The sequence below is a fragment of the Pungitius pungitius genome, chromosome 16 (genome assembly GCF_949316345.1).
Source record: "Pungitius pungitius chromosome 16, fPunPun2.1, whole genome shotgun sequence".
In the NCBI taxonomy this organism is placed as follows: Eukaryota; Metazoa; Chordata; class Actinopteri; order Perciformes; family Gasterosteidae; genus Pungitius; species Pungitius pungitius.
The window spans coordinates 6,977,957-7,103,463 of record NC_084915.1 but is presented as its reverse complement, the minus strand read 5'-3'; the positions used below and the strand labels follow the sequence as shown (position 1 = coordinate 7,103,463).

General features: G+C 42.9%; 3 protein-coding genes across 7 annotated transcripts; 1 reads left to right on the top strand and 2 right to left on the bottom strand.

Moving 5' to 3' along the window:
- Positions 1-48,175: 48,175 nt before the first annotated feature.
- Positions 48,176-102,485, bottom strand: LOC119215260 (unconventional myosin-XVIIIa-like). 3 transcript variants are annotated; one of them, XM_062558033.1, is made up of 48 exons: positions 102,346-102,484; positions 101,612-101,676; positions 101,447-101,472; positions 100,204-100,998; positions 98,523-98,636; positions 98,276-98,347; positions 97,794-97,820; positions 96,904-96,963; positions 96,159-96,246; positions 95,770-95,876; positions 95,506-95,682; positions 95,201-95,411; positions 94,947-95,089; positions 94,515-94,615; positions 94,329-94,392; positions 93,847-93,991; positions 91,227-91,397; positions 90,345-90,435; positions 89,757-89,949; positions 87,591-87,677; positions 84,660-84,798; positions 83,938-84,097; positions 83,668-83,854; positions 82,712-82,937; positions 82,485-82,594; positions 81,361-81,426; positions 79,815-79,943; positions 75,306-75,449; positions 75,006-75,095; positions 74,732-74,851; positions 74,522-74,636; positions 73,209-73,336; positions 72,878-73,032; positions 71,478-71,595; positions 71,127-71,333; positions 70,776-70,886; positions 70,266-70,370; positions 69,927-70,073; positions 69,600-69,713; positions 68,615-68,731; positions 68,091-68,174; positions 65,602-65,739; positions 64,558-64,743; positions 64,333-64,472; positions 63,654-63,698; positions 53,845-53,967; positions 51,894-53,327; positions 48,176-50,137 (listed from the first exon to the last, which is right to left on the bottom strand). In XM_062558033.1, the coding sequence occupies exons 2-47, from the start codon at positions 101,646-101,648 to the stop codon at positions 51,908-51,910; spliced, it is 7,533 nt and encodes a 2,510-aa protein (XP_062414017.1). In that variant the 5' UTR covers positions 101,649-101,676; positions 102,346-102,484; the 3' UTR covers positions 48,176-50,137; positions 51,894-51,907. The 3 variants fall into 3 exon arrangements, with proteins under 3 accessions (XP_062414017.1, XP_062414018.1, XP_062414019.1); XM_062558034.1 differs by having other exon boundaries at positions 101,612-101,854; positions 102,346-102,425; XM_062558035.1 differs by lacking the exon at positions 63,654-63,698 and having other exon boundaries at positions 102,346-102,485.
- Positions 102,486-110,538: 8,053 nt separating this feature from the next.
- On the bottom strand, positions 110,539-111,429 carry LOC119215547 (gap junction gamma-1 protein). The gene has a single exon (XM_037467784.2). It carries the CDS (start codon positions 111,427-111,429, stop codon positions 110,539-110,541), a length of 891 nt encoding a protein of 296 aa, XP_037323681.1.
- Positions 111,430-113,439: 2,010 nt separating this feature from the next.
- LOC119215624 (vascular endothelial zinc finger 1-like) lies at positions 113,440-125,269 on the top strand. 3 transcript variants are annotated; one of them, XM_037467914.2, is made up of 5 exons: positions 113,440-113,583; positions 118,412-119,163; positions 122,117-122,186; positions 122,271-122,433; positions 122,851-125,269. In XM_037467914.2, exons 1-5 carry the CDS (start codon positions 113,551-113,553, stop codon positions 123,165-123,167), a joined length of 1,335 nt encoding a protein of 444 aa, XP_037323811.1. In that variant the 5' UTR covers positions 113,440-113,550; the 3' UTR covers positions 123,168-125,269. The 3 variants fall into 3 exon arrangements, with proteins under 3 accessions (XP_037323811.1, XP_037323814.1, XP_037323812.1); XM_037467917.2 differs by lacking the exon at positions 113,440-113,583 and adding an exon at positions 113,606-113,797; XM_037467915.2 differs by lacking the exon at positions 113,440-113,583 and adding an exon at positions 113,829-114,127.
- The last annotated feature ends 238 nt before the right edge of the window (positions 125,270-125,507 follow it).

The window sequence follows — 125,507 nt, the reverse complement described above, 5'->3', positions numbered from 1 at the left end:
GTCCTGTTGTTAATCAGAGTAAGACAAATCCGTAAGGAGACGTTTCACAAGCAAAGTACTATACTAGTACTTTATTTCATGAATAATCTGGGTATAAAAAAGTTATCATTTGGAAATTAGCTGATTGTCTGATAAGTTGTTCTAAATATGCTCCGCCCTGATGACACCAAAAAGTATGAAGCAAAGTAGATTGTATCTACTAATCTATTATACCCCCTTTAGTAATCTAGGTCACAATAGCCTGTTAAATGAAGAGGCTTGTTATAGCCAGTAAAATGATTACTCTGTGTTCTATTCATCCAATTGCTAACTCCTACAGTACATAAATGATACATGAACAGTAATGGTTGAAAATCAGATAATGCTCACAAAAACAAGCAACAAAACATGTTTCTTTCCAGGATGGTCTGGATAGTTGTTTGTGCTGATGTGTTGCACACTATCACCCACAAAAAAAAAGGAGATGCGGCAGGTCGATGTGCGTTTTATAGGGCAGTCTGTTGTGCGAGATGAGAGCAAAACGGTATCAAAATAAAAGCAATTAGAAGGCAGAAATAGAGATGGCAAAGGGGAGTGGGGAATTAAAGCACTGGCAGAGAACCAGGCATCGTTGACGACTCTAAAATGGTATGTGTAAGCAGATGCTATTTCAAAACAAGACCACTCATCAGGAAAGTAAAAAGTGTACAGAGGAGCAAGCAGTCCTCTCGCCTGTCTTCTGAGGTCTAAATGTGCAGTATGCTTTTATGAGCCATAAGTGCAATGTGTTATTGTCAATCGATGGATGAATCTGCCATCTTTGTGTCAAGACTCTGCCTTCAAGAAATAAGATATGAATAATTGCGTTGTCACCGCACAAATACTCTAGTTGTACTCTTCTTTTAATTCTCTCTTTTTCATGAGTGCTTTTCTTTCAGGCTCTATTCGACTTTGTCTATGTCAGATGTGTCGAGGGTGCAGGTTGAAGGGAGGCAGGCAGGCAGGCAGGCAGGCAGGACTCAGACGCAGGGTCTTCCGACAAAGTGCTCTTTATTCAAAACTCAACGGAACGTGCACCAACGAGGACTGACAAAGACAATGACGCGACAAGGGACAACAGGCACACGGGGCTTAAATACACAAGGGAGGTGCAGGTGATTGGACACAGGTGGAAACACTCAGGCAATCACAGGACAAGGCAGGAAGTGAAGTTAACCCAAGACCACAAGGAACATGAAACTTCAAACTAAAACAGGAAGAGAGACCAAACCGTGACAGAACCCCCCCCTCAAAGACCGAATTCCAGACGGTCCTAAAGGGGAGCAGAACCGGAGAAAATCAGAAAAGGGGAGGGAGGGTGGGGACCCGACGATCCTGGACCGCGCGGGGAACTCCAGGTGATGGCGGCCATGTATCGGGTCCTTCGGGGGGGCGGCCGGAACGGCGGCCGGGCCTCAGGGTCTCGGGGGGGTCTGGCGGGGCGGAGGCCGGGCGTCGTGGCGTTGGTCGCCGGGCTCTGCGGCGGCATCGTCGTGGCGGGGGGCGCCGAGCTGCGCGGCTCGGGCGTCGTCGAGGCGGGGGGCGCCGAGCTGTGCGGCTCCGGCGTCGTCGAGGCGTGGGGCTCCGGCCCAACCCCTGACCCCACCCCCCCTTCAAGGACCGACTTCCAGGCGGTCCCAAGAGGGTGGGAGGGAGGGGTCATGGTCAGGCGCCGCTGGGCCGGGACCGGGGGCGTGGTTCTCGGGGCTGGAACGGGCGCTGACGGGGTTCTCGGGGCAGGAACGGGCGCTGACGGGCGTCTGGGGGCCGGAACGGGCGCTGACGGGCGTCTGGGTGCCGGAACGGGCGGAGACAGGGGTCCTGGGACCGGTTCAGGTGGAGACGGGGGTCCTGGGACCGGCTCAGGCGGAGACGGGGGTCCTGGGGCCGGCTCAGGCGGAGACGGGGGTCCTGGGGCCGGCTCAGGCGGAGACGGGGGTCCTGGGACCGGCTCGGGCGGAGACGGGGGTCCTGGGGCCGGTTCGGGCGGAGACGGGGGTCCTGGGGCCGGTTCGGGGGGAGACAGGGGTCCTGGGGCGATGGTGTCGTACAAGGTCTGGATGTGGGCGGCCAGCTCCAGCATCTGCTCCTAGCGTGCGCTGAGGACTTCCCAAAACGGGTCTTTAACATCGAACCCTGCTGAGTCCTTCGGTGGTCGCGTCATTCTGTCAGATGTGTCGAGGGTGCAGGTTGAAGGGAGGGAGGCAGGCACTCAGGCAATCACAGGACAAGGCAGGAAGTGAAGTTAACCCAAGACCACAAGGAACATGAAACTTCAAACTAAAACAGGAAGAGAGACCAAACCGTGACAGTCTAACTTTGCCTCCGTGTCTGTCTCCTCTATCACTGCACCAACGTTTCTCTTTTTCTTTTAAATTTATCTCCCCTCCCTCCAAATCCCCAAACACGGGACACTCCCCGCTTCACTCCCGTATTTCTCTCTGGCCCGACTCAGAAGAGGCTCTAATAGTGCAACTTTCCCTCTAGTGAAGCTCGGTGGAGCCATAAAGAAACCCTGAGGTCTAGTTGGCAGCCAGATGGTTCCAGCCGAGCTTTCATTCTACTAATGGGGTAGGGGGGCAGAGCAGTTAATGAAAATCAGACCCTTGAAATGAAATGACCAATGTACCAAGGTAATGAGGCACATGTCGGCAGCAAGCCTTTACATGCATTAAGGTAATCTTAGATGGCAGGATTATGTAAAAAACTTTTCATGATGACTGTTCATTAGATGGCTAAGGACTGACTGATTATTACACGGCATGCTCAGCTAACAAACACACTCCCACTGACTCAGAGCACTGTCTGTGATATTAGACTGACTAGCTGGGCTGAGTTCTTCATCAATGCAGAGCTGGGTGCCAAACGCTATCAACGAATCCCTGCTCATGTAGCATTACGACCAACAAACTAGAGCCCACATTACAGTCACTGGCGGCAACAATATCTCAGTAACAGGACTCACAAATGCGGGCGGGGCTAATCATCGCACATTATATTCACCGTGCAGAACCGTGACCCCTTTCAGCCAACAGTCGCAATCAGAGTACCGATCCGAAATCAGTTCACCGATATTTACAGCTATTTTTCGTGTATTAGGCTGTGCCAATCAGACGCCAACTGCAACGTGAGAGATTCATGGTTTGAAACTGAAAGATTTTATCAGTTTGTTGAAGGAAATAATATATACCTGACTCGCTACTGTTAGTTATAGCTTAGGCCTTTTCTGATGCTACTGTATGCAACATGAGCCTGTTTTTGCTTTTATATTACCCATTGCTGTGTGTATTTTAAGTTTTTCAAAGCAACATTCAAAGAAAACATTTTTCACAATAGCAAGATTCATTTTTTTATACACCCAAGCCAATTTATTTTATATGTTGACATTTTGGATGTAGACTTAGTATGTTGTAAGACTGAAGCGTAATCTTTCTCTTTTTTTATGATTTGATTTTAATGGCACACTGTGTGAAACAGACTGAAAGGGATAAAACAGGCTGGAGAGTTTAATCCATATCCATGATGATGAGAGACAGACTAACACAAGATCCAAACAACATTGACTCATTCTGTTCACTCGTATGCTTCTCATCTCCTTGCTCGAAGTGACAGTTCAAGGTTAAAACATTACGTAGCCATTGTATTCATGCATTTAATAGGCAGAACTGGCAAAAATACAGATGATTCCCAATGTGGAATTTCATTGTTGATGCTCTGAGACATGAAGATCAAGTCTGTATGCTGATATAATCAATTGATACAGTAATTCAATTCTTAAATATGTAAAGATTTAAGAACAAATAAACATATATACGTTAGCCATCCATAACTGACCACTCTTAGCAATACTGATAGATTCTGTGTTTGTGAGTTTGCAATACTGTTAATCCTCCTCAATTAAAAAAAACAAACTAAACTATTGCAGCAGAATATCTGTAATAGAATTTCTTCCTTCCTTCCATGAATCTAACCACTATGAGGAGCCATAGGTATTGTGTGTTTTCTTTCATTTATTTTGCTTGAGGTCTTGTGATGTGGTCCTTACTACCACAATGACCCAATTTCCCTATAAATATCAAGTCGTCTTAACTCGCCCATGCCTGCGAAGCATAAATAGTTCAGTGCAGTTTGTAGAATTGTGCTGTCTTCCTTTGTCCTCCCCTCCCCCCCTTTGTTGTGCACTTCCTCCTGGTAAGGCCCAGTTAATTGCACACTCCTCATTACCACGCATTGGAAAAGCTCACTCTGAGCGAGTCAAATGCGCAGTAGACAGATTTTCAAAGCTCTCGGTACGCCTCCATTTTCTGCTGGAGAAAAAAAAGAGAAAAGATGATGGGACCGGGGAATTCATGCTTCACCGGACCTTTGACCTCAAGTTATGAATTTCACAAACTGCTGCTCAGATTTGTTTACGCTGTGTACTGCACCAGAGCGTTTAGAGGGTCTCTGTGGCGGGAAACATTCCTCTAAGCGGGCCGACTTGTGCGTGGACATGTTGTTGTGCTCACTCCGCTCAGCCTGCAGTCCCAACAGGGCGACCGGAGTGGATGTGACCTCAAAGACTGAGCAGCATCTGTTAACCCCCCTGATCATTGCGTCTATCTGACGGCTAGGCGGGAGAAGTGTCTGCACAGTCATGCGGGGGCCCTGCCAATAGAATCAGCAGTCCATGGTAATGAGCCCCAAACGGTTCCCAGGCACAGTGCTGTCACTTTGACGACTCGGAAATTAACACTGCGCTCGACAAATTTCAACACCTGCTGTAATAACGTTCAAGAGAGAGGGAATATGTCCTCCGTATTACGTACGAGGAAATTAACATAACCCCTCATGTTAAATCCAATTAGCAGCATAGTGATACTGGACGTGGCGCCGTGACTGTTTAAAAAAGGTTGTTGCAGCGAGAAATTCAGATAGTGATGTTCTACAATTACAAATAAAGTGTGGCTTTGCAAAGGCAAACGTGAACATGGGGTTTTCTATCTTGAGGTATTATGTAGTGCACTGCTAGGGGCGCTTTTATGCCACCGAACAATGCATGGCCACCATGCATGTCATTGCGGCAGTAACACACACGAAACACAAACTAAGCATTTTATTTCACACCCACAAACATTTCAATGACATCTTGTTCCATACTTTTACATCCACGTCTCTCTTCACGACTTCTCCCCTCCCGCACCCCTCCCTCTCCTTGACCTTCTCTTTTCATTAGTCAGAGTGTGTCTCATGCCCCTGAGCATGCTGATAGCGCACTGCTCCAAGGCTGCATTTATCAAGATGATAAAGCACTCCCAGACAACAGCCAAGTATCTCAAGGCTAGCGGCCGCGGCACCTGACAAGTGACAACAAGTCACACACACCTCCATCCCCCAGATCTCACCCTCGCGCTCTCCTCAGCCATACACACTGCGTAGTTGGTCACCGGTTGTTTCCTTCTGTCACACATGCCCCTAATGAGAAGTTAAGTGCAGATGAAGGCGGGTGGCTGCACTCAGGCAACAGATCTGCCTGCGCACGTGCCTCCAAACGCTCTTTACCTGCAAAATGCAGCTCGCGACACACTGACGTCCAAAGCGGCTGTGTGTCTGGAGTCCAGCGACAGCCTGTCAAACCACGTCGGCCCTGAGTCACACGGATGCAAGTCTTGCCACTTTTAACGTTGGCTTTCATCTATGCCTGCTGTGCAGCTCCCTTTGCTCCATTCAATGGCTGTTTTCCACTCTCAGCCACAAAGGTGCTGCCTGCCTTGGGAGAGCAGGGGCTGCAGCCGGAAATCACTGTCCAATGGAAAGACTCAAACTGACAGCTGAGATGACAGGGAAGCTATGTTGTTCTCTTCAAAAGGTCTTAGCAATTGCTGTAATGGGAGGCAGTGGGCAGATTTGACATTGCTTTTTTTTTTGTTCCTTTTTCCTCCTCTTCTGGTTATCATTAAATTGCCTTTAAATGTACCTTTTCTCTTTCAAAACACATTCAATTATAATTAAAAAGAATATTGTTCATGCGGCATCATTTTTTATTGAAAAGGCTCAAAAGGCCATTTTATTTAATTGCCACAGAGAATTCTTTTGTTCCTTCCAGCTCCTTACGCTCTTTCCTTCGCTTGCGCTCTCCCTCTGACTTACCCACACTCACACGTACACACACATATCATTTAGATGTTCATAATTTAGTTTCAGTATGCAATTGCAGGATTAAACCAAATATGGTATAATTATATGAAATTCATCTTAATATAGTGTGTGCTGCCACTATTGATTTAATCATCATTATATTGTTTACATTATAATAATAATATAATATTAAATACAAAAACAAAGTGTAAAATTGCCACAACATTGGAATTCTTATATTTAGTCACAGACGGAAATACAATTTCATATTCAAAGGAGCATTTAGTTTCTTTGCTGCTATATCAATGCTCTGAAATCACCTATTTTCAAGCTAAAGATTTAAAGGAGTAATGTCTACCTGACCAGAGAAGGAAGTCTACCACATTGTCATAGCAAAGTACCCCCCCCCCGTTTGCACTGTTAGCACTGTTGGTAATCATTGCAATGTTAATACTGTTAGCACTGTTAGTAGTGATAGCAGCATCGGCAGCAAGCTATCTGCTCAGCTGAGGAAAAAGAAAATCTACTGTAGCTGTTGGAAATCCCTTCTCTTGAACAACAGACAGGAAGCCCATCTGAAGAAATTGAAGAAGGATCCTGAAAGGATAGAATATAACTATAGTCAATGCTGTAAAAGGGACTCGCTTGAGACACGAGGCGATCATCAAGAGTCTTCCGTGTTGTAGAGGCTCAGTAGTGCGCCCTGCTGAAGGGTGTGATAGCTATACACAGGTAATGGCAGGCCTCTTTGAAGTGTTTCTGAAATACTCAAGGAGGAGGATGGTCATTCGGTTACATTTTTTATCTTCTCCCAGAGCTGCCAGGTTAACAAACCATTTGAAAAAGAACAAATCACATTACCAGAAAGTGCAACTTGCTGTCTTCATATCATGTTTGCTGCATTGCGTCTGCTTTAGTAGCCCAGTCTCCTGGGGCCTCAAATGTAGACCTTTTGTCTTGGAAGTCTGAGGCTGACACACACACACACACTGCAACCTTTAGCGTGTACAAGATGGAACTGGCTGTCAAATAATTCCAGTGTTGACACATCTGCATCATCAGTGGATACTCTATAGCAGCTGCTATAGAATTCAGGTGACCTGGTGTGAAGGATGATCAAGAACACGTGTATAGGATGGATGATTTAAAACCCACAGGAAGCTCACCCAGGTGTCAGCTGTTCATGTCTTGTGTAAAATCCAAAGTCAAAGTTTAGACACTTTCTCATTGAATTGAATGAGACAATATATATATATATATATATATATATATATATATATATATATATATATATATATATATATATGAGAGAGAGAGAGATACAGAGAGATATAAACATAATAAAGATATAATGTACATATCATACATACATACATATCATATATATACTGTATATATATATATATATATATGATTTATGGTGACTTGCCTGTGAGGGTGACAAGATTGTTAAACTATTTCTTGTGTTGCAATAAATGTAGAATATAGGACTATACTGTAGATTGGTATTGCGATTTTGATAAAATCATTTTGGAATGTTTTCTGAAATGTATTAGATAGCCCTACCAAGAACATTTTTCTCCACCAGCTGCCACAGATTAATACTTATTTCAACCCCAAACTATTTATTTTTTACAAAAGGCATTTTGGTTGCCTAAACCCAAGGGGTCCCCGGGGTGTTCAAATCTGACACCAAAGCGTTCAGACCAAGCGGTGTTTGTAACGAGTTGGGAATAAGAATAAGTTTCCCTTATGCACAATCACAAACACTTTGCTTCCTAGTCCTGCCCTGACACTGCTTTTTCCTCACACGGTTGTTCAGTATTCCAGATCTTATCTCCCTGTAGATGCTTAACTCTCACCTTTGTCGGTCCTGCTACATGTGAACTGTCTGCTGAATCAAAGGCTACAAAACCTCTCAAGAGCTCCACAGCAATACCAAAAGGTTGCTGACTATTGTGGTTTCGTCTATGTTTTTTTGGCCTGAACATCAGTAAACATTTTACTTTGTATCACTGGTAACACTGTATGCTTCGTCATGTCAGAAAATATCTCATTACGTATGGAATGGTTTTGCACCTGGCCTTGCCAGCTGCACGTGTTTGTGTGACGCTTCACTATTTCATTTAATGTTCCTTCACCATGTGAGGATTTGGATTCTTAATAGCCTCCATATGCTAGGCTCAGTCGAGCTAACAGTCAACTCGTTTTTCTGTGGTCGTCGACTCTTTTCTCCCATTGAGAAGGAAAAGCACCGCTGAGTGCTTTTGGGCTTCTTCTTATTCCTGCATGCGTGACAGTGACATGATGGCAAGATTCACAACATAAAGCATATCGTAAAAGAAAGCTTTTCTTGTAATTGCAGAAACCAGATAGCTAACATACAAAAAAAAAAAAAACACAAAAAGTTTTGGCTGATGAAATATCGAGGCAAAGAAATGACTCTGACTGGTATGAAGCCTGTGTGCATAAATCAATCTAAAGTGAGATTATATTTCAATGCATTTGGCAAGGACGAAAATGAACATTTTACTTGGTGTATCACACGTTTTGCTTTTCCTTCCCTCTTAAAGACCAAAAATATGTTTTGGTGTTTTGGTGTCTGCTACAATCTGCCATTTTGACCTAGAGGCATGACATTTCTAGTGATTGATTTTTCTTTTTTATTCTGAATTGCTGATTTTCGCAGAGCTAAAGCTGAATATTTGACACTACACAGATAAATCAAGTGATTACTGCCAAAGCAAAGCAAAAATAAGCAGGATTTTTGCAAGAAGACCCTGGGAGTGTTTATGAACTCATGTTAAAAGAAAAAAATACATCTTCTTTCAAAAGATGACTTTGACCTTGCCTCAGTTGCTGAGCGGTGATGAGAAAAGGTGCTTATTGTACGAGCAACTGCTTTGCTCTTACCTGCGAGGCCTCACCTCTGCTAGAAAGGCCGGAGCTTACGGAGCCCTGACCTTACGGTGCGTTGGCGAGATCTGTTCATGAAGAATTTAGAAATATTTGCCTCTGCCTCCTCTCAAACAAGAGAATAAATGAAACCGATGCTATAATGGCATCGGTTATAATCTGAATTCTTCTCTGCAGCTTGAATCGTGCAATTATTTCATTTAAATAAGGCTTTAATGTGTTCCCTCTGAGATCTGTTGTTACCGATGACCATTTATTAAGATCCTGTCTATTTTGTGTCTTCAAAAAAATCCCAGAAATGTCATGTGACGACCTCTAAAAAATGTCATTTCCACTCAGCTGTACGTCCATGTTTACTCTGGCACATAAGAGGGGAATAAACAATATGAATCCACAATAAATGCATAGACTCGCCTGAAGCCAATCGACCTTTTTCATTACAGCGAGTGCAGCCACTTTGTTGAGAAAACGAGAAAGGAGCCAACTGGTTTATCGGTTTTGTGCGCAAATGAACAAACTAGGTATTCATAGGGAAGCAATTTGTTTCCACAGCAAAAATGACTGCATGGTATTCACAGAATGTATAAACATCGAATGGCTATTGTTGAAATATTTCTAGTGGTGTCATCTTTTCATACATTTTTTTTTTTTATTAATGAGGTTGTCACAGATTTCCCCTTCAGGTTGAGACTGATAGTAATTAAATACATAAATAGCGAAGACTAAATAAAAGCAAATAGCGATGAACAAATGCAGAGTGGGACAGTGGCATTTTGAGCTTAAGGCTGCACACTCTTTGCAGGGTGCAGCTGGAAGCTGAGAAGGGAGTGGAATGAAGCAGAAGGCAGGTGGAATAAAGTGACCTGGAGGCTCGAGGAGAGGGGGGGGGGTGATAATAAGGAATCCATGTGACTGACTCAGAGTGATGGGCTTACCTGGCCATGAATATTTCAGACAGCAGTGAGGTGTGTTATTACAGCTCAGTGGGAGCACTCACAACATGGGGCAAGACATGTGCTATCACAGATAGGACTGAGCGAGAACACGCAAACAATGCGTCTTCCTTTTCTCAAGAATTCAGAAATAACGCATTTCAAATTGCTCATTCAAGTTGAATACCTTTTCATCAACAAACTAACAAAAGCATCTTCCACTGACATGCTCCTGTGAATCGATATACCAACGAGTCAATAAGCGGAAGACCAGCTCTGTGAGCGCGGAGAGTAAAATAAATCCATGTGCAGCATTTTACTTGAGTTGGAAAATTCCCACATGCCAAGACAGCTATTAAATAAATATTCTGTTTACATGGACCAGGTGCCTAGAGGTCTGCAAACCAGTACAGCAAAGCAGCTTCACTCAGCCAGCTAACAATCCAGTGCCTCAAGCTTTTCTTATATCTTCCCTCCATTATTTCACCAAGCCACCAACTCTTTCACAAAACAGTGTCTGGAGATGAGATTGCGTCGGGGTTCTAGGATTGGGAGGCATGTGCTGGTTTAGAGACCCCGATGTTTGAGAAATGCATTTTGAGTTCGTCCAGTGGGTGTTTTATTCTATATGTAGGCTTCACAATAACTGCCCACAGCATCAACACTATAGAACACATTGAAATGTAAATAGTTTATGTGAATAAATGCAACAGACTACATTTTTAAAAGCAGCAGATAATAAACAAATATATATTTCAATGCTAGAATTAACGTGACAGCATGATTATCATGACTTATTGAACATCATTTTAACCATTTTGATCAGAGTATTTCCTTATTCTAGTCACACTGCATTAGATATTCACAAACATTTCTGATGGTGACTTTCATCACCTTTCAACATGGAAACTGGAGACAACAGCAAAGCCAAGGGCAGCGAACAGAGAGTCATGCATAATACATTATCCCTTAGTTATTCATCAGAAAGGACGCACATTAACCTGTGCAGCACCCAGTGAGCGCCATTAATATTCAGTAGGTGGCCGTTTGAACAGGTCTGAAAGTAAGCGGTGGGACTCGCACATGCGTGTGTCCGGTAATTAAGTTGTGTGTTCCTGCAGCCGGCACACATATGACGCCTAAAGGATAAAAGCCATTCACGTTCTTGCACCGAATTTGCATCAGTGTTTGAAATTTTGAGTGATATTTGATAACTAGGAAAAAGGATACCTGCATGTTGGGTAAAACACAAAGTTAAAAGCTGATGAACACGGACAAAAATGAATGTGAAAAGGTAGCAAACTAATTGTTCAAAAGAACCAAGTACAAAGATGGTACACCGAAGAAAAAATATCTGATTATATCTGATTAATAATTGAGATATTGAAGGAAAATCCATGCCTCGCAGACTAAATTGGATAAACATCATCATCATTCTTTAGGAGCTGACACAATGGGAGGTTAAATGCTTTTGGTGGCACTTGAAGAGTATTGGTTGAGGGATTAAAGGTAAGTAGAGTCCCATTCAGTCCAGAGATTCTAATAAATGAATTATCCTCCGTGTGAAACATCTGGGCCGTGCCCCCTTTCAGCATTTAGTAGCCTACATTTCTGTGGCCAGCTACTTCACAGATGCACATGAAGCAATACAAGGACGATGATAAATCAGTTTGAGCCGATATTGCTGCAATAGCAATATATGTTTTCGGAGATGTTACAGAAATATTGATATGTCTCTGGAAAGCCAAAATTCAATATTATACCCAGCCCAGTTTAATTATTCATCGCATTTCAGGTATGGCAAATGATGTTGAGAATCCATGCCCGGGCAACAGAACGAGGGGGAAAAAAGTTAATGAAGCTCACCTCTCTGGTAGAAATACAATTCTACTAGTGATTCAGTGAGCGCTTGAATCATGCTGCAAGGCACAGAACTCAATGGTTTGAGACTGGGGATCCAGATCCTACGAGGAGGTCGCTGTCTTTTGCCAACACGAACAGCGCCCGTGAAATAGCCGAGCAGGCGCACAATCAAACTGTGTGGGGTGTTCTCACAAAGCAATATTTTACATGGGGCCAGAAAGTAATTTTAGAGGAGCAGCAGGATGCTTTACACTTAATCAACTCTGACTTTCATGTCAGATGTGCGTGTGTGTGTGTGTGTGTAAAGAGGTGTGTTTGTGTGTTTATTTTCTCCCCTGAACAAAGAAAACATTTTATATATGCCCCGTTTAGCAAATCATGCACATTCAACCCAGTGATACACAATGGACAAGGCCCACAATAAACTGGAGCCGATACCACTGTACAAAAATGAAAAGAAAAAGAAAAGAATAAACACTGTGGAGCTAAACTGTATCATCAGGGAGGTCAGCGAAGAGGTATGTGTAGGAAAAGGAAATGGTCATTAAATCAAGGAAATGATGAATAAACCACCACGACACGCTATATAATCAAGCTAAGGTGGTGCAAATCACACAATAAAATACACATGCAGTGTGGCTACTCTACTCCCCTTCAGCACAGCACAAAGCCCCACAAGAAAATGTCCTATTTGGGTAATTAGATGAGGGGACATTAAAATCAAATAAGTAAGTAAGTAGGAAACAGGGGTTGGCTGTTGAAGTGTCTTTGTTCAAAAACGAAAAGAAAAAAAAAAGTCTGCATCAGGAAACTTTTATAAAAACATTTTGTGAAACGTGCAGCGTCACAGCACAAAGATCTCCACTGTGAGACTTCTTTGTTTGTTTGACGATCAAATATGAAAAAATGGCCCAAAGCATAGTTACTGTTTTGAAAACTATAAAATCTATTTTTTTGGATACAAGTGAAACGGATTGGAAGCCTGTGAGGCTCACAATCTCCATCTATCCTACACTTATTTGTCTTGACTGAACTAAAACTGAGGGTTTCACTTGGCAGAGTTAAACCAAAAAATGTGAACAACTACTTCATATTATTTAAACTTCTCTTGTGATGCTAAAAACAAAGCAGGTCATTTTTTAGTACGGTAAATTTGTATAAACAGATATATTCAGACACATCAACACAGATTGCAAAATGTATTTTAGTTTTACTGCTGGTTAACCTTCACAGTAACAGCAAATACTGCTTTCATTCGAATGCAGAATACCCATCTACCCAATATTCTAACCTTGAACGTTGTACACAATTCTGTGGTGGTATATTAAGTAAATGTTGAGATATCACTCAGGAAAAGTGAAAACTTAATCTGCACCATGTTCTGTGGAGCACATCCTCAGAGCACCACGAATGTATTTTAAAATGTTTATGAAGTATCGTAATAAAGCATTAAATGTCTACCTGGCAACAGAGAAAACGTAAGATCTTAGAATTGATCAGGTGTTGGTGGACGGGGTTTAAAAAGGACAACAACAAAAATCAATCCCTGCATGAAGCTTAGGTTAAGTGTAATAATAATGAACTAGAAAATGCATTTCCTGCTGAAAATGCGTTGGAATGCAAAAAGCTGAAGTTAATTTCAAAAAGTTGCTTAAAGTACAGAAATGAAACAATGAAGTTAATAAAAAAAATGCTCATATTACAGGAATGAGAAAGTACCCTCAAGCTCAAAGATGAAAATAATTTAGAAGAATTGCTGAAAATATTGAAATAGATAAAAAATTAACGCTTTCTGCAGAATCCGTTTTTCCACACAGATCCCACAACATGTGAACCCATGGTGCCTAAAAAGCAAATGTTTTAAAATAAATGTATACCACAGAAGACTGGGTTCACCTTACTTTGATGAAACATTGGGTTAGAGTCACTTGTTGAATCAAGGTTATAACACATGTGAGAGAAGATTTGTTTTCCTATTAAATCTTGTGACAAGGCTTTTTGAACCAAGTCCTGTTTTAGCCAATTTGAAGATAATACATTTTAATTGGATTTCTTAGTCTTACAATTTAACAATGAGCTTGAATATTATCCTAAGGATGGGTATACACATGTGAAAAACCCTGAGTATACCTACCAGCTGAAACCCCATAAGAATGACTATTTAGGATACAAATATGTGGTTTCTTCAAGGTTAATTAGTCTGTAGGCATGAGGCAATCAAAGAAAAAGATTCCATCCCTAATTTTTTTAGAAAACTGACTGAAACAGGACGGATAACTAAATAACTAAATAAATACAATCAAATAAAAAAATGTGATGAAAAATAAAGAAAAGACACATGGTCCGTTCAAATAAGGTAGAGACAAAACTAAACTAAATAGACAAGTGTTCTGTAGTTTGAGTTAGTAGTGTATGCTGTAAAGATCTGTAACATTGTGACCTTTGAACTTAACCACTGATCCAGTTTTCATATCAGAGCTTGGTGTGAGGATAGTGTTTCTATAGCAACATGGAGGATGAGAGGCCTTAAAGACAGAAACAGAAGAAAAAATAGGCATGTAAGTATAAATGTAAATGGCACATTCAAGTAGTAAAACCACCAGAGATTTCTTGAGTACTTTGTTGTAGTCAAAGAGAAATATTTCTACCAAGGACGTGATAACAGTTGTTACCTTTACATCTGGTTTAGGGAGCAGCTTGATGCTTCACTAAGGTGGGGCTGTCTCTTGGACAGTGATGACTGACTGATGACTAATCTGCAGCAGTTAAGAACCAACTGAGTCTCTGCTGAACTGACCAGTGCACACCAAATGCACAAATGGAGCAGGGGGGTAGGAGGACAGAGCTAGTCCTGACAAAAGAAAACAGTATGTAATTGGTATTAATTAGACTAAAACTAAACTATCTAAAAAGGTTTATAATTGACAATAATGAAATACCTTGAACTCTGCTGTAGGGCAGATCAACACATACGTCCAGTGCAACTGAATACGCTGCAAGATGTTTAGCTCATGCAGTGTGTTTCGCCCTCGCTGCAGTCCTGAGTGTCTTCACTGTGCAGTGGAGGAATCACAGAGGAGGAAGACCTGAAGGAAGAAGTCAATATAAATTATAATGTTATCAAAGATGTAAAATGATTGTTATTAAAACTATTGCGATCATACAAAATGAATAGATGAATGAAAATATAATTAAAACAAAACATTAGGAATTGCAGATAAAATAAGAAGACAATACCTTATCTGTTGTGAAGAAATCTCAACACTGGCAGGGAGAACACGTGTCTCTGTGGTCCAGCAGTGAGGTGTCCACGGATGATGAACTGTTAAGATGGTACTTCAACATCTGCTCTGTGGTGGAATGATGTATTGGTCGGTATGAGCTGATCCAGAATCTCAGAGAAGTGAAGCAAAGACATGCAGGTGTATTCTTGTCCAGGAAGTCAAATATGTCCCAATGAGGTCTAACAGTAATGGGTCCTCGGTTGATTGAAAGTTAGTTGGTGCTGCAGTCTTTGGCATGTCTTAGATGCTCTGAGGTGAGGAAGGAGGTGAGGCCAAGACTGGAATTTATCTTCCAGTGGACACTTCTGTCCATCAGAAAAGGAAACTCAACACTACGGAAGACACAGAAGGACGTTGTCTCCTGTCCATCACAAAGGAAACATAACACTACAGAGGACACTAAAGGACGTCGTCTCCTGTCCATCACAAAGGAAACTTAACACTACAGAAGACACAGAAGCACATTGTCTCCTGTCCATTACAAAGGAAACTTAACATTACAAAGGTCACAAAAGGACGTTGTCTCCTGTCCATCACAAAGGAAACTTAACATTACAGAGGACACAGAAGGACATTGTCTCCTGCACATTACAAAGGAAACTTAACATTACAGAGGACACAGAATGATGTCGTCTCCTGTCCATCACAAAGGAAACTTAACACTATAGAGGACACAGTAGGACATTGTCTCCTGTCCATTACAAAGGAAACGTAACACTACAGAGTGCACAGAAGGACATTGTCTCCTGTCCATCACAAAGGAAACTTAACACTACAGAGGAAACAGAAGAACATTGTCTCATGTCCATTACAAAGGAAACTTAACACTACAGAGGACACAGAAGGACATTGTCTCATGTCCATTACAAAGGAAACTTAACATTACACAGAACACAGGATAAATTAAATTAAATGAATGGGGATAGAAGTTTGGGGATTCAGCTGGTAGGTACATCAGAAAGTATGTGTTACATGTAGAACACATACTTTCTGATGTGCGTCTGCTACACTAAATGTCAGCAGCTGTGTACAATGCCGTGTACAGCATTTTACATTGTACACAGCTGCTGAAAGAGTTTTGACCTGTGCATTTATCAACCCTGATCCAAACCCACCCTGATAAATGCACAGGCCAAAATGTGTGGATATAGATGAAAACAACATGGTTACCTGGAAAACTATATGACACATAATGTTATCCAACACTGTGAAAACTTAAAATTACTCCATTCTACTAAGTAAATAACATGCAACCACATATTCTGACCAGATGATTAAGTTTTCTTTACATCGACAGTTACATAAACCCAGACTAATGACAATGTGTTGTTGTTTTTTTAATCCATGATTCTCAGTGGATTTTGGTCTTACCTGACAATTTTAAGACCTGTTGGAGGAATGTGGACAGAAAACGTGATTGTGACAAGTGAAATCTTTTTAACTGTAAGAATAAAGGCCCTGCTGTGGCTGAGAAGATGAAAATAGCTGCACAGAGGATGCCCCTCTTCTGAATAATTGTGGACAATAGTATTAAATCAATGTATATAATTATTAGTTTCAATTAAATCACATTACATTACTTTTTAGTTTAAAACTCAGCTGATACCTTCATGGACCATTAGAGGACATGACACAGTATACAGGGTTGTGATAACTGTAATACGTTCTCATGACACCAGAGTGGAGACGGTGTTGTGGTTGCGAGATGAAAATGAGGTCCAGCAGTGTGTTCTTATCAGTGGTTGCATTAGTGATGACTTGTGCATATCCTCTGGACTGGAAGAGCTCAAGGATTGGCTTACCAGTGTTGGAGAAGAGATTCTCATTGAAATCCCCACAGACAATGATGGGCTGACAGTCCATGATCTCCAATGAGTCCAGAAGGTTCCCCAGGTTGGACAGGAATGATCTCACACTGTAGTCTGGAGGTCTGTACACAGCTGCAATCAGGGCGCTCACTGGGGCTTCTACCTTCAGAGCCACAAACTCAAGATCGGTTACATTATTTACGTACTGTTTCTCACGCACTTGAATGTGGCTTTGCACATAAACAGCCACTCCACCACCACCTCTGTTGGCTATTTGTGGAACATTTGTGTAAGACAGGTGTCTATTGCGTTTAAACATGTTGTAGCCCTCTAAATGAAGACTCTCTGCAACAAAGGAGCCTTGAAGGTGAGTTTCTGTGAGACACAAAACATCTGCAAGACACAGTTCATGATGGCTCCTGATGTCATTGATGTGAGATGGCAAACCTTCAGTGTTATGGTGAACAATGGTCAGAGTGTCTCGTCTGCTCAATGTCTGTGTCATACAAAGAAGAGGCATCATGTCGTCCAAGTTGACTTGTCTCATGGTCTCGAGGGCTCCAGTGATTTCTGGGTTGGCATAGATTTTACTCTCATCCAGATCCAGCATGTGCAGTCCAATGAGAGAGGTCACTCTACTGATAGCTACATAAGCCATGCCAGGTTCAAAAATGTGTTTCAGTGACACTACAGCTGATGTCCTTGTCATACCCTGAACCTTGTGTATGGTACAGGCAAAAGCAAGTCTAACAGGAAACTGTCTGCGTACCACTCCTTTCTGTTTCAGATTATCCTCTGCTCTCTCTATGTACACCACATCATCAGGGCCGCCTGGTGCTCTATTACGGTAATTCCTTCCAGCAGTTAGATCATCCATCTTAAGGCCGAGCATAGTGACATGTGCAACACCACTCTGTTCTGAGGTTATCACCCTGACTAGTGTAGCAAACGACCCATTCACCAATCCCTGAGACACGTCTATGTTTCTGGTGAGCATGACTCGAGCACCTTCAGCTACGTTTAGTGTGTCTGGTAACTCATTTCTGTTTCCTTTGTATGGTTGGGCTTGTCGAGCCATTCTTCCAGTACGTGGGTCTTTCTTGTAGTCATCTGCATCGATCTTGGTGATATTAGAATGGAGCAGAGCTAATGTTACTGAGTTGTGTGAATCAACCTGTTTATTAGTTGCAAAGATGTGCAGGACATCAGGTGGACAAAGTGATGGTTCAGTGATGGTCTGTGACAACAAGGCTCTGTCTGCTTGAGACAACTCATCTGACTTTCCTTTCACACGGATCCGATTCAACATCTCTGCAAAGGCAACATCATCCTTCTGCCGCATAATCTCAGTCAAGGTGGTTGTCTGAAAGTGTTGCTGCCAAAGATCAATCTCACAGGGCTCGTACACACAGAGGGTCTTGGACTGTCGAACAGGTGGCAGCTGATAAAAGTCTCCAACCGCTATTACTGACATTCCTCCAAAGGGTTTGGGACTACCTTTGATCTGTTTCAGTCTTGCATCCACATAAGCAAACAGGGGTTTGGACACCATGGATACTTCATCAATGACAAGGATTTCAGCATTTAAAAGTTCTGATCGGACTTCATCCAGTTGATTACCAAGTCCTTGAAATGGAGGTTTCAGACTTCGTGGAAGCTTGAGCAGAGAGTGCAGTGTTGATCCTGATATATTAAAGGCTGCCGTTCCAGTGAAAGCTGTCAACAGGACTGTGGGGTTTGATATGTCCACCTCCTCAGAATGGCTGGGCACTTTGCACAGTATCTTAGATGCTTCTGAGTAGATGCATTTAATCAGATGTGACTTTCCTGTTCCTGCACCACCATTGATGTAAAAGAAAAACTGCTCAGGGTTTAGGCCACAGACACGCTTTACGCACCAGTCTCTGACTGCATAGAATACACATGCTTGTTTCTGGTTCAGGTTCTGATACATCTGTCGTAGCAGTGCGGGGTCAAAGGCAGGAGGCTCTCTGATGGCTCGAGCTTCTGTTGCTGCATCAGCCTGATTACTGTATTCTGGAACATTTTCTTGAACACTTTCATGATCTGGCTCTCTTGCCTCCAGTTCTTCGATACATTCCAACCTGTCCACTTCACATTCTGGAGCAAGATTGCACCATTCATCAATCACTCCTCTGTTCTGTTCAAATTCTTCGACTGCATTCTCAATCTCCTCACTGTTTTTTTCATACTTGTCTTTGTTTCGTTTCACAATGTGTTTCACATACTCAGCATAGTCAGAACCTGGTAGTTGGACGCAACCATTTTTATAGAAGGACTCGTATGTGGGTAAATGCGGCCTTTTCAGTTCCAAGTCTGATCGGTGAGGAATGTACAGTTTCAGTAATGTGCCATAAAACTTCTCTGGATATTTTTCCTGAGAGCAGCGGTAAAATCTGATGATAGCAGGCTTATCATTTTTACGTTTTTGCACAAATCCCATCTCATTGAGGAGGGGCAACACATCTTTTCCTTTTTTCTGCTGGCCATAGACAATTCTGCAAGTAGCTGCAAAATCAGCCAAACACATCTGCTCAAACTCTGGTGTTTCTGGTCTGGCTTTGTATTTGTCTGTCAAAGATGTCATCCACACATTTACACTTTCTAATGTTGTGTTCTCCAGGTAAGACATGGGGCGACTCATTTTCAGTGCGTTGTCATCTGTAGGTACGAATATGACACCACGTGAACACTTCTTCATGTTTATTCCACATGCTCGAGTCACACACTCCTGAGCACTGACCTCTCTCTTTTTAGAGTATGCCTGCATGATTTCCCTCATTTCATCACATTCATTGACGTGGTCTCTGGTGGAGTTTTCAATGACTGTTTTGAGGTATTCAGAAAGTCCAGATTCTTTTTTGGTGATGTAGCTGGTGAGATACATGATGCACGAATATGCATTAAGAATATAACTGACATCAATATTGGCATCCCAGGCTTCAAGTAGATGTGGATTATATCCATTTACCCAGCAGTCTTTTGGCTCACGTTTCAAGATCACCGCACTGGATTTGTTAATCACATTGAGGCATCCTTCATACTCTTGGAGTGTTAAGTTGCATTTAGCGAGGAGCTGCTGCAAACTGAGTGAGGCAGTTTCAGGTTCATTCAGCAACAAGTTCAGTGGTTGGAGCTTGGACTTTGCTATTTGCAGTTGCAGTGGAGCAACACCCTCACCAGGTCTCGATATCATTGTCTTACTGGAAGGTGGTTTAGGAAAACCAAATCTGCAACCCGAGCTGGGACTTCTGAAACATGTCCGTGAGTGTTTTTTGCTGTGAATTTGCACCTCTGTGACCTTCTTGTGTAGTTCAGGGTGTGTGCGTGGATCAGGTAGCTGAGCTGTGATGTATTTGGAAACAAAAGCTGACACAGTCTGATCATCATCCTCCTCAAACACAGGTGCACCTTCTACCCATATGAGACAGTGAATGTGTGGGCTTCCTCTGTGCTGAAACTCAACTCGGTAAAAGTAGTCAACAACTTTGCCAAGAGGCTGTGCAGGAGATAAGAGCAGATCTCTGAATAAGGCCTCAACACGCTTATCAAACATGCGCATTGTTGTCACTGGATTGCTTCTCAGAATGTCACACTTTGCTGACCAGTCAAGCCCTTCAAAATTCACCTCCTCACCTCTCTGTCTTTTTATTGCTTCAATCACTTCAGGCCAACGCATCTCAGCGGCAGAAAATGTACAAAAGAATGTGGGAGTTCCCAACTGTCTGATCATGGCAAAAAGGTCTCGTGTGGTTTTCTCCCAGTAGGCTGGTGTTCCTCTCAGTGGCTGCATGAATCTGACTGCATCTTTGTTCCTCACCAGTTTCTCTACCTCTCGTTTATTCTGCAGCATACCAGAAGTTATATTTCGTCCATCTCGAGTCATTGGTTTCCCTTTTCTCAACTGTATTGTCATGCTGGATGTGGCCAAGTGTATTTCAGTCACAAACTGAGCAAAGAACAAATAGTTTGTGTCTCTGGCAAAACGATCATCAACACAGAAAAGCCTCGCTTTGAAATAACTGCTGGGTGTTACTTTCATACGTCTCCCTTCATCCAGTGTGTTTTGACCTGTAGGGAACTGCACAGGGAAAGCCATCGCCTCAAGTTTAGGAGTTTTGAAGAAACCAACAGGACTGTTACTTTCTGCAGGGGCAACCGAGTAGATTCCTTCACTGAAACATAAAATCTCCTCTGAAACATCACATGGCTGAAGACATGATTCTAGAGCAAAACCACCATTAGGCATGTCACCTTCCTGTTCTTCATCATCTCTTTGCTCCTCTGGTTGTTCACCATCACAGGACAACATGTCCACATCCTGCTCTCCATCAAGCTCAGTTTCCGTCTCACACAGTGCACTTTTCTCACACATGTCAATTTCCTTTAAATCAGCATCATCATAGTCGTTCTCATCCATAGAGGCATTCTCATCATCATCCTCATCAGGAAGTGTTGGGTCACAAAGCTCAGCCTCATCTCTAATAGTGATGTCCTGATATTGTGGATGAATGTGTTTGAGTTTATGCAGCGCCTGCACTAGTTTAGACCAGGTGACCGTCTGGAACAGCTGATGACCTCTGTAACACAATCGTCTCTTCAGCTTTACTCTCATCACTTGAGACTCACTTCTCAGTCTGGGTAACGCTTCCACTGTTTCCTGCACCTCAGACGGGACACAAACCACGTTGCCATGTATCGCTCTCTGTCGTCCTTTGGGAAGAGGAATGATCTTTGCAAACGCTATGCACTTGGCTATGAGATGTCTCTCCAATATGTTGAGGTCACACAGTTCAGGTGGAATGTCAGCGAGCTCCAAGTTGTTGGCTACAGCGAGTGTTGGCATGACTCCATCTTTAAGATGATTGTGGCAGGTGTGACAGATCCACTCGTCCTTTCTCTCATCAGGCACATTGCACTGTTGTTCATCTCTGCACTCATCATCACACACATGGACGTACTTTCCTGTCAGGCATGATGCAACCATGTCTGGATTTCTTACATAGTTTAACCTCTTACAGGGTCTCACTTGGTTTGGAAATGATGCTTTGTGACAGACGGTGCAAACATAAGTGGGACCGGCCTTTATTTGTGACCTGAAAACAGATATGGCCTCTTTGATCAAACTGTTGTCAATTTCTACTGTTGGTTTATTTATCCCTCTGTATTTCCTTTTTACTTTCATGGCACATTTTATGTTCTGCATACTCCGATATGTAGGATTGTTTTTATATTTGTCTTTCATTCGTTGTTTCATTAGTTGTTTGTGTCTCAGTCTGAATGCCTGGTCATGGGCATAACGCTGAATAATATGAGATCTCTTCCTTTCTCTAAAATCAATGCTATCTTTATAAAAAGCAGTGAAGTACAGTTTTTTTTCTTTTCTAAACTCAGCATTGTCTCGGTAGCGATCCGTAAAGTGCTGTTTTTGTTTCTCTCTAAATTCTGGATTATTTCTGTAACGAGAGACAAAGATTTGTTTTTGTTTCTCTCTAAATTGAAGATTATTTCTGTAACGAGAGACCAAGGTTTGTTTTTGTTTCTCTCTAAATTCAGGATTATTTCTGTAATGACAGACCAAGATTTTTCTTTTGTTTTCTCTAAATTGAGGATTATTTCTGTAATGAGAGACAAAGATTTGTTTTTTTTTCTGTCTAAAATCAGCATTTTCTCTGTACCTCTTTGATATGTACTCTTTCCGTTTTCGTTTGAAGTCAACGTTGTCTCTTATATTATTTTTTTTCTTTTGTCTAAATTCCGGATTGTTCTGGTATTGCCTTTTTGCATGAGATATTTTTTCTGCTTTATATGCTTTATTTGAAGCGTACTTTTCCTTTTCTTTTCTTTTCTTGATCTCTTTTGTTTGTTGAGTTTTCTCTGAGATTATTAGTCTTCTCTTCATTTTTCTCCTTTGGTTTTTATTACACTTTGTCAGTTTACATGAGATCCCCTTTAATAGAATATCAGATAAATCACTGGCAACAGTATTTTCTACTGAACAAGAAATATTTGGTTCATTGAGAGAAGCATCATGTGATTTAAGGAAAGTGGATTGACTTGACAGTTGTGGTTCATTCGGGGCATCAGGGAAGATGACCTCTTGTTGTCTCACCACTGATGTAAAGATGACGTCACTGGACTCTGCTGTCAATATGTTGTCAGAGAGATCACTGAGAACAGGGTTTATCACTTGAGCAGTTGGTTCTGATTTATTGTGAGAATCATGTGTTGTGATGAAGACCTCTGGTTGTTTTACAGCTGGAGTGTGAGGAGTCATTTCAGGTGAAATGGTCTGATCAGTGGCTGTGTTTCTCTTATGCGGAGGTGAGTTTGATCCATCCACAGGGACAGCTGTAGGTCTGCAGTCTGTGTTTGGGAGACCATTGTTCAGGTTGACTGTGTTCATGTCGTAGAACTCCACAGGCTTCAACTCATAGGTACATGAGGACTGTGTTTCCATCATTCTGTGGGACTTCTTGAGCCTGTCAATCATGTCACTGAGACGTGAGAATGTCACCATGACAGCAGTACCGGGTGTGCGTGAACCGGCTGGTAGGGGCAAACCTCTGGCTGTTCTGGAGTGTGGGTCAAAGAAACCATATCTGCCTGACTTGGTTCTGAACACTGCGATACACAAGAGTCTCATTAACAGCAGAGCGTACTTCACATCTGATAACAAGCAGCTGAGTCCTGACTCCAGGTCCAGGAAGCTATCCACAGCTCCAGGTAAAGGTTCTCCTAATGTGCCGTACCTTGAAAGCTGAGTCATGTCGGCATAGTGTGTAGCGCTGCGTGCAGGAACTTCATCAGTGAGCTCATCGGTGGTCAGATAGATGTGATTAGTGACTCGTTTCCTGGTATCTCTATACATCGTGTTACCTTTATTCAAAACATGGTCCAGGTCTGCTCTTGTGATTTTTTCATTCTCATGAAGGAATGCAAGAAAGGTCAGTGAGTTACAAGTGCACTGCCGATTTCTGGATCTGCCGTATCTGATGGAAGCCTGGCTGTGGGATGCACGCACATGTTGTTCAGAAGGCTGATCTCCAGGGTCTACACAGTCTGCATTAGAAGGTCCTGCTGAACATTGATTATCACTGGTTTTTCCTCTCTCTACAGCAGTGGATACCTGTGGTTCACATGACTCATCACTTTGACCTGTAAGGTTTACCTGTTTGACATTAGAAGGTCCTGCTACACATGGATCATCACTGTTCTTTCCATTCTTTACAAAATCTGCATAGGATAGAGGTGGTGCACATGAAGCATCAGGCTGACCTTCCTGTTCCACACGTTTACACTCTACAGACATCTTTACCTCCGCACTTCTTTTAGGACCAACACATTCTGCTCCTTCAGTAGTTGTTGCACAGTGAGTGTCATTGGAGCGCTGCCAGCGCAAGCTCTGAGCTTCCGACCTCTTACTTTTCCTTGGCATTGTTGTTGTTTCGAAAACCACAAATGTTGTTGTACAAAAACAGATAAAAAGATACAACAAAATAAGAATACTATATTATACTAGTTTATATTCAAAACCATAAACAGTGGTTGTAAGAGAGTGATGACAGATGAATGCGCCTGAAGAACGTTGGGTCTGTAGACAGGAAACAGGAACTCCAAATAAATTTGATTTCTCCTTATAGATGCTTGTATTTTATTTTAGTATGAACAGTTAAACAACAAAACACTTTAAATAATGTTTGTGTATATAAAAAATATAATTCTGACAAAGTGTACAAATATCCTGTAACTGTTGTTTACAGATTGAAACAAATTCAACAGAAACAAATTCGAACTAAAAAAGTCTCAGTTTATTCCAAAAGCTTTGCCCAATTTGTAAATAGTACTAGTATTGTAACCTGAGGTTGTTGTAACCAAGGGTAACCAACGTTATGTGGTTTAGCAAAGGTAGATCAGGTACTTGTAACCTGAGGTTGTTGTAACCAAGGGTAACCAACGTTATGTGGTTCAGCAAAGGTAGATCAGGTACTTGTAACCTGAGGTTGTTGTAACCAAGGGTAACCAACGTTATGTGGTTCAGCAAAGGTAGATCAGGTACTTGTAACCTGAGGTTGTTGTAACCAAGGGTAACCAACGTTATGTGGTTTAGCAAAGGTAGATCAGGTACTTGTAACCTGAGGTTGTTGTAACCAAGGGTAACCAACGTTATGTGGTTCAGTAAAGGTAGATCAGGTACTTGTAACCTGAGGTTGTTGTAATCAAGGATAACCAACGTTATGTGGTTCAGTAAAGGTAGATCAGGTACTTGTAACCTGAGGTTGTTGTAATCAAGGGTAACCAACGTTATGTGGTTCAGTAAAGGTAGATCAGGTACTTGTAACCTGAGGTGGGATAGAAGGGGGATAGAAAGATAGAATTGTTGATATCAAAGACAGAGCAGTAGATGTGACAGGATAGATAGAGGTTCCAATATTGAGACAGAGCGGTAGATGTGACAGGATAGATAGAGGTTCCAATATTGAGACAGAGTGGATAGAAGGTATAGGATAGACAGAGTGCCAATATGATAGAGGAGAGACGCTGGCCAGCAAGGCACCTGTAAGACACAATAAAACATGCATTAGACAGCAGGTCAAACAACAAACGGAGTAACCTCTACCGTAAGCTAAACGATCATTGAAGGTTTTTACTTAAATGATCAGATCATACACGCATGTAATATTATTTAAATGTTGTTCTTAAATGCATCTATTAATTAGGCTGGATTAGACGACTCATGGCCGAACGACTGCTTCTCACATCAGTAGTTTGCACACAGTGTTGTTGTTACTGCTGCCAGCACTTTCAAATTGTTCCACCTCTTATAATTACGATATTGTTTAATTATAATATTTTTTGTAGATTTGTATTAATATTGAACTAACGTCTTAAGAAGCATGTGCTTCTTAATAAACAGTAAAAAAGAATCTGCAATTAAAAGCCGGTACTTTTATTCAAAGTTATTTCATTTTCCTACACTATTCTGCAAATATTTCAGAAAAAAAGTGTGTTTTAACAAAATATGGGATTCTGTTGACAAAAATATGTTAGCAGGATTTTATTATTATATTAAGAGCCGAGTTGAATACTTGTTTCCTGGCTGTGAAATGTCTCCAGATATAGACATCAAAACAGTAAGAGGCTAGTACTACATCAGTACACTGTCAATTAGTGTTATTTTCACAGTCCATGTGAACACACTGCTTCTACAGTCACGGTCATCAGTGTTTCACTTTAATATGTGTTTTCACTCATGTGGGAACTTACTGTCAAAACACCAAGGAGTCACCAAGACGTCCTGGGAGGAAACAGGTCACTTCTGAGTTGGGGGGAGATAAATTAATTATGTTTAATTTCTTCTCTGAAACCGTCACATTTCATTCTACTGTAGAACACATTGTTGTCATGATTGGGTTATATATTGTTGAGAACGCAAGACAGGGATGTAATTCCTGTAGAGACAAAATATTATGGTGGAAGGCATTTTAAACTGTAAACCAATATAACATCAGTTGAGTTGCAGCAAAATCATAATGAATCAGTGTGAACTCACACCTCAGAGTCAGCAATAAGTCACTAGCAGTGATGGTCTGCAGTTAAACACAGAAAGGAGGGGTCCAGGTGGGTGAGGCATGAAGAGAAAAAAAACATATGTTACACTTTAGAAAACCAACTCATTGCACATTTGAAATAAAAGTTCTTTCAGGTGGACTCTTCATGTCCTTATTTATAACCAATGTCACATTCAAAAGCTGTGTGGTAATACTGACTGTGTTGCCAACAAGACTAAATTGTTTGCCTATGAACGCTGTTAAGGGACTTTAAGATGCAAATCTATAGCACTATGGTACAAAGCATTCAACATGTTGCTATTAATTGATGAATTAAGTATGAAGTTAAATTCCGAGCTGATTCCAGGTGCAATATGCACTATTTTCTGATTGCTTTGCTTCTCTATGAGAGTAAACGGAATCTCTCTAATTTGTGGGCAAAACACAAGGACATAATTCTGGGAGACTTTTGCATGACATTTTCACAATGTTCTAAGATTTTAAAGGCCTAAACAGTTATTTCAGGTACAATATTAGTATACTTACCAACCACAGAGAATATGATGTTCTGTTGTCTACGAGAGGAAACAATAGGACAAACTGACAGTAAGTTTAACGTTGCAGCCTTCAAAAAAAGTAATTACAGAAGTAGATTACTGCAGTTAAATACTGTGTTCAATAGTACATGTGTGTCACATCTGGTTAAAATTAACTCAAGAGACACTAGCAAGATACAATAAATCCTGAAAACATATTTAACACTATTCTTTCTCTCTAACTGTAGATAAAACACACACACACGCCTTAGACGAGCAGCAACAGTACTTATGACATAAATGAGCTTATTCCCACTGAAGTCAATGGTTAGCAACAGCTAGCGCCTGGCAGGCTACCACAGCAAATTATATTAATGTTAATGGGTTTATTTATTTTTTGCATTTTTACATTACAGCCTGATTTAAGTTGAATTAATGGAAACAATGATTTAGTTTTAGAGGTTTTATAAATGAATTGGAATTGGTTGGTTGCTCATTTATAATTCCGATATGAATGGGAGAGTGTAATATTCTGTACGAAATATACGACAACGGACTGTGTTACGACCACACCAGCCAACTCCTAGCTTTAAGACTTTATATTAGTTGGCTAACTTGTAACCTAGCTATCTAAGTAGTGAGCTATAAGACAAAGTAGTATGACCGTCATAATTACTTTGTTAATTAACATTACTAAACCCAGCATAAACAGCGTTTCAAAAATGCATTGAAATTGGCTAACGTTAGCTACCTGTACAAAAGCCCCACAGCAATTGAGAGTTTCCTTTAACGGCATTATGCTAACGGCATTCTGCTAACGGAATTATCCTAACGGCATTATGCTAACGTCATTATGCTAACGGAATTATCCTAACGGCATTATGCTAACGTCATTATGCTAACGGAATTATCCTAACGGCATTATGCTAACGGCATTATGCTAACGGCATTATCCTAACGGAATGATGCTAACGGAATTATCCTAACGGCATTATGCTAACGGCATTATCCTCGCTAACGCGAAAGCTTAACTAACACTAAGACATGATAACTGGCACATGTGTTAGCTAGCTAGTGGTCTAATTATCTGGTTAATCCCTTTATAACAGTTACAATCCCATTATACAACCAATACAACACTTTTACAGAGAAAAGTCAGTGTTAGCTGTTATGCTAGTGTTAGTCACGGGTTCGTATTAGCTTATGCCATACGGGTGAGGGGGGTTTCAACTTTTATCTTTATGTTTATGTTCGGAATGATTTACAAATGCATTATAATTCTGTTTTAAAACGCTAAAACTGTATGTAATCCATTGAAATAACGAGCCCCTAGCAGAGATGTTCAATGTTACTTACCAGAGAAGACTTCAGGACAAATTAGCGGAGCTGCGATGTTGCGTTCAGGGGCAGTCAGAAATGGTGCTTTCAAACGCCAGATAAAAACATGAACCCTGTTTTACGCGTACAGTATGAACATAAAGCAATATCCAGAGTAGTAGACTTAATTGACTATATAGGTAAATTGACTTTCAAAACCCTCATGGCGACTTTTTGGCACAAGCGACACATCCGTGGGACCTTTTCTGGTTTTATTAGAGACTTTTGTGGTTTATATAATAAATAACACACGGAAACACATCAGACGTCCCTGTCCATCCCCGTTTATTATGAAGTGTGGAGTGAGTGGGTGCAAGTGAGAGGTTGGGGGACTGTGCCTGCGCTTCCCTATTGGGACTGGTGGTTCTAAGATGGGACACTCTGATGTGTCCCCACTTGGAGAACATCACTGACGGCAGCTTCTCTCCCTCCAAAGGCTCAGCGTAATCAGTGTTTCCCCCTGTAACATGGCGATGAGTTTAATTTAAAAAGTCTTTTTCTTAACTTTTTATTTTTATTTGTCGCACAGGAAAGGCCTCTCTTGCTTTTGTTACTTTGCTCACCATTGACATTTTACCAAGATGGATTTACGAGTTAATATCAATTTATGCCAAAATGCACCAAATATACCATATACCAAATTTTTGCCCTTTTTTACACCACCACAGGCTATGAATTTACCTCGACGACCCTCCCCCTCCGCGGTGAATAGCCCCGCTGCGTCTCTTCAGCTGCTCAGGGAGGTCCGAGGAGGCAAGCAGAGAGCCTCGTCTATACCATTGACACTTTAACAAGATGGATTTGGGAGTTGTTTAAGCCGACGTGCACTAAATATTAAACGTGTTGCCCTTTTTTACGCCACCACAGGCTAAGATTTAACTTATCTCGCCGACCTCCACGGTGTGAAAAATCAACATTAACATTGTTTTGAAGTGCTCAGTTGACCACCCTGGCCTGCTCTTTTTTAAGAACCAGACACAGCTGGATTAATGATGGTTTAAATACGTTGTTTCATGGCCATTCTGGAATATTAAAATGGACACAAAGTTAGAATAAGTTAGGGAGTAGGCAAGAACGCATTTTTGTCTAAAAGTGTTATTTGAAATTACAGTATTTTGTATGCTTTTAGTTGGCCTGTTGACTTTTTGCTTCTTCCTGCAGTGATATTCATTATTATTTCTATATTGTATTTCTTGAATTGTGCAAATATAATATATATATAGTACATGTCAGGTATTATTATTTTAATAATTATAATTATAATTAATGTCATTGCATTCATGAGGAAATCACTTACATAAAAGTGTAACTCGCTGAGAAACAAAATCATAAAAACACATTCTCGCCCAGTTTAAAGCTGCCACGGAAGAAACATAATAATAATATATTTAATAAAGAACCATCAAATTTATTATCATGGTGAACAAACAATTAAGACAATCCATAACATATATTCAACAATAAAAATAACTAAATACAATACATACTAAATACATTTTAGAACGTTCAGGAAGGGGGGAGAAAGAAAGGGAGAGAGTGAGGAGGGGTCAGGGGGGCAATTAAAAGAACAACCAAAGGTAGATTAATCGACCAGTTACTTCAAACCCGCGCCAATACATCTGTGTATTTTAATTAAAAAAGAGCAACCCAGGGTGGTTACATGGGACTTTGGCCCAACGGGAGCAAGTCCAGCGTCAAGATGGGCAGTCAGTGGCGAAAACCACTGGCAGGAGACAGGGAGGGAGAGAGAGAGAGAGAGACAGAGAGAGAGGGGGAGGGAGGGAGAGAGAGAGAGAGAGGGAGAGAGAGGGAGAGTCTTTGGAGGGAAGCTGCGGTGAGCGATGGCACGAACATCCGAGTGTCCCACCTTCGGGCAAACCAGTCCCAATATGGGACGCAGGTGCACACTTGAGGTAGGCTTACTTGTTGAACTTGTTCCTTGTAAACAAAATATTTTAAATGACAGTAAAAATATGACACTCAAGAAAATGTAAAATCAACAAGCAATGGCTCTGGACCAGGATTAGGTTATCATAATTACAATTTGATGCTCTGGTAATTGGTGACAGAGGTATATGACAGGAGGCGATCTCAGAGGAGGTGGCGGGAGTGTGTGGGGTGGTGGATGTGGAGGGCTCTCCGGACGACGTGGACCTCCTGCTAAACACCCATCGCACTGCTATTATAAGCAGAGCTTTGTGGGCGCCCCTTGACGCTCATCTAAACAACCCGCCAAAAATAGATGAGAGGAGAGACGCTGGCCAGCAAGGCACCTGTAAGACACAATAAAACGTGCATTAGACAGCAGGTCAAACAACAAACGGAGTAACCTCTACCGTAAGCTAAACGATCATTGAAGGTTTTTACTTAAATGATCAGATCATGCACGCATGTAATATTATTTAAATGTTGTTCTTAAATGCATCTATTAATTAGGCTGGATTAGACGTCTCTTGGCCGAACGTCTTAAGAAGCATGTGCTTCTTAATAAACAGTAAAAAAGAATCTGCAATTAAAAGCCGGTACTTTTATTTAAAGTTATTTCATTTTCCTACACCATTCTGCAAATATTTCAGAAAAAAGTGTGTTTTAACAAAATATGGGATCCTGTTGACAAAATATGTTAGCAGGATTTTATTATTATATTAAAAGCTGTAAGTTTAACGTTGCAGCCTTCAAAAAAAGTAATTACAGAAGTACATGTGTGTCACATCTGGTTAAAATAAAGCAGCAGCTTAATGACGTCACGCCCCCGGTTTAAGTCCAGCAGACGGGGAGTAGCCTCGTTAGCAGTTTAGCTAGCTAGCAATATCGCTCTCCCACGTCCCAAATATCTAACCGTCCTGCCTCCACATTACTTAAGGTCTGCTCATCCCGGGTCTCCGTCCCCACTCACGACACGCACGTCCATGTACATTTAGCTAAACACGGATAAACCTACATGTCCCTGCACAGTGGAGGACTCCTGAGCTACGGTCTAAATGGCCATCGATCACTAGGGGGGAGAAAGCCGGTGTGCTGCTGGCGCACCACGGGCTGTGGAGGCGAGCCGGCTGGCTGTCGTTGTTAGCTGGCGCGGTGAAGCCTTCAGCGTTGGTGACGAGCTAATAAAGTTCCTAAAGTTAGCTAAACACTTCACTAGATAGCGAGGAGACCCCGCCTAGCACCCCACGAGCTATACTTTGCTAACGCGGCGACAGACGATCTCCAACGCCGGAGGTGTAGACGCTCGTCCATCACACGGCCACTCCGTGTCATTCTTCCTCGACACGGACCCTGAACTTAACTTGATGCTAAACTTGCAATTGGCTGACATCCTACCGTCTCGCTTCCTCAATCACAGGTGTACTTCCCGGGCTCCGCCAGCAGCTTAATGACGTCACGCCCCCGGTTTAAGTCTCCAGCCTCGTTAGCAGTATAACTAGCTAGCACGTATCGCTCTCCCATGTCCCAAATATCTAACCGTCCTGCCTCCACATTACTTACGGTCTGCTCATCCCGGGTCACCGTACCCACTCACGACATAGACACGTCCATGTCATTCTTCCTCGACACGGACCCTGAACTTAACTTGAAGCTAAACTTGCGATTAGCAGACGCATCTGCCATCGTATCCGCCATTGCTCATCGCTCTTAGTCTCTCCCTCGTCCCGCCCCCTCCGCACTCTCCGTTCGCCTGCACACCAACTTCCTGGTCAATGATTGGCCGGACCTATGGCCAAGTTCAGGGGCGCTATTGGGTGTGGAACTTCAGATTGACATCCCAAAGTAATCTCAGGGGCTGTATATAAAGAAACATGTCCGTATTGTTATTTTTTTCCATGACTGTACGAACCCTGGTTGAAAGAATAGCTGTGTCACGTGACGACACTAATCAGCCGTTATGGTTCAGCTGGGTGAGACCAACTGACAGAGTGGAGTATCCATGGCGACGGAGAAGCTGCTCACAGACAGGCAGTGATTTACAGAAAACCCACACCTCAAACAAATGCTTCCTGGAGCAAAACTATTTGGAGTAGCCAAAAAATAATGACATTTTGAGAGACACAAGACTCTACCGAACGTTTGAGTCTAGTTTTTATGTCTCTATGTGTTTTAAAACTGCTCTACGAGCAGTTTACAAAACATGGACCCTCTCTTGTCTTCCCACTTTGTCTGCACTCTAGCGCCCACTCTAAATTCAAAAAGGACCCCAAAACTAATGGAACATAATTAGTGATTATGAAAAAAGTATAATAGATATCAACAAGCTGTTTTTTTTAAATAATTGTTAAGACTTGTGTCACCATTTTAAAGTTTAAATGGTGTCTCTAGCTGAAAGATTGGAAGAGCTGAAAAAGTTGAAAGTTGAACAAGTTTTGAGAGGATTTGAAAATGTAATCCATTGGAAACCATGTTAAAAAAGGTTGATGTTTTTAATTTATATTAATTCAATTATAAGAGCTAAAAAGCTGAAAAGTCATAGCACACCTCTCCTGAAGGAGCTGAACATTTTAATATTTGAATGGTCTTAATAGCTGAAAGTGTGAAGGAGTTGAAAGGGGGCGCGGAAGAAATAGAAGAATAATAATAAGTTGAACTAGAAAATGCATTTCCTGCTGAAAATGCGTTGGAATGCAGGCTGAAAATAATTTGAAAAAGTCGCTTAAAGTACAGAATTGAAACAAGCTGAAATACATTTAAAAATGGCTGAAAATACAGAAATTTTCTAAACATTGCTGAAATAGAAAAGGCTGAAATACATTTAAAATTGCTGAAATTACAGAAATGAGAAAAGCTGAAATGAACTTGAAAGAATTGCAAAAAAAGAAATTGGAGAAGCTTCTATGAATTTGAAAACACAAATAATAAAAGCTGAAATAATAGAAATAGGAAAAGCTGAGAATTAAAAAATACATTTTTTGTAACTGTGGTACTAGTGGTACTAGCAGCAGTAGAAGAAGTAAGTACTAGTTTCACTAGTATTTGAAAGCAATTGTGGTGTACCCATTGTTGAGGTACAGATAATCATTGAGGCTTTTATTTTGAAATAATGGAATTGGGTGGGGGGGTTTGAGAGACAGACTGTTTGTTATTCAAACCAAATGGACTTGGTAAAATAGATTTGTACAGCGCTCTTCTAGTCTTCTGACCACTCAAAGCACCTTAACACTACATAACATCATTCACCCATTCACACACCAATGACAGGACCTACCATACACAGTGGCACCTGCCCAACCAGTAACTAACATTCACACAGTGTAGTCACAGCTAGAGGAACACTGCTGGGATCAAGTGTCTTGCCCAAGGACACAGTGACATACAGGTTAGCCAGGCCTGGGATCAGACCGCCAACCCTCTGATTGGAGGACGGCCGCCCGCGCTCCCCACTCACCCACAGTCGCCCTAAGCTAAGAAAACTAAAGTTATTAATTGATGGGCCTCATCAAACATTACAGTAAGAATTCCCACCATTGGGGTTGAAATACTAGTAGTACTAGTAATATTAGTAGTAGTAAAAGTCATTTTAGTAATACTACCAGTTGAAATACTAGAAGTACTAGAAATATTAGTAGTGGTTGTAGTACTATTTGAAAGAGCAATACGTATTTAACAAAACAGCTTCATCCTAAGCTTCATGGCTAAATTAGATAATCATTGCAGCTTTTATTTTGAAATGATGGTATTGGGGGAGTGGGTGAGTAGGTGCAGGGGTTGAGAGACAGTATATATTATTTAATAGGCCTCATCAAACATTACAGTAAGAATTCCCTCCATTGGGTTGAAATACTAGTAGTAAAAGTATTTTAGTAATAATACCAGTTGAAATACTAGAAGTACTACTAGAAGTACTAGACATTCTAGTAGTGGTTGTAGTACTATTTGAAAGAGCAATACGTATTTAACAAAACAGCTTCATCCTAAGCTTCATGGCTAAATTAGATAATCATTGCAGCTTTTATTTTGAAATGATGGTATTGGGGGAGTGGGTGAGTAGGTGCAGGGGTTGAGAGACAGTATATATTATTTAATAGGCCTCATCAAACATTACAGTAAGAATTCCCTCCATTGGGTTGAAATACTAGTAGTAAAAGTATTTTAGTAATAATACCAGTTGAAATACTAGAAGTACTACTAGAAGTACTAGACATTCTAGTAGTGGTTGTAGTACTATTTGAAAGCGCAATAAGTATTCAACGAAACAGCTGAATCCTAAGCTTTATGTTTAAATAACATAATCACTGCAGCTTTTTATTTTGAAATGATGGTATTGGGTGAGTGGGTGGCGGGGTGGGGGGTTGAGAGACAGTATATATTATTTAATAGGCCTCATCAAACATTACAGTAAGAATTCCCTCCATTGGGTTGAAATACTAGTAGTAAAAGTATTTTAGTAATAATACCAGTTTAAATACTAGAAGTACTACTAGAAGTACTAGAAATATTAGTAGTGGTTGTAGTACTATTTGAAAGCGCAATAAGTATTCAACGAAACAGCTGAATCCTAAGCTTCATGTTTAAATAACATAATCATTGCAGCTTTTATTTTGAAAAGATGGTATTGGGTGAGTGGGTGGGGGGGTGGGGGGGTTGAGAGACAGTATATATTATTTAATAGGCCTCATCAAACATTACAGTAAGAATTCCCTCCATTGGGTTGAAATACTAGTAGTAAAAGTATTTTAGTAATAATACCAGTTTAAATACTAGAAGTACTACTAGAAGTACTAGAAATATTAGTAGTGGTTGTAGTACTATTTGAAAGCGCAATAAGTATTCAACGAAACAGCTGAATCCTAAGCTTCATGTTTAAATAACATAATCACTGCAGCTTTTATTTTGAAATGATGGTATTGGGGGAGTGGGTGGGGGGGTTGAGAGACAGTATATATTATTTAATAGGCCTCATCAAACATTACAGTAAGAACTCCCTCCATGGGGGTTTGAAATGATGAGAGAAGGTGGAGAGAAGGAGGTCATGTCAGGCTGCACTAATCAGCTAATTAGGATCAGCTGTGAGTCACAGAAAGAGCCCCAGCTCGTTGGCGCGGCAACGGAGCAAGGTGCACTTAGCTCACAGACAGTTACCGAGAACCCACACCTCAAACAAATGCTTCCTGGAGCAAAACTATTTGGAGTAGCCAAAAAATAATTACATTTTGAGCGACACAAGACTCTACCGAACGTTTGAGTGTAGTTTTTATGTCTTTATGTCTTTTAAAACTGCTCTACCAACAGTTTACAAAACATGGACCCTCTCTTGTCTTCCGACTTTGCCCGCACTCTAGCGCTCACTCTAAATTCGAAAAGGACCCCAAAACTAGTGAAACATAATGAGTGGTTATGAAAAAACTATAATAGATATCAACAAGCTGTTTTTTTTAGGAAATTGTTAAGACTTGTGTCAACATTTTAAAGTTTAAATGGTGTCTCTAGCTGAAAGATTGGAAAAGCTGAAAAAGTTGAAAGTTGAAGAAGTTTTAAGAGGATTTGAAAATTTAATCCATTGGAAACCATGTTAAAAAAGGTTGATGTTTTTAATTTATATTAATTCAATTATAAAAGCTAAAAAGCTGAAAAGTCATAGCCCCCCTCTCCTGAAGGAGCTGAACATTTTAAAATTTGAATGGTCTGAATAGCTGAAAGTGTGAAGGAGTTGAAAGGTGCGGCGGAAGAAATAGAAGAACTAGAAAATGCATTTCCTGCTGAAAATGCGTTGGAATGCAAAAAGCTGAAGTTAATTTCAAAAAGTTGCTTAAAGTACAGAAATGAAACAAGCTGAAATTATTCTAAATATTGCTGAAAGAATAGAAAAAGCTGAAATACATTTTAAAATGGCTGAAAATACAGAAATGAGTAAAGCTGAAATGAACTTGAAACAATTGCAAAAAAACTGAAATGGGAGAAGCTTCTATGAATTTGAAATCACAGAAATAATAAAAGCTGGAATTAATTTCAAAAAGTTGCTTAAAATGCAACAAGCTGAAATTATTCTAAACATTGCTGAAAGAATAGAAAAAGCTGAAATACATAAATGAGAAAAGCTGAAATGAACTTGAAAGAATATCAAAAAAACAGAAATGGGAGAAGCTTCTATGAATTTGATATCACAGAAATAATAAAAGCTGAAATTATTCTAAACATTGCTGAAATAAAAAAGGCTGAAATACATTTAAAAATTGCTAAAAATACAGAAATGAGAAAAGCTGAAACGAACTTGAAAGAATTGGAAAAAACAGAAATGGGGGAAGCTTCTATGAATTTGACAAAATACAGAACTAATAAAAGCTTAAATTACTTCTAAACATTGCTGAATCTTTTTCATTCAAACTTAATGAACTTGTACACCGCTTTGCTAGTCTTCTGACAACTCAAAGCGCTTTAATACTAGATGACATCTCTCACCCATTAATACACTGATGACACAACCTACCATACACAGTGGCACCTGCCCATGTGCACAGAATAAACAAGACAGGAGAAGATCCTGGCAACAAGTCAAAATAAAATATAAAAACATTTTGCATGGTTGGTGAGTGCCTCAAAAGTTTGCAAATAGTGTAGAAATTACTGAAAGCTTCGTGGCGGTGCCATCAAAAACGCTCCTGGATACTTCCGGATAAGTTAACCGTCATGTCTTGATGATGTCATAAAGATGCGCGGTTTTGTGAAATAAACATGGACGCATACAGCGCCAATGACTAATACAAGTACTACGTGTTTCACTTGGACAATTAAATGTTAGTGGACACACACAAATACTACAGCCCCCATCTCGATTACAATTGTTCACTCCTCAGTGCGCAGTTTCGCCCACCAGCGGACCCCCTCCTCCCCCCTAACCCCGGCTGGTCCACCGTAACTTTTGACGTGCTTATTAACTGACGGACCTTCTTGCGGTCCGATGAAGGTTATTAATAGTATATTAAGTTGACGCTTTGTTGCGTAAAATAAAGACCAAACGATCTCCTGTCATTCGCGTAAGAAAACAAACTCACGTATCTGCAGTTCAATCACCGAAGGAACAACGTCACGCCACTCCCCGTAACTTTTGACGTGCTTATTAACCTACGGACCTTCTTGCGGTCCGCGAAAAGGTTATTAATAGTATCACTCGCGTAAAAAAATAAACTCACGTGCCTGCAGCTTAATGACAACACCGAAGGAACAACGTCACAACCACGGTTTAAGTCTCCAGCGGGGAGTAGCCTCGTTAGCAGTTTAGCTAGCTAGCAATCTAGTACTTATGGCTCTCACATGTCTCAAATATCTTACGGTCCAGCCTCCACATTACTTACGGTCTGCTCATCCCGGGTCTCCGTCCCAACTCACGACACGCACGTCCACACGTACCGTTATCTAACCACGGTTAAACCTGCACGTCCATACGTACCGTTATCTAACCACGGTTAAACCTGCACGTCCCTGAGCTACGTCTTTATGGCCATAGATCAACAGCTGATCGCTAATTAGCTCACGGCGAAGAGAGTGAAGAGATTTAGACAAAATCCACACCTCAAACAAATGCTTCCTGGAGCAAAACTATTTGGAGTAGCCAAAAAATAATGACATTTTGAGAGACACAAGACTCTACCGAACGTTTGAGTGTAGTTTGTATGTCTCTATGTGTTTTAAAACTGCTCAAACAGCCGTTTACAAAAAGTGTACCGGCTGTGTTTTTTTTTTTTTAAATGTTGGCAGATTTGTATGGAAGCGTATGGGGCTCGGGGCAGACTTTGTCTCACAATCAGGCTCCTCACGCAAAAAGTAAATGACTCTGAGATTTCAAACTTATACGAGTCCAACCAGCACAAGCACGGCTAATGTTTTCTTTTTAAATGAAGGCTGAAAAGTGAATATTGTGGCCGTAAAGATAAAAGTGCCTCTTTTTTTTTTACTGAATCCTCACACGGCGCTCACTCTAAATCGCGGGACCATCCGGAAAACTCCACTCTAAATTCGAAAGAAACCCCAAAACTAATGAAACATAATTAGTGTTTATGAAAAAACTATAATAGATATCAACAAGCTGTTTTTTTTATAAAATTGTTAAGACTTGTGTCAACATTTTAAAGTTTAAATGGTGTCTCTAGCTGAAAGATTGGAAAAGCTGAAAAAGTTGAAAGTTGAAGAAGTTTTGAAAGGATTTGAAAATTTAATCCATTAGGAAACCATGTTAAAAAGGTTGAAGATATTAATTTATATTAATTCAATTATAAGAGCTAAAAAGCTGAAAAGTCATAGCACCCCTCCCCTGAATGAGCTGAACATTTTAATATTTGAATGGTCTTAATAGCTGAAAGTGTGAAGGAGTTGAAAGGTGCGGCGGAAGAAATAGTAGAATAAGGCGGAATAAAGATTAGAAGAACAATACTTGGAATGCTTGAAGCATTCCAACTAATAAAGATTAGAAGAACAATACTTGGAATGCTTGAAGCATTCCAACTAATTAATGCATTCATTGATGGAGGAATTCACCAAATTTAATACAAAATAAATACAAAAACACATTTTATCAGGCCGACATCTAGTTGCTCCTGTCATGTCATCCGTGTAGATGCTTGTTGCAACACACGATAAACAAACCACGCAGCTGGACTCGTGGAAACAGCTCAAAGCCCCTTTGTGCTTTGTCTTGACAACAGTTGTCACCGAAGAAGCAATAATGAATCTGAGAACTGGTTGACGGTGAATGGACAGTTACATCTCTAGATTTTTAAAGGGAATAATGTCCCACTCGCCCACAACCACTTTGTTCAGAGAGCACAGCCTCAGCTTTTAAAGACTGGATTCTCCCTTCACGGTTGCCAAGGGAGCTAAAGTGGACATACATGAATTCTCTGGAATCGTTGAGCAGGACTTTATCCTCCAGCAGTGCCGCCACCTCTGGAAAGAGAAAGAGGTGAGGTAAATGCCACTGAAATGTACTCGAGCAGTGGAGCAAAAATATGCAGCAGCTTCTCTCGGGAGCAAACTTCAGCTTCAAAATCTACTCGCGTTTCTTGCATCTTTTTCAATTGTGTTCCACAGCTGGGCCAGAGTGATGTGGCAGTTAGAAACATCTTCAACACAGTTAAAAATTCACCATTTAAGAGTTTTTGGGGCTTTTTTTGCAACCCAATAACTTCTCTCTATATACTTTTACAATAAAAGCATATAGTTTGAAAACAGTTGAAAGTCATGGATGAAAATGCAATTCCACCGCTACATGCTCTGTTATTACTGGCTGAGATATACAATGAGCTCCAGTTTGTGAGCCTGCCTTGAAGGATCTGGAGGTAAATGGAAACCGTCAAATCTGCAAAACATTTGGGGCATTTAAGGTGAACTGTTTATTTTGATCTGGGTGAAAAAAAAAGCATTACAGTCCCAAAGTTGCAGATCCCGAGGGGGAGTTGAATGACCTGCCAAATCTAATTTCTCAGGGTGTGTATTTACCACAGTAGCAATTGCAGGGGGAAACGTATTATGTCAGCGCTCTGCACTTCTTTCTGTTGTGAATCTCCGGTGACCCATTATTTAGTGGTGTGATGTGCAATGCAGTGCATAGAAACCAACAGCAGCCATCATAAAATGACTTGATGATACACTGACAAACTACATATCTGACTCCATCGCTCCAAACACTGGCTGATTAAAGGTTGGGCACAATACAAGGTCGAGCTGGATATGGATTCTTGTTGGACTGTACAGGAAAATATCTCTGTTCTGAACATTCTGCTTATTACGAAAATATTTTAATACTTTGCCACTCTTAAAAAATAAACTAATCGAATTGTCCTGCGGCTAAAAAGAATGAATCCAGACTTACATGTGTGAAAGGCTAATAGAGTCACATGTTCAGACGTCACATTTCTATTAACAACATACATATAAATATATGCAAGCAGCAACCCATGCATCCGAGAATAACAATCCCAATAAGCCATCTGCTAAAGGATCTGCATTTTGTTCAAATTCAGTTGCATTGTCTATTTTAAATTGTTCTCCACGTTGAGTCCTGTAAAAACTACTGTATACTCTGCATAATAGAGGCATCCACAACAATAATTCTGCATCACCTGGCAATGAATTCGGTGTTTCACTCAACAAATGTGGAGGGATTGAATGCAAACTCCTCAGCTCAGTTCAAAGGCAGCTGGAACAAACCGAGGAGAATCTGATTTTCATCCCACGGACAATGAGGCTCATCACTCAGCGCCTGCCATGTAGCACCATGGATCATATTTACACCCAGACAGCAGAGGGGGCACGGGGGGGCTCGATGGGATGCGAGGCAAGCGGAGGTCACTTAACTAAACACAACCTATACGGGCCGGCGGGAAGAAATTCAGGAGGCATAAATCACGCCAAAGGCAATCCTTCACCTAAACCGCTCAATTTGAGGCACCCACTTTGAGATTTGCTGCAGCCACTCGCCCCCGGGGGGGAGGGGGGGGGGGGGGGGGTGGACGAGCTGGTAACAGAGCCTGCAACAAATACACTCTATGTCTATGCAGGCCAGAAGTGTCAGGAGGTAAATACTGGGGTGATTTTGGTTCTCATCGGATTAGTTAGTGTAGAAAACATTTTGAAATGATTAACTTACACAAAGACTAATGTAGGAGTGCAATTGTGTTTTAACAGATCGACAGATGCTGGTATTTTGTGTTTGAGAGAAAAACACGTGTAAATAGAGCCCGCTGCAGTGATCGACAGGTAGAATTTGCACACTGAGCGCAAGCATAGCGAATCATCCTTTCATGGTGCAATCAGGGAGGATCTGTGCAGCGGTTACTACAGAAGTGTAGTTCTACGATAGCCGGGGTAGCCTGGTGTCTCAGAGCGACACATAGCGACGCTTTGTCACATCCTTGGGCATTTGGTACACATAAGGCTGGTGACACATAAGGCTCCTTTTAAAGGAGTGTTTCAAGTAACTGCAATGTAAACCCCTCTGCTTCTTTAGTAGAGACTCAGAGTGTGAGTTAGAGTACAGACCAAAAAGAAAAATGATACATTTACGTGGATGGGTCAAAGGACACAGGGCATTAACATTTCTTTGATTTGTGATCTATTTTTCATTGACCTTCTTGCAAGTACTTTTATTGATAACATAAGTAGATCATTGTTTGATTCCCTCTTTAATTCATTTCAGTACTGATGTTGAGCTTCTATTTTGTTGAAATAATGTTCTCCCTGCAACCGTTCCCTCTCAGCCACAAAGAAGACTTTGCCAGTCACACAACCTGAATGCTTTAGGTTTGTCTCGGTTTGTAAAACAAGGCTGCAGATTTCCTGTAAAACCCCAAAGATGCCACACAAAGTAAAGTTCTGCCAACAGTTTCAGTGTTGATGTTCTTCATTTAGTGCAATGTTGCTGGCATTGATTAATTCAACCTCCATCCTACTGTAATAAGCCTATTTAAACTCAAAATGCAAGTTTCAATTTTAGCAAACTTCCTCATTAAAGGATCTAAAATTGTCTCCATTGCACCAACAAGCACTAGAAAAGTGGCCCCAGTATTCTGTATACATATTTTTTTGGTTATATCAAAATGTAATTCTTTTTACAAAATAGGATAAATGATGCTATTAATCTGGATCTGCAAAACACATAATTATCACTGATATAACGATTATGGTGTGGGAAGATAAAAGCAAAGTGGAGAGGGACAATCAAGTACTTTAGCTTTATTTCTAACATGGGAAAATTTAATTCAACCTCTCCAACAAATACATTACATATTCACATGCGCACTTTGCCTGACTAAACATAATGACTTACAGGCTGAACCTCAAAGAAGCTCTCAAGCTCTATTTCTTCCCAAGTTGAATGTTTGTTATTTTCCTGACATTTTTTACAAGCAATTTCTCTAATTCCTGATTGTAGACACAAGTGCTTTTTCACGACAAAAACGTTCCGTGATTTACACATTTAAGCCCCATATGTATAGAGTGCCTGCTGAAAACATCACTAGGAGGTTTGCAATTATATATTTCTACCCCAGATAGTGTGACAGGCGATTTGATCTCTGAATCTCTTTGTACATGGCCCGGTAGGAAGTAATGAAACGGATGCACGGGCCCTTGTGCCGTATGAGATCTGTCGCAGGTGGAAAGCCGGTGTCCATTCATTTGAGCCACGGCCATGGCACTGCCCAGCGCGCATACAGTAGCCGGAGCAGCAATTTGGAAAAGAAAGAGGGAGCGTAGGAGCCCCCTGTGACAGCATGCCCTTCGATGAGCACCGTAAAGGATTAATGCGAGGAAATATCAAACACCAATGGTTTCACCTGCACTTCCAGGGATGCAGCCCGTTTTACGCTTGCAAAGGTCTCGGCAAGAAAAAGGGGCTTCCGTGCCGGTGTGACCTTTCTCAACAGCATAACCTCGAGTACACATACAGAATATTTCAGTGCCTATTAGTCGACTATTTTGCTGGGCATTAGGTCTCCTAGCAACGTTGTTAAGACTTTCAAAGGTGTTCCGTCACAGAAGCATACCCGAATGAAGGTAGGCGCCACACAATAAACATCTCCATATAGTCCCAGACTGCAGGCTGTGACTTGCACATTGTCTGTAATGGATATGGATATGGATATATTCTGAGAATTACTTGAAAGGTGATTCCATACGCCCACTATTTCTCCCAATGACGTGGGCTTTACTCCAGAAGGTATGCTTTAAGCGTCAAACACTCAAAATAACGTAATAAATGCCACACAAAGGATGACTTTCTGCTCCACAGAGAAATACTGTGCTGCACTGAAAGCAGATGGGGGCATCAGGCCGCACATGGTGCATTTTCTATCAACAGAGAATGATGAAGAAGCAGTAATATAATGATGTACATTTATTATATATGGAATGCACCAATGATGACCGTCGCAATTTGATAGAGACAAAAGGGAAGTGTTTGGGAACACTCAGACCATGTTTTCCCATAATTTTTCCCTGAGTTTTTTGACCTTTCGAACTGATACGTAGTGTTTTGGGTTAAACAGACGCTGAGGCTGATTTTATCAGGCTGGAGCAGGATAGTGATTCCAAGAACTCATATTGTAAGGTTTTATTCCTCCTTCAATCATGAATAACAATGCTCGCTCTGTCTCTCTGGGATGTGGAGGTGACCCGATTGAGCATCCCTTATACCTCAGGAGGGAGGCACACAGATTGTGACACCTAAGGCTATATCTTTTGAAGCCAAAGGAGGAATCCTTTGAGTAGACTTGACGCATGATTTGTATGTCTATGTCAGCTCTGCTCCATGCATTTAATAAATGTCCTGTTCAATGATTTTGAATCGGTGTCAAGCCTTTTTTCTAAGAGGAAGACCGGACAGGAATGACAGGACAGACGGTCTCACTTAGTGTCCGACTGTAAATCTTTGGATACGCTTGTGCCACTAATTTCCAACCTCATGCATTTGTAAAATTCCATTCAGGGGTCACTTTCCCCCCCATTCAGTACCACGCTGTTGGTTGTTGATTGTCCCCCCTTGAAAAATTGTTCCAAGCTTTGTAGTTGTCTGAAGCGTGCCCCAATTTTGGCAGGGTCATGTTGAAAAGGAAAGGACGGCAAGGGTCAAACTCACATACAGAAAATAAAGACAACCTTTTTGAAAAATATTAGGGCTGTCAACATAAATTCATTAATCTATGCAATTAATGTGACCGAGATTAATGCACCAATTTATTTTAATGTCGTTAAGGCTTCTTTGTCTACTTCGGGTTTGCGTTGACCCGACACAAAACTCCACATGCTACAGTCTGTTAGCTTGGAGACCAAGACGTTGGAGGATGGAGAGAACCACAGAGCCCTGTGAGCGGCTGTTCTCACTCTTCTAATGTCCAGAAGAAGAAGGGCGCAGCATTGGCTCCAGAAAACGTAAAAAATCATTCATTTCCGTTTTTGCACTTTAACATGACAGATTTAAATGTCAGTTCAGTTTGTGAAGATCACGTGTTATGCTGTTGTTTGTGTTGTTAAATGTTAAAGATGACAGTACCAATGGTGTCGCAAATAAATGGTGATTAATGAATTTCAAAATGTGCGATTAATTAGTATTCATTTTTTATCTATTGACAGCCCTAAACAATATCAATGCAAATAGCAGACCTCTTGTGATATAGAAGCTCTTGAAAACCAAATACATGGTTCTGTTCATGAATGATTTAAAAAAACTGTTTTTTTCTATTCTTGAATGCTTTCATTTCTATGAATATTTGTATGGCACTGTATTGACAATACCTGACACAGCAAAGTCTGAAATATTTCAGCTGCTTCCCTCTGAATAAAACAATCCAACCACTGAAGGTCGTTTTCTTCGGTACATTTAAATTATGCATGAGTATACAAAACAGTATACTGGGTTCACATGTCTCCACCTCCTGACAACGCGGATATGCATATGGTCTATTTCAGCCATCCAGATCTGGTATAGATTACAGTAGAGCTGTGTCATTGTCACTCTGCAGAGGCCAAGACTCAAAGCCACAGGGCCAATCAAGAGCCAAGTTGCCCCTGGGCTTTTATGTTGGTTTAAATAAATCCCCATTTGGAGAGATTTGTTCCTCTGGACTTTGATGTAGTGGAATATCTTTGGTTTTAAATCAAGTGACTCCGCTAACACCAATGACTTCCATGTGTGATCAGTGCTTTATGCTTGTAATATCTTCCTTTAGATGCATGGTGAATTCCTGCTGCCTCTCCGTTTACAGCTTGCGATTTGGGTGGCAAAGACCACCAAGCTGTCACGGGCTGGCACCAAGACGAGGACATTTTATCTCTCAGCGCAACGACTCGAGCAGTGACGGAGCTGCAGAATCTATGAAGGGCCTGGCGAGTTTATTCTGTCATTAAAACACCTCAGCATTCTTACAAATGTATAAGTTCCATGTTTCATCAAGAGGAAATGTTCTTGCAGTGTATGGAGTTTGCCATAGAAAATATCGAGAACGATTAGCAACGGCCACTTGAGGTATTATTTGGACAGGGCACAAGCCCTTGTGCAGAATGTGGGGACCATGAAGTGGAACTGGACGGCTTAGCAACAGCCCTCGGGTAACAACATGGCCTTCTGGTTGCGAGCGAAATCTGGAGATTCAAGGATCCTTAGAAATATACTCTATAGCTGCAGAGAAAGTCGATTAAAAAAAAAAATCTGCTGCAAGTGAGAATTTGGATAATGGGATAATACTGTCTCACGCGCCCATTGTCTAGAGCGTTAAAGTGCTATTCAGCAATCTATCGCTGCGATTGATTAGCGTAAGAGGGAGAAGTCCAGCTAGAGCAGCAGCCTCCTACACAACAATGTCACCAGGACAATGTCAATCCTGCCATCTGTTTGGCCCGCAGATTAATATGGACAATAAAGCGGCATTTTGACGAGTTGATGAGAGAATAAATTCAAGAGACGCACGACACCGTTGCAAAAAAAAAAAAAAAAAAAAAACTGCTGTCAGGGCCCATTTGGGCTTTTTAGGTTTTGCCTAAAGAAATTTGACAAATATTCTCTCGCTCTATTTGAGCTTCTCTCTTCTCTCCAGAAAATAATGGAGTAATCAATAATGATCAGCAATCATATGCACAAAGCACATGCATTCTACAGTATATTATGTGCAGTTAAAAATGTATTTACCGTCAAATTCATCTGTGCATTGCTACATTGCACAGCCCCCTTAGAATTTAGGGACTGTGTGCATTTGTTACCACTGGACCTCTTTTGCCATTATCGATTCCCATTAGCTGGATGTACAACATGGACAGCCTTGATAGCGAGAAATGGCACCCACAAAAAGAGGTCCATGCAACATAAACAATATCAATAGAAAAACAAAAACAAAATCTCACTGCAATGCCGGAGCGAAGTGTTTTTTTTACAAAACGGGTAAATTCTTTTTCCAAAGATTCACCACTGAAAAAGGCTGGGGGGGCAAGGACCATTTGTGCCCTTTTTTAAATCCCTCAGATGAAGTGGCCTGCTATGGAGTACATTCTAAAACACACCAACTCTACTTTGGCAGGGACATGAAGAACTGAACAGCTCTGCACACAGCGGGAGACTTTGGCCACCTGCATACTGTGGAGCAGCTATAGAGACAGAAACTGAAACTGGTGATGGACGCTCCCAACGTCTCCTTTTCCCACTCCAAGGATTTCAGCAATTTGGTTTTAATGTTTAAACTGTGTTCATATATTAGGACAGGCATAATACAAATTAACCTAAATACTAGGTATACTTTATGCTACGGAAAGAGAACAAAAACAGATCATTGCCGGAGAAGACTTGTAAACAATGTTTGAGCCTACCTTTGATCCTCGTTACAAGGGAAACTAATGTGCGGTGTGCATGAGAGCGGAACTGATATCCAAGAAACGCAGAGGTCTCCACTGTTGTATCTTTGCATCTCAGAATAGCAAAAAAATTAGCCTTCTCTCCTGGTCCCTGCAGGCAGGGTCTCAGTACTTCATTGACAGCAGGAATCCTGCAGAACACGGGGAGCGCTAATAGTAGAAGATGATGCCTGATAAACATGTTCACGCTTATAACTAATATAATATCTTTTTACTGCCTCGCAGCGTGGCCTCCAACCAAGGTCAACATGTGGAGAATGCTTGGCAAACTGAGCAGCTTGTGCAAAATAAATAAATAAAAAAAAGAAAAATGGCATGCAGTTTTAGTTGATAGTGAGCTCCCAGTCAGTTTGGCTGTTTTCCATCTGCTTTGCAAATTTAAAAACGGCATCTTTGTCCACACTGGCGCATAATATTGTCGGAGGAGCAAAGTAGTTTCCATGAATATATCAAGTACACAATTCCATACAAATCCCAGATGAAAATATTAAAGATATCACAAAACGACCTACTCAGAAGCTCGACCAAACCACACGAACGGTGTGTGCAATAATGTTACCACCATGTTGTTGCACAGGGCAGCTCTCTCTGTCCGTGGAGGCGGCGCAGTAGACTTCCAGTGCAGCAGATGTCTGTGGCCGAGCCGTTCCGTCTAAATCACAGGGAGAGTGGCACGGTAAACACAGACTTGGTTGGCTTTGTCGAGCTAATGACTTCCTGCTCCAGTGGCTTGTGAAACAGTATTGGAGCCGAAATAAGGAAAATCGGGAGCAGAATTTAATCTGTCACTCAATGGAAAGCCTTTAAGCAGAAACACGCAGCCACCCAGAGGGTGCACGCAAGTGAATGGAAATTAGAGAAAAAGCTCTCTGGAACCGAGCGAAGCACCGAAACAGGTTGTGTACAGGGACGAGGAGGACTTCACATTGGTTGGAAAAATAGGGGATTCTTGAAAGCAAAATTCACCGGGTGTGAATGTCAATCAAGGTGGTAATCTGAAAGCATCAATCCCTTTGAGGTTAGGTAAGCTTCAACTAAGCAGAATAGAAAGACTGTGTTTGCTCTCGGGTTTTTGATCCATCCGAATTTGCCCCAAGCTGGTTTTTTTGAACTGCTTAGCGGTGTAGCACACAGCTTTAACAAGCCATGTGTTGCAAGGTAGAGCAAGCAATTCAGTCTTCCAACGGCTCCAGATTAATCATTTCAATGAATTGTTTGTTTCCCCCCACGTGGTCTCCTGGGGAAAAAGGGATGGGTATGATGAGAAGTTACTCTGGGGTGGGTGAGCTAAAATTAATCAAACACATCAATGGCTTGTTTTGCTAAAAACATCCTGCCTCCTTTCTAACCTCCTTTTCTCTCACTTCGGTGAATGTGAAACAAACCTCATCCAAACCACACCTCTACGCAATTACAGTGAGCCAACACTGATTCTGGAAACAAACAGCCACATTTATTATTTAAAAAAAACTCCACTCACATCCTAACGGATCTGTTGAATAACCAAAATAGACAAGCCTTTTGTGTACAAAGTGTACAAACTTATTCAACTTACACGATCAGCAACTCCAACTTTGAGGCAATGCAACTCAAAGCGTTTTAGTTTTTTCCAGTTAACAAGTCTATTTTAAATCACTGACATCAAAGTTTCCTGTGCTCAGCATTAATATTCATGTGAAGACAAAAAAAAGGAGAAAATAAGACAAGAAATGCAGATTAGCCTCTTCTGAGAAGATATGCAAATAGGAAGTCAGACACTTGAAGCTTTTCTTTTGCACACAGGCAGACGTGCACATATTCTGTATATGCTTTCTCATTTAAATCTACCTATATGCGAGTTAGATACAGTTCGAAATTCACAAGCTCACAATCATCCGTGAGGCTAAAAATAGAGATAACCAACAAGGTTCATGTGTGAGCTAAAAATAAAAAATATCTCTAAATATAAGAGCAGAGAGGCTTTAACAGAGTTTTTGGCAGTATTCTAATACTGAGTAGGCTAATGGAGTACAAATAAATGAATAGTCTGACGTGGACAACCTGGCTACAACAGTGTGGGAATAACTCAGTAACAACATGAGAGCTACTTATTCATGATCATGGACAAAACCTCCAACAACACACATTTTCTCAAATGCATAAGTTGAAGAAAACATGGGGTTTACTTACAATTGAAAGAACCATGTTGCGCTGAAAAGGGTGTAATTATTTTAATGCCTGAACCAATATAGCAACCCAAAAAAAAAAAACTCACAACAATCTGCACCGCACACATGTAAGAGAAACAAGCAAATAAACCGTCAAAATGAACACCATCCTACTGGAATTATCCTGTTATTCTATTTGACATTAAAAGGAGCTTTAATTTATGATATGAAGTCCATGGTTTGTGTGTTCTGAGAAAAGAAAATGCATCTCATCATATATCTGCATGGTCTCGACAGCTCCAAAAGAAAGCTAATTTAAAATAACAAACACATTCCCTTTGAACTTCAGAATCTGACATAAGCAAACAAAAGCACAGTAAAGCCTCAAAAAGAACCAAGTAATTGTGGCAGGAAATATGACATAAGTCTTATTTTAAGTGTTGCAACCACTAGGTTTAAAAAAATCTTAAATTGTATCTTTTTCATATTCATTTAAAGGCAATTATACATCTACGTATACCATTTAAATACACTTTTAGATCATTTTCCAACATATGCATCACATCTAACAGCTTGGCTCAAATAGAAATGTAATTCCTAAAATGACCACACTTTGATGTCAGCAATCATGACCGAGTCCCCCTTGATAATAGACATCTTAACCACATGTAAACCGACGGCAAGATATTTAATTGAAAAACAGGCCAACTCCTCCCAACTGCTATAGTCCACAATAATGGGGGAGGGGGGGGGGGGCCTTGATGGCCGGTCAGACCTTCTTGGAGGAGCGTAGCCACATCCGTCTTATCTAAATCCTCTTTGCTAAGCTATCTGAAAAGTCAGAGCATAGTGCAGAAGAGGGCACATCTTTGCCTGTAAAGCTGCTCTTATAAATTAAGTAGCTGCTGGAAGTTCTTTTCATAGAACTTCCCTCCTCCGTATGAACTAACTTATTCAATATGCTGTGGACACAAAAGAACACGGAGGCAGCATCACTTCGTTATGCGATTAAGTGTAATAGGTATATATATATATATATATATATATTGTGCATCTATATATTTTGTGCATACTCTGTCCATGCCTCTGAAAGCAGCTGGACTTGTGTGTCTGATGTCACTGGAAAGCTTGAGTTGACCCTAATGGAGGCTACGATGCACTCTCTGTGCTCGGCCCCCTCGACTGCCGGCCGGCGTCTCTGTCCACCTCATCCTCCTCCTCGTCAGATCTGCCGACACTCAGGTGTCTGCAGGGGTCAAATCACACACACAAACAGATACAGCATTGTGTTACTAGTTGGCTACATACAGTTGATATACAAATGTGGGTAAACAATGTAGAGAATAAGATTATGCAATGGGGAGAGAAAAAGAAGCATTTCGTCTGTTAGATAAAATATTCTGTTAATTATTCCTGGTCCACGTTGCTGCAATAAACAACGGAAATCTACAAAATAACTACATTAACAACAAAAACAATCTACAGAAAAGCCATGCACCAGCATTGAGACAATGACAAGATGTCTACATATTAGTAAGTTGTGTTTATAGTTAATAAGGTAAATGTCAGGCATTAGCATAACCCAGCTTTACGTTGCTTCTACCTATCGCCTTAAAGGTCATTTCAAAAAATGGATATAAAACCCTTAGATCATGTTGTCATGACGACGCATGGCCTGACAAGCAGACAATGCATTAGTTGAATTACCAATGAAGAGATTTCATACGTTCACACTAACAGGAACAGTGCTCTTTAAGAAAAATAAGCATAAAAACACATAACATTTTCTTTTAATACACTAACCCCCACTACTTCATTGTATCTTTTAATTTCTGAGTGCTCGGCTGTACCAAATCCTGCATACTGGTGCTGCAAGATGTGTACGTCTAGACAGAAGGAGGGCTATGGGTGAAATGAAATGACTCAGAGCAACGTTTATCTACTCTGAAAGGGATATTTAATTTGAAGGAGTGTTGATCATTTTTGGGTGGTGATTTAGCTGGTGTTGCCTTGTAACTGCGTACTATAGGTCAGCACTCTTGGCAAACATTGGCATTATATTTTTAACACTGAAACACAGTTTTACAGTTTTCTGTAGAATCATAAAACTACTCTAATGCGTTTAAATCCAAACAAACTCTCTTAATTTACTGTACGATGATTAAAAACAGAGAGCCAGTGTTAAACTAGAAAGGCAAACAGGGACACATTTAAAAAATAAAAAAAACTCAAGCCTGCACCCATTTTTCTAATTCTCACAGGAGGCTGATGTGCTCAAACGATCAGTGAACATACACTCAGAACAGTTCGTCTTTTGAAGCTTAGTGCTTGAAGTTTTTAATGCAAAGTGTTCCCTTCAAGTAATGTCACCAGCCGTGTAACACCTCATCTAACTCCGCTCGGTTATCGTGTTATGGCAAAAACTGGTGTCATTTAAGTTTTTTTCCCTAATTGCCAACATCAATTTGTGCCACAGCCAAATTACCCTCTCAACACGACACAGCATCAAGCACAACCTCAGGAGAAACACTCAAAGCCGTCTTTGCAAATTGGAAGCAGGAGATAGACAATCCGCGCTGCTTCTGAGAAATGTTGAAGCAGTAAATCGCTGATATACACTTGACGTATCAAATGCATCCGCATCCGTTTATAATGACATTTAGAAATAAAAATGAAGTGCCTGCAGTTTGTCTGTAGTGAACATTGGGGGGGGGGGGTGACTACAGTAAAGCAAATTGGTGAATTTTTATAGAGGACAAATGTTGGCAGGAGCATTGGGAAAACAATCGGTGGCATGCAGTAATTGGCCTATGTGACTCCTGGAAACGTAGCTCGTGCTTATCTAGTACAATGCAAGTCGGCATTATCTAAATCTAAATCTAAAGCAGATTAAGTACAAGAAAAAATCTCCCACGCCAAACTCAGTTAGTACATTTAGTGAGGCATCCCGGATCAGTCTCGGTTCGGCCATGCTCTTGAGTTACTTTCACACTGAGCATCACCTTCCACTATGGCCTCAGTCACTGTCGGGCTTAAAGCGGTACTTCATCACCAGCCTTTCCACCTTCTTCTGCTTCTTCTTGGAATCCTTTTTGCTTGATGGCCCCCAACCCGCAGGCTCTGGCTCGTCATCGTCAGAGGTTTTTTTTGGGGCCCAGCTGGAGCTGCGGTAGGAGATGGTCGAGTTGGAGGAAGAGGAGGAGGAGGACGAGGAGGAGGAGGAGGAAGAGGAATCCTCTGACTCGCTTTGCTTCTTCTTCTTAGATCTCTTCTTGGACTTCTTGGCCTTCTTCCCCCTTGAGCTCTTTCTGCTGTGCCGGCCTTCTGAGGAGGAGGAGGAGGGGGAGGAGGAAGAGGAGGACGGCGAGAGTTTGCTTTTCTTGTCTTTCCGACTGCGGGAGCTGCTGGTGCTTTGGGTGCTTGCCGGCCGGTGGGTGTAGTCCAGGGCGGAGCCTGACGCCGAGCGAAGCAGGCCGGTTGTGCTGCAGCCGAGCCCCCCGTCTTCTGCCCTCTTCCTACCGTCCTGGCTTCCTAACCCCTTCTTCTCATCCTCTTCCTCTTCACTGGACTCGTCGAGTTTGCTGCGCTTGAACTTGATGGGCTTGAAGCTCAGCACCTCATTGATGGCGGCCTCCAAGTCGGGGTCCAGGTAGTTGCGGTGGGTGACCGTCTTGATGTCCGATGAATCCGGCGGATTTCTGTCGGAGGAGCGCGGTTGGGCCGGGGTAGAAAAGCTACGACTGAGGGAGCGGGGACTGAAAGAGGACCTTCCGCCCTCGGTGAGAGCCACACTGTGGCCATCGTCGTCTTCGTCGTCGTCCAGACGCAGGCCCAATTCGCTGAGGCCACAGCTGCGGGCGACGGAGAGGCGCGAGCCGCCCCGCCTGTCGTCTTTCCACGAGCTGCTGCGCGCCAGCGACCGGGGGCTGGCGCGGCTCACGCTGCTCACGGTCGACTTATTGTCATCGTCCGTGTCCAACAGGCCCCTTCTGGTGGACATCCTGCTGGGAGCCACCGAGGACACCGTGGAGTCCTTGTCAAATTCCGGGCTGGTGCGGGCGGTCCAGCGGGACTCCAGGCCCTTCCTCGCTCTGCTGGTGGCCTCAGAGTAGGCCAGGGAGATGACGGAGCCTTTGTCGTCCAAGTCGTCCTGCGCCTGGCTCTTCTTCCAATCCTGGTTTACTCCAGACTTCGCCTTAGCTCTGCGCATGGAGGCCTGGTCGGGTTTGTCGGGCTGTTCTTTGAGAGTGCTGAACAGGGAGCTGTCATCGCCTGTCCCCCCTATAGAGTCTTTTAGGTTGGAACGCTTCCTGTAGCTTAAGGAACTCATGACAGACACTGATCTGGTCTGCTCTACCTCTCTCCCATCTTTACCTCCGTCATTCATCTTCTCCTTACCCTCTTTCACCTCCTGGGTATCAGCATTTGCTGAATATCTAAAAGGTTATGTAATCAATGGACACCAGCGACAACCAACAAAAAACAAAAAGAAGAAAGAAAATCAGAGCGCTACATACTTAAGAAATTCCAATTGTGTTAACGAGGACTTTTGGTAACTTGACAGAATTTTGCATTTGTCATTTTCATTTTGTCCTTGGGACCAGTCAAGAGTCTATTGCTGTTATGTACAGTATACACTGCCGAAAGTGAAGCTATCTCCCAGTGAGGAGATCTATCTCACTGTGGCAGGGGCGTCATTAAGCAGCCGTGCCAACTGGCCACAGGCCACTTCAATAAATTTGACAGCAGCCGCTTCCCCGTTCCGCCTCCTGCCATTAGACAGATTACAGTGAGAAAGAGACGACACCTAATCACATGAAATACCCATCCTTCTGTTGCAAACTGCCCTAAGTAATCCTGGGCCTTCTCTAAGGCCGGGCTACATTTATCATTGCGTCTCCACAGGGATGTACATGGTTATCTGTCGTCATGCACAAGGATGTGGGCACTCACCTGGTGCTCTTGAAACTTCCCTCATCTGACAAGGTCTTTGTGGAGCCTTTGTTCTTCGAGAGCCAAGACTTAACCCCGTCCACACGGTCCTCCACCTCAGAATCGGTTTCTGTCTCGTCCCCACTGCGGAGGGACAGAATCAGGTTGATCATATTAAGATATACTGCCTTAAATCACATTGAACACTAATTCAGTATCAATTTAGGTAGATTTTCTGACAATAAGTTACACAAAATCACTCATTATGTTAATATTCTATATAGCCTAACATCACATGAATTACACATGCAAAATTGTTATTTTACACATATCACAAGCTTTTTGTTAGTTATGTTACAGTTGTATTAATTTCTTGGATGAAAAGTCCAGTACGATGCAAGACAAGCCAGACAAGCATGATAATATGATACCGAAATTACACCATGAAGATTGACGGAACATTACACAGACGGATGAGTGATCTAGGCAGAATGTGGATGAAACTGTTGGAGACATAATTAACTTGTTTGGCTGGTTCGGTGCTGCTAGCATCTGCGTGGCATGTCACCGGCTCCTAGTGATTGTTATTGGAGCGGAGCCACGAGGCAGCCCTGTGGGTCCCACGCTTGACATGACAATCAATAAAGAGAAACCTGTGGATCAGGGTGATAAATCTTGGTAGATCCCACCTGGATAAGGTCAGGCCTCATTCATTTGAAATCACGGGTGAGTTTTTTAAATAATGCATCCCGTTGTTCACGGGGGTTAATGTGACAGGAAATGGTAAGTGCAGAGTGGCATAACTTCAAAGTCAATACAGCGGTCATGGTCGGAATGTTGCTCCGTGTCTTTGTGCACACTCTGCTTTCACAATGCGGATTTTTACACCGTTGTCCTTGGCTACATGATGTGTGAATATTAATTTTCACATTCACAAAAACGGGTGTGAAATTGTACAGCAATGCATATGTTCAGAAGTCCTAAAACTACCTTTGACTTGTTTGAGAGTAACATTTTCAATTCTTTAGTATTCGGTTCAGAGCAGAACAACCATGTGTACGATGGCGATGACAGGGTCGTCACACAGGAGCTGCAATTGTTAATCCCAGATCTTTATCCTCTGCAAAGCTTCTCTATCTTAGCCTTGGGACATGGTTCTGAATGTTTGTTCCTTAGAAGTATTATTTTGCCAAACACAATATTCAAAGAGCTGTAAGATGACAGACAGCTGAGCTCTATCATTTGTCCACATATCCATCTACGTAGGTCTCTCAGTGAGCAGCGTACCATTTTCTTTGTCACCAAGCCTTGTATCTCATATTCAGTTATGTTTGCTCAGAGAACAAAGTGTCCCCACTGCTCCCATCCCTTTGTATTGGTGGTCTGCCTAAAAGCTTCTTTTTTTCCCATACACTGAAGCAGTACTAGTGCCAGTGGTGTGCACTCGCACATTGTAAGGGAGCAAGCAGATACATAAAGAAGCCTCACACTCTTTTATAACAAATGGTATTCATGCCCTTTTAAGAGCATTAAGCATTATTTCGTTTTCGTACCATCAAACTTATAAACCGGCTTCCGAGATTTGAGAGACTAATTAGCTGATTATGATATTTTTTAAGGAAAGTGCGAGAGGGGCATTAAGCGGCAAGTTCAGCCATTATATAAAAAACTGCATACTGAATGCTAGTGATGGACACCGGCCACAACAAGGTAATAGGCTCATTAAAACTCAAAAGTTGTTGACAGCTGCTGCCAATTTGTCATTGGGGATCATGTGACTTCTTTTAACCCAAACATATCGCACCACAAAACACTGAAACCAGCCCGAAGCAAAATCATCTCCTTCTTCCCACACACACACAAAATAAAAGGTGGCTTGCAATTGAGTGCTGTGCAAATGGTGTCAAAAGTGATTTGTCCGTGGCCGCAGGCTGCTAGCTAACCAGTCCTGAGGCTTTCAGATACAAACAAGCCCCAGGAATGTAGAAGGGAACATTGATAGCTTCTGACAATTGGCCAGCACTGGTTGTAAATCTTTGTCACAAATACTTACACTCAGCATCGAATCTCGTATGGCTTGGTTTTATTGGTTTAGCGCTTGTGGTACCAACACCAGTGTCTGCTCCATATTAGCTAATTATTCGTACAAAAAAAAAAAAGATCAAAGTGCATACATTTTTATTAATGAAATAGTGTGCACGCACTGTGAGGTAATTCATCACATGTTGAAGGGAAATTAGCATTAAAAGGTGAAGGAAATAACGCACAGATGAATATTCCTATGTATTAGATGTAACCCCTGTACTTTAACATAGCCTGCTACACGGCTGGCAACGGATGTCATCTTACCATGCAATAATAATAATCCAGCTATCCAAACCTCTGTTCTTTTTGCATAAAACGTATTGAATAGGGATGTAAATCATCTGGAAAATCCACTTCATAATTTTAGAAAAAAAACAACACCTCCTCCATTACAGTTCACCCATCCTGCTAATGCAATGATGCCAAAGAATGGAGAGAAAAGGCAATTGAATAACATGGAAAAGCTTTGCTCTTTTCCTTGAGTTGCACAAACTGAAAAGCAGAACGTTGATACATGTCTGATAAAAAAAAGCATATAAAGGGCGCAATGCCACGTCTCTATGAAGAAGCAATCAGAGGTTAAAGCAGGAAATTATGGACGGGTTCATTTGCCACAAACTAAAGACTTGATTTCTCTTCGCTCTGATGAAGGTTTAAATTACGAAACATGCCTAAAACATTCCTTTCACTGCACAGTAAGTGAAAAAAATTGTATTCAAATCAGTCAAAAGAACTTAATTAGCATTTACAATCATGACAAAATTTTTTACAAGGAAGACGGAAGGAAGATGAAGACAAGGTAAATCGTTCACAGCACTATGAAACAAGATTGAATTAGTGGAGTATTCGCATGCACACATGGAAATCCACAGCCAAGCGTTTGGGTCTAATCTTTTCAGTGGCGCATTGTGGGCCGTCACTGTCTTGCAACATTTGCTGACGGTGCAGCCGTGGAGCAATCATTTTACAGTCACCAGCATCGCTCACACAGTTCCGCCTCGGGCCTTGCAGAGCACGTGCAAGTTTCCCGCAACGTGCTTATTCTTTCTTTAAGGCACAATACAGCCCATCTCTTCATGAGATGCCTTGACAACGCATGGAATCTATTGTAAAAGGGGTTCCCTCGATATATGTTTTCACTTGGCCATATTGCCTGCATGTCTAGCAGCCATCACTGTAGTCAGGCTGAGTCAGCCCACCTGTGCATAGTTGGAAACCTTGCAATGTTCAGTCCAATTAGAGCGGTGCCAGGAGCGGTATTTAAAGCCGCCGAGGACCTAACCGTGGGAGAGTTTTGGTTTGTAGCACTGTGAAGCCACATTATTTCAGTTCTTTATCCAGCTTATTTTATCATCATCTTTGTTCCATTTTCCTGGGACTTTGGTTCTTCTCCTCTGTTTATTGGGATTGGAAATAAAACAACCATTGCACATACTTGGGCCTTGTGAGCCATTCTTCAATCTGATAAAATGGTTTTATACTCTCTGCCAGGCAGCCACCGCCAAAAGTATTTTTCAATATTTCGGAAGGAGCACAAAGTATTGTAACGTCCGGGCGTGGTGGAATACTTAACACGCTGAGACGAATAGTTGCCGGGCAGAGATCCTTTTATTAGCGAAACACCACAGCGTCCGACACAGTAACTCCAGCTCACTCAGTCAACACTTCCAACAACACAACAACCGGAACTACGTCATGCTCCCCCGGACAGACCCTCCCATGTCCCGTCTGATTGGCCGGAGCGCCGAGAGTGACGCTACCTGACCGAGTCCCCAACAGGGTCGCTACATTACCCTCCCCTTACAAAGGTCCTTGCCCCCAAGGAACTGCTGAAAAATGGAACCATGCACCTACAATCGAACACAGGACAGAACAAAACAGAACACCGCTTTTTTTTTTTTTTTTTTTTTTTTTTTGCAGAAGAATACAGCCACCTCTAAGACCCAAGGTGTATGCTAGCCCTAATTTCCCCTCCCTAAATTCCGCTGTCTCCGAACCGGACCGGAGGCCTTCTCTGTCTTTGCGGCCTCGCCGCCGGGGGGGTCGTGCCCCCTGAACCCGTGGCGATGTCAGGCCCCACCTCACCCCCCAGGAGTCCGTGTCTATCTGTGGGTGGCGACAGGGCCAAGCCGGCTGGAAACTCGGGCCCAACAGCTTCTCCCGTTGTCCCCGAGGCACCTGGCGGGGGCTGCCCCAGGGGAACACCCCGTGAGGACGTCCCTCGGGCACTTGTTGGCAGCGGGGAGGCGACCCCTCTGTACGGGGCGAGCCGGTCCCTATGCAGCACTACTCTCCTGCCTTTGGGCGGTAGCTGCACCCGGTACACAACCTCACCCACCCGCTCCAACACTGTGCAGGGCCCCGCCCATTGACTGTCCAGCTTCGGGCACCGGCCCTTTTTTCGTTGGGGGTTGTAGACCCAGACCAGCTCTCCAGCGCGAAAATGCTTTCCTCTTGTTCTCATGTCATAGTTGCGTTTCTGTCTCACGCCAGCACTCTGCTGCTGCTTACGGGCAAAAACATGAGCTGAATCGAGCCGGTCTTGTAGCCTCCTGGCATATTCTGAGCCTGAGGGGGGCTCTGAGGATTCCGGGGGGCGCCCAAAAGCCATTTCTGCCGGTGTGCGGAGCTCTCTTCCCAGCATCAGCAGGGCGGGAGTACAGGAGGAGGTCTCTTGGACTGCAGAGCGACAAGCCATGAGCACCAGTGGCAAATGCCTGTCCCAGTCTCGCTGGTGTTGTGACGTGAGGATGGCTAGCTGTTGGCCCATAGTGCGATGGAACCTTTCCACAAGTCCGTCACTCTGTGGCCGCAGGGGGGAGGTGCGTGTTTTGTGCATGCCCAGCCGTTCACACATGGTGGCAAACACCCGCGACTCGAAGTTCCTTCCCTGGTCGCTGTGTATGGTCTCCGGCACGCCAAACCGGCTGAACATGCCACCCACAAGGGCCTCAACAACCGTCTCTGCTTCTTGGTCTGGTAAAGCGTACGCCTCTGGCCACTTTGTGAAATAGTCTATTGCGGTGAGCACATACCGGTTTCCTCCGTCTGAGCGTGGCAGCGGACCAACCACATCCACAGCCACCCTCTCCATTGGGCCCCCCACGGGGAACTGCTGCAGCGGGGCGTGGGAGCGACTTGAGGGCCCCTTTCGTGCCGTACAGGGGTCACAGCGGCGACAGAAGTCTTCCACGTCCCTTCGGCACTGTCCCCAGTAGAATCCCTGCCGAAGACGCCGCAGTGTCTTTGAGACTCCAAAATGTCCCGCCCCTGCAGCTCCATGCATGGCTTCCAGCACCGAACCCCGCAGGACCTTGGGAACCACCATCTGCCACCTTTCCTCCCCCGTTGCTGGCTCCTTCCATGCCCGTTGGAGCACGCCCTGGCTCAGGCGTAGAGACTCAAACTGTGACCATAACCCTTTGGTTGCCCTGGAGAACACTGCCACCTCCTCCCAGGGGGGGCGCCGCTGTGCCTCCACCCACTGCACTGCCGGTTGTAGGTCCACGTCATGCCTCTGGTGTCGCCTCCATTCTGACAGTTCCACCGTCTGACGATCCTGGATCACAACCTCCTCCAACCGCCGCACGGACGGACCGACTCCCTCCTCCTCTTGCAGTTCCCGCTCGCGGGTCTCTCTCCGGTCGCAGTAGAGGCACCCTCCTGCGGCACAAGGCCGTCGTGAGAGTGCATCGGCATTAGTGTGACGTGTCCCAGCCCGGTGCACCACCTTGAAATTAAACGCTTGGAGCTCCTCCAACCACCTGGCCACCTGCCCCTCTGGCTCCTTGAATGACATGAGCCATTGTAGGGCAGAGTGGTCTGTCCTCACCGTAAAGTTCAGGCCACTTAGGTAGTACTTGAAATGCCGGATTGACAGCACCACCGCCAAGAGCTCCCTGCGGGTGACGCAGTATCTTCGCTCGGCTTTGTTGAACGCCCGGCTGAAGTAAGCCACCACTCGCTCGCCTTCGGGGAAAGGTTGAGAGAGTACTCCGCCGATGCCTGATCCGCTAGCATCCGTGTCCAGCGTGAAGGGCAAGCTGGGGTCGGCTGGGGCTAGCACCGGGGCCTCTACTAGGGCGTACCGCAGGTTGTTGAATGCCGCCTGGCATTTCTCCGTCCAGGAAAACTCTTGGTCCTTTTGCAGCAGATGGAACAGGGGTGCAGCAGTGCCAGCAAACCCCCGCACAAACCTCCTGTAGTATGAGGCCAGGCCAAGAAAGCTCTTCAACTGTTTCTGGTTGGTGGGGGTGGGCCAATCTGCGACGGCCTGCACCTTCTCTCGCATGGTGCCAATGCCTTCGCCACCTACACGGTGCCCCAAAAAAGACACCTCCCTCTGCATGAAATGGCACTTCTCCGGATGCAGTTTCAGGCCTGCCGCTCTTATTTTTTCCAGCACCAACCGCAGCGACGCCAGGGCTTGTTCAAATGTTTTACCATGGACCAGAATGTCATCCAGGTAGACCAGGCACTGCTGCCGGGGGATCCCCGCCAGTACTTTGTCCATCAGTCTTACAAAAGTGGCAGGGGCATTACAAAGTCCAAAACTGAGAACCTTAAACTGCCACAGCCCCCGCCCAGTGCAGAAAGCAGTCTTGGGACGGGCCTCCGGGGCCAGTGGCACCTGGTAATATCCGCTGCGGAGGTCCAAGGACGAAAACCACGACGACCCGGAGACCAGGTCTAGGGACTCGTCAATGCGGGGCAGCGGATAAGAATCCTTCTTGGTCACCCCATTTACTGGCCTGTAGTCCGCACAGAGTCGCCATCCTTTTGTCTTCTTGGGGACCATGACCACTGCTGCTGCCCAGGGACTGTCGGACGGCTCGATGACACCTGCCTGGAGCATGTTGGTGACCGCGTCATCACAAGCCTGTTGACGAGCCATCGGCAGGCGGCGGGGGCGGCACTTGATGGGACGCGCGTCCCCTGTGTCAATCTCATGCTGCACTAGGTGAGTTTGCCCTACTTCATCCTCGCTCTTGGCGAAACTGCCTTGGAAGTCCAGGAGAAGGTGCCACAGCTGCTCCTGCTGCTGCGGCTGCAGGCCGACACAGTTCTTTCTCCACACCTCCTTTATCGCTGCTGGCGCCTCCACTGCACGGCTCATGGTGTGGACGTCCGGGAGAAAGACCCTAGATGACTCGCGTGGGCAGGCGGGGGGGATAGCGTTGCAGGGGACCGTCACCACCGTACTCGCCGCTGGTGTTGGAGGCCCGGGGGGTAGGGACGGGTTGGGGGTGGAGAGCAAGGTGACGGAAGGCCCTCCCTGGAGACTCACTGTGCCTTGCTGTAGATCTAGATGGCAGCCCGTGGCCCTCAAGAAGTCCAAACCCAGAATGCATGGGTCCTGAACTGCAGCTATCCACACCGGGTGGCACACCGTCACCCCTCCCACCGATAAAGACAGCAGACCTCTGCCCTTCATGGGTGCCAGCTCTCCGGTAACAGTGCGAAGTCGCACTGAGGTGGGGTCAAGATGAGTCCAGTCTGTGATCATGTCTGGTCTTACCAGAGTTACTGTCGAACCGGTGTCCACCAGTGCCAAGCAGGGCAGTCCTTCCACGGTAACCGGCACATAGAACGAGTCACCTTCCCCAGTGCGCCCCACCGCCACGACGGGCTCCATGCTGGCGTTGTCATCTTCTGTTGCCGAGGCTCGTGGCGCTGTGGTCGGGGTTACGGCCGGGGTCCGCGTATCCCCTTCTATGCGGACCCCGGGCCGTTTCCCTGGTACTTGTTTGGTTTGGGGCACTCTCTGGCCAAATGCCCTGGTTGCCCGCACCCCCAGCAGACTCTGGGTCGCGGCCGGTGTGATTGTTGTAGTGACACAGCCCTGATCAGTTCAGTCACTTCCGTAACCCACGATGGTTTCTCTGCCTCTGGAGGGACCGCCATCGCCGCCCTGGCCATAGGTGCTCCCTCACTATGGTAGCCTCCAGGCGCTGCACCCCACACATTCTCTCTCTCCGCAGCCAACTCGAAAGCCGCTTGCAATGACTGTGGGTGCTGCAGCTGGACCTGGACACGCAGCTCTGTGGGAACAATTGCCCTGATGAACTGGTCCCGCGCCAGCTCGCTCTGCACTTCAGGGGGCATGTGGGCATAAGCCCTCCGTGACAAACTTTCCACATCGTTTGCCAACGCCCGCAGCGGCTCTCCCGGTCTTCTGCAGCGATTGTTTAGTTCATTCCGCAGGAGTTCGGGTTGCAAACATTGTCCAAAACGCCTCTGGAGCGACCCTACCAGCGCTGGGTAACGACGTCTGTCTTCAGGGCTCAGCAGCAGCAGGCATGACAGCGCATCCCCCGTGAGACACAACGCCAGCTGAAGTGCCTTAGTCTCATTGGACCATTCCCCTGCATGCGACAGCAATTCAAATTGAGCCAGGAAAGCCTCCCATGGCGTCCTACCGTCGTATTTCGGTGTTTTTACCGTAGGGACTGCCGAGCGATGGGCGCCGCCATTGTAGTTTGACGCTACATTCCCCGGAGAAACCGCGGGAAAATCCGCCGCGGGACTGATGCCAGCGTCCCTAGCCATCCTCACTGCAGACTCTCTCAAACGAGCCCTCGCGCCCCTAGTAGCTCCGTCGAAACTTCTGGCCATGTCTTTCGACCACCCGCTAGCTCCCTCCTCCGCTTCTTTCCTCTCTTCCTTTACCGTAACGTAGCCGCTCGTCCCGCCGACACGATCCATGCCCACAGCAGGCTAACCGCTAGCTTTCCACCGGGTTCAACGATATCGTCCGTACGAAGACACTTCTGACACCAATGTAACGTCCGGGCGTGGTGGAATACTTAACACGCTGAGACGAATAGTTGCCGGGCAGAGATCCTTTTATTAGCGAAACACCACAGCGTCCGACACAGTAACTCCAGCTCACTCAGTCAACACTTCCAACAACACAACAACCGGAACTACGTCATGCTCCCCCGGACAGACCCTCCCATGTCCCGTCTGATTGGCCGGAGCGCCGAGAGTGACGCTACCTGACCGAGTCCCCAACAGGGTCGCTACAGTATATTTAAAACTGTCCAAATGCAAAATTAATTGTAGTGTAATTATTTCTACAGATAAATCTAAGTTTAGTTTTGATTTCAAATGAATGTATCATTAAATGAAAATGTGATAACTGATATGCAGGCCTGTTGCATTTGCTTTGGAAAACCCACCTTGTAGCAGCAGAAGGGTAAGAATTCAAGCACATGCATGACAAAGGTGTATTACGAAGCTGCAAACATCGGATCATAAAGAGACAATGATGCAGTATTACAGCCGGTGTGTAACAAGGTGCTGTTTCAACAGCAGTGAGACTGTCTTGGAGGAGGATGGCGGTGTTGTACATTTACTATTCTAAACTCTGCTAAGTGTTCTATGGGCCATCAGATTTTTGATGATTTTCCAATGTAGTAAAACAAGCCCTGGCCGTCTGTGCCCAGACACCCTTAGCCCGAAAGGAAATGAAACTAAATGAAACACCAGGGCCATCCTTTAAGCGTGGCTTTTATCTGAGATATACACCACAGACAAAGCTTTCCAATCTATTTAAAGAGACTTCTTCTCACTGTGTTGTGAACAACACAGACTTGCCCCTCAGTCTGTGAACAACACAGACTGAGGGGCTATGAAATACTGCATTATTCTCTGTTGTGGTTAAAAAACAGGTGAGAAAAAAAAAACACAACTTGCAAATAACCATTCTGACAGAGACAAAGCATGCTTTTTTCCATTCTCACGTTTTGTTCTTTCTTTTCTGATATTTTGTCACCGTGGCTTGCAAACTGCCAGAAGTGTGGAAAACACCATAGGGGGAACAAAGGGAAAAAAGAGAAGGTGAGATACACAAACAACAGTGAAAGAAGACAACCAGCTGAGATAACAGCAAATAAATTGTTTTACACTTACACACGCACATGAAATAAATATCGATTGTAAAGCAGTGACTTGGTAAACCTTGCGCCTCCTCAAACAGAGCTAGCGCGTGGAACGTCTCCCCTTTTATAGAGATCTGTATTACTGCAGCCAGGGCTCAGAGGTAGCAAAGCCCTCAACCCCTTTGCAAAGAGAGAAGTAACCGGTAGCCGGTACAGGGTAAACCAACGCAGAGACAAAAGATCAGAAGCAGGGAGCCGAATGAAACCGTGTGAGAGAAATAACAATACAACAACTGTATTATGACTCACACAGTACTAAAAAGGTAGACAGGAAAAGATGTGGGAGACAAAGAAGGAAAAGAAGAAGTTGTGATTGACAGGCCAAAAAAAACAGCAGTTCACTTTTCTTTAGTTTCTTGCAGAAAAATAACTGGTTCAGTGTTTCAGCTATGGCACAGTATCCCCTGAGGTACCAAACATTACAGATCCACTGGAGCAAAGTCTGTGTTTTCCTTTTTAGACAGCTACGTCTGGATCTCACCTGTTGACTAAGTCGTCATTGTCATCACTCTCCATCTCGTCCTCTATGGCAGCCTGCAGGTCACCTATCCTCTTGAAGGCCAGCTTAAGGTCCACTTGTAAGCTCTGATTTGCTGCCTCTAAGCTCTGGATGTCCATTTCCTGTTGAATGGATGACAGCACAGACGAAGTACGGTTACCTCCTCTAGTGTGAGCTAAGGTAAATAGTATCACCTAGCAGCCTTACCAACTCGTGCTTCTTCCGGCTCGCCTCGGCCTCCTTCTTCGACAGCTCTCCCATTTCTTCTTTCATGTCCCTCATCTGCCTCTGCATTCGCTTGTTCTGATCTTTCTCCCTGTTTTCCGCAGCAATCCGTTGATTTTTCTCCTCGGTCAACTTTTCCAGATTCTCCTTTAGACGACCCACCAGGCTCTGGGGAGGATTCCAGGTGAGCAGAGCAAACTTGTTCTTACAAGCAGTCAAGTGAGCAAATAGGATCTCCTTTGTTCAGTTTTTCCCTTAAATGTTTGGTGCTAGCTCACTATAGCTGGTCTAAACACCATACCCTGTCAAAATATTTAACATGAAAGGAATATTAAAATTGAATAGCGACAATGTTAATGCGACAAAATTAGTCGTGTAATTTTTGTCATGCGGAAAAACAAAAGCAGACAATTATATTTTGGGAAAGGTACAGTCAATCTGCCTACAATTTGAAGTCCTTTATTTTAAGAAAACAATATTTGTGTCAATTGTAAAATAATCATTCAAACGCATTTTAGCTCCATTTGCGATTCAATACAAAACCATGTTCTCGATATGGAACCCTTGTGAAAATAAGGTTGAGAAAATGTAATTTGAATTTGTATTTGTCCGTTTGTTTCACCCTCATTAAAAAGGACTATATGAAACTTTTGATAATTAGAACAAACTGAAGCAAAAACTAGTTAAATTTCTACTGCTGCGTTATGCCAATATATTGGTATTTCCAGTGATCACTATTCAATCAGAAACAGAAACAAAGGGGAAAAAATCATTGATAAAGTAAAAGGAAAGAAAAATTGCATTTAGCACACGTGAGATACAACAAAGTATACCTCTGGGTTCAGACGAGGGTTAAAAAACTTTTAAAAGATTTGAGTACAGCACTTTTCTCAACTATCAATCAAAACATGAATTCCTTAGCAGATGCAAAGAGCTGGATCTATGCAAGGGATATTTTTCTATCATCTCTTGCTCTTGGTAAATACAAAACAGAACAAAGGTTCGCAAAGCACGTCTATGACTCACCTCCATGCGTTTGATCTGTGTCCTCTCGTACTCCAGCTTGGTCTCCAGCTCACGGATCTTGGCCTCCTGACGGCACACAAGAGACTTTTCCACCATGGACTGTTCTTGGAACTCTAGCTGGCTTTGCAGCGAATGAAGCTGGAAGAGACACACATAAACACACGTAAATACAAACTACCCCTCCCCAAGGACCAGTGATGACCCTCTAGATCTCAGGGCTTGGAAAGAGTTTTCCCTAATGCAATGCATGTAATACAAAATTAATTTTCCTTTTTTGTAAAGATGTTATCAATCTTTGTGGAAACATGTTGCATTCAGCATGAATGATGAACTCTAGATGAGCTCCCCGAATCTCACCGCAAATGGTCAAGACACAAGCTTGGGGTTCAGGGCTGAGTCACAGTAATGTTCCGGGTTTTGGGAAAGAGCATCCATTCGTTCAAAGCATGTTTGTTCCATCTGAACTGTTTTCTCACAACTGATAAGAGGAAAGACACGTCACGAAAAATGGTCCAAAAGGCAGTTCCTAACGGGGGGGACTTTGCATCCGAGTTTCCCTTTTGAAACTACTAAAGAAGCCAGATTTCCCTCCCACTGGGGGATGCGATAATCACTTCAAGGTCAAATGCTTCAGATGACTATCGCCGCTTTCTCTGGCATTAATAATGCCTTACATACTGTTGTGTATCTCTAAAGCGGCCAAAAATGTTTTGATGAGATGGCTTTGCACACATCTAAGTGCACCAAAGCTTTAGCATGCATATTGATCAATCCAATAAAAACGGGGTCTGCCGTTAGTACGGTCAAGAGCTCAATTCTGTCCTTTAGTGGAATTATATTTAGACACTTTGTGTTCCAAGGTAAGTGGTTTGATTTTGTTTAGTGAATGCATGTCGACACTTCCTCAGGGAGTCCTGTCACTCTGAGCCTGAGCGTATGTAACGTGCAGGCAAACAAAGCACTAGATTGCCTTATTCGAGTTAAAACAAGCTCTGATGGTGCGAGGGGAAATTCATTTTGGAAAGAAAAGCCTTAAAAAAAATAATGAGCAAAATGAGCATTCATTAATGCGTGACACATACGTTAGAGGCTATCCTCTGGAAAAACAGTTATTATCAAAACACTATTACCATAAAAGCACTATTATCAACATAAGCCTGAATCAGGTGCATTAACCTTTTTACCACATGAATACACATTAAGCCAAGCCTCAATCATTTAGCTGACAAATCAAACAAAGAATACAACAACTAAGCTAATCGGTCCAGAAACATGCTAAATCAGACGAGTTTTATGACCCCCATGTTACTAAAATATTAAACTTTAAAACAGTGAGCTGTGTGCCAGTTGTGTAAGATGCATGCACAGTCACAATGAACATGCTGTTTAGCATGCTAACCGTTGCATATTAGTGCTAAAGACAAATTGCATCTGAGGTACACAAAAATATTTGCAGGCTCACTATTTGCCTTGATGAATTAATGGATCCCTTTGCAACATTGATATGCATGTTACAGCAATCCAACTATTAGTTGTGGACAGACGTTTCACTCCAAACCAAAAATGTCAACCTCAATCTAGGAGTCATGCAGAGACTGGTTGCCCTGCAGGTGGCATCTCACCTGCTGATATCAGTTCTTGGTACACAGAAAAACGCATATCATATAATACAATATATATATATAAATAATAAATATAAAAAGCCCATAAAGTGCTTTTCAAAGACATAAAATATGAATTCTTCATGATCATAACATGTATTAAATGCCCATGCGAGTATGTCATTCGACAAAAAAGGCACAAAAGTGCATATCTCAGGGCAACTCCTCTTGTCATGGTAGTGAGTGAGTGTGCGAGGCAGCTAGTAAATCCAGAAGTCACGGGGCAGCAGCTTGACATTTTGTGTGTGACAGCAGTGTGCATCTGCTGGAAGGGATTTTATATCATGTTTGACAGTAAAATAACATCTTCACTGTTTTTCCATTCTAATGCAGTAACACGGTTTTGCTGATTTTGTGTCCAATTATTTAATCACTGCAATAGTTAAGATAAGAATAATTATGATGCTCGCTAGGGTCACCTTCTCATTGCCTTGAAAAAAATTTCTAACGTTCAAAACAAAAGAAAATATATGCATTGGCAATCCAGCGAGGACAGTGACGAGAGAAGGTGCATAGACAGAAGCTGAGGCACAATGTTAATAGAAAATTGCTGAAAGAACCGGAATGACTGCTTTCAATTTATCTAACAGGTTAAACCATACAGAAACAATCGAGTTTGTGTACATGCCCCCTTCCTTTTAGAATGAGTACTCAGAGGCAATAAAGAACGGTTTCTCACCTTGGCTCTAAATCTTTGTTGATTCAAACTAATTCATTGCAATTTTGAGAAGAGACTGAGCGTTTTCGTTTGGTCACAAGAATCAGTGTTGATGCAGTAAACAAGTTCCTAACAGGAACCTTCAGTGTTTTTGAAATGCTTCCTTGTACCTTTTCTTGGATCTCCTGCTTCTCCTTCGTGGCCTCTTCCAGCTGAGCCTGCAGGTCACTGATCTGGCTCGAGTCCCTGGCAGACTAGTGCAAACATATCCACAAAAAAAACTAAAATCAGGATATTTGTGTGTGGGAGAGGAGAGGTCATTAATGCTATTCATAGGTTTCAATTTTATGCAAAAAAAACTATCCCTTTTTAAAATGGTTAATGAACGTTGTACTTTTGTGCCAATTTATTTGTCATGTGATCTGCTGCAGAACAGCTTGCCTCGCCCTGATTGCAGAGCGCACAGTGTGTTTAGAGGGGACTATGTCCTCCAAACCTCAAAGCCACACTATTTAAACATGCAGAGAAGAAGGTAATGTTAATGATCAAAGTAAAGACAATACACAACAATTTATCCAACTACAGGAATTATACTGATTTCTGTTTTATTTTGGGTGGAGCATTGGCAACATAAGTAATTCATAATATTGAGGCTCTCAAACTGCTCACCGAGGTATTAGGCATGTTGGGTTACCTGGGCAACTGCAGCTTTGTGTTTCTTCATCAGCTCATTCATGTCCTCCTGATCCTCCTCCATACGGGACTGCAGGTCATTTTTCTCTCTCTGCAGACGGCTGACCTGCTCCTCCAACTGAGGACAAGGAGAAACATACATTTCCGTATTGAATGACAGGGCTTATTCATGAGCTTTGGAATATGATAAATGGTCATTAGCTGGCCAGGCCATGGCAGTCCTGAAATCTCAGCTGATGGCAGTGAAATGTAATCTGGACATGGGCTCTGGCCGAGGGATGAGACCAATTGGAGATAATCAATTGCCTCATTTAGACACGGATAAGCACAGCCAGTGAAGCACATTGCCGATGTCCTGTTTGCAGATCGTCCTCTGTGTTCAGGGCCGGGGGGGGGATTCAGATCCTCAATATGCATTCTCTAATCTGAGACATTTCCAGGACCTCTCCCAGCCATAAATGCAGCAATTAACGCAAAGCATCGGCACTAAGCACTCAGTGTGTGCCACCCCCAGAGACACAAACGTCCACGAGTTTGACATGGAGGCAATACTCTCACGAGACAGCCATTAATGAGCAGATGGAGAGGGAAAAAAAATTCCACAAAGCTTATTTATGCATTACTGCAAAAACATTGAAATCAGATATAAGCCAAAGGGCATTTATTATTCTAATATACCACCATGGATTTATGATGCCTGCATAATAATGTGTGGAGCCCAGCTGCATTTGTTTAAGAGTGAATGCTTGCGTGGCAAAGGCCCTCCCTTAATTAAATATTGTTGGTCTTCCAAGGAAGACTATAGAAACATTAACATGAACTATTGAGTCAAAAAATCTGTTTCCACAAAAGGGTTTGTTTCATTATCTATTGATATGTTAAAACATACACACATATTAACACACTTAAATGTATAGTGAAAACATTTGCTGGAGTGAAAAATTGGAAAATTTGTGGCGTTTAACTCTGCACATGTGAAAACTTACCGTCATCTTGGCTTTGACCACATCCTCCATTTGAATATGCAAGTCCTCAATTTCAAGCTCCATCGTCTTCCGAGCCTTCACTGCAGTCGCTGAAGTGAACTCTGACTCCTCCAGCTGTGGGAAACAAGAGGAAGGAGAAGGTACCCGTAACAGGATGGGAGACAAATATTAGTCGACCAAGATCACTAGCCATCCCAATATATTGCAGAGGAATGATCATTTAACCACCTGGGCAAGAGTATACCCATCACCAGGACAATTTATAAAAGTATGTGTTTTTGTTTCATCCGAATGAGACACAGTAGTGTTCAACAGGGGGGGGTATACCTGATTTTTGAGCTGTGCGATCTCCCTCTTGCTGGGGGCGTTACTCTTCAGGTGATCCAGCATTATCTGTGCATCAGCCAGAAGGACCTTTGTTCTCTTCAGGTCTTTCTTCAGCCTCTTCTCTGTCTCCACATCCCTCTGGCTCACCTGAAGGACAAACAAACTGCCTGTCTAGCCTGTATTGTTATAAACTCTCTGGTTTTCTATTGGCCCTCTTTGTCCCACGGCACCCCTCCAAACTTCAAAGCGGTTCTCTTTCTCATCAAAAAGAAGTGGCGCACACTAAATTGTGCACACTTAACAGTGCCGACAGGGACCAGAGGAAAGTGATGGAGGTACCTGGTCCTGGGCGCTCAGCAGTTTGGACTCCAGCTCTCGTCTCTCACGCAACACTTTCTGCTTGTCTTCATACTCCTCCTCCAGCTGCACCTCCATCTGTTTCAGCTGCAGGACATGGGAACAGAGTGTCAGGACAGATGATCGGTGATAAAGTCTGACCGAACACAACATTAACCATCCTTCTAGAGGTGGCTGCTCTTGCACATCAAAGACGAATGTATTCCCCTAACCCGCCGCCGATCTGCTAGCCTGTAGATCCATCAGTTTGCAAAATCTGATATTTCACTTTTCATTTTTAACAGAGATAAAAGAACACTTTTTATCATCTAAGCTGTATTTATTTTATTATTAGTATGAATGTGGATATAAAGTTGGATATAATATTGTTAGATAATGTGGTCTTTTGAAATGACTTTTTACTTTTGTTCGTATGAATACAGCGTATTTATATACGAATTGGGACAATCAATATGCCTCGATCACTAAGTACAATGAATGAGCAGCACCAACCTTCTTACTGCAGGAATGCCTGATCTCCTCCACCTCTTCGTCCTTACTCTCAATATCTTTGGAGTGGGTCTGCCGCTGCCTCTCCATCTCCATCTCAAGCCGGAGCTTAGCCTGAGCGCATGACAGGGAAACAAACATGGAGGAAGGAAGAAAGAGACAAACACCCAAAAATGAAAAATAACTAGATTTTTTTAATTTGGATTTTTACCATCCATCACAAAGGAGATGCTTTAATTAAATAATGTCTTAATAGGTAGAATTCTATTGAGTTACAGTTTGAAACACTGAATAGTGTGATACAATCAACTTTTAGCAGTAGAAAGTATTTAACTATGCTGCATCGCCCTCTACCTGCTCCAGCATCTGGATGGTTCCAGCTTGTTCGTCCAGCTCCTCCTCCTGGTCTTTCACTTTGGCCTCGAGTTCACGAAGTTGCTTTTTGACCTTCGACAACGCCGCTTCATCTTTCGACTCCTGGGAGGAGAGATCCTTTAGCTCGGCCTCCAGCTGCTGCACCTTCACATTCACTGCGCACAATTCAACGTCCTTGTCCTGCAGGTGGAAGAGATACAGTTTAAAGGACATCTGGAGCAGCCCAATTACGTCAAATAGAGAGCGGGTGGACCAGACGTATAGCCCCTGAGAGAGGAGATCCGATCACGTTTGAAGTGTGTAGTGTAGTGTAAAGGGGCTTACCTGCAGCTGCTGGCGGAGGTTAAACATCTCACCAGTCATTAAGTCTTTCTCTCGAGCCAGCTTCTCCCTCTGGCTCCTTTCTCGTTGTACCTCAGCTTGAGCCTGGTTCACCTCCAGGTCAAATCTGGAACACACACACACACACATGCGCATGCATGAAGAAAATGGTATTCGTGCATGAGACAAGGGTTCCACAGGGCTTAAAAGTTGAACAAAAGTAGTCAACTTTATATCCGTAACTACACCAAGAGCCAATCAGGTAGCCCCCTGGATCTAAAAAGTCAATGCACCAATGCCAATGCACAAGTAGCTCAGACTTGCATTATTTTTAATTGCCAACCAGATATGAACACAAAAAGACCAAGGTGGCAAAAAAAGAAGCAAACACAGCATCAAATCCAGCTGCTCAGCTTTTTAGCATTTTTGAGAATGCTTCTGTCTGTAAAAATAAGTCTGATTCTATTAAATTGCATGAGGAGATTACTTACTTGTTTTGTCACCCTGTCTCTAATACAACATGATGTTCATCTAGTAACTATGGTCTTGTAGGGTATGCTTTAAGCTAGATCTGCCTTGTGATCGTGTCCGGCCTGGGAGTTGACCATGTTTTCATCTTAGAACTTTAACCCTTTCTCACCATGTTTTCCGTTACTGAAATGACTTGCAACGCTTTGGTTGCCTAAAAATGTCTCATTCAGCCTTTGCTTGTCATGTCACTTCTCGTTGCAGAAAATCAGAAAAGCCACACTCAAGGCGGTAGTTGACAAACCAATTGCTGAAGTTTCGGGGACTACGTCCACTTCTTGTATAGAGCCTATGGGAACTATTCCCAGATGGCTACAGGAGATCTAGTAGATAAAACTGGGACATCAAGTCATTTGTCATCATAAACTGTTCCCCTTGAGCCCATGACCTTATCCTGGACAAAGATCGCAACATCAGCTCAGCGCTACCTCTATTTCAAGCTCAACTATGAGGTTACAATTGGTTTGTAATAATGATCCAAATGTTTTCTTCAGTTGTCTGGGACAGAAACACTTATGGTTAGCGAACTTAAGAGCTAAGTGTTTCATGCTGTCAGCTTGTAGTAATTCCCTGTTTTTCTCTCTGAAGCGTAGCTGAAAATAATTTCACCCACAGAGCATCTTCAATTAGCCACAGGGGAGAGATCACATTCTGCCACAGCGGTAGCTTCTCAAGTGCTTAAAGTCTGAGTCATTTTCTCAGCTAATGCAATTCCACAGATTACAGAACATCTCACTCAAATTAAAGGAAACGTTAGCGTTCTGCCGGGTGGGTCAGCGCAACTCTGCCTGGCCTTTCATGGAGAAAAAAAACAATATGTTCTCTGTTATTTGTGTTTATGAAAAAAAGAAAGATAGACACATAAAGAAACTGCTACAGACTTCCTCTGTTTTTTCTCCAGATCATGGTTGCGACTTTGCAGGCCCTCCATGTGAAGCTTGGTGTCCTGCAGCTCCGCTGTCAATTTTTGGCACTTCCTCTTCAGCTGCTGCACAGAGCGCTGCACATCCTCATTATCTGTCTGCAAATCAGCCAGCTGCGGAGTGCACACACACAAACACATGTAAACAAACAAACATTCCTATTATTCTTTTGTGATTCATTAAAGTGAAATGCATATTACATGTGTATAAGTGGCAACAAGAGTGTGGTAACCAAACAATATGACAAACTTCCTATGAATGATTTAGGATTTTATGTAGAGTTTCTTGCCCTTCTCTCAAGTTGTCTTTTGCTCTGCTGCTCTGTGTCCAACTTTTCATCAAACTCCTGCTGGAGTTTCTTTTTGGTGAAGTCCATTTCACGAATGGCTCGGTTATATTTTATCCGCCACTCGCCTCCTGGAGGGAAGAGATACAATTCCATAAATAACTGTATGACATTTAGGTGTCTCCTCCGTTTGATGTCGGTTTAACGCGGAAAACACAAAAAAAATACTCAAAAGCTCAGTGATGATGGATTATGGCGTTCAGCACTGGCTGTGATGAATTCAAGAACTGAGATAATCTAATCAATGAGAAAAATGAAACAACTTTAAAATCAAATCTCAACCCTGTAAGTACAAAAGGGTCGACAGGAAACTACAAAGCAGCCTTCCGCTCTAATCTTGGATAAAACCGAGGTAAGAATTCAGAGCACACCACAATAGTAGGTGGAGTAGGACATGGCTAAGTGGCACTTTCCACAGTTCTTAGCCGACCCTAATTCTGGAGCTGTCAGAGGCTATCAGAACCATAACAGTGGCCAGTCAGATATTCAGGTTCAGGTTTATTTCCAAGCCGTATCATTTTGGAAGCTGTCCATTTCTCATTCACATACCAAACCAGACTCCTCCATCAGTGCTGCTCATTAGCATATATATAGCATAATGACAACTTGCAGGGCCACCGGCTCTGATTCCAACGATTATTCTCTCATTCATCTGAGAATTCTGATGTGCTCTGTAATGGCTTGTCTGCCGAGGTGGGTTGAAGGGGGTTGGGAACACAGAGAGAAGAAAAAAAGTCTTATGGACAATGTGCTCTCAGCAGGAGCTCCTTTTCCCAGCAGGTGCAGACCAATTAGCAACAGGCATTAGTTGTATGCCTGGGAGCAAACGTCTTAATCCCCTAGCGGTAAATCCCAAACTTGGGAAATATACTTAATAGCATTACGCGAGATGTGACCAAGTCTCGCTGCCATGTCACCCGCTGAAACAGACGAAGAAAGCCGTTAATTCCCGCAGCTATTAGTTTCGGGTGGGGGGGGTTAAAACTGTACACGTAGCGCTGGTATGAGCGCTCAGTAAATTATACTCCTGCCCTGAGCTGACATGCCCATTAGGCAGGTCTTGGCATGCTGTTGCAAATGTCACAAGGGCCAATTAATTAGGGAATTGAAAACAAATGTTTAAAACCACTGATGATCAAGACTGATTTCTAAGGGGGAGAAAAAATGGGTTTTTCTGGCATAACAATAAACCCCCGGATAGATGAGAATCTCTGTCAGCTGCAAATGTGGACTTGGGAGTTCGCAGCTCAACTAACCAGCGTCATCGTCATCATCCATCTGGCCGTTGAGGTCTGACGTCTTCATGAGCCGAGCTTCTATCACCTCCAACTCCTGTGATTCAAATTTTTTCTTCATGCTGTCGAACTTGGTCTGGAATGCAAACACACATCAAAAGGAATACTTTTATACTTTTTTTGTTTAATATCACAATGGGAGTTTCTAAAAAAGTGTCCGTGTGTATGTACCTGTAGATCCTTCATTTCCTTCTCCAGACGGAGTCTCTCTGAAGTCTCCGTCTCCAGCAACTGGGATGCGGACTCACCGGTGCTTCTCTCGTCGGCCAGTTCTGCCAACAAGTCTGAGATCTGAACACACGCACAAAGACAGGGTGTAATACAAAACTACAAAACACTCACCACCGTTCTTTTACAACTAAGAAATAAAAAAAAAAGTTTAATTTCACTGCCAATCTCAAATATTGTTCTCCCAGCATGCATTGCTGCAGGCGAAGGAACCCACCCTGCTCTCCAATCGATCAGTGTTCAGTCTCAGCTCATTCCGCTCTTTCTCCACTTTTTCCAGCTTCGATTTCTGCTGCTGTATCTCGTCCTTGGGTACAGAATGTAGCCAATATATTTTATATGTAATGTAACAGGTAAAACTGTGAAATATTAAGTCAGAGTATCAAGAGACATCAAATAGGATTAACATGAAGTTCCATGCTGCGGTAGCAGGCAGTGCCTCATTAAAGGGGACTAGAGGCTGCCTGGCTGTGAGGGATCTACGAGTCGGGGTGCATCGAACAGAAAGGCTCCTCACGTCTTTGCCTCGCATCTGCTCCTCAGTGAGCTGGACCTTAATGAGGGGCTGCACTGTGGTGAAGAGCTTCCACCATGGCCAGTCCTTCACGCCGCGGTTCTTCTTGATGTTTTTCTGGAGGCAACGGATTGCAAGATCCTGAATCTAATAAAACGCACACAGAAAAGAAGTCCCCATACAGAGACACAGGGAAATTATTATTTGGTGAAGCATTGGTTCTAAACAAAAGACATTATTTTATCTTTTAGAATTACTTTTTGTTACTTCATTTGACGGTACGTTAACCAGCTAACGGTGGCATGGTTGTCTCTACCTGGTGATGTGTCGAAATTGGCAACCTAGTGGTTGAGCACAGCTCGTGTGACGTGTACACACACACACACACACACACACACACACACACACACACACACACACAGGGATGCCGAGATTGAGTGTTAGTGTAATATCAATGTAATCACTCCTAATTGTATCCATAATTAGATTTTCCAATATAAATGAGTGCAGTGTAATTTAAAAAATGAGATTATCCAAACTTTACAACTGTTATTTGTGCAGTACATGTTATATGGTGTGGTGTTATATGCAGTGTATGGGAAGAGTTAATGTAACGGACAGACATCACAAGCTGGTTTCCAGGGGCCCTTGAAAGAAATCCCCGAAAATAAGGAAAATCACGATCACCCAGTGGAATAAATGTTTTATCGAGCTTGTCTATTGTTGCCATATCATCCTCAACACCGATGAACAATATTTGAAAAACATTTCACTCCTCATTCTTACGCTATTTTGCCTGTGTCTGGGCTCCCGCAGCTAACCCGGGACTTGCCAACCTCCTCTAGAGAGTTTCTGGAGAATGTTTTCCAAGGCTCCAAGCAAATTTTTTGCATTAATTAAATCAAACATGTTGGCAGCTAATTCCAAGTATTACACGATTTCAATGCTGCTTATGCATGAGGCTCTCCAGCAGCAGATTATGGGCAAACCCAATTAGAGCAACGCAATTCTCAGCATCAGGTACATTTTACCCTGAAGGTACTCTCTATGACCAATTAGGATTTGTCACACAGTAAAAGCCTTAACATCGAGCAGAATGCAGCGCATTTCTGGCAGAAGATTTAAACAGGTCTCAGTTGTCATATTTAGTCGAAACTGAATAGAAAACAAACAAAAGATTATACTCCACTAACACTGTGGATAAACACGTTCGTATTCACATCCCATTAAGAGGGTGTGACAGCTGTAAGACGCTGTTATGTGAATTAGGCTTGTGAGCCAAGATTAGGACTAAAGTGTGTTTCTGTTCTCCTTCTTGTATTCTACATTTCCATTAGAGTTCAAACCAACCGGTTTAAGTGTGTGCGCATGCACATGTATGCAGTCCTGTCTGTACATATGTCAGACATGACCGCTTCTGAAAGCACGTATATGCTCAGTGTCTCTCAGAGACCCGACCCTTCGACCCTAAACTTCGACTTGCAAGAAAATGTATATAGAAATACTACTTAGCACCAATGCAAAGCATGCCATTACAGTCGGAGAAATTCATGAATGTTGAGGTGTGTGTTTGCATGTTTAAATGAATGCAATGTTCTGTGTCCTTTATTAAAATGCAGTCAGCACTCTTGCGGTGAGTATACATCATGTTGCCAAGCTAAGGCCAACCTATGATTTCTGTTTTACACTGATTTCAAAGAAAATTATTCAAAAAAAAAGAAGAAAAAAAAATGTCCCTGAATGACAAAGCCCTGAATGCAGCGAGTGACTGCTGAGGCAAAATAACAGACTTTCAAAATGTCAGGTTGTCCCCTTGAGGAAGCTTTGACGGTTGGAAGGGGGCAGGGTAAAAACACAAGAAAAATTATGGTTTTGTCACTTAATGTCACATGGGCTCAGCACAGCTTCACAAGGTTAACATGCCAAGGAATATCAATCAAGGGAACTGCTGACTGTCCGTCACATCTATACACATCAACCAGCAAGTGTCGGAGAGGCTTCACAAGAACACGCCCACACTGTTACAGAGGAACAGTATCATCCACTGTACCTGCTAAGATTGGATACTTCAATCAGCGCAAGAGGCTATGGAGCCCTAACAATATTCACAGAGGGATAAAAGGCTAACAGCAAAGGCGCAAGTGGATGTTATTATGTGATTATTATAGTATGACTGAACAGCAACACACTCTGTGCATCGTGGAGAGAAGGGGAGATGAAAATCACTCCAAAGACGTGCTTATGTTCCATTAATCTGGTGACGAGTAATTGAATCAGGAATAATATAAGCAGGATGAGATTTGGGTAATCATTGCAGGAAGAGAGGGTATGCACATGTGTAATAAATCCAGTCATACTGTGGTTACTTGAGCAGTAGGTGAAAAGAAGGGGTAAAACAAGGCGAAGTGAACTAGACTTGGCACTGCTACTCACTTCTTGTTTCTCTACAGCAAAAATGTTCACACCTCAATCTGACTCTTAAATGCAGGTACTAACCTAATATTTAGAGGGCTAGCACCTTTGAACCTGAAATTGTGCATTTTGGCCATCCCCATTAGGATTTTTTGCAAGCAGAAGTGACATAAGTGGAAGTAGTAGTAGTACTAACAGAAATACTTCCATTAACTTTCATGAACTGAAAACACTCTGCAGAAAGGTTAAAGTTGTGAGACGAAAACAATGGTGTGGAAATGACCTGTCAATAACAACCTTGAAACTGGAGACCATCAAAACAGGTGTTAGCACTTACGAATTGGCTTTAACTTTTAGGAACAGGACCCTTTGTTTAGAAGCATGAGACATGGCTCAGGCTGAATGGCTCTTATTTACCCAAATGTCTTATCATTTATCTGTAATCTCCTGGTGTAATTATTTCAAAAACCCTGTGAGAATGACTTAAAGGCTTGAATTGCTAATTGTTACAAATCTAAAAACTGTGAAAATGCTTTTTCCTGCTAATTTGCATCTTGATTGCTGAATCTGTCTGTTATCTCTTTTTTGTTAAAGCCATACAAACTCTTTCCAGTGTTTATGCTAAGCTAACACAACCAGCTGTCGGCAGTAGCTTGATGTTCACCATACAGGCATTATAACATGACCATCTCAAAACTGTTATGAATAGTTCTAAAGAGGTATATTAACTGGTATTTGAAATATATAGATATGAGAAATATTTTTTTTATATGCTCTGCTAAGTTTACTTGATTTATTTGATTGAAATTAACTGATTGAATTTTGAGGAGAAAAACGGGGTATGACCATGAAAGCAATGTGTATAATCATCGGCACAGTTTGAATAAGCCACTACACTAGATCCCCGTATCACACTGACTTTATAGAATTTGCGGTTAAATTGTATGTAATATTGAGTTTAAGAGCAATGAAATTACAATGTCTTATGGACTTATCTCCAAGAATGCATTTGCGGGAAATAAGGGGCACATGGGGGCAAACAGAAAAAAAACTGCCTCTTTGCTAATGACTTTTGTAATTGCACAGTTGCCTAGCAATTTTGAACAACTTCTCGCTGTTGATTCATTTCTCACTCTTGGAGATTACGGAGCACCAGCACCATAGCCTGCTTCAATGTGTGAATATGAACTATGAACCTCATAAAGAAAAGATATTGGCCTCTCTTGGTTTCCCATTTTCAACCATCAATTACTCAGACTCGACTTTTAGTAGAAAAGCAACAACAAAAGGGAACTGAATGTCCAGTGATATAGAAGGTTATATTGATTTACCACATTGGAAAGATGACAATTTCATAGTTTCACTGGCATCATATATAAGATATCTACTAACAGCATGTCATACTAGATGGAGAGCAGCAATGTTGATTCTGTATCTGCTGGTTCATCACTAGCCAGCTGAAGCGGCATATTCACTTAAATAGTAATCCCACAGAGGGAGAAGCACTGTGGGGTGCCATACATCACAGGGGGACATGTATGAGGCCCAGAGAGATGGACCCATCACATGCTGACAGAGAGATGGAAGATGGGTGGACCAGATGGGTGTGTGAGTCAGCAGTATGTTTGATAAGGCTGCACTCAAGGGAAGCGGTTTGATAAAACGCAAGAGAAATGGGCTAGTCTCTTTCAAATATCCCCCTGGGAGAGCTGATTGGATGGATTACGAAACAGGCGGTAAGGTAAGGGCGAAAGGGTAACAGATTTAGAGAACACATATATAATTGGTCAAAGATTTACAGCAGAGCGCGTTGGTTCTACCCAAAGAGCAGAGCAAATGTGAACTAAAATAAGCTGTCAACAAGGAGTTCTCAACTCCTTGTGGAGTCCTAGGGAACAAGGCTTTGGGGCTCACATTCTCCACCGACCTAATTTTGAAAAAAAGAGAGAAGCAGCTAAATGGAGCTAAATGGAGCTTGATTGATGGACCTGTTCACTTTTGAATGGATCAAATTTACTTTCATGCCAGATAAACATGTGGTCAATAATTCAGTTTAAAAGGTTTATGTCCTCGGTCCTTCTCATGTGACGTCTTTCCTACCTTCCTCTTCTTGAAGGCTTGCCGTGCCAGGTGGCCCCTACAGGCAGCTTGGAACAAGGTGAAATTACACCTGGTCTTCTCATCCCTCTGCTCTTCCAGCTTCGCAAAGGTACCGGCTCTGAAGAACAGCTTGAACAAAACACATAAAACCAAATTAACTTATTAGTGATGGATAACATTAGTGAGAGATTATGTATTACCTGTTTTAGAGAAAATTATATTGAAGGGCAACACATCAGAGCAAATTACAAACAGAAACAAAGTAAATAAGTGCACTGAAGCAGTTAATCAATAAGAAGCAGTGTAATCCACAGACAAGTGAGTCTAAGTGGGAAAGCTGTGATTAAGTTATTATCTCGGACAATCAGCCTTGTCGGTTTCTAATTTAGGCCAAAGGTAAAACACAGGTAAACAGCCACTGCAAAGCAGATCATGCCACGGCCTGTCTATACCTCATAGGGATAACGCACTGTCACTGCATTCCCAACATCATGGCAGCAAGCTATTCAGACAGATGGCTGACAGACTGCCACCCCCCAAGCTCTCTCTGCACAAGTCCCAAGGCTTTACAAATGACCAAATCCATATGTGATTGTTAAAAAGACAAAGCTGAAAACGCTACAGCAGCTTCAGGTGGGGAATCTGAAAATCGGTAGGGAGGAATGATGCATTCAATGACATCAGTGAAAATTACTTTTCAAATTGCTTGGTGGGGGCCTGAGCAGAAGTGATTTATCATCATCAGGCAAACGCAGTACAGTAAAAATGTCTTTGGCTGTGCTGTTTTTCGACACGTGGCCGTCTCTAATGGCTGTCAAAAGCTGTGATGCCGCTGCCGTAAGATTACATGGGGGGGCCGGTGTAATTTGCATGCAAGTGTGTCAGGTTGCTGGGATGCCACTGCAATGCTTTGCCAATGGCCAACTGTGATTGTCTACATTTCACACTCCAGTGTGGCATCATGCGAAGCTGCCTCTGAACCGTTCTCGAGTTGTGCGATTTAAAAAGGAGCCCTGTGCAGAGAAAATATCTGGTAGCACAAGTTCCTCTGTTTTCTACATTATTGTTCCCTTTGATTTCCTCCTTGGCTGATTGCCACTTTCCAGCTGATAGGATTAGACCTCAGTGTGCCAGGCAGTGTTTACTGTGATTACTTTTACAACGGTCATGGGCAAAAACAAAGAGGGCCATCAGTTGTGAGAATTTGCTCTAATGACTTGATATAAAGAGAGTATTGTGGTCGGGCAGGGTAGAGAAATTTCTCTTCGGTTGCCACTGGCTACGCGAGTGAAAAGTGGGAAAGGCTTGGCAACTTTCCACCAAAAAAAAGGATGGAAAAAACGCCCCGAGGAGGGACAGGTGTAATGAAAGACACACTCTCCCCAGACAGTGAGTGTCTTTTTAAGTAAAAAAAATAAAGATAAAGAGAGCCCTGCACTGAAGATGTGTGTATAGAGCTTTAAGAGTGGAACAGCCACAATTCACGGTTTATTCAATCGTTTGAGAGCTGTTTAAATGTTGCGGTTGATGTGGCGGCGTGACTTACCCTACTGAGACCCATGTGGTAGCTGCTCTTCTCCAAATCCAAGGTCTCCAGGAGCTCCTCCACAGCCTGGGTGAAGACACACATGTACACAAACAAACACACACACTCTTTCAACTGCTGCATCCAGTGGGAACTGCAACACTTCAGTAGTCCACAGCTCCCCTAGGTTGCCATGCTGAACTAATAGTACAGTGCTGTACAGTCCTCCCCACCACCCCCTTTCTATCACGTCCATTCCAGGTTGGATTTTTGGTTTTGCAAGGAATTCAGTAGGCGCAGGAAAAATGTGTCTCCTAACAACCTCCCAACCACAAAGCAATTACAACTAGTCCCCCTCAGATCCACCTGCTCCGAGCATATTTCTCACAACAACCGCTGTGGTCTCAGCCTTTATCGCTGCTACGGACACACATAGATTTACACCATCAGCCAGCCCGCAGTCTCACCGTCCATCTACATGCCTCTATACTGTAGCTGTATTGTTGTCTCCGCCGCCTCTTTCTACTTGAGCCTCCAGCCTGAAAGACCACATCTAGATTACACCAGGAGAGCTTTGCCCCGAGCACTGAGGGGCTTTTGTTTGCTGCGTTTCCACAGAAACTCAAAACAGGGACATGAAAGAAAAAAAGAGCTTTTCTCTCCCTTAACCCCCTTCTTTCACTCTCTCACATTTTTTCTCAAAAAAACAAACTTTTGTATTGGTTTCCACTGCATTTCAACCAGCGCTTCTCTCACAGAGGTGCTGTGCTCATTATTCATACTTTTGTTTTTTTTTAAACACAAAAGATGTAAAGCACAATGTCAAAAATGGCAGCCGGTTTCCAATGCCCTGATCACAAACTAAGATAAGCACATCTTCTTGAATGGTATTTTGTTGTTTTGAGCACACTTTCTAAATATTAAGCCACACCACAGACCTGGCTCTTTAACAAGAGTCACCCTGATAAGGTTAAGATGATAAGATAATTCCAAAGGCTCTGATAAATGAGGTTTTATTTATCTGTGAGTTGACTGCTGACAAATCAGGGGGAGATGTAATGGAGCTGCCTCTTCGCGACATTAATCTTCACTGCGCATGGCCACTGGCGGGGAGACAACTTTGCCTTCCTCGTTGATTCACTCACTCTCTTCTCGTCTTTTACAATATAATTCCTCCCATGCTTCTTGGTGAGGTGTGGTGCCAGCACGTCAAAGCGCCGTCGAAACTCAGAGAACACCATGTGATCGGGGTAACCTGTAGAGGTCGGCATGAAATAACAACATTAGATTCTGGATAGAAATGGAAAAAAAAGAATGGTGTATAACTCTATTTATTGGTGTCTGTGGCATATGAGGTAGGCAGCAATCTCACCTTGCCTGTAGATCCGGAGAGCATCCAGCAGCTTGGAGCCGCGCAGCTGAGCCCGGAGCAGGGCTACATCGAGCTGCATTAAGCCGGGATCTCCAGTCTCCCCTTGAGCTTCACATTCCCCTCCTTTGAACAGGGATCCACTCAGAGCCTTGAGGGCATCTGCCTTTGGCAATATACAGTGAACAAAGTGGATCCTGGACCTCCGCACCATGTCAAGGAGGGCATCCTGAAAAATAAAAAAATGAGATTAAAAGACAATACATCAATACAATCTAGAACTCGGTCACGGTAATCTTATCTCTTTATCTTTTCATTTCATTTTCTAGATAATGCTTCATTTAATAATAAAAAGACTATACAATAGGTGATTCTGGTCTTGAATTTTCTGCCACAAAGTGTTTCACCTTTTCCTTTCATCTGGTTGTTGCTACTATACGAATAATGTTTGGAGAGGAAACAGCCCAGTTTTTGTAGGAATAGTTGGATGAGTATACAACTCACGCTCAACTTTCCTAAACATCTCACCAAGCCGGGAAAAAAAACCTAGTTTTTAAAAATTTTAATTTTTAAAAACGATTTATAAAATGCTGCATGTGAAAATAATCCATGGCTGTTCTCCTGGTACACTAACAGCCCTAATATCATTTTTAAATTTGTCTCCGGGTGCAGCCCAAACATTGGCTTTCATCCCATCTATTTCATTTAAAGCTGCGTAGGGCAATTTGTGTCGGCAGTGGTGTCCAAAGGACACTTTGATACAACGATGAGCCTTGATTTACTCATCACATCAAGCTGTCAAGTTCCCACCACAAGCAGGATTAATGAAAAGAGATGCCGACTGGGTTGTTAAGTCTAAGCGTCCTTGGCACTACAAACGTGTGGCGCCTTGGAACTTGACTGTGGACAAACACGTAAAAAACAAAGTCTGACAGATTATTTCCATCCTCTCCTCTCACCACTTGCAACTTTATCTGGATGCACAAGGACTTCTTCTTGATGGCAGCCACCCCTGTGGTGAAGGTCTTCCTCATGCTGGTGGCCCGTCGTAAGGATAGCTGGGAAACGCCTTCGAGGCCTGCGATGGACCCGGACAGCACGGTGGCTCCAGCAGTGCGGCTCATGAACAACGAGCTGATGACCTTCCTGCAAGGGGACACACTACTTTAGCCTTACTGTTGGTCTAAAACTCCCTTGCTCCCACCTTCTCACGCATGTGTGGTGATTACTTCTGAGAGTCCTGCAGCAGGTTTGTAGCGTTGCTAGATGCAGGATTCTGCTTGGCGTAGTTCAGCCACCCGCAGACATTGTACTCCACCCAGTCAGTTCCGTGACTGTGGCCCAGCAGGAAATGATGATCCTTTTCGCTCTTCAGGAGGAAAGTGTGACCTAAATTGGAATGCAGGAGGCAGTGTAAGAGTTGTGACGAGTTGTCTACTTTAAGTTTAAGAGTTTAGGAAAATGGAAATGTTATCTTCTCAATGGAGTTTTTCATCTGGGAGGCAATCAAAAAGATACGGGTGATAAACAAGAGAGAACCTCAAATCTCACCGGGAAGTGTAAAACATAACTTTCCCGGCATTGTTCAGATTTTCTATAAGTGATTTAGCAGAGTCTTTACTGTAGGACTGCGCAAGACAAAATGCATGGTGAAATGATCTGAAATCAAATCTGTACCAACAGTTGGCGAAAAATGTGAAGAAGTAGAGAAATGATTCTGTGCTCACATAGGATCACAAATTGCACATAAAATGTCCTGCCAAAACAAACCCGAGATAAAAATTGAAATCAAGCGTGTTTATTTGGACCCCGTTATTTGGTTTGGCAACAACATTAATATTAATGTGGCGCTAATTAGACTTTGATCAAATATTCACTTTTTATTCTTTGATTGAAAATACCAGACCATTTATGTACACTAAAGGGTGTTTTAATCAGCTTTAATCCTTGCCTTTGCTCTCGCCCTCAGCAGGTCCGTAGTAGCTAAAGAGACGTTCCAACAGGGTTTCTTCTGACCCCCCCGGCTGCAGCGCCTCTTCCTCCATCAGCCACAGCAGGCCCCGGGCATCATCAGTACGCATCGTCCGCACCTGTCGAATGAACACGTTCACGCCACAAAGATGCACATTAAGGTCACACGTGAAATCATAGCAGGGACACAAAATGTTCCTTTTTTACTTCGGAAACAATGGCACAGGAGTCGAAAAGAAGATCACTGTGATTTTAGATAACTTAGCTGTAACCCTCATGAAATTGGGGCTACTAATATCAGGAGTAGTAAAAGTTATTGCCTAAAGAGGGCGCACTTGACAATCCGTTCAAGGATAAGAAATCCTTTTTTCCTTCCAAGATTTTCCCATGAGACGTGAAAGAAAGAAGCTCCCACATTTCGATACCCAACTTGAGAGTGTTTCTGTAGAATAATCGTATACTGGAAGCTGAAACTTTTTTTACACACACTAGAAGAATCTGAACCCTGTCAATCTGAATGCTAAGATGGCGAGCTAAACCCAGATCGTGGATACGGTGTGGCCTACCGTAGGATCCAGACGGAACCGGATTCACTTATCAAGAAGACATCAGACCCCAGTCGTGCCATCAGATAGACAGGTAGTTTAGAGATACAGTACACAAAGAAGAACCGCACCAGAACGCAACTCTTTCAAGCACACACTACGCATGGACTGAACGGACTATATCCTGGGAGCCGTAAATATACACGTACTGAAAAGACTGTTCTTTCATGAATCATACAATTTCCAGAAGAGACAATAAATCGGTAATTTGTTCAACTTGTTCTTTGTTTTAGGCCTACCTCTCCTTCGGATTGAGCTGAAAACAATGGATACGGAATAATAAAGAGTGATAGCCAACCCCCTATTCATTTACATAATTTTCTCTTTTACAATGTTTTGTTGCACAAAATCATATAATTAAAAGTTTAAAAAAAAGTAGCATGTTACGCTACATGTTTTTAACAATATGAGCCGGTTGTGACAGGCATAATAACACAACTAGCTTCCCAATTCAAAGCATCAAAAATAATTTGTGGTCTCTGCACCCTCTAGCAGTTGTGACATAATCAATTTAGCGTTTCCTTATAAATGAAATGGAAAAAAAAATCTCATGAATACAAAGAGGGGCGGGTGGGGGGAGAATTAAATAGTAATACAATTAGTATTACAATTAGTGTGAGCACAAAGAAAGATATAAAACCCACTGTGGAACTGATGATCATGGAATAAGTGCTAAGGTTTGTGTGCACATGCAATAAATAACTATGTGGGACCTTATTGGACAATGCAGCTTTACTTTCAAACCTAAATGCACTCTGTGTGTGTTTTCTATTTTTGTCACTGTTGTTCTGTAGATGACAATGACCTCCAGGGATATTGATCCCCACGCTGAGGCAGCCAGCGCGGTTGGCATGGCTGATGCTTGAATTCAGCCTGCGAGCTGGGGGAACCAAACCCACAAAAAACAAAAAATGTTTTTAGCAGCTATCAGGAAGTTACACTGGAACATCCTTATCTGCAGCCCACACTGTGCTGACTTCAAATACAAACACATAGTATCAGTTTGGAAGAGACATATGACAACTATAAGGCAATGAAGTGAGCATTAGGGCTGTTTGAGATAACGGACATTGGAGAAAAAATGTATATATATATATATATATATATATATATATATATATATATGAGAGTTGAGAAGAAAGAAACACCCAACTGTCTTCTCATTCTAAGCAGCAGATATTTAAAGTGGACTTGAAACATGACTTTGGAGGATGTGGGTTTCTTCAACTTTGGTTTTGAGTGAGATGTATTACAGTTTGATTCTCTGATGACATTCCCATTAGACTGCAGACCCTAAATGTTACGTACAGTGCTCTATGGGGATAGGTCTACAGATTTTGTGTTGTTGGTTTGTGTTGTTTTTGTCTCCCCCTTCTGTTTCCATTCTCTCACTTCACAGATGTGCACACCTGGTTCCCCTCATCCAATCACCACACCTGTTCCAGATCTCCCATCAACCATTCCCTTTATATAGTCTGTTTGTTTTCAGTGGAGGGGAGGTTTTTTTGTGTTGAGCTGGGCCCGTGTTGTGAAGAGCTCTGTCTTGTGTTGGAATTGAATTGGTAACAGCCTACTGGTGTTTTGTGATATGTTTTGGTTGTGCGCACAGGGTCAATGAGGACAGGTAAGATACTCCGGGGTTTACATATTGCATACACGTAGGTGTACCTATTGTTAGTACCCTAGGCTAGAGTGAGCACCACCCACTGTATTTTTGGGTGCTAAGCACCGGTCAATGGGGGCGGGGTTTGTTTATGTTCTTTTCTTTGGTGCCACTGACAGTCCTTGTTGATCCCTGTGTCGTTTTTTTTGAACAATAAATACCTTTTTGTTACGTTTTGTGTGTTGGATTTTGTGTGGCTAACGCCTCACTTGCCTTGACCTGTTGCCCTTATGTTGCGCTCCAGGTCGAGCCACCAGGGAGTGTAACACTAAAGCACTCAAGGCAAACACAATGGAATCGCACCAAAGTGATCTATGACTCTCTAAACTCTGCCATTTCTGTTTCCATGGGTTGTATCACAGGCTGCAGAGGCCAAACATTGATTTTCTTTCTTAATGTCAATTCCATAACCTTTCTGTTCCTGCTCCTACCCTCACATTTGAGCCTCTGCCAAGCACCTTTCATTATTCCAAAACTGTGTATGCTAAAATATGGTATTTATTGTTGAATAACAAAGATTCAGACAACTTTTTTCACATAGTTTTCTCTATCTTTTTTCAAGGTATCCATATTTATGCAGGATAATAACCAGAAACTAGAGCCAGAGATGAAGACAACCGACCCATGAGGATATTGAACTTACCAGCGCTTGGCTGGAGGTCTGGTCTACTACTGCCACCGACGAGGAGGTGCTGGGTTCCGTGTCATCTAAAGCAAGCTCGATGTTCTCCTGAAGGCAGATTGACAGTCTATGTAATGATTTGTGAGGATGCAAAATCAAAGAAACAGGACTTAGAAATAGTGTTACATATTAAAAAAAAGAAGATCTCCTTAGATGATTTTTTAAAAATGAATTTCAAAAATCACTCAGGTATTGACAAAGATTTCATCATGGTGGTTCATTTTGAGGTTTCATTAATCGAGCACAACATTCATGAAATAGTTAATGGGAAAGATGAGGAACAAGACTGTTTATGGATGGGATGTTTTCCTGAGCATCCCTTTTTAACGCTAGGACCTCGTCCAGAAGCCCAGCAAACGCCATAGCTCACATTCCTCTTTTGGTCGTAGTTTCTGTCGCATGATGTTAAGGGTACCCAGAAACTCAGGATTTTGTATGGTGTAACATTGCTGATGGTCCAACGCAATCCTTATACCATGAATGAGAAACTGTAATCCCATGCAAGAGTTCAGCGATTAATCAATAAATTGATCAACAGAACTCTAATAATAATTTTGATATATTGTATCAGCAAAATGACATATTTTCTCATTTGTATGATATATGTTAGTAGATTGAACATCTTTTGTGTCAGACATTCAAACAACCCCCCTTCGATTGTGGAAAATAATATCTATAAATGCTGTTTATAATTTTTATTTTCTGATATATTATAGACCAAACAATTAGGTTTCATAATTGTCAGATCATTTGATCATTAAAAGCAGATCATCTTTTTTTGAAGCCTGGCCGCAGAGCCTGGACGTTCCCAACTTTAGACAATGGAAGCCAGCGCTTTGAATTCCACTTCATTGTGTTGGGGCGGCTGGACCCATGCTCCTCATGAATGTGGAGACATCCATATTAATTATCAATATATTTATGGATGTTAAAGTGGAATAAAACAATGGCCTAGTAGATGTAAAAAAAAAAAAAAAAAAGTCTAGTATAATAACAAGAACATTTGACATTTACTAAGCCTGCTTTTCCTATAGGTAAATGGAAACCCTAAAATATTTCATTACTGTTACAGATTAAATAAATACAGTAAATTACCTTCACCGGAGCAAAGTGGAGCATAAGGCAGCCCGCAGTGACAAAGTGCTGGCAGCACTAGGAGGAATACGGGGAAAATTTGGCAATGCTAACAGTGTGGCTGTGACGTATATAACGTTCCACTGTATGTGTAGTATTCTAAATAATTTTAGTTCTCTGCTGCGTAAACTCAATATGCAGAGGATATAAAAAAATGAAAAGGTCCAGGCAGTTGCAGCTAAACAGCATTTAAAATATGAAGAAAATTCCAAGCATGTGCCTGTTGTGGGCCTCACAGTTTAACTTGCATGCCTCTGTTGTTGTTACGGAGTTAAATGAGTTTGACCTACTTTTCAATGACAATTTCACAGCTTCTTAAAATATATTAAAGTTGCACTGACAAGAGTATTACACTACACACAGATTTATGCAATTTGCTCCAATTCTCCTTCTCCCAGGCAGAGCGCGTGGGTGGGAAAGTGGGTGGGAAATCCCAGGATCCTTGCTTACTGTATCAAAAGTAATATGATTAAGATCAGCTGTGCTATCAGCTGAGTTTTGAATAAGAGGGATATTACATTTTGGGACAGCTGTAATGGATTGATATATATTTATGCAAGCGATGAAAGAAAATAAATATCTCAAATGTGTCTTAATTTCTTAGAAATTACAGTAGGCCTGTTATATTATTATTATTATATTGGTCTACTGCTGCACACGACTCAGAGGACAAAGGAATTGTAAAACCAGCACTCCGCAGCTGGGTTTGTCTCCCAAAGGCAGTTGTGAGTGACTTTCCTTTGATCTTGGCAGAAGAGTTGAAGACTGGCATCGCTAATGAGAAGGTCTAACACATGAGCTACGTTGGCTTGTCACAGCTTGTGGCAGGTGGGAGGGATCTGACGTGCGAACGCATACACTATTGGAGTTGACTTATCTGAGAGAAAGCCGCACACAAACGGCGAGAGAGAGAAAGAGAGAGCTAAGACGAAGAAAGAGACAGCTATCGTAAGGCTGGGTTTTGTTGTGTGTGCACACTTCTCAAGTCCTTACATCTTTGTATCTCTCCAACTCCTGAACAAAGGTGCGCTGATAAAAGAGGGTATGCAGCCGTTCCTGGGTGTAGTTGTGGCATAGGTCCTCAAAGGTTGCGCCGCACTCGCGCTTTGCCAGCCTGGGGTTTTGAAAGCCCGGTGTGTCCACAATGAGCAGAGAGCACAGGGAGTGCTGGCTGGATTTCAAAGCCCTGAAGCACACATGGCAAACACACGCTGAGATGCTTGAGACCACATTTTATTGATTGCATTTGCTGCATACAACCCCTGGATCTGACCGTAACTCTCTCCACCACGTTATAACTTTAACCCTCACCAAACATTTTCCTAGTTCTATTCGAAAAGCTAAATCCAGGGCCGGAAGTCAAAATAGCCTTTTATACAATCAAACTATCCATAAAAGCAGTTAAAAACTGACCTTGTCTGTTCAGGCATTGCTTAAACCCCCCAGAAACTGCATTTGAGTAAGATTTTGTAAAGATGTCACCAAGTATCTGTACACTTTCATTATATAACTGTGCAGAAAATAACATGCCAGTGTCAATTTGACAAAGCTTCGAGAGAGTAGAAGATCAGAAATACTAACCGGTTTATTAAAGAGATGATGGTCGTGAAGAGTTCAGAGTAAAGCCCCGACGCCATGGCCTCTAAACACTCCATGGCTGAACCCTTGGATCCTATACGGAGAGGCAGTCAGAATAAGAGCGGATCAGAAATTGCACACAAGAACATTTTCACTGGGTGAATTGGAGTAAGAAAGAACAATAACAACCTCAAATATTTGTTTATAAAAAAATTCTGCATATTATGCCCAAAGGCAGTTATAAAGTATCCAGATTGGGTCTGTAATAGCTGTAAAGCAGGGTCTTTAAGGACTCAATTGTTTCCAAAATATTCAGATAAATTCACTCATTCTCACGTTTGTGCCTGGCGGCAGTAGCCACCTGTTATACTCCTAATTCCTCCCACGATCCCTCAAAATAGTGCGTTCATGGTGCCTGAGGGATAGTGCCGTGTGCACAGACACTTCGACGTGTGTATGTTCATGTGCAAAGGGATGTGCAGGGAAGGTGAAGCGGAGGTCAGTTCTGTCCATCCCTTCTGTGACAGACTTTTAAGTGTATCCTGGTGCCCTTCAAAGCGCGTTGCAGTCTTGACGGAAAACGTGTGAAAAATCAATGCGAGGCAATTATGATTTCAAGGACAATGAACGAGGAGCAGATCCAAAATTGCTTGTCCCGACACAGTGTGTGTACTTATCTGTCAATAGGCATTGTAAAGCTGTGGTATTCATTACTAAGATAAGCTCTACTTTCTCCGGAGCATGCAATTTCCCTCCAGTGATGAGCAGAGGCGTATGCGTTTCCGAGTGTGTGGAAACAGTGGGACAAAAGACAAAGAGTGGGGGGAGGGGGGTGTGAGGAATGAAGAGGAAATAGCCTGTTGGTAAACGCGGCCTGTGGAGTACCTGCATCTGCTGTGCCATTTTCGTCCGACGCCTGGCGGATGGAGCTGGCTCTGGGCAGGGTGCCCTTGGCCTGGTGCTTGAAGATGGAGGAGGAGAGTTCCTCCAGGGTGCAGCCCAGCAGGTAGGCAGCCTTCTGGGCCCACTCGTGACGTGCAAATTGTTTCCTGCCAGCTGAAACACGTGAAAGAAAACCTCCATTAAACCTTCTGCCAACTACGCCAGGCAGACGACTAGCTCGGTAGCTTTGTGACGAGCCTGTCTCCGGTCAAGCTGACACTGCCACAGTTGGTGAGAATATGCACTAAAAAGCATGTTCAAGTGCAAGCGGCCTAAAGGAAACGAAAAAAGAAAAATAATGGAGCCGTCTCCACTTGAAGTCTATGAAGTTAAAGTAATAAATGGCCTTTTTATTTACTGAGGATGAAAGCAAACTTTATAATTAGCGGACATGATTAATGTATTTGCATAAAGTTCTGTTAGGAAACACAAGTGTTCTCTTTTAATCTAGCAGCTGAGTGATGGAAACATGCAGATATGAGTGCAAACTTCATTTTTAATCCACCATGAAGTGGTATCTTCTAAAACTTGTGAGAGGAACTGGGGAATTTCATGCAGAGAGCTCTATCTAATTCATCAAAGCACGCAGCAGCCCCGCATATTTTTCATGATAAGCAGAACGGTTGTCAGGACAAGTACATCCATTTGAATATTTCATTTGATAGACATTTGCCAACACAGTTAAAAACATTGCGGTTTGAAATATTACTGAATCAAAACTTTTTAGTTAAGATTAGAATATTAAAAATATTGATGTTATTTGCCCTTAAACGTATCCAGACTCACATTGTGATTCACCACATATTTGTTTATAAAAAGAGATGCAAGTTCACTTCAGGTGGTCCCTTTAATTAGTTCTGGTGGAAAAGAGACCAGTGCTGCCCTCTTGTGTTACACATGAAGCTGCATCAAATATTTATAATATTTCATCATGTTTGTATCTTTCACAAAGAAAGAACAGGCGCCCAAAAACGTTTGTTACCTTAAAGAATAGATTCAATATGCCGTTAGACAGGGAGAATTCAATCATGGCTTGTTTCTTCATGAAAACCACTGTGGGTTTAACAGGATACAGAAGTTTAAGTCCATAAATCTCCCAGTCATTTCCAGATTAGATGTTGTTAAGTGTCTGTATTATGGGCCGATAATAATAGCAAAACATTTGAAAAGTGTTCCTGGATGGTGTTGTGGGGCCATCATAAAGATTGGCAGCATGCTTCAGGGGATCAGTAAAAATAATTTGGCAATTACATTGCAGACAGAGGGTGACGAGCGAACAAACACAAATAAAACAGTAAGTGTTACAATATATTCCTTTTGAATTGTAAACCATTCTATTATGCTGCTTCAACATCACAGAAAGTAATCAAGTTAATAGATGTGCATTACAATAACATTTACAGTGCTAATACAGTGAAATGGCAACCTTTCAACAGCCCACTGTAACTGATCTTAAGCAAGGGCATATCATCCAGAGAAAATACTATATATATGCTAATTTCATTATGTTACACAGCTCTTTGACAGCGTCAGCCTTTTAAAATAGCAGGTATCTCATTTTAACTGAAAATCAAATGCTGTGGGGGCAGATCTATCGCTTTATAGCAAAAAGCAAAAAAAGAACCCTCTCTTACATTATGTTTCATCATACAAATAGCTTCAAAGACAAGAACAAATCCTCTTAGGAGGACCGCTCCTCCCATTAGGCCCCTGAAGCTTTCTTTGACAATAAAAAAAAGAATTGTCAAGACTTAAAGCCAATTTCAATTTTTCTCTGACCATTAGACATGGGCAGTGTTTGCAGAGTTGTTGAAAAAGAAGAAAAAGAGATGGTGGGCTGTTTCTGTTCAAAGCAGAAGCGGCTTGTTGATGACCAGGTGCGTCATTTATAAAACAGTGCATGGGTTAACACTAAAAGATTGAAAAGAAAGACGGATTAATAACACCTTGCGTACTCCTGCTAGTTCCCTTTTAAAAATCTCAGTGCCTTTGCATCCATCACGCATTACAAGACGACTCAATACAGCACTCACCACACCATAAAGAGATAGAAGGTTGTTTTCACTAAAGCTATATTACAAATACTGTACATTAACTGAAATTATACTAGGGGATGTATGCAAAGCATTAGAAGATATAATTGAAACTGTTGACGATCTGTTGTTATGGATTTCTACAACCGATGATAAAATTGTCAACAGCTGGATTGTGGCTCGTTCAGGTCCTGTTTTGTGGGTATGTGACTCTTATAAATGATTCACCTGGAAAAGATATGTCCTGGATACCGATTTAAAAAATAATATTTTTAAATCAGTGCAGTGGAGCCCGTATTACTGGATTACAGCTGTCTTGCATCACACTCGAGTTATATATGTAGTCAGATAAAACAGGCAATTTTGGGATTATCCAGTGTTGTGAAAAATATTTGGGCTATCAAGGGTAATTTTGTGATAATTTAGTTTCTACATTGTGTATAAGTTAAAGTTGATCTCTGTAACTGGTTTGTGTTGTATCTTTAATATCATTACCTGTAGGACTAAATGATGAAGCTATAGAGTCTTACCCTTTGTAGCTCCTGCAGACCCCAGATGGTAGATGGCCCCGAGGACGAGCCAGAAGGCTCTCTGCTCATCACCACTGATCCCCAGAACTTTCATGGCTGCTTGCAGCTTGGAAAACAGCTGGGAGGTCCGTTGCTTATCCTCAGACTGGCAGATCACACACAACGTCAAATAAAATTCCTTTTGGAAGTACGATTAAAAGCAATCCTTAAAGATGTCTTATAGTAATGCTCAGACTGACAAACTTCCATCATATTATAAGTTTAAATAGGATTAACAAAACGGATATCCTGCAAAGGCTCATAATAGTTGATGATAGATATCAGTGATTACTCTGCCAGCTGTTGGGTCTGTGCCTGATTTCAAAAACACACTTTCTGATCTGTTCTAATTTTTATTGTGAAATGGCAATTCACGTATTAGTAGCCTGTTCTGTGCGACAACATACAGTGACAACAATATTCCTCAAACAAATAGGAATCACCTTTGTTTGAGGCATTATTCCAAATGCATTGTTTTCAGCAAAGTGATTAAGGTGCAGCTCTGTTCTGAAAAAGATATTGGAACACAGAAGACGTCAACATCTCCCATGTCTGTATAATAGAAAAGCAAAGACACATAATTGGAACATCAGCGTATTAATCCAGTACAGAATTGTGGACATCCTGACCTAAGAGAGCCGTCTCCTCCAGATATCAGGTAGTGAAATACATTAAAAGTGGACTCTCCCTCTGGTCTTCTTGTCACCCTCATCTTCTCCAGAAGCATAGTCTACAAGGCCGTAGCAGAACAGAATGTTAGAATGAGGACCTCCCGTTTCCTAGAGGCAGTGCAAGCAAGTGTGATAACGATGATTTATCACACATTTTTTGAGATCCTAGTATATTTGCAGTAAGAAATTCAAAAGATGAGCACCTGTGATTTGAAGGAATGAATGAATGATGGCTGTACTTAACCAAATAAATTATCAGTCAACGAAACACAATTTAGTCTACTGATCAATCAATTATTTTATTTATTCAACAGAAATAGATTTGTAAATATGAGTTTATCCACAAAGGAAGCATTGCTTTGAAGTATGGATGGATTTGTTTATTCGTACCTGAATAGAGGCTGATGTCACCAGGCCTGCCTGGTCAAAGTCCAATGAAACAATATGGGAGAAGCGACTGGCATTCCCATTCATACAGGTAGACGCATTGCCAAATGCTTCCAAAACTGTGTAGACCGCTTGCCATTTCTCTGCTGCAGACCACAAAGAGACAAAAAACGGGGGCGGGAGGGGATCTTAGTAAAACAACAGCACAACAAGCCCTACACTTAGCATTTTGTACCTCGAGTTCCTTTCCAACCTACAGGAGAATGTTTTGTTGGTGCTGCCAGACGTGGCGACTAGGTACTGAATGATGTGTTGACAGTTGGTGGTCTTGCCACTCCCACTCTTGCCCAGCAGGACGATGGACTGATCCTGTCGAGTGGTCAGAAGGTTCCTATAGGCAGCCTGTGCCACGCCGTAAATGTGAGGGGCAGTATCCTCCCTTCTGCAGCCCTTGAACATTTGCATAACCTGAATAGAAGATAAACAGTTCAAATAAGATTGCCCTCTAAAATTCGGCTACTCTGTAAGAGATGTGTCCTCATATCCACAGGCTGCTTCCTACCTTTTCAGAGTACATCGAGGGGGCACTAATGGGGTTGACGACCACCATGTTGGGCCCAGCATGGGTGTGCATCAGGTTACCGCCGTACCGCTGCCTCAGGGAGTGCATCACGCTCGACTCGTTCAAATACTGCAGAGAGGCCAGGTCCTCCACTCGGTCAAACACGGGCGGGTTTGCCTGGAGTTGAAAGTAAAAACGGTCACGTACTCACCCGGTGTCGTTAGTAATTGACGCGGTTCAGAGATGATTTGATGATTAAAATACCTTCTCTACATCATCTTCATCCACATCCAATAAAGATCCGTCACTCTCCAGGCGGATTTTCACCTTCCCCTCTGGCAGGCTGCCCGCCTCAGTCTTCAAGAGAGTTGCTGCAGCACCACAAAGTCTGGAGTTAATTCAACCTGACACGTGATCTCCAGCCGAGTGCAGGAGCTTCACCTTATTTTCACACGTCTGATGTCTCGTGGCAGTTGTACGGCTTTCAATAATGTCTGAGCTTCATTTAACCTAAACAAGCAACATGCTTAGGCTTGTTACATACAGCTGGCGACCTACTCTAGACTGGTGCCCTCTTTAACATTTAAATGTTTACTTTCTTCCTTTTATATTGAGGTAATAACACCGGTAAATAAATGTTGGAGAGTTCTTACCCATGGAAAAGCCATCCTTGTGGACGAGCCATACTTTCTCAGTGTTATACCACGATCTCTCGGCCGTTATCTGCTCCTCAGTCTTTCCCTGTTAGGGACAGGTTACCACATCAATAAATTGAACATAACACAATGAACAACTATAACTGAAAAAATACTTCATAATGGACCACCACAAGGATCCTACAGATTTCCCGAGCACGGACTAACATGCAGTTCACATTCCCATTAGACATATGAAGGGAACAGCATTCGTAACCCTCCCGGCCCCTTTTAAAGCCCTCTTCAGAGCTCCCAGAATGTGCACTGTTTTATGAAAAGACATCACGGACAAGAGTGTGGGGCTGGGATGTGTCATCACAAACACAACAAATACATCTAAATAATTTCAGACACAACCAACAGAAACGGACTAAAAGGAGTGAGTCATGCAAGGAAAAATACATAAACAGACATGTGATCAAGTTAACGCAACAAGCATTGGATAGCTGCACCCAGACAGCATATTGTTTGTATATTCTCCCTTCAGTTAAAGCAGCAGGGACAGCAAGAAGTGCACTGCAATAGCTGGGGCTATGGGCAGGATGGAAGTTGGGCTTTCCTTGGGTTGTAATTCCCTCACTTACTAGTGAGCTGTCCTCCAGCTCTCACCCGTTTACCTCTTTACTTGATCATCACATAAGAATACCACAAAACACACTGTGAAACACGGAGGAACTACGATCACTTGTAGCCATGGTCAGACCTTAGCTGCAGCCGAATGTGCTGCCTTAAGGATGGCCACAGGGTCCTCAACAGGCTTGGACTGGAGAAGGGAAGGACAACAATGAAACAACGATGGAACACACAGATACAATGTGTAGCAGCTCAAAAATGTGTATCTGTAAAAAACATAGTATATTAAAAAAACAAACCGGCAAGACCATCAGCCGTTAAACAGCAAAATAGTAAGTAAAGCAACAGGCAGCATAATAAGTGCATCATTAGAGTCATTCACCAAAAGAAATTACAATATAAATGCATTAATGAGAGGGGATTACAAGGAGCATTGAAGAACAGTGTGTGGGCTCTGTGGGGCACAAAATAAATGATCTGCCATATTACCAGTCCCAGTTAATGAGACCAGTTATGCACAGTAAGGTGTAAATGCACGGCACCATGCAGTCAGTGAATGCTAAAGAACTTAGCTACAGAGATGGTATGGTAATGGATAAACACAAAGATTTAATGACATGTGATGAATACTATATCACAGCAAGCATTTTCAAAGAGTTTTTTCAGTTCTAGAATTTTGAGAAACTATTTACTACAGTTTCACCTCAGAAAATATACAGTATGTGAGTGTACACAGCAAAAACAGCACAACCAACATGCAAGCTGCATGTTGTGTTAATCGTACTCTGAATTTAAATGAATTCAAGGTGAGCTATTCATGATTCCCTCGGTGCAAGCAAACAAAGATCAAGAAGCCCAGACCCACATTTCGGGCCATCGCATACAGCTAAAGCGCAGCTAAAGGACAAAGACGAGCAGGCAGGTGCCGACAAAGTAGGGCAGAGAGGGGTCAGTAGAGAACAACAAGCTTAGACTCCAGCACTCTACGGGCGAGCGAGCCGACTGTCGCGCCGACCGTACCTGAGAGGATTTGCGGCCTCTGGCACACTAGCCATGCAAACAGCAGAGAGGACGGCAGCGAGTCGGGATCCGATGACCAGTAGAGAAGCCAAAATAGAAACATGAGACACCATTTGAGATAACAGAGGGAGGCATTAAAAAGCGAGGCCTTCCAGCGCCCTGGACTTTGAGAGAAGAAATCACCGGACACTGCCATAATAATAACAATGGGCATGGATGTGGCATGTAGCAATGGGCATGAAATCCTATATCCAGATATCGTGATTCATAATCACAACCTCTAATTTCATAAGAATCTGATAACCAAGTTTGCGAATTAAATTACCAAACACTTGGGAAATACACCCCCCCCCCCCCCTGCCCTCCTCCGCAATGGGAGCCATGGACCAGAGTCATTTTAGACACATCTCCCTCTAACTGTGGAAGTCAACAGGCTGGTAGCAGGTAAAGTCTTGGTAAAGCTTTGCAGGGGCACACGTTACATCATTGCCATTGGTGGCGAAGATCTTCCTCATGCGCTTGTAGTCCTCCTCAGAAGGAACCAGCTCCGGGACCTACAGTCGGATAAGCAGGACCAGCAATTGCAGCCAGGAAGTAAATCCAATGGCGCAGAGAAAATTGGTGTTACTGCCCACTTTACACAAACAAACCCCAAAATAAACTGTGAGGGCACAGAGAAGCATGCCATGGAAAAAATGAAATGTGAGAAACACACTGGGTGGCGGGTACCTTCGCAGCTAGATGAACACACGCCTGTTCATTCGGCGCAGACTGAGCCTGGGGCAGAGCAACGGGGGGCGGCTTACTGTCGGGGGCCGCGGGGGGACAAGGTGTCTCCTTTCCCTTCACACAATGAGACGCCAACATCCACCAAACACACACACCCACGTGCACGCAAGGGGATGGAAATGACATGGAAAGGTGACAATGAGGATGATATTGATGTTGCAGCTTTCGTTAAACTAAAGTATTCAATTCCACACATCCAGAACGACAAGCAACATCAAAGGGATATTTGTTCCTGCTAATTCAATTTTCCAGTTTATTCAATCAGGAAATGAGAATCGGGGAAACGACTATCAAAGAAAGACGGATCATTAAGCGCTTCATCAGAAAGATAATGGTTCAAGGCTTTTGTTTTTCAATGGTTCCTTAAGTAACTAGCTGTGGGAATTATCAAGGAAACGCAACAACATGCGAGGAATCGGGAGGGGGTACATCAAACCAAATCATCAACTAAATTTCATCATTTGCTCTCTAATTGTATTCAGCTGTGGATCAGTAATTATTTTTTCCTATATCTGCTTCAGTTTAGATACTTTATTTAAAGTTGAGGTTGTGCAGCTAAAATACTGTTTTAAAACGTGACAAAACGATTCTGATTCATTTGTATCTTCAGATAACAATCAGGCTAAGCAGGCCCATTTCAATGGAGTTTTTGTCAAATCTCATATGCTAAAAGTGAGAATCCAACGGACTTGAAAATACCAAAGTCCTCCTGAGTCATTTTATCAATTGCGTCTAATGGCAACGGCTGATGTCAGACACATGGCGTGTCTATATGACTCTATAGCGAGAGCAGAAAAAGTTCACATCTGATCTTCCCTTAATACTAAAAACGTAAGAGTCTCCCTAGAGAAGTTGTAATCACGATATCCCTCAGAGAAATCACCACGTGCATATCTCCAAAATCAAATCCCCAGCCGACTGCTCTCCAGATTTTATGGGCATCGTTGATCCAATTTCTGCCCACTGGCAGAAAAAATGCCAAAGACTCACGGCTAACGGCACAAAAATCTAACCTCGCCTCAGGTACAACTTGAAAAAGAGACCATGACTTTAAATACTAAAACAGTCCTGATTTTAGGTGAAGGTCCATCCCATCCAGGTAATGCATGAGCAACTAGGATCTTGGGTTTTCTGAGCTGTTTAATTAGCAGCAGCTAGCGGTTGTATTACTTTGCGAGATTATTATTTGTATTCTTTTTCCAGTTCCTTTTTCTCTAAAATCTCCCAAAAGAACCATCAAAGCCCCTCGCATCAGTGGTCAGCCTCCAGAAAGTGGTTGTAATGAGTCACGGCTCAGTGCTCGCGCATATCTGACCGGACTGGCAGTACAGCCTTATGGCCGCTGATCACCGGCTGACACGTGCACCCTTCATGCGTTCACTTTTTGAGACAGGCTTTATAATGTCATGGCTCCTTTGTACCAAAAAATTGACTTTTGTGAAAATTTCAAATGATCAATTGTGTTGATCTTGAAGAGTACAAGATGAATAATAAAAAAGCTAGTTGTGTGAAACACTGAGAGGAGGTTGCATGAATATGAACCTTGATGTCTGTGTTATTATCAAACAGCATGCTCCACCCAGAGGTTAAGTAGCAGAGGTGCGTTTATTCCACTCAATACCTCCGGCTTCTTTACAGCAACCACACGGGGCTTTGGGATGAACCCTGCAGGAGGAGCCAGGGGGTCCGTTCTTTGGACGGGGATGAATCCCGGGGGTCTTGCGAGGGGATTCTGCTGTGTGGACCCCGGACTGGATTTCCTGGCGGGGTTGAAGCCAGGTGCAGGTGTCAACAGGTTCTGCTTGGGGAGCGGGATGAAACCGGCAGGCGGGGCCAATGGGTCGTGTTTGGGAGCGGTGATGGGGTTGAATTTGGGCGGTGCCGGGTCTGGTTCTGCAGCAGCGGCCACAGATGTGACAGCCTCAGTTTTTTCCACGGCAGCTTTTTCGTCCTCTTGCTCCACCTGTCCTTTCCCCTCCTCCTCCTTCTCCATCGCCTTGTTTGTCGTGTCCTCGTGGCGTTCCTGGGTGCGGGTGCGAGGCCGGTGCTCCTTGGTCTTGCCTCTGCCCATCAGGCTAGTCAAACCCATGGAGATATCGTCCTTGTCCTGCCGAGTCGCTGTGCCAATTCGGAGGTTCCGGGAGTCTGCGGCCGAGGCGGCCTTTGCAGCCACCGAGACGCCAGGGAGGTTCTGGTCAACCGGCAGAGCAGGAGCCACGTCCCTGCCTACTCTCCTCCCAACCCTCACCACCTGTTTACCGCTTGAGCTCTGCTCCTCCCCCGGACTGTCCGAGCCGCCCATGGCAGCGTTGCTGTTTGACTCATCCACCGACGCCGCCGCCGCTGACTGTGCGCCGCTTCCTGTGTCTAACCCAGATTTAGCAGCTGCCTGAGGCTGACTGCTATCTCCATCAGACTAGATACAAACAGAGCAAGGCAGACAATAGTACAGATTATACCTGCGGCTGGCGAAGATAAACGGTCAAAGATTCCATCAGCAGGTTCTAGGCTCAGAAACGCCATAGAAGGGCTTATTCCAAGATTCTACATTCATGTTCAATTTTTACTGTGGAGCTTATCAGCAAAGACGTTGTGCTCAAAACATTTGTCATACTATCAGGAACAGCTCAAGTCCTATCAGTATTCAGGTAATTATTGATAAAGAAACTGCACCCAAGTTCAACTTATTGCAAGTTCATTTCCCAACCGTGGTTAATTAAACCGATATTATCTAGCAGAAAGTTATGATCAGGATATGTGACTTCATTCTTTTTCTGTTATATCGTGCCACATTACAGTAAACTGTTCATTCATCACGAATTATTGGCCAAAAGCATGCCGGGGGAGGGAAAAAATGCACTTACATCTGGTTTGTTCTCAACTTTAACCTATACGAGAGGAAGCAGGGAGAATAAGATCAAACCACACACGCAAACTGAAGCCAGAATAGTTCACACATTCAACAAGGAAAAGCATGTGCTTAATTTGAAATGTATATGAAACACAGACAGAAAAGGCCAAACTTCCCTTTTTCTCCCAGAATGAAAAGCGGGATCTGTACGCCATGGAGACGGGCAAGAAGTCATGGAACAAGCTGGACAGAGTGTAGAATAAATGTATAGAAAGATGAGATGATGTGAAAAATAAATAAAAAGACAGCCGGGAGAGGACGATGCACCGTGAGTAGCGTTTAAGAATGGCAACTTGGGGGTGAGAGGTGGGAAATTGTCGCTTGTTTACTGCACACTACAAGGCGGTGGAACCAAGCAGCCCTGAGGACAGAACACATGAAATGGATAGTTTAACTACAGCTCTTCAAACGACAAGAGACCTCGACCAGGAGACAGGAAAACACGACTAAACGTCTGTACTCTAGTATTTAATATATGTGGGGCAAAATCCACTAAAGCCACCAATATTAATGGTCAATGGACAAAGGAATCAAACAATATTTGGGAATTTCACACTTACAGCTATACGTAGTAACTAGACAAACATATCACACATTTTCCATAAGGGTTTAGACAAAAGAAAAGACCTTTTACTCACTGAGGGAGACAGAGCACAGCAAACTGACTGTGTCTGGCCCTGCTTTCATTAGAGTCGCCTCCTATAAATAGTTTCAGCAGCAGAAGGAGGAGGAGGCCATTTCTGAGAGGCCATCAGAGCTCAAATGGAACTGCTAAGCAGAGCATGCAGACCCTGAGAGGATCACACGGCCCACCACGCACACACCGTCCGCCAGAAGCCACGCGCCCATTACCTTCTCTACTGGTTAACCTTCCAATCTTCACTCAGCCGCCAGAGCGGTGCGATCAGGGGGCCCGAGGCAGGGTTAGTGACCTGGGTCTGCAACGAGCTCTTAGGAGAGTGTGAGGGCAGCACAGCCCGCTGACGTTGTGGTCTGAGGAGTGGAGGGGAGTAATGTGAGAGGAGCTGGGCCCGGAAAAGAGGGACAGCTGCTGAGATACAGAGGGGCTATAAATAGTGTTCGCGGAGGCACATCAATTAACACTTCTCACTGCCACACCCATTTTCTCGTGGCCAGGGGTCTCACTCATCAGGTGGGACACAAACTTTTATTTGTGCTTTTCATTTAAGAGGAACACAAAAGCTGCAATAACTCAATTAAGAGCTGTGGCTTAGTATTAAATTCAACATTGTCCTTCTCCAAATTTAATTAAGTTTATTTCATCTTTTGACTCACGCATCCAAAATAAGCATCCCGACAGAAAACTAATAGCTACAGTAATACACGCTTTGATTCACTGATAGGCATGCAGAAAAACTAAGGCCTGTGGTCACAGCATGCCTGTAATGATCCTCAATATGTTTTTTTCACCACAAGAGGGAGCTATAAAGTAATGCATGGATTCCTCTGTTTCATCGAGGGGTCTGCTAGTGCACACTACTGACCTAAAGAGGAGATGTTGTATGGTTGAGGGACAAACATTGAAACAAGGATTCATGCACAAATCCATGGCTGCAGGACACAAGCCCAGACGTGGGACAAACGGTGCTCCTGTGTGGAAGAGCAAATTTTAAAAATCTAATCTTTTAATACTGCACAACTGTATAACCGGCTGTGCTATGAACAAATGTTGTCTTCAGGTAGGATTTCAGCCCGTTGGCGCCATGGAAATAAAGCAACAGGCTTGGCTAGGCAGGAATGAACTAATCCCCTCTTGGTGTTCTCTTTTCCTCTAATAAACTGTTTCATTCATCCAATCAAGAGCGCCTATGTAGAAAGTACAAAGTGGCAAGTGGCAGTTGTTGAAGTAATTCATCCAGAAGCAGGAGAAAACATTTCATTTGAATATGCAAAAATGAAACCTTACTGAAAGAAAAGATAAAAACAGAGGACAAACGTACATAATCTGCTATAAAGCGTTCCTTCCTTATGGTAAAACCACAAGCTCTTAACACCCAGCAAGAGCCAGCCAAACACACAGCCTAGCCCGTTGATCTAGCACAGTTTGCTAATCCCCAGAGTCAGTTACTGGGACACAGCACCGTGTCGGCTGTATGTCTACTCATGGTAAGCGCAGACCAAAGATTAAGGACTCTATAAACCGTAATCTTTGTTGGTTCTGACCCAGTTAAATGCTTATAGAATATCTGTTTAAATGATATTTGCAATTTCTTTATTTACCAAACTGTTATTCATTTCAATTTTAATTGCTAGAAATTAAAAAGAGAACTAAAAAAAACAGATGCAAAAAGGTACAATATCCCTGAAGTTAAATGATTATATTTATTGGTCATTTCAGATACAAATCTCCATACAGCATAATCCCCAAAAGCAGGCAGGGATCATGGAGATGTTTGACCAGCATTCGTGCTTTCGGAACTAAGAGCAGAACTGAATCATGGGAGATCAAAATCTGCACTCCTTGGACCATTTCAGGAAGTTACCCAGATTATTCTCAGAAATAGCAAAAGGACCTGAGAATCTGAACGGTTCTCTAAGTGGGCCCTGTGAAGGCGCAGGTAGCAGCAGGTTAATAATCAGGTGTTAACGCACCTGTGAGGCAGAAAGTAAACAGAGCCTGATGATGGCCAGTTATAGAGAATCTGGAATGACGCTGGAAGTTTGCATGAAAAATCCAACAACCAATTGATGGACACGCTTGTAACAGCACTGATTCATAATCTCAATAAATACAAAGTCCTAATATAATACTATAAATTCTGTCCGCTTGTGACACTAGGAAAAGTACCTTTGAAACCACCACTGCGGCTCAGTTATGATAGCTTGAATTATATCCGACACATGAACACGAGAGCTGAAGGTCGGAAACACCATTCAATTCTGAAAAATTCAATAATAGAATGCATAAGGAGGGGATCTTAAGTACAACCTCTCCCACGAGCCAAACCTCTTTATTCTTGGAAGCCCCACCTCTTTCTAATCCATGACTGTGCTAATACTCTGGGCTGCTGTAGCAATGGCCCACTGGAAAGGGGGTGATGTGATTTAAATGGGCAGCTTGAGGAGATTACACCATTTGCTAATTTCCTAATGATAAAATTGTGTCTGGGCTGCAAGACAGGAAATGTAGTATGTGGCAGATAAATGACGCAGGGCATATCAGTCAACCACATGGGAACATCAGGTCAGGTGTGGACCACGCTGGCAAAAAGGCACTCATTATTGTGTGGGTCTAAACATGTAAAATTAGCTGCTGACTGGTATGATTTGAGTAGAATTTAATTAATACATGAATCATCTTTTTCCTGTTTTTTTTTCTTCAAAAAATAAATTTGATAGTTAAGTTAATTTTATCCTAGTTTTGTTTAGTTCATTTCAGTTCAAAATTTCTTGTACTCCCAGGTTTGAAAAGATAATGTTATTGTCAATATATTCAAATATAGAATTAAAAAAGGTATATAAGAAATGTTTAGTCAGCCAATAGACTAAGGCGTAAAACATTTTAAAAAGTAGCATGTGTTGTTCATGGAGAACATACTAACTAAGAGCCCCCTAAGAGCCCCCTTTGGCGACTGGAAAAAAAATTCACTGCTTTGTTTTAAGGGTTTTAAATTCATAAACCTACCCTTACATTCCATTTCAGTTTCATCCACTGTGAATGTGACTTCACCCAACAGTGATGTGAAACCGGAGTTTACAGTGAATTAGGGAAGGCACTGGAAGCTTTGGAAATCAAACAGACAAATCGCTGTTCTGGCCTCATGTAGTGTGGACAATGGCTGCCACCCAATGGACAAAAGGTTCATGCGCTCAGCTGTGCATACTCGTCCTCGCCATCAAATGTTCTAATTTAGGTCTGGGATAATGTCTGGTAATCTACTGCTGACCCCTTGGAAGGGGCAAACAAGCAAATTCTATTAATTTAGTGCCAGAAAGAATAATATGGATGAGGATGTTCCCTTTTTGTGTGAAGTCATTGCACCCAGCCAAGAAGTGGTCCAACACATAAACCCCTAAAAACCCACAACTAGAGATACAACAACACAACTCAGGATATACCATGGTGTGCGTTTTAGAGGTCCTGGCATAGGCAGGTTTTTTTGTCTGAAGGAAAATGCTAGGCTAACTGTTTCCCTTTGTTTTAAGGTTTATGCTAAGCTAACAGTCTCCTGGCTGTGACTTCATGGTTAGCAGACTGATTTGAGACCGGTAGGAATTTTCTCTTACTATTACACTCTCCAAGAAATTAACATATTCCCCAAATGTCAAAGCATTTGAACTAACCCTAAATTCAGCCAACGTGCAGAATGTGCTCATGCATCACGTATGGTTCTACCTGTGAAGCAGAGCTCTAGATCCAGAACCCAAACCTCATTATGAGCACCTATAAATAGTGCTGCTGGTTCTAGGTCACGCTCACGTTCTCATTTTCTGCTTATTACAACGGCCTGTCTCGTGAGGAGCATCAAGATCCGTTGAATGAAGGACGAAGCCAATGAGTCGTGTGTCCGGCTGTTCAAAAACATTCCCACAGGAGGCACGGCCCGATGTCATCCAAAATGATGGTAGCGTGGGTTAAAGCATCCGTTGGAAGGGAAGAGAATGTGGTGCGCACACAAAGATCATTTTAAACTCACACCCGCTGCACGAGTAGGCTACACGCCTCTTCTGTTCAGTCAAATAATTGTTTTCACCGTTGGGATGTCTCAAGAGTTCTTCACAGCAGCCTTGTTCAGTGAACCTTTGGAACAACCCAACCCGGTGCGAATTACAAGCAGTGAAGTTTCACACCAAAACAGATCGGATCCAGGTGTCCACCCCAATGGGCTCGGAAAAGAATGGAGATAATCTCCTTTACACAATAGGGCAATAATCTGCTCTCATACAGTGGGGTTCTGGATCAATCTCTGTCCAACAAATGCTCTTGTGTTGTGGGCAGATTAATTTCATTTCCTGACTGAAGCATCCGTCTCAAAAGATATAGCTGGAAATTGTTTCATTTCATGCATTGCGATGATAGAATTGACCTCAAGTCAGGCTGTTTAACATTAAGAAATACCTAGTAACAGTCTCAAATATTTTCATTTATATAGGCATCCATGACTATTTATCAGGGAGTTAGGTAACATAATGGTGACTGAGCCCACATAGCCAGCCCTGCATTTGCAGTATTACAAACTATTCACAAGTGTCCTCGTATGGACGGCTGGGAAGGGACAAAAACACACCACATTTAGAACGTATCACCATAGATGCCATCAAAGAGAACAAGGGAGAGATCTTTGAGTCTATTTGAATTCCCAAGGTTAAATCGTTAAAACATTATTCTGCTTTTTTTTCTATTTTCTATTGTCCCCGTTGTGAAACTCTAATGCTGAGACTTTTGAACAAGAAAATCTTACTGTAAGATTTTAAATACAAAATAAAATGTGTAACATTGAAAAAACACTGAGAAAAATCACAAGCCCATCGCAAGTAACACACTTAATAATGCTGATACGTGGGTGCTTGTTGTGCTACCTAATAAAGAGTTTCACTTGCTCATCTACTTGTTGCACATGATTATCCGAGTGAGAAGAAATGAAGGGGCCGCAGGCCAAGTCTTACAGGACCATATGCCCCTGGTTTGTGGCGGCGTTTGGGCCGTTGTTTCCTTCAGCTTCCCATTGTTTGGTGTCAAAAGAGTGGGGGAGGGTGGGGAGCCACAGGCTTATACACAAAACATTCTCTTTTTCAAAACACACACACACACACACACACACACACTCCCCCAAACATGCAAGCACACAAAAGCCCATTATCAGTGTCATTACAGTTCTACCCAGGATCAACAGATCTTCAAAATCTTCTTCAGGGTGCCAAACACATAAATGATAGGTATGAATTCTGCGATGTCATAGAAAACAAATGTGAATTTGTGTTTGCAAGTTACAATATAGCCCCCTGGGTGGATTGAACACTTTTCAGCAGTACTACTTACATCAAAGATGTGTTTGTGCGGGCCCTCGGCGCTCCTCAGCCAGCTGCGGTTCAACTCACTCAGCTCCCAAATGGGCTGCACCTTCAGCCGGACGGACTCTCCGGACTGACGGATCATCTCCACAATCTCATCCCGGCTCCTGGTCTCCACGTTTGTCCCGTTGATTTCCACCAGCCTGTCTCCTGGCACCAGGCCAAGAGTCGGGTCCTTGGTCCCGGCCCCCGGTTCGGCGAAGTGCACCACGCGCCGACACACCCCTCCATCGAGCTGCCGGTCCAGCATGGTGGTCCTCCTTAAAGAGAAGCCAAAATCCCCAGTGTTGCGGCGCTGCAGCTCCAGCTCTCTTGGCTCCGGTATTGGCGGTGGCACAAGCTCGGGCAACAGGAGGTCTGCTCCTGGGAACGTCTTCTCCACCATCTGAGGGACGTCAACCACGGAGGCGCCTTTTGGGTCGGAGCAGGACTTCAAATATGTCGTCCAGTTCTCCCCGGCAAGTTCCGAGGCCTCCAAAGCGTCGTCCTCACGGCTCTTCTGGGAAAAAGACACGTGCCTCTGGCCGACCGCAGAATTCAAGCCGGCCAGTTCCCCGAACTTGGTTGCTCTCTCCTTTACAGAGGTGTGAAGACGGTGCCCTTCCTTTGACCTCACGCCGTCGCCAGAGATGCTTGCACCCAATCGCCCAGCATCCTGCCCCAGAGTGGGAAGGCGCTCCAAGTCCGTCAGGTTCAGCTCCGCGTTAGTAGCTACCTTGATGGGGATGGGACTAGAGATTTCCAACTTGCTCCTGGAGTCCCTCTTAGAGCTCCCTCGATTGAGGTTGAAGAAGCCTCTACGTATGCTCATCTCTTCCAGGCTCTTTAACTCCGCCTGCGACATGCGTTCTTTCTTCTCCTTCTTGGCCAAGTCCTTCTCCTCCTTCTTGTCTTTCTTAATTAGGTGAAACATGCTTTTATATCATCATAGTCTTATACCAGATTAAATCGTCCACAGCGACAGAAGGGTCATAGAAATGGCGAGAGAGAGAGAGAGAGAGAGAGAGCATCTACAGTAGCTACGGACATGAGATGTCATCTGTAAGGAAAACAAGAAGAAAATTAAGATTTGTTTGATTTAGAAACAGCCTGAATTAGTTTGGTTTAAATATGGTACAGGCATGCTGATTGTTGGCCAGAATATTTTTATCATGCACTTACAAGTAGTAAACAGTAATATGCATATCTGATACACACAATAGCATGTCTGATGTGCAAAACAAAATTGCCGATACTGTTAATGCTTAGAAGATGCATTTGTTATTGTGTCTTTAAAGTGTATTACTGTTATATTATATGTATTGATCAATTCCAACATTGTTCCTACATGTTAATGTTGCAGCATGTTGAAACAGTTGAACAAATACTATCATTGTAATCAGCCTGTTTTTTCCAGACAAATCATTAATACAATAAAAAGTACACTGCATTACAGTGGCAACAAAGGATGCGACCTACAAACACCACCATAGTCTATATTTGGGATTTATCCTCTCAGTCCTCCACACTGACACATGTCCACGTCCGAAGTTGCCCTACATACTGACACACTTTTGAAGAGCTTGGACCACATCTGTCTTGCTGTCAAATGTTCAGCATCGCCATTAAAAAAAAGAGATGCAGAATATGTTAACATTTGAGCACAAGGCTCTCTGTGGAACCTGAATACCTCCCAAACCTCCTGGGTCCGCCTCATTAACAATAGCGACGCACTTAAACATATCACCTGAGGCCGGACCGGCTATGAATCTGCAACAGCCTCACTTTTTAAAGCACTTTTAACTTCTGCGAGTTTCGTCGTGGTGACTGTTTGCGTGAAAAGAAAGGAGGTTCTTGATGCTTAGCTTTAGCTGAACTTACTGTGCACGCGCCGCCACTAGGCTGCCGCTGCGGCGGGTCCAGCGCGGCCGTAATGCTCGCCCTTTAAGCGGCTTTGCCCTCATTCTCTAGCACCGGTGTGCCTTAGGGAACACGTTCGGTAGAGAGTGTAACAATGTCATTAATATAAAACAACACAGTTGCACGTTTAGGCTATCGGCACATATGAAGCTGACCTACCTGCACCTGACCGCGCTGTTGTCTTCTTTGAAGTTTTCAGCATTTTTCTCACTGGTATTGACAGCAGGTGTGAGAAATGTAGCTCGTGATGCCTTCACGTGCTTACCGTAAGCTCCGTTTTATCAAAAGTAGAGGAGGATTTCAACGACCTGAGGAAACAACCATTGACTAAAGGCACACCTACTTTAATGTTTGTGTTTTTAATTCATGAAAAACATGCCGCTGGCATTAATGTATAGTATAGTATATATAGTTCGATCTATATAGTTAGATACAGATATATATAGTTAGATATGGAAAATCTACGAAACTTATACTTATGTGCATAGAAGACCTATTTAAAATACTTCATGAATGAATTATTATCCACTAGATTGGAACATCTAGTCTTTAAAATTTTTAGGTCCAAAATGTTTCTACTGCTTTAAAAATGCATTAGTTCCCACAACACGTAAAGGCAGCACAGACGTAAACCGGGCAGCAGTGACTCCTCCTGGTTGTTCTGCTCAGTGAATGTGCAGGTATGCAGTAGGGGCACAGGTAAATACTGAAATATGTTATTATATTAATTTATGTTTTATTATAAATTATATTTAATGCTATGTAATGTTATGTTGTTTGATGTGACACTTTATTATATTTGATTTTACTATATTATATTACATTATATTGGACAGAAAAATGTTTCAGATGCATCTGTTTCTGTTTTAAATATCTCTCCCTTCCTTATTCCCGTTGTAAAATGTCTTTATTTTTTTATTATTATCATTATTGGTATTATCAAGTCAAGGGAAATCCAACTTTTTATTACCATTGTGGTACACGTAACCCATTGTACAGGCTACAGTCAATTCATTTTGCTAACTGCCATTTTGATCAATATATACAATTAACTTTGTACATGGTTTAAGATGTTTAAACGTGTCATCTGTCTATACAAAGGACCTTGTTTCTTCAACAAGGGTCAAGAGAGAGGTGGTCTGCAGGACAACTCTGCCTGTTGTCAGAGTACAAATCCCCCTGCTGCCCAGGGTTTCCACCTGTTTCACAGCACGGACAGCATGCAGATAACAACACCCTGAAAATGTAAATCCAGCCTACATAATGCAGCTCCACAATGTTCAAGACAAAGCAGCCTAGACTGACGCTGAACATGAAGTTGAGAAAGATGGTTTTCTCTGTGGCTCGGGACACAAAGCAGTCGGTCCTGTTTGGGCATGGGTAGGTCTCACAGCGGAAAAGGTTTGGGACCTCAAATCCGAAGAGGCAGTACTGTCCAACGAGAAAGATTATCTCCATGATGGAGCGCAGCAAAACGTGGATGATGTAGATGAGTAGCACTTGGCTGGAGAGGTGGGTCGGGTCCTTTTCTACCTCTCTCGCATCCTCCTCCAGCTGGCTCTTACCATCGCATTCCCCTTCACGAGGACTGCGGGCCTTCAGTGTGCTCTCTTGTTCTCTACCAGTGTGTTTGTCCCGTTGAAGTGAAAGTGAGGACCCGGGCACCACTTCAAGCTTCCTATCCTCCTGTTTTTCATTTTTGGTAATGTTTTGCAAGACGTAGACGATGTAGAAGATGGAGGGTGTGGAGACCAGCACAATTTGAAAGACCCAAAAGCGCAAGTGTGATACAGGAGCGAAGGTGTCGTAGCAGACGTTGTTGCAGCCCGGCTGCAGGGTGTTGCAGGTAAACTTGGACTGCTCATCGCTGTAGACAGCATCCCCCACCAGAGCCACGAGCAAGATGCGAAAGATCAGCAGCATTGTCAGCCATATCTTGCCGATGACTGTGGAATGGTTCTGGACTTCCGTTAGGAAGCGGCCAAGAATGGACCAGTCTCCCATTTCTGTGGAGAACACGGTGGTTACAATTCTATTTACAGCAGTCAGGCAGAATGTATCAATGACAAAATCGTTAAGAAACTGAAGTGGTCGATCTGCACTTCTAAGGAGGAATCAGTCCATAAAGCGTAACTCAATCTCACCAAGATTGCATATTTGGGGCTTTTCAAATACTAGAATACAATTTAGATTAAAATATCCACAAAATCTGGCATGCGACGCAACCTCATTGTAAACTTTCCACTATGAATTCTATAAAATTATAAACTGACTGAGTGATAATGAATAATTATTTGTCAAATCCTATTGTCACATCATATGCCATTTTTTTCACTTTAAATACACTCAGATGTTGCATCAAGATGTAAATTACCATCAACTTAGAAACATTGATGAGACACCATGATGAGACACCATGTGTTTTTACAAATTACATTTTAAAGTAACATGTCAAAGAAAAATACAAGTTGAACAATAATAATCGTCTTGTATATAAACTCTGTATTTCTCGTCTGAAAGCGCTTACCTTCGGAGAACCTGACTTTTCCTTATCCAAAACTGGAAATATATCAGGGGAAGCGATCTGCATAACTGTATTTTCAAGTGGAGCTCATTGCTGGACCGTATCGTGTCTTTTGAGCTGGACGAGGGGAGAACAGGCTGACCACACATATTCCCAAACTCTAACTGAAACATTTGTTGCAGTGTATGTGAATAAAGGCTTTCAATGTACATTGGGACAAAGATTGGCATGTACAATGGGGCACCTTTACTGAAGAGCCATTCACGGACGAGCAGAGAGTTCAAAGAACCTACTGGAAAGGGCACAATACTGTTTGAAGCCCAGAACTGTGTCCACCGTTAATTTTAAAAGCCAAAACAAGTTGTGTTTCTTTGTGGAAAGGTGAATAATCGCTATACTTTGGGTTTTATTGAAGGAAAGAATATAATTGTTATCATACTCAGAAATGGTACAGAAGTAACAATTTTCTTTTAACTCTCTGATTTTTATTTGCATTCATAGTTTGCAATTCATTTTTCTTTGGCTGCATTTAATTTAGGAAAATAATTCAATTCTTATTGACACGTGCCAGTTTGACATAGGCCTCCTGTTTTAACTGTGTTTTACAGTAGTCCCTCTGTCGTAATACAAATGTAACTGTGTTTGGTATTCAAGTACATAATGTGTTTATTGTCTAGTGCTGCCATGATATCTGAGTCATTGTGCAGCGGTGACACCCACGTACCAGTTTTCAGCAGCATACATTACTGTGTTATGGATACTTATTTGATTGTCACGGGCTATTGTCAAAAATGACGAGGGCAGTTGTGACACAGACACACTGAAAGTGTCAATCCCCATTTTCTACACACTCAACTGTACCTTTTAACAAATCAGCAGCCAATGATAATAATTTTAATAAACATAGCATAGAAACATCAGTTACTGATCCATATCACACATAAACATGGGTAATATTTAATAAATAATTTGTTTATTCTATATAGTGTGTATTTTCAGTCTAAGAGTAACATTTTTATTTATTTTGGCAATTATATTGGCAATTCAACCAATTTATGGGTGCTCACATTCGTGAGCGAAGATTATTTCTCGCGCCGTTTAAACGGGAAAAACCTCTCATTACGGGGAAGTAGTGAGACAAAATGCTTGCTTTGCAGAACGAATCGCTTTCCAAATGATTTTCTTGTAAAAACGACTGTGGTGTTACAGAACACAGAATATCCGAACCACATGCGACAGTGGTCGACAAATCATGGTTAAAAAAAAGCCCCTCACCAAAAAACCCATCCAGAAGGGTGTCAAGAAGTACAACTACATCAAATTAGGTCAGTGATAGGGAAGTACGAACGACTCAACTATTGTTTTAAATGTATATTCCATAAATGACTTTAAGTTAACCGTCGTTATCCATCTATGTGTGCATTATGAGCCGCAAACACGCGTACACTAATTATTTTAACGTACTAAATATAACGCACACCCCTAGATAGTATGTGAAATGGTTCCGTCCTCGAGGTTACCGGAAGTTGTTTCAGCTGCCATGTTTGGTTGCTTTGTTGTAGGCTTCTACAAGGTTTCCTACAGAATTAGTAAGTGTGGAAATGGAGCCGAGCTGGAGTACGTTTCTTTTTCAAGTAAGTTGGCTCTTTCGGAGGGGGGCTGGGATAGCTCGTAAAACAGCCTTGTGAAAACGTAAGCGCCGGATTCCTTGCCGGTGAACCCGGTTTGTTAAACGAGTAACGTTAATGCCAAGATCAAGTAACCAAGCAAAACAATGGTATATGAAGCCAGGCGTCCAGCTGTGAGGCTCGGGAATGACGCTGGAAGAAAAAATCTATTCTTCACAACGTGCGTATGAAAAATGTGGCTTGTTTTTCTACCCTACGATCAATTGTGTCATTGGCGTTGATTAACTCGACAGCGTTCGAGGTTTTTTCAAGTTTGTTTGCCAAGTCGAAGCTAGCAAAACATGCGGGATGATTGGAAGTGAGGCTGCAGACGCCACTGCACCGTTACAATCGAGACGGACCTGTTTCTTCTTTTTCCTTCTCCCTGCGAGGGGTTGCGATCGGACGCCGTAGGATAATGAGATAAAAACCCGCCAAGGGTTTTCGTTCTCAGCGCAGATGATACCGCGCATAACTTCAAGTGGCGCACGTCGGTGAACGTTCAAGAAGTGTAAGTCGCTCTTGGGTTATCGGATGCTGTGATTTATTTATTCTTTAGCCAACGACGACCCCGCGAGCCCGTGGCGAACTTTCCGCTTGCCTCAGCCGGTTCGACTGTAACTAGCCATGTTAGCTAACGATGTGCCGGCTGCCTGCACCAAAACTCGCCGGCTAATTTAACGTTAGCTTAATTTGGGCGAGGCTGACGCAACGAGATTACTTAAAACCAGCGCTGCATGAAACGATAGGCAGCGCCTGTGCGGCTCTCTTGTTTGTTTGCGAGCTATTTATTTGGCAAAGCCCGCGGTGAGAGGAATTCAAACTATGCGCGCAGCAGCAGCAGCAGCTAACCCTCGCAGAGGCGAAGAAAACGAAGCCCATTCGAAAAATGAGCAACGACATTACGCAATGTGTAAAGCCCTTCTTTTTTTTTTTGTTGCCAGAAAGTGAATGCTGCTGTCGCGAGTGATTATCTGCCACGGTTTAGTGCTCCTCGATGCGTGCCAAGATGTGAGGCTATTCAATAAAATGAATGAAACGGTTTGATTTTTCCCGGATTTCCCCCCCCCCCCCCCCCCAATTAAGCCCAGCGAGGAGTCGGAGACACGAACAGAGCCGGAGTCTCGTGGCGAGGATGATGACGTTATAATTCAAACGGCGGGGTTTTGCCGCGCATCTGATCGCTTACTCACAACTGTGCTTTTATGCGTTGTTAAGTAGTACATCAAACCACGTTGTACGTCGTGTACACCGTGTTCCCGGGTCTAAACAGGTATTTTTGGGGGTTTATTGTTTGACCCAGTGGGGGGTGTGTGTGTTTTTTAGTGGGTGTGACAAACCCCTCATTGAGCGTTGCAGCAGTTCAGCATCATTCACTAAACACTGTTTATATACTGTGTCTGTGTATATGAAACAAACCAATTTAAGTGAAATGTTCAGGACATGTTTTATTTTAACTGCAGCTTCATTATAAGTAAGGGTAAAATGTGTGTGGGTCAAGTACAGAATCTTAGTTTTGTTTGGTGCCCCTCTTATTTTTATGTTTGGGGGTAATGTAAAATGTAGTTACTAACGTGTTCAACCATAAGCGAAACCTGTCTTTCTTTCATCCCTTACCATCTGATAAGTTTATCAAGTAAATCTATTCCTACAAATGTGTCACATTGGTGCAGTAGCAGAATAGAGCAGGTAGGAGGCTTAGATACATGTCTAAAAACCATTACCAGTCCCAGCAGAAGCTAGAGTTGGGAACACCGTCATCCATGTATCAGGAAACTTAACTCATGTTAAGTGTGTGCTGCTTTTGCCATGTTTGCAATTAGGTTTGATTGCGTTTCGCAGCCGTTGGGATCCGCCGCACCATTTCCGAGGTGTTGGTGGTAACGTTCCGCTGTCAGAGACTGATCACCTAACTTTAGGTTTTCATCCTGCTGAAAGGGGCAGATGGATGGTGTGGCTTGTTTTTGAGTGTCTGGCATTCAGCCAGACGCTCTGCATGTATTATGTCCTGCTCACTGTTGCTCTGTAAATCTCATGTAAATAAGCGCGAAGTTATCATTTGGGCACTAAACGTAAGGAGAAAGATGTTTCATTCAACCACCGCCAATTGGGCCCAGTTTTGCAGTAGTCTAAGTTTTTAGGTATTTCAGTATGTTGCTGTTTACAGAAAGGCAATTTTTCCAAAAAAAAGATGCCGATTAGCCATCCCGTTGTTATACTTTGTTGGCCGTTTTAAATTATCCATATTGTTGTGTAAATGAGCTTGAATAATGCTGTAAGTACAGCTGCCGTCCCGTCCCTGTTTTTGATTAATTTGCAGTGCAATAGATTGAAACTGTGGTATTCAGAACAAAAACATTGAATGAACTGTTATAACGACAGAAATAATATTTATATCTAAAATGCCGAAAAGAAAATTACATTCAACAGGTGTGACACATTATGCTGTAAATGTAAGTTGATCCAAATGAAATACTACTTCCCCTTACACAACGCGTGAACATAGTTTAAAATAGCTACGGCGATGCACCTTGCAGCTGGCAGCCATTTTGTTGATTTGGTGTGTGTCTGCTTCGTCACCAGGATCCCGGAAACATTCACCTAGATGGAATGCGGTCGGTTTTCAATCGCTTAGCAGAAAGGCCTGTGCTTTTATATGCCAAAATGTCCGCTCACGCAAACGCGCATTGGCTTTCAGAATGTCGTAGTAACACAGTTGGTCACCGTTGGGATGATTGTGATGGCCGATGCACACAGCACGCTTTCAAAGACCGCTCACCGGGTGTTTTTGTAACTGCGGCGGTTAAGCTAGCAGAGTGCCAAAGGATTTAAACATACCTACATTCAAGTGCGTTTGCAAAAAAGATGACGTGGTGAGCTGCTTGGAAATGGCCTGCAACATTCTTTCACATGCTGCAGTCAGAGCCCAGTTTAAAGAATTGATGCATAATCAGGATCCGAACCGAAAATGCCTCTAACTACAGTCTACGGCATCAGCAGGCAAGATCCCTGCCGTAATTGTAAAGCTTTATGGGCTATGAAAAGAAATTCAGAACGATGACAAACATTACAGAAGCTGTGATTTGTAGGAACTTGTCAACGCGGCCCTTTGGGCAGCAGCCAAAGATTTCATAAATTAGTAAACAAGTCAAGTGAAGAACCTCCTAGAACGAAAACTCAGAAACTAACTGAGAGTTGGAATACCAGAAAGAGAAAAGAAAAAAACATGTTTTTGTTTTTGCTACAATGTGCGATTTCTTTATTCCTTTTACTTTTGGTTAATCAATTATAGTTTGTCTTTTTTGTTGTTTTACAAAGAAGAAAAGGGGGGGGGGATTTCTGTAAGCAGCTGTAGAGTGTGACATAAAGGCTTGACGAAAGACGTAATCTGACTCAGACCATGAGCTCAATTCAAGGCTACAGTGGCCCATGGAGCCATCAGGGTACTCCCTCCATTTTGATGTTATTTATGAGGGAGCAGCCCCGGTTGTCAGAGCCCATTTGTGTCAAAATGGTCAGAGCTGCATGAAGGCACAGCAGCTTACAGGCCCTGCACCTCTGCATAGAGGCCGGCCGTCTGCAGTGGCCGTGTCTGCTGCTATCAAGCTTCACAAAGAGGGTTCCCGGCTGCTCTCCCCCCCGGCCCCCCCTCCCTCCCCCGCGGCCCACCTGGTGTGCCAGCGGACGGGTTTGCATTGGCATGATGATGACTAATCCTGGAAGGTGGCGAGCGTGAGCAGGTGCTCGGACAAATGGATCGGTGGGCTTAGCGGCATTCTCCACAAGTCTCCCAGGTCCCATCGCCAACCAGGGAATGGCGGCGCGTTTAGCCGGGCAGTGTGCGTGGAAAAACAATGACCCCCCGTCTCATGAATAGATGAGCTAAATCAATGAAGATGAGCATACAAAGATCCCCCGCTGAGGCATCCCTGCTCAGATTTGTGTCTCTCACAATGGGCTGGGTGACATAAGGAGGACACTGTGCGCTTCATTTTTCTTTTCTGTGCCCTGCCGCAGCTCCTTTTCTGGGCCGGCCCTCTGCGATGGATGACTGAACCTCAAAGGGAAAGGTCAAGCATTTCACCGTGCCCTTTCCCTGCTGCGGTTTCACGACACGGTCGTCTTGACTGCGTCCGTTTACTGAAACAACAGCGTTGACTTTGATTTATTATTTGTGTTTGAGTTGGTGGAGCAGTAGAAATGCTGTTTTTACCAGGTCCATTAGAAGTTCACCCTCAAGGAATGTGAACTATTGTGGAAAATATCTTCCCGCTGGTTTTGTTTACAACTTTGTCTAAATCTACATGTTAGCAGACACAAAACTTGATCAGAACAAAAATAACCAAAGCTCAGACAAAAGCCTCCGTTTTGTTTGTCTAGTTTATTGGCCTGTATTTTAATGTGTGAGCGCTTTTTTTTGCCCGCTAACTGAGCTCCTTAGCTAAGCTAACGGCCTGCTCCTCTGAGCACTGGACTCTGCTTTGCCTCTAATTTGGTACGCCTGCTTTGCAGTCACATGCTCGCCACCGTCATGATGGGATCATTTTTCATCCCGTGTATTTGGATTCTTTTGTGCGAGTGGCATGCTGCGTCAACCTCATTAACGGACGGATGCTGTGCTCATTCTGGGTTCTGTAACGTCCCCCCCACCGTTTGTTGTCGTCTTAGAACTGGTCCAAGAAATATTATTTTACTATTTTTTTTAATGTGGAAAGACAGTGGGGTATTCCATCTGCTTTGAAATCACCATCCTCAATATTGACATGTGTGCATATGTGTGTGTTGGTTTCATCAGCAGGCCAATGAAGCCCTCCACCACCAGCACCATGTGGCCCAGAACAGCCTTCTGCCACTTCTTAACGCGGGAGCTGAACAAATAGACCAGAAGCCCATCCTGCCCATCCACATAGACCACAAGCCCCCCACCAGCGCCGCGGATCTCCTCAAAGACAATGTGGCCAGCGGGGGAGGCGGGCGGCCGCCGATGCCTGTAATCAAAAAGGAGCACAAGGGCAAAACGCCGTTTGTCTGCGGCTACTGCAACAAGGCCTTCCGCGACAGCTACCACCTGCGGCGCCACGAGTCCAGCCACACCGGCATCAAGATGGTGTCGCGGCCAAAGAAGTCGGCCCAGGCGCCACCGACCATGGTGCCCATGATATCGACCATGTCGCGGGAGAACAACGGCCACCCTTCCTACATCTCCACGGTGGCGGGCATCCTCTCCACGGCGACCACCTCCGTCTCCTCGGGCGCGAGCATCATGACGTCGTCCGCCATGGGCCACGTGCAGCAGCAAAACGCGCCGAAGAAACCCGCCAAGCCCGTCAAGAAAAACCACGGGTGCGAGATGTGCGGCAAGGCCTTCCGAGACGTCTACCACCTGAACCGCCACAAGCTGTCCCATTCGGACGAGAAGCCCTTCGAGTGCCCCATCTGCCAGCAGCGCTTCAAACGGAAGGACCGCATGACCTACCACGTCCGCTCGCACGACGGGGGGGTCCACAAGCCCTACGTGTGTTCGGTGTGTGGGAAAGGCTTCTCCAGGTAAGGAGCACATTCTGTGACCTTTCGAGTTGTATAACGTTTTAACGGTTTCTCAAGTTGAGAAGAATTCTCAAATGGAACCAACGGCCACTTGCGGTATTCCTGTAGGCGAAGCTAATAGGAAGGAAGTACTGTTATTGGAAGACGTTTGTACTTCCAGAAAAAAAAGGGGGTGAAATACGTTACATGTCAAATGTGAAGATATTACTACTTAATGCCGCCAGACAGACTTTTCAAAGGGAGGCAGACGAACGGAGCCCGAGCAGTGCTGGCAACCGATTTCATGGAGAGATAACATTACCCGTTTCAAATGTCCTTGTGCATTCCTCATTTAGCTCCTGAGGCGGTGGAATGGGATGTTGTGTTCCCTCTTAGACTAGAAACATCATGTATAAACATAAATCTGCACAACACTGGCTATTAAGAGGCATTTGATGTGGACTTTAATTTTTTTCCACATCCACTAAAATGTTGTTGGATAGCTATAAAAACTATTTCGACAAGACTAAAGCAATTATGTTTTTATTCACTGCAGTTATCGAACTACTTTTGGTAAACCTACCCTGAAACGGGCCCAGAGCCGGCTTGGCCCCCGATAAACGTAACCGGAAGTGGTCTGCAGCTGGCTGGGCATCGTGTTCTTGTCGCCGCAGTAACCACTGGGTTGTTTGGGATGTGTCGCAAGTGCAAATGTGTAGGACTGCGAGTGCTCTGCCAGCTCCAGTCCTCTCTATGTGCATCGGAGGACGCGTTTGCACAACCAGTTCATTAATATGCTTCCATTTAAAAAGTAAGATGGCTATTATAAACATCTACTTTTTATGTATTGCTTATGGAAACCCATGACTTGTCTGTTAGGGATTCAGCCATTCCTATTGGGATTGTTCAGTAGCACCATGATGTCATATAGGGGGATTATTGTATGGGCGCGCATCGTCAATGAAGCTTCCAGCGGGCTGTTTTTTTTTCTATTCATGATCAGGCGGTTTGGAATTGTACTTGTATTGACCCCCGCCATTTCAGCCACACAACCACATGTTTAAGCAGTCGCACATGGGCGAGCCCCAGTGGTGGATTAACAGGGGGAGGGGTGGAGGCGTCACTTGTCACTTTGCGGTTCCCGCCAGCATGTCACAGGCTGTTTCCCCCGGGAATTCAGTGAACTATGCGGTAAAGTCCTGGTCAACATATGCACTGTGTAGGGAATCCGTCTTTGGTTTGAGAAGGCCTCTTGTTACCTCAATATTTCAATTCATCAACACACGCACTCTGTTTCAACATGCCGATACGTAGCTCGGCAACGAGTGGGCAGAGAACATCTATCCAAGAGTTTGTTGCTTCCCCACACGAGTTCTAAAACAACGTCAGCAGTGCGCCCTAGCAAAGCTGTAACATTAGCGCGGCGGAGGACGGTTTCCGGCAGGCCTCCAGCACAGTGACGTGGGGTTGGGATTCATCAGCATACTGGAAAGTGAGAATGGGGACTGAATAACAGGGCACTGAGTCAGTGCCACTCAGCTACACATGCAGGCACGCACTGTCTGGAGACTGCTCTCCTTGTCATCCGCCAAAAATAAATAAGAGCGAGAAGAAAAGAAACTTATTGCAGTTCGGGAAGCCACAGAGAGGATTCCACTTGACTCAACAACAACAACAACCAAATCCAGCAGCATGAAGCTTTCCCGTTAGGGCTGCGTAGCCCTTACACTTCTAACATGATTCGGCTCTGAGCTTCAATAGAACTAACAAGCTGACAGAGGAGGATCAGTGCCAAGACACATTTGTGAATTCACTCTAAAGGTCAAGAGGGATAGAGCTCTTTCCAGCAACTGCTGATATACAGCTAACATTGAATTATACTGACATTTTGACTTTAACATTATCGTGTGTGTGTGTGTGTGTCTGTCATCGGTAGTAAGTAAACATCACCTGTGAGGGTTCTTTTTCAGCCATGTCATCCAAAGAGCACGTTGACGTTTTGGGGAAATGAGTAAACAAGTGATTAAGTGGTCAAACTCTTTGTGCAGTAATAATAAGATTCATTAATTTAGTTACTAAAAATGTAAAAGGTGAATCTGGATCTTGGTTGCTCAGGCATTTGTCAATCCCTCCAATGCATTAATGAAGTTGAATTAACTGGACTTTTAGTGTCATCCAAACCCCCTGAGAGAAATATTGTGCAATTCAGTCTTGACTTTCAGGAAACTACCAACCAAGTCTCCTAATATGTTGTAGGTACAATCAAAGCTGAAAGAATATAAACCAAATAAATATACTCTAACTGTCCACTTATTCCGAAATAAGTGAAAAATGAACAAATCTGGCGTCTGTGTGGTGCGTTTTTGAAACTAGGTCAAACTGATTCACGCATGATTGATCCTAGTGAATTAAACACTGTTGACTGAACTCTTAGGTTTTCTTTTTGTGCCCATCACCTCATTACCAGAGCAAACAGAGCACATCCATAAGCTTCCGCACTTCTGCACTCACAACGTGTGCAAAAGTTGGAAATTTCCCTTTGCTTTCAAATTGCATACATCTGGCCTATATTACAACAGCCAATACTATTATATCTCCGGTCTAATAACAAATGCAAAGTTACTGAAATTACCCCCCAAAATACCAACCAAGTCAACCAACTGGCCTGTAGCATATGACTTGTGTTTGTAATAAGGAAGGACGGCTCCTAATCAACATACTCTTAAATTGAGGTTTCATACATAGTTATACGTTTAGCTCAATGGATTCTCTACCAACAATCAAATTTGACCATTAATCAATCTAAATAGGCCTCTTTAACAGTAGATTCTTCTGGAAGTGGAAACACTGTGCTTCAAAGAGTGTATGGAATTCAAAACACCATGCTGTGCAACTCATCTACAACCCACAGTGCTCACAGAGTCCTTTTCAAAGCTTAAATGTTTTTTTCTTTTTTTCGTTTCATTGAATCCAGGCCAGACCACTTGAGCTGCCACGTGAAGCATGTGCATTCCTCAGAAAGACCATTTAAGTGTCAAGTAACGGTAAGAGCCATTACTGTGCTCCACTAGACAAGTATTACTGTCGTTGTTGCGGTACTCCGCTGACCTTCGACCTCCCTCCTGCAGGCCTGCACCTCTGCTTTCGCCACCAAAGACCGACTGCGTTCCCACATGATCAGGCATGAGGGCAAGGTCACCTGCAGCATCTGTGGGAAGATGCTCAGCGCAGCTTACATCACCAGCCACTTGAAGACTCACGGACAGACCAACTTCAACTCCTGTAACAAAGGTCAGAGGCGTGCAACCCCCCCCTCCCCCACACACACACACACACACACACAATCTGAAATTGTTTGGATCAAACGGAGGAAAGAAACCTCTCAGCCTATATTGTCGGGTTGGCCACAGGTGCTTCGTAAAATGACATTTTTGATATAGAATTATCATTCAAATGGATGTAAAGACTCTGGTTAAAAGGAAATAAAACAACAGCCTGGTAACTGCAACCTGTAAAATCGAGCAAAGAGAAAACTTTTCAATACCCAAAACACAGACTCCAGTTTAATGTCCCTATCAATCTGTTGCCAGACCCTCCCATTAATAACTTGGAACTGCAGAACAAGTGAAATACACTTTTGATGTGGTTTGTTTGTCTGTGTGTGAGTGTTTCTCTCCCGGTGGCTAACAGTCTGCAATCCCTCCTCAGCTACCCCTGTGACCATATCTGCCCCCATCACCTCGGCGATGAACCGGTGCCACATCAACAACCCTGTCACCATAGCCGCACAAATGAACATTGGCACTAACACGGTGAACATCACATCCAACATCAGCCTCCAGCACCCGGTCACCATCACCGGGTCGGTCAACATCCCCTCCTCGGCGGGCATGAATATCGCCCACCCGGTCGCCATAACGACCACAATGCCAATGAACATGGCCGGCCCCCTCAACATCGCCATGCGGTCAATGGATAGCATGCCTTTTCTGTCCCAAGTTTTGCCTTCTTCCCCACCTTGGTAAAAAAAAAATGAAGAAAGAGGTGTTTGAGAGAGAGAGAGAGAGAGAGAGAGAAAAAAGAAAAGAAAGAGAGCGATATTGGCCAGCAAGAAAGGGAAAAATGAAGTGAAACAAGAGACTCCTGTCCTCATTATTTGCACCTCGAGCTTGTCTCTTACTCCCCCTGAACCATGTTTACTTGCCCTGAGGTGAACATTTCCATGAGCTGCGCCGCCGGTAGGAACTCCCCGAGTCACAGCTGCGTCCCAACTAATGTTACGTAACCGACACGAGAGGCAGAACACTTGAGTGGGAGATGGAGTAGGATTAATCGTGAAATCATGACAGCCGCCGTAAGACGTAGTGTAGTCAGTTAGTGATGAAACTGTGATTTGTGTGATGACAAATGAGAGAGGAGGACCCCTGAGGACTCTGTAGGAAAACACACCTGTGCTTTTTGTAAAAGGGAGATGAGAAACAGACTGAAGCAATAACGGTAAATTGCTCTTTTAGATGTTTTACAAGTTCTCTCTCAAAGTCTCTCTGTGTTACTTTATATTTTATTTTATTATTATAGCCTGCTAATCACTATTTAATGTTATAGGAAATGAGTCTAGAAAAAGGGACAGCAGCTTCCATCTGCAATGAAGACTATTATTTTTTACAGTGCTGTAGCTCTTCATTCTCTTCTCAGATAGTAGGTATGCTCTCAAGGTACAGTGACTAACCTGTACAGTTGACATAGTAATGTATTTTCATGCTGGCGTTTTAATTTTTAACTTGTCATTCATGTCCCGTCGACAACGACACATTTGGACTTTGTTTTCTGTCTGTATCGAAAGACAGAGGGGTTTTTTTCACTCGCCTATTGGTAGTCTTTGTTTTTTTTTTTACATGAAATCGGGGTGAACCAAGTCTTGCACTGACGGCATATCCGACATAAAGGTAAGCAGCAGTATTATCAAAGATCAAACTGGAGTCTTAAGTGTTCCCGTTGGCCCGCCTGCACCCAGAGGGCAACGGAGTGGCTGAGCGAGGAGAGGCCTGTAGTGAAGCTTTTTCAGGCTGTTGCCGTCATCGTCTCCATGGTGACGGACTGTTCCGTCTGACTCTTCTGTACCCGGTTGTTTTAAAATTTGGTTTTTAATCATTTCTCTGTGAATGCCCCACGTGGATACTACGGACCCTTCACTCAGGAAACACACGTAAAAGCCTGTTAGACCTAACCTTGGTTTCTTTTATGTATCTAGCTACCAAGTATCTTGATTCTTTGTCCTTTTTTGGAGACCCCATTTAATTTGCTCAGTCGTGTTAAAAGACTTCCATCACGGACGACGAGTCCAAGGACTGTTGATTTTAAACATAGCCGTCCATTTATATCATCTTTTACTGTGCAATGGCATACATGCTGTACTGTTTCCTTTTTGAAGTAAAGTTCAGTAACGTGGCGGAGAGTTTAATGAAATGCAAGTTTGTGTTCATAAAAATATTGGGACATAATTGATGTTGCATGAGCCCAAACACTGTAGCTGTTGATCATGAACTATTTTTAATGAATGCCATGTTATTTCAACAGTGCTGATGTTGATTCAGTTCATACTGAAAAATGCAATATGCATGTTTCATGTTTTTTTTTCCCAAGTTTTGTTTTAAACAAAATGTTAGTGTAGCTTTTTCTTTGTTCTTACGCATTTACGTAGATACACTATGATAGCCTGTTTGCCAAATTTGATACAATAATGTGATAAAAACTGAACTTTTCTGGTGGAATTGAACATCTCTTTATTTTTTAGGAAAAGAAAAAAAATTGGAGATTCCAGGCCCCTTGTGAAAGCAGTTGAATGTATATCTTTGTACAAAACTATTTTAGTTCTGAGGCTATGGTAGTAAAAATAGATGTGAAAGATAACCATTTTTTTTTTTTACAAATCTTTTGTATTAGAACGTTAACCATAGTAATTTTGTATATACGAGAGGCTAGGCTTACCGATTAGCAGAAAGGTCAAACATTCCTACATTTTTTTTTTTTTTTTTAATGTACGTTTGTCAAATTATTACAAAAAACATGCGCAATGTTATGTGCCTTTTATTTGGGTTGTCTAAATAAAAGAAAACTATCAAATGTCTATAGTGTATCACTACTCCTCTCTTAGTGGCGGCGTATGTAGCACTTGCCATTGACTCGTGCACACTACCATGGCAACCCATACTTAGGATGGCTAACAATGGTTTGCTGCAGGAGTTTTATGTTCATTTAAAACCCAACCTGTGTTGTATGGCTGTGTATTTGTGCATTAGAATGACTACATATTCCCAAACACGTTGCTAGTTTTTAGTTTCCTTCTTGTCAAGATGGTATTGTTT

Bases quoted from the DNA above. Each gene is read 5' to 3' on its own strand.
- LOC119215547 (XM_037467784.2), bottom strand. From the start codon at position 111,429: ATGGGAGACTGGTCCATTCTTGGCCGCTTCCTAACGGAAGTCCAGAAC.
- LOC119215624 (XM_037467914.2), top strand. From the start codon at position 113,551: ATGGAGCCGAGCTGGAGTACGTTTCTTTTTCAA. The intron at 113,584-118,411 runs GTAAGTTGGCTC...TGGTTTCATCAG, and splicing joins GGAGTACGTTTCTTTTTCAA to CAGGCCAATGAAGCCCTCCA. The intron at 119,164-122,116 runs GTAAGGAGCACA...CATTGAATCCAG, and splicing joins TGTGGGAAAGGCTTCTCCAG to GCCAGACCACTTGAGCTGCC.
- LOC119215260 (XM_062558033.1), bottom strand. From the start codon at position 101,648: ATGGCGTACAGATCCCGCTTTTCATTCTGGGAGAAAA. The intron at 95,090-95,200 runs GTAGGTTGGAAA...TGTGGTCTGCAG, and splicing joins CACCAACAAAACATTCTCCT to CAGAGAAATGGCAAGCGGTC. The intron at 65,740-68,090 runs GTACAAGGAAGC...TGTCTCTTCCAG, and splicing joins AGCAGGAGATCCAAGAAAAG to CTTCATTCGCTGCAAAGCCA.